This window comes from Lipophrys pholis (genome assembly GCF_963383615.2).
Source record: "Lipophrys pholis genome assembly, chromosome: 11".
NCBI classification, from domain to species: domain Eukaryota; kingdom Metazoa; phylum Chordata; class Actinopteri; order Blenniiformes; family Blenniidae; genus Lipophrys; species Lipophrys pholis.
Window position 1 is genome coordinate 4,470,767 of NC_137631.1, and position 144,179 is coordinate 4,614,945.

General features: G+C 44.2%; 5 protein-coding genes across 7 annotated transcripts in view; 3 read left to right on the forward strand and 2 right to left on the reverse strand.

The window, feature by feature from the left end:
* Positions 1 to 7,330: 7,330 nt before the first annotated feature.
* dus2 (dihydrouridine synthase 2) lies at positions 7,331 to 22,735 on the reverse strand. Of its 3 annotated transcripts, none has more exons than XM_080475593.1 (16): positions 22,622 to 22,724; positions 21,977 to 22,114; positions 21,810 to 21,855; positions 21,589 to 21,680; positions 21,464 to 21,507; positions 20,936 to 20,996; positions 20,806 to 20,853; positions 20,665 to 20,730; positions 16,704 to 16,774; positions 15,728 to 15,814; positions 15,151 to 15,319; positions 14,957 to 15,078; positions 14,741 to 14,881; positions 11,244 to 11,331; positions 10,475 to 10,548; positions 7,331 to 9,621 (listed from the first exon to the last, which is right to left on the reverse strand). In XM_080475593.1, the coding sequence occupies exons 2-16, from the start codon at positions 22,094 to 22,096 to the stop codon at positions 9,375 to 9,377; spliced, it is 1,476 nt and encodes a 491-aa protein (XP_080331719.1). In that variant the 5' UTR covers positions 22,097 to 22,114; positions 22,622 to 22,724; the 3' UTR covers positions 7,331 to 9,374. The 3 variants fall into 3 exon arrangements, 2 of the variants coding, with proteins under 2 accessions (XP_080331719.1, XP_080331720.1); XM_080475594.1 differs by having other exon boundaries at positions 7,337 to 9,621; positions 14,750 to 14,881; XR_013935813.1 differs by having other exon boundaries at positions 9,032 to 9,621; positions 10,475 to 11,003; positions 22,622 to 22,735.
* A 3,228-nt stretch (positions 22,736 to 25,963) lies between these two features.
* Positions 25,964 to 32,471, forward strand: faap24 (FA core complex associated protein 24). The gene is made up of 4 exons (XM_080475775.1): positions 25,964 to 26,175; positions 27,379 to 27,521; positions 28,384 to 28,539; positions 31,852 to 32,471. Exons 1-4 carry the CDS (start codon positions 26,073 to 26,075, stop codon positions 32,101 to 32,103), a joined length of 654 nt encoding a protein of 217 aa, XP_080331901.1. The 5' UTR covers positions 25,964 to 26,072; the 3' UTR covers positions 32,104 to 32,471.
* Positions 32,472 to 38,386: 5,915 nt separating this feature from the next.
* Positions 38,387 to 115,843, forward strand: cttnbp2 (cortactin binding protein 2). The gene is made up of 23 exons (XM_080474957.1): positions 38,387 to 38,554; positions 50,369 to 50,476; positions 76,153 to 76,383; positions 81,905 to 83,327; positions 85,647 to 85,934; positions 88,437 to 88,536; positions 91,790 to 91,940; positions 93,747 to 93,932; positions 95,247 to 95,364; positions 97,319 to 97,579; positions 99,994 to 100,089; positions 101,348 to 101,427; positions 102,372 to 102,458; positions 104,815 to 104,914; positions 105,012 to 105,185; positions 108,578 to 108,750; positions 109,532 to 109,710; positions 110,826 to 111,058; positions 111,134 to 111,310; positions 112,109 to 112,154; positions 112,356 to 112,455; positions 112,622 to 112,720; positions 114,262 to 115,843. The coding sequence occupies exons 1-23, from the start codon at positions 38,474 to 38,476 to the stop codon at positions 114,610 to 114,612; spliced, it is 4,842 nt and encodes a 1,613-aa protein (XP_080331083.1). The 5' UTR covers positions 38,387 to 38,473; the 3' UTR covers positions 114,613 to 115,843.
* A 7,657-nt stretch (positions 115,844 to 123,500) lies between these two features.
* Positions 123,501 to 131,313, reverse strand: cox8b (cytochrome c oxidase subunit 8B). The gene is made up of 4 exons (XM_080475664.1): positions 131,012 to 131,313; positions 127,282 to 128,748; positions 125,221 to 125,328; positions 123,501 to 123,793 (listed from the first exon to the last, which is right to left on the reverse strand). Exons 1-2 carry the CDS (start codon positions 131,120 to 131,122, stop codon positions 128,653 to 128,655), a joined length of 207 nt encoding a protein of 68 aa, XP_080331790.1. The 5' UTR covers positions 131,123 to 131,313; the 3' UTR covers positions 123,501 to 123,793; positions 125,221 to 125,328; positions 127,282 to 128,652.
* An 8,652-nt stretch (positions 131,314 to 139,965) lies between these two features.
* LOC308116876 (uncharacterized protein) overlaps positions 139,966 to 144,179 on the forward strand; it is a 13,731-nt gene continuing 9,517 nt past the window's right edge. Inside the window, exon 1 of the mRNA XM_080475337.1 lies at positions 139,966 to 140,081. The gene's annotated coding sequence lies outside the window, so the exon portion shown is untranslated. The remainder of the gene's footprint in view (positions 140,082 to 144,179) is intronic.

The following is a 144,179-nucleotide window of genomic DNA, read 5'->3' on the forward strand; positions in this document are numbered from 1 at the left end:
TCTCCAGGGGGTGGACAGTCTCCAGGGGGTGGACAGTCTTCAGGGGTTTGACAGTCTTCAGGGGGTGGACAGTCTTCAGGGGGTGGACAGTCTCCAGGGGGTGGACAGTCTTCAGGGGGTGGACAGTCTTCAGGGGTTTGACAGTCTTCAGGGGTTTGACAGTCTTCAGGGGTTTGACAGTCTTCAGGGGTTTGACAGTCTTCAGGGGTTTGACAGTCTTCAGGGGTTTCACACACATTCACACTGGAAGATAAACAGTCAATAACATCAACAACTTCATGTTTTTTGCACAATGATGTTGAATACTTGTATACAGACTTACTCGCTGCTGTCCCTTTTGTCTTTGAGATACTCCAATGTGAGAAATGGATGGGACAGGACCCCGGATGCTGTGATTCTTGTATAATAGTCTGTGTTGAGCATCTGTCCCACCAAGTCCATGAAGGGATCCTGGTCAGATCCTGGCTTAATAGCTGGGTCAGCTTCTGTAGGGATTGCACCAGGGACCTTGCAGGGACAATAAAACAAAGCAAATACTATTTAGCAGAAGAACTGAAGTTGTTCAGAAACAAAAATGTTTTCCAAGAAATTTCACAAACGTTGAAAATATGATGTAGTTGCGTGCGCAGGTTGTCCTGGGTCCATTCTGTTGTAGACAGTCGAGGACTCATTTCACCTGATGACTGAAGAGAGGAAGGAAGTGATTTACTACAGATGCAGAAGAAGACAGAAAATACACAACTTTCACTGATCAAACACAGTCAAAAGAGAGACAGCAAATAGTACCTTCAAAGTCCAACCCTGGCCGAGTCTTGTTCCATTGAAGAAATCCTCCGTACGTGGGCAGTAGTCCAACAGTTTGTCTGGTGGCTGTTCAATAATCGATACGATTTGTCTTATCTGTGGAGTCAACACAGTGTTGGAGCATACTTCCAAAAAGACAAGAATATTGCTCTACGCATTACGTACTATTTATAGGAGTATTAATTTGAGTTAGTACTCAATGAACAAAGTGTCTTCACATTTAAAAAGATGTTGACCCTTTTAACAACCAAGTGCTTTAAATCATTGGATAGGAACGGTGACATGAATCACTTATTACAACTCTCTGTCAAAGAGGTTTGAATGAATATGTGAGTTCTGTCTGAATTGTATTACTCACCATATCATTGTCTTCATCGCCTTGAAACAGTGGCCTTCCTGTGAGCATTTCTACTGCGACACATCCTAATGACCATACATCAAAAGTGTTGTCAATAAAATGTCCCAGCAGAATCTCTGGAGGACTGAAAAAGACGCAGACACAGGAAGGTGATTATGAGGTGGTCTGATGAAGAACCTGAGAAGTCAGCACATCCAGATGTGCTCCAGATATGCAGTAGAGATGTGGTTTACATACTTGTACCACCAATTGCCGACATATTTCCACAGCTTTTCTAAGGGATTGCGTATGGCCAGGCCAAAATCAATGAGTTGAACTTGAAGTGGCTCTGCATCTCGGTCTACCAGCATGATGTTACTTGGATTCAAGTCTGCATGAACGACTCCTGCGTCCTTCAAGAAGTTCAGAGCTTCAGCCATCTGAAAGAAAAGACACAACACTGAAAATGAAATACATTTCAAAAGCATCAAGTTGCAGCTGGAGATTTTTAGTAAACCAAACCATAGAATCTAGAGATACTAATCAAGATGATAAAACCAGAAAAAGAAGAGAAGAAGGTGAAACCTGATGGAGAATTGGTCTAATCTCTTTCAGTGAAAGCCCCCCTCGCTCTTGAATGTAGTCTGCCAGACTGATATCAAGCATGGTGAACTCAATACAGAGATTTCCTTGAAACATGAAGGAATCATTACAGCTGGCAATGTGGAAGTGTTCTGAACCCAGATCCTTCAAGTACTTCAGTATCTTCACCTGGAACCACACAAGATCACATGAAATCAACTGTTACATAAACATAGATGCATCGAGTGGAATGGTAATGAGTGTTTTATTGTGATACCTCCTTTTTTGCCTCTTTGATGAAAATACTGACTATTTTTAAAGCCACCACTTCATTGGAGGGTTTCTTCAGACACCGGAGCACGGTTCCAGAGGAACCCTCGTCCAGGTAAGATTCCACCAAATAATTGCATTTGGAAGATGAGATTTTGTACCTCTTCGGGTAAGAGCTGGAATCCATTGCTAGTTCCTCAGCAATATCTGCACACAATAGCTACACACAACAGCTACACCCAATATCTACACACAATATCTGAACACAACAGCTACACACAATATCTGAACACAACAGCTACACACAATATCTGAACACAACAGCTCCACACAATAGCTACACTTGTGAGATATCTTTTGATAAAACTGTCACTTGCCACTGATCCAAGCCGGAAAGTTGAAATGAAGCTACAAGGAGACATCTGTGTCTTTCAACATCAACATCAAAGACAAAGTTGACCATGTGATGCCATCAACCTTTGATCTTGGGACCTAAGCCACGTCTCGTCATGTTGTATACAAATTAAGCATTATCAATCAATCAACTTTATTTGTTTAGCCCTTTTTTTATATAATTAATGTAATACAAAGTGCTTAACATGATTTAAAAACAGTGCAAAGATACAATAGATATTTAAGAAACAAGTGAACACACACGCAGACACACACACACACATACACACACGCAGACATGCCCAGTGGTATGGAGACATGGCAGGGCATTGAGGACTTAAGGTGAGGAAAGGACACATTTGGGGGCCGTACACATTGGGAGTGACACAGCCTCTAACCACAGGGGGCACTGCCCCACAGACCCCCCCCCCCCCCCCCCCCCCCCCAGCCCGGGCATAGGTAGGGAACCAACCAGGTGCCCGGGACGGGGGAACCCACGGGAACGCTTCACCAGTGGGGAACGTGGCCACCACCAGTGTCGCGAACCCCTGAGAGGAACCACTGGAGATAAAAGATTCAGTTAAACACCTAATAAAAGTAGATAAATAGATAATAAAGTAGATAAATAAATAGGTAATACATATCTGCATATATACTTCTATATATATATATATACATATATAAAAATCAGTTAAAAAGCCTGATTAAAAAGGTGAGTTTTTAACCTTTTGACGGTCTCTGCAGCCCTGAGGATCCCCGGCAGGCTGTTCCATAGACGGGGGCCATAGAAGCTGAATGCAGCCTCCTCGCGGGTCTTGGTCCTGGTTTTAGGCACAATTAAAAGGCCGGCGCCGGAGGACCTCATCAGGGCTGGTGAGGGTCGATACGGTAAAAGTAGGCCAGATAAATAGGAGGGTGCAAAACCGTTAACACACTTAAAAAGTAATAAAAGAACCTTAAAATTTATCCTCCTCAGCACTCGTGCAGCAGAGTTTTGTAAAAGTTGGAGAGTTGACAAGGTTTTTTTGGGGACGACCAGAGAGCAGGGCGTTACAAAAGACATTACCAGAGACCAGTGACGTGCGGTGAGGTTCGTGGCTGGTGAGGCACTGACTTCATCACAGTCACATTTACAAACATATGAACCCTAAAGAGTATCTTATTCACCATTTGATTGGCAGCAGTGAACGGGTTATGTTTAAAAGCTCATACCAGCATTCTTTACACATACAAACTGTAGCACACAAAAAAGCACATTTAATAAAAAAAAACGTTATTATGGTCTTACCTTTACTTATAAATGAAGTCGAGAGGAAAAAATAAACGATCGCTGCCGCTGCACTTGGCTTGCTAACTGTCGCTTGTTGTCACTTATTCTGCAGCCGAGGAGTCGCAAGAAGGATCCCTGGGATCACTAGCGCCCTCTACCATGAGGCAGGAGAACTGCGTGCCTCACCCAGTGCGTCTTCGCAGCCGTTTTATGATTGCTCAGCACAAGAAACACGTTACACACATACAGTTGTTGACAAAATACACTGTACATTATATACCTCAGTTAACTAAACTATGGAAATTTATAATATAATTCATATAGCAAAAGTGTTTGAACATTTTAATAGCGACATACAGAGAGATAGCAATACGGTCTCACTGCACAGCAGGCCAGCAGTTAGCCGAGTCATTGCGCAATCCATGGTGAGGCTCAGCTGGCTGCCGCCTCACCACAAGTCTCTTCTCAGTATTTGAACGGTAAATGTGAAAATTCAGCGATTTTGAATAAAAATAATCTAAAACTGGTGAAGTTAAATGGAAAATAACTTTATAGTATAATCACTGGATACATATAACAATTTAATTTTTTTTTTTTCTTTTTACATTTTTTTTCTTTCCATGATGGCAGGTGAGGCAGTGCCTCACCTGCCTCCCCTGACTGCACGTCACTGCCAGAGACGCCGGCCGGATTCCTGAGTCTATCTAATAAAATGACATGATCAATGGTGTCAAAAGCAGCGCGAAGATCCAATAAAATAAAGACTGTGAGCTGTTGGGAGTCTTGATTGCACCTGATGTCATTTAAAATCTTTAAAAGGGCTGTCTCTGTGCTGTGGTTCTTCCTAAAACCAGACTGATGCGTCTCTAAAATGTTATTTCTAAGAAAAAAATCATTTAATTGAATAAAAAATAAAAAATATCTACAATTTTGCTTAAAACTGGTACGTTGGATACAGGACGGTAGTTATTAAGAACATTGGGGTCTAAACTGCTCTTCATAAGGGGCCTCACCACGGTCATTTTAAAGGTGCTGGGGAAAACACCTGTTGTTCCTCAAAGAACCCATAAAATGATTTAAAAAGTGTTGAGGAATTGGATCTAAAAGGCAGATTGTTGGGTTAACTTGGGAGAAAACTCCACCAAGTGTCCTTGTATCAACCAGGGTAAAACAGTCCAGTGATTCCTCAGGTGAAGACACCAGTCCAGGTGAGGTAAAAGGTAAATTTTGTAAAGCTAAAAGACTGGATCTGACCGGCAGGTGGCACTGTTCTTTGTTCTTTGCAGACCTGATTTAATGAACGTTGACGTGTAAAAAAAGATACAGTAAACACATGAGTTGGAGACAGTCTTTTTTATAAACAACACCTGCATATGGCCTACCCAGTGATGTAATTTTGGAGCTTCTGAATGAGCTCATGGCAGGTTTAGTTTATTTAGTATTTATTTTTTGGTCAAACGAATTGTATTTATAGTTATTATTTCTATATATATATGATCCTGAAGAGCATCAGGGAAGAGATGTGGTCCTCAAGTCCCTCAGGGCCTTCCTCGTCTGTCTGCGGGAGGCCGGGGAGGAGCCAGAGGACGACTGAGACAGGAGCTCGCCAGGCCATGTGGCGTCGTCGGACAGCATCCTAACAGCAGAGAACACTTTCAAAATGGAAGCACCTTTGTGATTTGGAGCTAAAATAAAGCTTTGATGGATGAAAAACTCAGGATTTCTTCTCTTGACCAGGGTTGTGGGTTGAAAGGTACATTTTTTCTGATAAAGTGAGGTGGTATTTCTGATTGGGACATTCTTGTCCAGCGTACAGGACTCAGTTTTATTATTTTCCCCACCAGTGGCGGCTGGTCAATAGAGGGCGGTCAGTCTCTGATTATTAACTCTGTCACGTCTCTTCTAATTTACCTTTTGAAAGGAGAAATTTGTCTGAAAAGCTGCAGGTCAGGTTCAACTTTCTCCATCATAGTTATTTTTCAATGCACACAAACAGAAATGTGTTCAGAATTTTGAAAAGGTTTCCAGGTTTGTTAATGTTTATAAATGTTTAGATATGCTCATATTTATTAATGACTGGAAATCTAAGAGCTTAAAAAAGCAGTTTAATTTGCACTTGGTCTTTTTTGAGGTTTCTATCAAAGCATTCTAAAATGCAGTGAAAGATGAATTGATGTGTTGTTTGAAAATATACCTGATATACCTTTTGTTTTCCCTAAACTCAGAGTAACTGTCATTTCAAGTAAACCAGCCCCAAAACACATTCATTTTCTAAAAGCATCTACTTGTGGTTGTTTACAAGTATGTAAATAAATAGAGTAACCCTCACCCTGAACTGTTTCAGTCTTAAAAGAGAACATTTGTGTCTGAGCCGTGATGTTGCTCTGGTTTCAACTGCACGAGCTGACAGCTGTCTGCGCAGACAGGGGGCGGAGTCACGAGACGGTATCTGAGTCGGTGCACGGTGCGCCCCTGTTGAGTTTGCGCCCTGGGCAGCTGCCCACTTCGCCCATTGCAAAATCCCCCACTGGTATTAGGCCACATTTACACATACTCTGGTGTTTTAAAAACAATGATGTTTCTCTGCGTTTGGGCCTTTACACATAAACGCAGCCACAAGTAATCTTCACCGATTAATCCTGGTTTTCACTGTACAGGCGTCGTCGTGAGGGTGAGCAGTTTGTCAACGTCAGCGTTGTGAATTGACCGTCCCATGGTGGCGGTGGAATTATGGTGTGGGTGGGCGTATGTTACGGTGCATTTTATTGATGGCGTTTTCACTGCACAGAGATCCCGAGACCCCGAGGGAGGCCCATTGTTGTGCCATTCATCAAAGACCACCAGCTCATGTCGCAGCACTATAATGCACGGACCTACTTTGAAGGATCCGTACACAATAACTGGAAGCTCAAAACATCCCAGTTCCTGCATGGCCAGTATACTCACTGGACATGTCTCCCATTGACCATGTCTGGGATGCTCTGGATTGGTGTAGAGGACAGCGTGTTCCAGTTCCTGCCAATATCCAGCCAGTGAAGAGGACTGGACCGACATTCCACATGTCACGATCAACAACCCCTGACAGCCGTGGTACAGTTCGCACACTGGCTGGGTGTAGTTACAGTTTTTCTTTTATGCTGACAGGAGCTGTGGGCCCTCGGCGCGTGGCAGCCGGACACCCCGGTGGCGGTGTTTCCCTTTTCTGTGCAGTGCCACTCACGTTTGGTGTCCTTGGTTTGGTGTGTCTCGTGGTGGTGTAGGTTGAGCCTCTTTTCTGCCGGCTGCCTCGGTAAGACCGACCCTCTGCTTCCTGTAGTTATTCCTTTTTGTTCCTCCACATAGCAAACCCACCTGTTCACGGCATCTTTTCAATGGTTGCCCTGGTTTTAATGATCACAGTACCCCTTTTAATTGATTGAAAATAAAGTTTGTAGTGTGGGAAATCACGTCTCCAGCCCTGATTTGTGAGCGAATCTGCGAGTTCTTTGAATGTTTTAGAACTATCTCCTGAGGCAAAATTCCCCAGGTGGCGTTGTCTGCAACCTTTTTAATAAAAACACCCTGCCACAACTGCATGAGGCAAACAGTGGCCACACCAAATACTGACGGGCCTTCACACAAGCCCAAACCAGCGTCTTACTACTTTCCTAGTTTGTGACAAATAAAGGACTTTACACAGTAAGAACTTTTAATGTCCAACATTAAACCGTGTCAGTAAAGTTTCAGTGGTATGTTACTCAATGTTTATTTTTCTCCTTAGTCAGTTAAGATGTTTTAATGGTGAATTAGATTAATTTGATCTAATATTTAATTAGAATAAACCAAATTTCCCAGGTGGGAGGGTGGATTACTCTCAGCCCAGGATTAAATGTGTGTGTGTGTGTGTGTGTGTGTGTGTGTGTGTGTGTGTACACACACGGAACTTTTTACATTCCAATACATGAACCTTGAAACTCTTGTATATTTTAATGTGCCACTCATTCGCCTGAGCGTCCTTATATGTGACACTGTATAAAAAGATTGGAGCACATGACATTTTCAGGCAAGCTTGAATACTGTGTTAGTTTAACTTATTCATCTTTCCCCGTAACACTAAGATTTGTGAGACTTTCTTGTTTGACCTAATAATGTGAAGACTGAAGAACTTCTTCACAGAGGAGTTTTATTTGCAAATATTCCATCTTAAAGCTGAGTGAAGTTCATTGAGTGACTTGGACTGGTTATGTTTGAACACCACACAGCATGCAGTATCGCTGGATTAATCTACTTTCCAGGATTATACACCGAATGTGGCTTTTGGAGCGGATTAATGAGAGCTGGCGTTTCCCAGCGGTCTTAAAGGTAACAGGGTGATGACGTGTTTTCCAGGCTCCTTGAACACAACACCAAAGAATGTCTTTCAATGGCTTCAAACTGATCTCCAGCAAACCAAAGGGAGGCTTTCATTCCACCTGTTTCAAACAGACATGGAGGCAACAGAGATGAACAGGCACAAACGTTTCATACATACAAAAGCTTGCAAGTCCGAGAAACCTCTGAAATGTCAGTTTTCTGCATTAACTTATTAGATCTACACTGACATGTCTGATATAAACGATGTGTACACAAACTGACTGTTAATCAAGACAACTAATAATGGACAAACACCAGATATCTGAGAACAGTGGTGTCCAGATCTCTCCAAAACTCCCCAAAATATAGATCCCCTCTGTGTAGTCAGGTCTGTTGCCGACAGAAAGGACACAACAGGGGTCTCCCAGGATTGGACAACAAAGAGGGTGTTAATAAAGCTGAAGAGTTATGCTCTTGAAAACACAAAATATGCTTCTGTGGTCGTTCCATTAACACAGACTGGTTTGCACCAGACTGGGAGTTGGAACAGGATTTCAAAAGAGGGCCGTTGGAGTCAAAACTAAAGAAATCTACACCAATCATTGAACAGGCAGTGTGCAGACTTTGTGCACCTTGGTACTCTTGATCACTACTTATGTTGAAATAATGGGACGCCCATTAATATGGGAACGTCACCCAAACACTGCAGCACAGCGGAGGGAGCTTCTTTAGGGCTGATCTGCCACCTCGGGGTCTACACCACAGAACCAAAAAACCTCCAGTCCATCGAGCTGGAGGACATGTAATGTCATGGTTGCTGCACCCAGATGGAGCTCAGGAGATGGAAGACATTCACACCATATGAAGTATATTAATGAGCTGAAGAAGCAGTGGAAGACAAAATAATCCAGATTTCCTACTGAGCAGCTCTGATCAGCTACTGGAAGGCCTGGAGCCCAGATTAAGTCCAGCGTTGACCTTGTTCCAGCTGCACTGCGGATATTGGACGTTGATGTGCAATAAAAGATATGAGTACTCCCACAAAGATGCAGAACAGATCATGTTTGATGATAAATTCATGCAGAAACCTTTTTCCTCACAAACAGAAATCCCTTCAAACCTTTTCTGAAACGAAACAATAAGAATATAAAAGAAAATCTGCTCCTTAAGGCACCATGAGGATCTGGTCCAACCATCAACTGAAGCTCATCGGAGAGTTAAGACTGAACAAATATCAAAACAGAAGGTTGGTTGATTTTCGTCCAAAGTAAAAACAGATCCAGTCTGAAGAGGTGAAAGAGGAGTTCTGGATGAATGAAAGAAACAAACTGAAAATAAGAACACGATCGAGTCCAATCGTCCACCGCCACACGGTCAAGCGCCACTCTACGGTTGTTCTGCTCTGTGATGGTCACCGTTGGTTTCCACTGCGACCCCTGAGCTCACGGTTTCTGGGATGGAGGCCACATGCAGCTTCTTTCGCTTCTCCTCCGCGGAGCCGTTGATCTTCCCCTCCCTCTTCCTCTTGGAGACCAGGCCGGAGTCTTCCTCTCCGATCCGACCCTCCGGGATTCCCAGGGTGCGAAGACAGACGATAGCAGATGCCTGCTCAGCGAACTTCTTCGACTTCTCCCTGAAAGCAATGTGATGAAAAGCAGTTTTTACTCAAAGAAATCTTTCTGAGGATCTTTAACTCTGCATGATTCGAGTAGAGCAAAGTTCATGTTTCAATGCTGTATCTCACTTTAATGCACGAGGACGGCGAGATAATACCAATAGTAATAATAATAATATCAAAAAAACTGTGGGAAAAGGAAGAGAAACAGAAAATTCTCTGAAGGCTAATTTACAGCTTTACAGTTTTCAGAGAATATAAATCACATTGCTGGTTGTGAATCAATGATTGGACCAATTTCAATCCATTCAAGAACTTCTCCCAGTATTTCATACGGTGGCCCAGAAGGGCCAACAACACAACACAACAACAAAAGCCACAACACACCAAGAAAAGTTCTTAAAACTTCTCCGACTGCTGCGTCCTTCCGATGTGGCGTTTTGTTGTTGTGTTGCGACTCTTTGTTGTTGTGTTGTGGCTTTTGTAGTTGTGTTGCGACTCTTTGTTGTCGTGTTGCGACTCTTTGTTGTCGTGTTGCGGCTTTTGTTGTTGTGTTGCAACTCTTGGTTGTTGTGTTGCGGCTTTTGTTGCGACTGTTGTGTTGCGACTTTGTAGTTGTGTTGCGACTCTTTGTTGTTGTGTTGTGTTGTTGGCCCTTCTGGGCCACCGTAATTTCACGATATCTAATATTCAATATTAAAGAAGGCCAACATGCAGAATCAACACTTATTAAAATTCTCACAGCATCCCTTCAGCTTTGACATGCAAGATTACAAACAAAATCTCATTTGATTTCACAGTTTTCAACCTCGAAGATCAAATTGTTTTAGGAATTTATAAGGAATTCTGTCTGTGTTGGTTTTATACTGACCAAAGAGAGGATCTGTATTTCTTCTCGGCTACAGTCACTGTGGACTGAAATGATCGATCCTGACTGCGCTCCACCTGAAACACACACGCACATGCACACGTCAAATAACACAAGTCTCTTATAGTCCAGAATATATGGTAATGTCAAACTGTAGTGCCACTAAGTCAACAAACAACAAGCTGAATTCTATTGTGAAATATATCAGCAATTTCAATACAAGTAGGGCCGTGATTATAGAATTCAAAAATGTACTTTCTTGAGCGGTGACATGTAAAGACGTGTAGTTGTGTCGCTCTGCACGGATATGCTACTTTTTCATATAAATAGTGCCATTTCTGACACTACAGCTGAGACATTACTGCAAGTGTTGACACTCTGAAACAACTGCCTGCAATGTCTGGATCCAAAGGCAGTTAAAAGAAAGGAGGCAGCTCAGGCTACCGACAGCAACGCCGCATCGCTGAACATGGCCGCGCTGATGGCTGCGAGAACCGGCTCGGAACGAAATGTGGTGGCCAAGATCGCGAGGCTGGAAAACAATATAAGAGTAAGTGTGAAGCTCCAATCAACAAGATGGATCTACTAGCCGCTCGCTCTGCAGACCGCCAGGGCCGGCTAACTCGCCTGGAAGAAGCTACAAGCATGGAATCCGACAGGGCTGTGGATTTGGAGGAACCGGTTTACAACTTCTTGGATTAAGGGAGAAGTTTGAAACTGGGACGAGGGCGGCCTCTTCCGTGGCAAAGCGCCGACAAGAGATAATGCTCACCGTGTCGTAGTGCGGCTGCTCCAGCTTCTCCTTACGGCTCCACTCCAGCAGGAACATCTTGGGGGTGATCTGAGGTGGATACTCTCTTCTGAAACGCAAACACACAGAGCACACCCTCAAATCTCTCCTCTTTAAACCTGGGATTAACATATCATCGGTATAAGAATAGTGATTATGTGCGGAAGAAAGCTCAGGTTTGGGACAATTCCATTGCAAATTAATCAATTTCTAATTAAAGATTCGGAGGTGTACATGGGAGGGATTCTAGGACGATGAATTCCAGATGTCTTCGCAAAGTTTTCACAGTTATTGTGTTCTGTTGGGTGGGGACTTTTATAGTCACTGTGCATGTGCCTGGTTAAATGGCCTCCTACGCTGTTTTCACATTTGTAACATTCCCTAGGAACAACACATACAACACGTTTCACCCACTCAAGCTGCACAAAAATGTCACTGGCACCCATACTGTAAACCCAACAGGAAGTCCGTTATCTGAGTCATGCATGGAACACAATCCTTCAGGGCTTTAAGTCGTAGAGACCTGAATTCTGGCCAGTATGTACACACAACAGGCCTTCCTGATGAAAATTTAACTGTAATCTCAAATGGCGTGGCCGTGGCGGTCCGATGATGGTGATGGTTCACCATTAAACAGGAAGTGATGTGTAACTCTGCCCTGAACACATCCATATGCAAATGTACATTCGCAGTCATAGCACCACCTATTGGTAAGAGGAAGTTTAAGGAATTACATTTTCACATACCATGGCCCCAAACTTTGTGATATCGTCCTTGAGACTGGTCAGAATATAAAGCACATTAGAAAATGTAAAAATGCAATGACACTCAAACTCTAGACCCAACAGGAAGTCAACCATTTGGTGTTGTTGTGAAAATCTCATGTTGAACTCCTCCTACCGAGGCTGAGGGGCCGTCCACACCAGCAAGGCGGTTAACCTAAACAAGCTGTTTCTGGTCTATCATCCAGACGAGGCGGCGTTTTAGAAGCATGAAAAGGGTTGTTTTTTTTTAACACCAGTCCCAGAGAGGGGAAATTCTAAAACCCCGGCTTGTGCTGTCCAACCCCCTAATGTGTGGATGGCAAAGACGATCATCTGTGGAAAAAGATGACTTAACCCCCCCCACCCACCATGGCCTGCAATGTCATCAAATAACCACAACAATCACGGACCACAAGCTCCGGTCGAGCTGCAGAAGCTACTGAGGCTAGTTAGAAGGAGGAGCAGGACCATAGACCTATAGAACTAGAAGTTTATGAGCAGGACTCTAATTCTAAATTTGTATGTGCTCCGTCTTCTTCTGCGTTTCTGATGTGTTTGGTGAGTCACAGTGCCCCTCAAGGCCTGGCATGTGTACTACATGCCCCGAAGCCTCATGTTGAGCCGTGTTTGTGAACGGATGTTTTTTTTGAGAACCTCGGGGAGAAACAAGATTGTTTTGTCTGGTGTGGATGTGGCCTGAGAAACCTCACATCGGGTCATTTGGATACCAACAGTGACTTTAGCTGGGGGAGTGGGGGATCTCTGTATAGTACCGTGTGAGCCACAGAATTTGATATTTTTGACACATTGATGTAATACTCCCTCACACTCTGCACCAAACCTCAACATGCACCACGTTCCATTTTGCGTGGGTGTGCAAGGACCCATTAGACCACACGTGTCGAACTCCAGGCCTCGAGGGCCGCGGCCCTGCACGTTTTGCATGTCTCCCAGCTTCAACACAGCTGATTGCAATGAGCAGCTCGTTATCTGGCTTTGTGCTGAATGTGGTGATGAACCATCAGGACATTCAGGGGAGGGAGACATTGAAAACGTGCAGGGCTGCGGCCCTCGAGGCCTGGAGTTCGACACCCCTGCATTAGACTCTGCTTGGAACTTTTATTTAGTTTTAAAGTGCTTCCTGTTGCACAACACAAAGCAGTGAAGTGTCCAACAATTTCTAGAATTTGCAGCATTCAGCAGCATGTTTTTCTATCACAGTGTGGCTTTAATGCTACTGCTGGAAAACTGATCCGTGGCCCCAGATCCAGTGATCGCGAAACACGTCGGACAGTCGGTCATTACCGATAAAAATGCCCTTGGTCCGGTTAATATCCTCTTAAAACTGGTCTCATGTCCGAATTTTTCATTTATCACTCTGAAAAAGCCAAGAATTACCTCAGAGTCTTTCATATCTATGGGCGCCGCCATTTTGAATGGCGATGTCACGTCACATGACTCGGCGGTGATTTCCGGTTCCTGTGTGGTGATGCTCACTTAATTTGTAATGAGAGCCAAAAGTCATTTGTGAATTTTAGTCACTCAGATAAGTTAACCGCTGAAGTATTTGGTGTTCATTTTGATTTTCTTGTTCTTTTTTCACATTATGACAAGGTTCCAGAGTCATTTGTTAAATACAGTCAGATAAGTTGTTGACTGCTGAAGTATTTAGCGTTTATTGTTGTGAATTTGTTGTTCTTTTTTCACATTATATTGAAATTATGTTTCAAATCTGTTTTGACAGTTTGTGATGTTAATAAACTTTGTATTACCATAAACCTGTCTTGTTCTTCATAGTTTTGCAAATAAACAATAACTTGGGGAGTAGTTCAATATTTTCATCAAACTTTACTTCGGTCCAGTAAAAAACTGCCTGATTACTGGACCAGTGTCTGGTAAAACTATTTGGCATTTCGCGATCGGGTCTCTTCTAATCTCACTATAGTCGTGGTTCCACCATGCAGGATGTGGCAGAGCGGGGCGGGGTGGGAGGGTACAGTGTGGCAAAGCGCACTCAGACCCAACTCTGTCGCTGGATCCCACCGCAGACAGTACGGTTAAAATGTAGGCGGGGTTGTGAACAACGCGGGGAGGTGTCGAGCGAAGAACGCGGAAGCGGCCAGCGGCGGCCGGCTTAAGCTGTGAGCCTCGCGCTCTGTGGCACAGCATAAACGTTCTCATTGTGAACGGCAACGTCTCCTCCTCTCCTGCTACAGGGAGGAGCGTCTGCACCTCGTTGAAAGACCCGCGGTGTTGTGTCGGGCGCCAACATTTCAATAAACCCAGTTAACCAAACAACCCCTGTTCGCAAAGCGGCGTATGTAAACGACGGGAGGGTTTACAGCCGATGAAATATTTAAATATTGCGGAAAAGTCGAGAGTGAAACTCGTCACTACCAATCAGCAGACAGCTGCCTTGTCGCTCCTCCTTATAAGACCCCGTCCTCAGTCCTTCCCCTCAACGGAGAGGTGACGAAAAGTGTAACCGGTGGTTACGATTTTTTCAATAACATCCACAACTTTTTCAGTGGGACCAAAAGAAAAACCCGTTCCGACACAAAAAGTGCGGTGGGACCGCGGCTTAAAGTACTGCATTTCAGATGGTTTTCAGTATAAGGAGTAACTTTTAACTGGAAATTGTACCATAGTGATACTTTATACATTTTAAAGGATTTACAAAAGATCATGTTTGTTGATGCGGAGTGACAGACTGACCGTTCAAACCTGATGGCCATGGTAGTGACGTCTCCGTCCATGACGGGTCGCTCCGGCTGGCTGCTCGTCTGTGAAGTGTCTCTCCGGGCCTGCAGTTCCTCCTGAGTGTGCTGGTAAAACGTCTGCAGGCCATACGCCTTGCTGCAACACAGAAACGTCCCCTCGCATTAAAGGCCGCTCACAACGAGGGGTTTTTACCATGACACAGTCTGGTACCTGATCTCGGTGTTGGTCTGAGCTGCCTGCACCTGCTTTCCCAGAGGCGACTCCACCTTGTCTCTGAGCATCTGGCACAGACAGTACTTTGTGTTGAAGGCGTTGTTGTCGTACCGAATTGCCTGAATCAAAGACAGTGTGTCATTAGTCTGAGGCGCTCCAGTCTGTGTGGTGCTGGTGATAGAAAGGCTCACATATTTGAGGTAATCCTCCATGACCTTCTCCAGAGGAAGAGGTCCCTGGCTGCTGAACACAGAGGCGTTCCACATGGCGGCTCGAGCCAGCATGACTGACGAGGCACCGCTCGCTCTTTTGAACTCTGCCACGTCAGCGTTGGTCTTGACCAGGTCCAGCGAGCCTCCGCTGCAGGAGATATAGAGCAGTGGTTGGCTTTAAGGACTCGTCTCAAGCCTCCTACACATTGTGCGATTTTCCGTCGTGGCAAACTCTTAAGTCGTCTCTCTAAATTGGTGGTTGTACGTCACACCGTGAGCTCGGGTCAAGGACAGTCAACACGACGTTGGTCATAAGCCTTGTGACCTTGTGACCCTTCATAGTTAATTAAACTAATCAATAGTGACTAGATGAGACTCGGAACACCCAAAGAGATTCAGGGATGGATTTGAATTGACTCTTGACATTTAAATATTTCTGATTTGAAAACATGTTCCTATAAAACTTTCTGTCAAACGTTTGTAATGCATCGCCACAGATGGTTTAACAGTTTAACATATTTCTCTGTCCGTTCAGCCACGCTCAGCTGGTACTCACTTTGCGATGACGGGGACTGAAACTGCCTGAGCGACGGCCTGGATGTAATCGCAGTGGACTGGATGTCTGGGGCGCTCCTCCTTAAACCTGAACACATAACCACAGTGTGAAGGTTCAACGACACATCCAGCAGGAACGCTGAAATCCAGGGAAGAATGTGCCCAATTTACCAGAAAAAGCTAAACAGATATTCATTGTGTTATCTAGCAAATGCAATAAGAATTTTAAAAAAAGATCTGCACAATTAATAACAATTGAAAAAATATGAAATTTCTTTTTCTCAACATTAAGATAATGAGAACATGTGGAACGTTTACAGTGGCAGGGACAAAAGTAGGTGATCCATTTGGAATTCAATACTTCTGACCTTCATTAATACCACCCCAGTATTAAAACTTGCTGATGGAAGACGTCATGGAAACCTTGTATTTAAATCTAGTTTAAGCTTGCTGACAGTTCTACTTCGGGCTCATCCACATTATTCACGTTTCTTTCTTCAAAAAACTAATTTTCATCCAACACCTTGTCCTGCGTTTCAGCTGGTGGACAGTGGCTGATGTTATCCAAAAAGATGATTTGATCAAGTTCGGAATTTAAGTCGCCCATGTAGCCAAGGAAGCAAAGCAGCCTCAAACCATGATGCTTCCTCCACCGTACTTCACAGCTGGGCTGATGTAAAAACAAACTGAACCCGATTCCTTTCCAAAGCAGCACGGTGTAGGGTAACAGCGCTTTTGAGTATACTCAGAGTACAGAGATGTTGTTTTTCCATGTTGTTTGGTACCATTGAACCACTTTGAAGGTCAAAATAAAAAATAAAATGAAAATGAAACTATTAGATCGGGAAAGTAAAGCTGTTCTGACTGGGACATTCTTACTTCACATACTTTTTCTTGCCACTATAAATAAACAAGAAGCAGAGAATAGGAGGACGCTGTGTTCATTGACCCTGATGCGTGTGAATAAAAGAGTTCACCTGCCGTGTACAGCGACAGCAGCCACGCCGGTCCTCTCGATCCTCTGCACCAGGTCCACCGTTTCCTGCAGCTGAACACAGTCAAAGTGAGTAGAATCTATTCTGCCGACACAGACGTCCTCCACTATGTTAATCGTACATTTATGCATTCATGTTGTCATCCAAGTGACGAGAAAAACTTAAATAATCATGTCCTCTGTACTGTACGGACACACGCTGACGGGGGGGGTTCATGTAAACATACACATGAAAGGAGCCTCACCGTTGTAACATTGATGTGTTTGGAAAGAAATCCCCAAAAAAGAGAAGGAGGAGAATATGGACACAGTCGTTGCCCAGAGAGAGAGACAACCTGGAGAGTAATGTTCCAACAGGAGCTTGAAGTAAGTCTTGCAGTAGCAGCCACCGCTATGACTCCCCAAAAATCAGACACAATCCGAAAGTGGTCGTGGGCTTCCCACCGATCCCTCCCCCTTACAACCATTCACAAAGCCCGACCGGCTTCAGCCCGGCCATGTCTTTTTTTCACGATTCTCCCACGACCTGATCTCCCGTCTCAGACGGCCGAGAACCGCGTGGTCTGTGGGAGCCTTTACACATACAGTGGTGTGAGAAAGTGTTGGCCCGCTTCCCGATTTCTTACTTTTTTGCATGTTTTCCAGACTTCAATGTTTCAGATCATCGAACAAATTTAAACGTTAGTCAAAGATAACACGAGTAAAAACTAAATGCAGTTTTTAAATTAAGGGTTTTATTAATAAGGAGGAAGAAAATCCAAAGCTACACGGTCCTGAGTGAAAAAGTGTTTGTCCCCCAGCTCCTGTTAAAACAAAACTGGTTGATCACACCTGAGTTCTGGAGCCACACGAAGGCCTGATTACTGCTCACCTGTTCTCAGTCTAGAAATCACTTCAATAGGACCGACCTGACAAAGTGACGTTGACTAAAAGATCCTGAAAAGCTACAGCATCAAGCCGAGATCCAAAGAAACTCAGGAACAAATGAGAAAAAAGTAATTGTAATCTATGAGTCTGGAAAAGGTTCTAAAGACATTTCTAAAGCTCTGGGACTCCAGAGAACCACAGTGAGAACCGTTATCCACAAATGGCCAAAACACGGAACAGTGGTGAACTTCCCTAGGAGTGGCCGGCCGACCAAAGTTACCCCAAGAGCGCAGCGACGACTCACCCAAGAGGTGACAGAAGACCCACAACAACATGTAAAGAACTGCAGGCATCATCTGCCTCAGTGATTGCAATAGTTGCTGCTAAGGGTTGCCCAACCACTTATTAGGTTTAGGGGACAAACACTTTTTCACTCAGGGCCGTGGAGCTTTGGATTTTTTTTCTTCCTCATTAATAAAACTGTTTAAATTTGTCTGAGCTGAAACATTTAAGTGTGTAAAACATGCAAAAAAGTAAGAAATCAGGAAGGGGGGGCGGGGGGGGGGGGGGGGGGGGGGGAACACCACTGTATTCTCAGTTATAAACTGTTGGGAGGTGAATAAGTGCAGCGAGTTTCTCTGCTCTTTCAGTGCAAGTTTATGTCATTATCTCCGCGTCTCGCTCCCTTTCATGCCTTCCTGACTGTCGAGCTCAAACCTCCTGATCTCTGATCTGAAACCGTAATCTGATTTGTGTTCAGTCACACGCTCTCAAACTCTGAATCTGGTTCTGCTGGACATTTCCTCCTTGTGAAAGAATTTTTCTTTTAACCCCCCCCCCCCTTTAATATCAGGTGCAGGTCTTGCGTTCGGTGGTTTTCACACAAAGCTGCAACTGAGATTCATGGAGTATAAGAATATGTTGGAGTCCTCCTCACCGCACCTGAACGGCTGTTATTTCATTTGTAAAACACATTTTAAAACATTGGATTTTCTGGACTCGAAGTTGCGCTGAGGGGAAGGTCGGATCGAAAAAAAATGTGTCATAAAGACTAAATAAACCTATTTACACAGCAGGTCGAATAAGTATCAAAAACGTCACCATTTGTCTCAGTCAATATATTTCTCAAGGTGCTATTGACATGAAAGTGTCACCAGATGTTGTAACAACCCATGTAATTCACACATACAAAGAAATCAAGCCATAGAAGTCCATAAAAGAAGTTATGTGTAATAAGGTGAAATGACTCATTAAAAAGTATTGAACACGTGAACAAAGGGAGGTGAAGAAAAGTGTGGAAAGCCAAGACATCAGCGGAAATCAACCCGGAATTTAAAAGCAATCCTGCCTCTTGTCATTTCAAAATTCAGATCAGCTGGTTCAGTTCCATCTGACTGGATTATGAGAATGTGTCTCATTACCAAGGCGTCACAAAAGACATCTCATGATGGGTCAAAGCAAAGAACTCTCTCAAGACCTTATTGTGGCAGCACCATATTGCTGGCATTGATTCCAGAAGCGTTTCTAAACTTCTGATTGTTCCAGTGAGTACCGTTGGGGTGAAAAGAACATCATTTCACCAAAAACCATAAACCAGGTGCTGCTCGCAAGATTTCTGACTGGGGAGTGAAAAGGATCATCAGAAGAGTTGTCCAGGAGCCAAGGATCAACTTGTGGAGGGAGGGCTTCACAAAGACCTGCATTAAGCAGGTGCAATTGTTTCAAAGACAATCAGTAATGAATTCAACCGCCATGACCTGTCTGAACACTCACCACCCAAGACTCCATTGCTGAAGAAAAAGCATGTCGAAGCTCGTTTAAAGTTTGCTGCACAACATTTGGACAAGCCTGCGAAACACTGGGAGAACCAACACTGAACTCTTTGGAAGCCATAACACACCTCATGTCCGGAGGACAACTGGCACCGCACATCAGCCCCAAAACAGCCGACCACCAGTGAAGGAGGTGGGAGCATCATGGTGTGGGGCAGCTCTTCAGCATACGGTCCTGGCAAAGCTTCAGATAATTGAAAAAAGGTGAATGGAAAAATGTACCGAGATACAAAATATGCTGCCGTCTACCAGGATGACGATGGGGGTAGGTGCATATAAGCTTTTACTTCAACCTACACCCTTTCAGTTTGATAACTGAGTGTTTTTTGTTCTGTTTTTGTTTTCCTGAAGAGCGCCGGAATAAAATTCAAAAATTCAAGCTGGAGCGAGGCGGGACATTCCAGCAAGACCAGTGATCCCAAACACACAGCCGAGGAAACCCTCACCTAGTTTCAGGGGAAAGGAAATAAAGCCGCTGCAACGGCCCAGCCAATCACCTGACTTCAATCAACTGAAAATCTATGGGAAGAACTAAAGACCAGAGCTCATAGAAGAAGCTCACGGAACCTTCAAGATTTGAAGATCGTGTGTGGAAGAATGGGCCAAAATCACACCTGCGTCTTGAAGCCGACGTTACCAATAAAGGCTTTTTATACTAAGTATTGAATACATTTCAGTAAACGCATTCAATATATTTACCCTGAGCCATTTCACATTATTACACACAACTTCATCTATGGACTTCTATGGTTTGAGGTCTTTGTATGTGTGGATCACAAGGGTTGTTACAACATCTGCTGACAATTTCATGTCATTTTGACAAAAAAGGTGACGTGTTCAATACTTATCTTACCCACTGTGTATGTTTATCCCAAGTACCACGGATGGCATGTGTTGGTATATTTAGATGTATAAGATCAATTAAATACAGTGCGACGCATCGTCCAGAAAATATGGTGAATATTAGGTGATGCATTATCCAACAGGATGGCCACCAGGTGAAGTCAATAACTGGGATGTTCGGTGAAAAAAAACAAGGCAGAAAAAAAATTCCCCAACGTGAGTTAAATTCAGAATTTGGGGTAAATCCTGAAGAGGTGGGTGGACAAGCAAAAAAAAAACCCACTAATCCTACCAAAGTATTAGCAACAAGAAAGAGTGAATGCAAGGAGTTACTAAATCTATTTTCATCTTTGTTTTAGAAAAAGCTAAAACTTTAAATGAAGTGACGAAGCCATGACTTACTGAAGGCAGGATGCGGATCTTACACGTCACCGGGATAGAAACTCCCGCCACCAGCTTCTTCAGGATCTGGAAGAAAAACACGGCGTCACGTTTTACCAATCAGAGGAGTGAAGGTCAAGGCCTTTCCGGGGAAGGACTCACAGCTTCGATCTTGTCTGGATCCGACAGGAGTGCAGCTCCCATCCCGCCCTGCAGGACAGCAGAGGTCAGAGGTCAGAGGTCATCCGCCGGGTCGGAGGTCACAGCATCAGCAAGGTAAGCCAAGACTCACCTTGGTGGAGTATTCCTTTGGACAGCCCATATTCACATCCACAGCGGCCACGTCCTTCTCCCTGAACAACAGTCGACAGCAGAAACTGCAAATACTGGCATGACAAATACTACGGCAGTAAATACTGGCATGACAAATACTACAGGAGTCTTCAACTAGAATTTTTCTTCAACTTTCTCCATCTCACCCGTCGTCTTCTCTCACTTTCACAGTCTCAACCGGCTATCCTTCTCTTACTTTCCACTCTTCTCACTTATGTTAACTCACATCTGTCTGTGCTGTAGAATCTCAAAGTTTCATCCCTGAAATACACAGATTTGATTGGCTGCATGGTTTCACGTGTGACGGCTTAACTCGAGTTCAACTGGTCAGAGCTTTTCCTCATCCACTAAACAAAAACAATCCCTGTCAGGTTTCTAATCATAACCTTCTGTTTTGGCTGGAGGTAGGGCCGGGTCTGTATGGGACAGTGTCTGGGTCCAGACCCGGACTGTGGTCCGCCTATTCGTGGAATCTAACTGAACTCACACAAGTCGGGCCACAGCCAAAGCTCTGTCCGGGTCAGCTGTTCCCTAGAAAGAAAGCAAGACACATTGTTGTGATTTTTCCATCTACAAAGCACTGACAGTTTGACTGGTGTTTCTCCGGCTCACCATCTGAAACACGACTCTGTCCTTCTCCCTCTCACAGGTCCTGAACATCACGCGATCATCTGGAGCGACGAAATCCACCGTCTGCAGCACAGCTGAGGAAACACAAGTGCAGTGAGAAGTCCAGGAGACGTCCGTCTCGCTCATCAGCAGACTACACAAACTATAACGACTATAAAGAATGACACACACACACACACACACACACACACACACACACTTACTGTTCACCACTCTTTGACACTGGACCATTTTTAAGTCGATCAGCTCCTACAAAAGACACCACAAAGTCGGAGATATTAAGTAAAATGCTGCATTTCAGGTTACTTGAGGACTCTGAAGTGTGAATGTAGGCCTTTTGTGCATTATACACACAAGTGAAAGTCTTTACCTCGCAGTAGACCACATCAGCACCATAATCCAGAGCCAGCAGTCTCATGGGCAGAGTTCCCACCCGGACCATCGGAGCCAGGGCAGTGATGTTCCTGAAGCTCAGCCGTGGTGATGCCATGGTGGCGGATCAGTCCTCCTGAAACCGATCAGAGGGAATCAGCAAATGGATTTGGACGGATCGGTTCATGTTGAGTCATTCGGCTGCACCAAACATAAATACGTTGTCAACTACATCCTGGTTTGTAGGTGGAATTGTACAGACATGTCACAACCTGTGAAAAAAAACCAACAACCTGACATCCTGACAGTATACAGGACTGGATGTTAACTCTGAGAGCACTTTGGTTAAAGACGCTCATGTAAACACTAAACAGACAGGATTTACTCTGTCAGTTGGTTAAAGATACAGACTTGATTTACTGTCAGTTAGTTAAAGATACAGACTTGATTTACTCTGTCAGTCAGCAACTTTAACTTATTATTTGATGAACGGGATTCACGGTGGAGCTCGTGGCTATGCTAACAGCCGAGCTGCTTCAAGATAACACTCTTTAAAGACGACATCGTCACGTGGATCGTTGAAACGCTGGTACCAATGTCAGCCTTGTTTCCACGTTAAAGACTCGGATATGTTTGATCTTACTGTCACTTGTGCCCCTGCTCCTGATTAGCTGTGGCGTGTGCTCATGTGCAGGGAAACACAGCGTGCTGCAGACCTGCTGCTGCTTCTTCTTCTTCTTTATGGCGGTTGGCAAACAACGAGTTGGTGCCTTACCGCCACCTACTGGTTTGGAGTGTGGATCAAACTGACTCATCCCGCCCTCTCAAAACAAAAAAAAAAAAAAAGATATCCTCCTCTTTTCCCTGCTCTCCCGAAGAAACTCAAACATAAACTGAGGAATCACTGGACTGTTTTGCCCTGGTTGATGCAAGGACACTTGGTGGAGTTTTCTCCCAAGTTAACCCAACAACCTGCCTTTTAGATCCAATTCCTCAACACTTTTTAAATCATTTTATGGGTTCTTTGAGGAACAACGGGGGTTTTCCCCAGCACCTTTAAAATGGCCGTGGTGAGGCCCCTTATGAAGAGCAGTTTAGACCCCAAGGTTCTTAATAACTACCGTCCTGTATCCAACTTACCGGTTTTAAGCAAAATGTTTTACTTACAAATAACATTTTAGAGACGCATCAGTCTGGTTTTAGGAAGAACCACAGCACAGAGACAGCACTTTTAAAGATTTTAAATGACATCAGGTGCAATCAAGACTCCCAACAGCTCACAGTCTTTATTTTATTGGATCTTTGCACTGCTTTTGACACCATTGTTGATGTCATTTTATCAGATAGACTCAGGAATCTGGCCGGCGTCTCTGGTAATCTTTTTAAGTGGTTCAGTTCTTATCTCACAGATCGATGCTTCTTTGTAAGTATGGATACACGTTCCTCAAGAACCCATGAAGTCAGCTGTGGGGTTCCCCCTAGGATCGATTTTAGGCCCAATCCTTTTTAATCTTTACATGCTGCCACTAGGGGACGTCATCAGGAGACATGGCATCAGCTTCCATAGCTATGCTGATGACTCACAGCTGTATGTGGCAGTGTCTCCTGAGGACACAAGGCCAATTGATGCCCTTCTTAACTGCATTTTAGATATTAAGTCTTGGATGGCAGCAGTTCTAGGTCCTGAACGCCAGAGAGAGAAACTTTTACCAAAACTGTCAGATTTTAACCCTTCCCCATCCGTAACAAACATGGGCGTGACTTTTGACTCTGAGCTTCATTTTATCTCACACATCAAAAATGTGACAAAGACTGTTTTTTATCACCTGAAGAACATCGGCAGAGTCCGCCCACTTCTCTCTCAGGCAAGCGCTGAGGTGCTGATGCTTTTATCACCTGTAGGCTGGACTATTGTAAAGCCCTGCTCGCTGGTCGTCCCAGAAAAACCTTGTCAACTCTCCAACTTTTACAAAACTCTGCTGCACGAGTGCTGAGGAGGACCAGAGGGCAGGCCCACATCACGCCTGTTGTAAAATCGCTGCATTGGCTCCCCGTTCGCTTCAGGATCGATTTTAAGAATAGAATAGAATAGAATAGAATAGAATAGAATAGAATAGAATAGAATGCCTTTTATTGTCACTTGTACTAGGTACAGTGAGATTAAAAACAACTCCAGTGACATTGCAGCGGTTAAAAAGAGCAGAATATAGTGCGAGAAGGAGGGTGGGGGGTGTAGAGGGTAAGGTGCACGGTCCAGTCCTGTGAACAGTACACAGTGTATTTACAGGAAATAAATAAAAAACTATAAAAATTATATTGCACATTATGGGGTAGTCTGTAAAGTCAGTGCATACGAGAGTTCACAGTGGTTATGGCTTTGGGGAAAAAACTGTTTTTGAATCTGTTTGTTTTTGATCTCATGACCCTGTAGCGCCTTCCAGAGGGCAGCAGGTCAAACAGGTCACAGCCAGGGTGGGAGCTGTCCTTGATAATGTTCGTAGCTCTGCTGAGGCAGCGGGAGGTGTAAATGTTCTTTTATTACTTTTTAAGTGTGTTAACGGTTTTGCACCCTCCTATTTATCTGGCCTACTTTTACCATATCGACCCTCACAGGCCCTGATGAGGTCCTCCGGCGCCGGTCTTTTAATTGTGCCTAAAACCAGGACCTGCTCATGCAGTTAAAACCAGAGCAACATCACGGCTCAGACACAAATGTTCTCTTTTAAGACTGAAACAGTTCAGGGTTAGGGTTACTCTTTTTATTTACATACTTGTAAACAACCACAAGCAGATTGTCTTAGAAAATGAATGTGTTTTGGGGCTGGTTTACTTGAAATGATAGATACTCTGATTTTAGGGAAAACAAAAGGTATATCAGGTATATTTTCAAACAACACATCAATTCATCTTTCACTGCATTTTAGAATGCTTTGATAGAAACCTCAAAAAAGACCAAGTGCAAATTAAACTGCTTTTTTAAGCCCTTAGATTTTCAGTCATTAATAAATATGAGCATATCTAAACATTTCTAAACTTTAACAAACCTGGAAACATTTTCAGAATTTTGAAAATTTCTGTTTGTGTGCATTGAAAAATAACTATGATGGAGAAAGTTGAACCTGACCTGCAGCTTTTCAGCCAAATTTCTCCTTTCAAAAGGTAAATTAGAAGAGACGTGACAGAGTTAATAATCAGAGACTGACCGCCCTCTATTGACCAGCCGCCACTGGTGGGGAAAATAATAAAACTGAGTCCTGTATGCTGGACAAGAATGTCCCAATCAGAAATACCACCTCACTTTATCAGAAAAAATGTACCTTTCAACCCACATTTCCACTGGTCAAGAGAAGAAATCCTGAGTTTGTCATACATCAAAGTCTGAGTTTAGGGAAAACAAAAGGTATATCAGGTATATTTTCAAACAGCACATAAATTCATCTTTCACTGCATTTTAGAATGCTTTGATAGAAACCTCAAAAGAAAAGTGCAAAATTGTTGTGAAATCAGGTGGAGGAGAAGAGGATGAAAAAAGGAACTTTGCTGATACTTCTTGCTTGAATAAAAGGATTTAATGTCAATTTGGTAATATCAGCATCACGGGTGAAGCTTCAACCCGGGGAGTCTGCCAATGCTTTCTCCCCGAGTAAAGGCTCATGCGTTCTTATGTACACTCCTCGGTCATCACAAACATGGCATGAAATGTAATTTACGTATTTGGCGCTTACAGGCTGGAGGATGTCAGGACATCTGGTTCCATATAGGGGGTCACCCATAGACTAGCTGTCGCATCAGGATGTACAAAGATGATTAATGACTTTATTTATCCTTCATTTCAGTACGTCTGGCTAAAAATATACTTCAATGGCTCATGGTTCATGAACGAAACAGTTTGTTTTTTTAAGTCAGATTTTTAAAGGTCTTCATGAGGCGCTGTATTCCTCCTGTCCACCAGGGGGCGTCATATCGCGAGAAGCCCGGAAAAAGCGGATGCTCTGGAGGGAAAGACAAACTTAAATGGAAACTGACGCCTTGTCTCTGTGATTAAAGACATTAAACCTCCCCTGCAAGCGGGCTGAGCCCGTGAGAAGCGGGGCATGGAGCCCGGAGCGCCTCCTCCCGTGAACGCGGTGCCTCCGTACGGACACGTTATCTGCTGTGAGAAATGGAGAAATTCGACACTTGTTCAGAACCTCAAAGGTAACGATACGAGTTTATTTATTTATTTTTTAACTCATTACTGTTGCTCTATGTATTTTACGGACACATCTTTTACAATGTGGCCCTTGTTTATTTCGGTTTAAGTGAATGTCTGCGGTGTTTCGGAGTTTTGACAGTCCAGTGTTACAACGAAGCTGGTTAACGAGCTAATTCAACCCAGGCGTTTCACATCGGGATCGGCGCGCGTGCACGTAGACGGAGCGCAGTTTGCAGCTTTTGACCAATCACGCGCATGTGCGGATTACCGAATGGAGGAGCAGACAGCTATTCTTCAAAAATATGAAGAATTCAAACACATCATCCAGACCAAAAACAACACTGTTGCTGCAGTAAAAGTCAGGAAGGAATGCTGGCAGAAAACTGTTTTGGTACATAACTTCATGAGATTATACAATATTAATTCACCAGACAATATAAACGGGCAGCACTGTGATCAATGAATCTAACTTTATCACAGCACAGACGTTTTGTGGCAGAGTGCTGCCTCAGGGATTTTCCTGGAGTTTGTATTTTATATTTATTTCTTTTGAAGCAGCTTTGAGTTCCTGTTCTCTTCACCTGTGGAACAAACTACCGGAACACCAGAGGACTGCTGACACTCTCACTTCTGTTAAATCAGGACTTAAAACACTGTTATTAACCCAGGCTTTCCATTAAACTGTAGATTTTACTTATAAGTTTTATATAATGGCTTTCTTAATCTTTGCTTTAATGTATTACCTTGTAAAGATGCGAATTGTGTCTGAATGCTGCTATAGAAATTAATTCGCTTTATGTACAAATATAGCTCACAAAATTGCAATAAGATGCACAAACAATTGATTTTAATCCATCCATCCAGCTTATCTTGTTCATGGTCGCGGCGCACTGCAGCCGATTCCAGTTTACTTTGGGCGATGGCAGAATACACCCTGGACTGGTCGCCAGTGCATCACAGGGCAAACCATGATCTTAATGTGCTCCATAATTTACATAAACTACTTAAGTGTTGGCATTTATTGTGAACCATATTTTATCGCAATAATAAAAACAATGGCGACAGATGACTGGAAAAGGGCTGCCTTTGTACCCAATGCTGTCCTGCCACACACACACATTTCCATCATGGACTGAATGTTATAGTGCAGGTTTCCTTTAAGATGAGGGGTTCTGCTCCTGTCCTGACTGAATCCTGTGCTGCAGGCAGAGGAGTGAAAATCCTCTTTGAGAAGGAACTCGGCGTGGCAGATTTCCATCTCCCCAACAAGAGTAAAATCCTCTATGTGTCCGAGTGTGACGTGATCGCCGCCAACAGCTACAGGAGGAAGCTGGTCCGCTTCAGAAATGTAAGTTTGAAAGCTTTACGATTTTCTTTCTTGCATGTTGGAACCAGTTTTCCCAACTCGTGTCGTAAAATAATTATGTGCAGATTTGTGAAAAGTGAGTTGTACAATTTGGACAATAAAGGTATTCCAGAGGGCAACTCTTCATGTTGTCTCCACCTGGATAGGGAAAATGCAACTTTTCTCCAATTTGTGGTTTTTGCACATGCTGGGCAATATGGCGCCAAAATATTATCTCAATATTTTTTCTCAAATTGGCAGTAGAGATGTCACAGGGAGCATCATTACTTACAGAGAGCAGGAAGTGACCAGGTTTCCACACAGGAACCACAATGACATCTCTGACAGGAGCCTCATGAGAAGTAACAGCAGGTTGCCATGTTGGCTGCAGCCATGTTGTCTGAACACTGGGAGTGCTGCGCCCCGGTGTAGAGAACGCGGTACGGCGGGTATAATATCAATAACAATGTTAACCTCAACTTCAATAAAATAGAAAAAGCAATGATTTACTCCAGTTGGTGTGAGTTTATTACTTTTTTGTGAGATTTCCTGGAAATGTTTGCAATGCAGGTTTACTCCATAGCACGCTTACTCGCCCCCCTTTGTCCTGAAAACTGGGATCTTTCTAGGGAAACGGGGATCTTTTTGAACAAAAGCTGACACCACAACTCAGGGTAAAGTGCAGAACAAATAAATCTGAAAGGTAATTAATCAGCAATAATACTTGATTCCCTGACATCTCTATATCACTCTTTACAGATTTTTTTTGTCAAGAAAAAAAAAACCTTTGGTGCTTTTAGATTTGTGCGCTGTCATGCAACAACATCGCCACATGACAGACGCTGAGTGTTTCTGTGTTTTTTAGGCCAGCAGCAGTTTCCAGGAGCTGGTCCTGGTGGAGAAAACCCGGCTGAGTGAGCAGTACTTCTCCGCCGTGCAGAAGACTGTGGTGTTTGATCTGGGACTGCCTCTGTTAACGGTGGGCGGGCAGACGGAGGCGTCGCAGCTCGTCGCTCAAATGGTAACAAAGAAGGAACTGCACAAATACTCTACACTTCTGCAGGCACTTGTACTTTTAATGTGATTTTACTCAGTTTGACCCCGGCTTATAGCTTCAAAAGAGATTTGAATTTATTGAGAGGAAAGCCACCTTGAGAAGCAACATCTCGTTTACAAGGGGGACCTTGTAAGTAAGAGTTTGTCCCTGCACTATATTAACAATGAAATGATCAGTGCCCGTTGGATTGACTTGGTGTGAAATCAAAAGCCTCCCAATGAGTGCAGTTAATTCAGTATGTAGCTGAGCGCAAAACTAACTAACTAATTGATCATCAACATTAAGAATGAACAAACGGCAGAACCACAAAAAGCAAAGAAAACTCAAAAGAAAAATAAAGTCCACAAACTGAAACACTGTTGGTTGAAACAAACACGGTGCAGTCTGGTGAAAAATGGATCTCAGAAGAGAGAGAATTCTGCCATCTGGACGTAAAAAGTCATTCCCTTCATATCAGGGATCGTTACAAAGAGCAAAATGATCACACTTAACTATAAAAGGGACACAGAGCAAAGAAAAAGTCTGGGAATGTAACAGATTGTCTCATTAGAAGGTTTGAGGAACAACGCTCTGAAGTCAGGTGTGTGAATGGACCGGTAGGTTCGACTGCTGGAGCTCCATGAGTGTTTGAAAGAGACACAGGCCCTGTTTACACCACAACGTTTCACGTGACAACACCTAATCTGCAAAAAAAAAGTGGGGGCGTTTACACTGCAGCAGCGGACAAAGAGAACGATGTAGTTAGTATGCCATGCCACTGGAGGGCGCTGTTGCTTGATTTGATGAAACTACACAGAAGTGTGTGCAGAGAATAACACACTATAAACGTGAAGAAAATGGAGAGAACCCGACATCCGCATGGACTGATGATGCATCAGATGCTATCAGGGGTGAGTCTCAACTATTAAACTACTGATCTGGACTATAAAACTAGAATATAGTCCGCGGGTCGTAACACTACGCGACCGCCATGTTTGTTTACAACTGGATGAGCAGGAGGGAGGGGGAAGAGATGTGCATGCGCAGTAACAGGCTCTGTAGCCTCCATCAGTCTCTGCAGGAGGGATTAGCGCCCTGAAAGAATCTTTCCACCTTGGAAGCCGGATTAAAAACTTTGCAGATACAGTGCATCCGCAAACTGGTGCCGCGTAAACGGACCCCCCAAAAGTGAAGAAAGTTTTGCGGATACACTCGAATTCGTTGTCGTGTAAACGGGGCCTCAGAGCAGTACAAATATTGGAACGCATGTTGGCTTAAGTAACAACAAAATAGATTTAACAAAAATGGTTTACCACTGTAAATATGATTATGACCGACTTATATTTGGCCAATAGAAATAGATGCCGCCTCTAGAGGTTATCTATTGAAAATCACCATGATGACCTGGATTTTAGATTCACAAACTCAGAAATATTCTCTTCACTCACAAACAATAGTCATTTAAGGTGTTCGTAAAAACTGCACTTGAATAACAGTCACAACCAAAAACATTAACCTCGACCCTGCCACTGAAATATAAAACCATACACTCAAAACAATAAATAAAATGACTTCTCAAGCCTCGACAAACACTGAAATCCAATAAATATGGAACATTTAGGCTCAGCGGTATATATTGTGTGTGTGAATGTGGACCAAAACAAAAAAACTTGTGTTCGAAGACTTAAGTGTGAAATGTTTGAAAGTTTGGGCTCACCACACCGCCGAGTGCAGTAAAACCTGTAGAGTAATCAGAGGTCATATCCTGCCTCGTGTCTTTTCTTTAGATCGAGGTGGGACGGCTCGTCCATCTTACAACAGAACAAATCCTGACCTGTCAACAGACGGCGCCAATTTCATGAATTATCTCATATCAATCTCTTTTTAAGCTCCTTTCGACTGTGGAATGTTGGCTTTTAGTTCTTTAACATCAGCCTTTTTAAATTAATAAGTAATTTATTTCACTTTCATTTAGTAAAATGAATTGGTTTCATAATTTTTTTGCAATTCCTTCTTTACACAGACACATTATATGAATTTAGCTGTGACATTACCATAAACAACTATTTACAAGTTCAACAAAAATATTTCACTCCATTGAAGTCTCCAGAAAGACTTGCTACTCAAATCAGTGCAACAATATTCAAACCATTTTGTAATAAAACAAAAATTAATAAAGTGCAAATTTCTCAGAAAACTTTGCAGTAAAGCAGAACTCATGCTCACTGATCCGTGTGGAGGATGGACACGATGAGCAAATCCTCATTTCCACTGCCACAATTTGCCGGTTCGGTTCGGGTTTTCGTGCATCCCCACTAAACAAGTTGTAGCTTGTACCGAAAGAGCGGCACCCAAAGGGTTCCGATATGCTGTCACTCTTCCGTTGGGGTACCCAGCACTACGGAACGGTTCCCATTTTGAGGCGCAAACTGCAGCCGTTTGCTGATTGGTCAGTGATTTACGTCACTCGACAAGTAGCAATATTCAAAAAGCTCACGGGCCTTATAAAGCCTCCTGTTGTTGTTTACACACTCTGCTTTGCGCTCACTGGTTGTTTAGTTAACAGGGTTTATTGAAACGTTGACGCTACACAGCGCCCAGGTGTGCTGACGAGGTGCAGACGTTCCTCTGTCGCAGGAGAGGAGATTCAGCTGGAGCTGAACGCTGCTGTTCACAGTGAGAACGTTTTCCAAGCTTTGTCACAGAGAACGGAGGGTCGCTGCTTTAAGACCGATTCATACTCTAGAACAACAACGTTCAGCTCTCCAGAGTCTTGCCAGGGAAAAAAAACTAAAAACTTTAGCACTGCTGTGTGCTGCGCACGCCGTTCCATGCTCGCTAATGACTATCAGTCATTTTGTAATCCTGTTTAGCGCGTAGCCTCGTTACAGTGTGAGCCTGAAGAACGTTAGCATGAAGCAGGGAGCGTGCTCGGGGTTACGTGATGCACCTGAACTCATCACAGGGCTGTCGGCTCCTGCAGTTATAACGGGACCAAAATAAAAGTCCTTGTTAATTGAAAATGACAGTTAAAACTTTCAAAATTGATATTTAGGTGTTAGCCAGGCTGTGGCTTAGCTGGCTTTCAAAATAAAAGCCCCAAACTCCTTCAAAATTAAAGTCATTGTTTATTAAATACTTCAAAATTTATATTTTTATCAAGGTCTTTCTCAGGTCCTCTGAGGATTGTTTGGCCGCTTCCGGAAGCAGCTGTGAGGTTCATTGAAGCTGCACATCATGAGATTTTGATCGTGTGTGTGTGCGTGCGTGCGTGCGTGCCTGCGTGTGTGTCCCAAGATTTACACAGAAGGGCGCGACAACCCGTTCAGGAGGAGGACTTCCTGTCAGATGCTGGACCCCATGGTCCTGGCTGTGGTCCGGCAGGTTCCCGGGGTGGGCCAGGTCAAAGCTCTGGCCCTGCTGCAGAAGTTCCCCAGCATCCATGAGATCTGCAACGCCACCCCGGAACAGCTGGAGCCTGTCGTGGGCCAAGCTAGTGCCAGGCAGATCTACGACTTCTTCCACAGTGAGACGGCTGCTGGAACCTGAAGAAGCACATTAAAGTGTCTGGAAGTCCCGGAACACACAACATTCCTCACATTCACTGGAAGCCATGACGGACACATGCACAGGCTCTATGGGACAGTCTTCTTTTTTTTTTTTTTTTAAAGTTGGTTGGTGGGAGAGAATTATTACTAACACATCAAAAATGAGGAGTCTGATTATATTTATCCTGAACGGACAGATGATCTCAAATAAAAGGCTCAATATTTATTACACACTCGAGTCAATGAGGTGCTTATTTTAAATCAGTACAATCCTTCTTTCTCAGTAGTTCAGTTCAGTTTTGTCACTGTTGGGATTTACATTTAGTTATTACGTCTGCCAAGGATGTAATAAAATCACTGGTGTGTCTGTATGTCTGTTAGCAAGATGAGTCCATTATAGTTTGGAGAAGATCGGATCTGGGTTCTTGATCAGGATTACATTTTTTAGGCTTTTAAAGGTTACATCAAAACTACAGATTTTCACCACTTAGAACATTTCTGTTCTGGGTGGGAATTTTAGATAACATTGTAAATTATTTATGGCTGCCATTTCTTGATTTCTTTATTCCTGTCAAAGTGAGGAAACTTCACGAGTCATCACTGTCCTGAACACAACCATATGCCAATGTCCATTCCCAGACATAGCACCACCTATTGGTAAGAGGAAGTTTAAGAAATTAGATTTTCACATACCATGGCCCTAAACTTTGTGATTTCATACTTGAGATGGGGAGAGATGAAACACATCAGGACACACTAAAATGTCACCAACACACAAACTCTAAACCAACTGGCGTTAACCATGACATCCTGGTGTTCAACTCTTCCTACAGGGTGAATCCAAGAGACCTGAAATTTTTCAGGTATACACAACAGTCCTTGATGAAAAGGGTATCAACATTCTTCGGCAAAGGTCATGGCCATGGCAGCCTGATGAAACTGATGGTTCGCCATGAAACGGGAAGTGATGTGTAACTCTGCTCTACATTCTGCAATGGGTCTAAAACTTTACAGCTTGATCAAAAACCTCTCTTGGTCAAATCCATATGCCAATATCTCTGCTGACAGAAGAAAGCATCTGGCCTGCGTCACAATCTTATCAATCACCAATTTACCTCAATCACTTATTTCCCCCCCTCATGTTCTGTCCCAGTTTTCCGTACCTCTGCCCGTATTCACAAAACATCCGAAGGCTAAAAGTAGTTCTTAGTGACGTCACTCTTAAAAAAAAACCCGTACAATTCCTCGAATTTGATCATTTTTCTTAGAATTTTCCCTTCTTAGATAAAAGTAATTCACAAAGCATCTTAAGCCCTAAGAGAGCTCCTAAGGTGGAAAACCACTAAGAGGAGTGAGGAAGACTTTGAAGAAGTCTAAAGGCTCCTTCATACCCCCTTTTTGAACCGATAAGAACAAGAAAAAGCTTTTTCTCGCCTCCAATGCTTTCAGAAATACATTTCTTTGAACTGTTTCAGTAATAAAAGAGTTTCGGCAGTGCGGCACCTGCACAGTTTAGCCAGGACGGTTGGCACAGCCAAAACAAATTTCTTGGGCCAGAGGGAGCTGGCCGAAGGAAATGACGTCATTTTGTTCGGCAGGACCCCGCACTGCCGAACTTTCTCTTGTTCTTATGGAGGACGAATTGGCCTTAAGAGTTTCTTAAACAGACAAGATGACGGAACGACAAAGAGAAAAGAAAGATTTTCTCCATCTGTTTAACGACAACGATTTAATGACACGGTACCGACTCGATCGTGCAGGATTAATGTTTGTGGTCGACATCATCAGGGATGAGCTTATTTCTCCCACAGCAAAGCAACGCACTAACACCCGAGATGAAGGTGATCACAACGCTGTGATACCTCATTACAGGTAAGCTGCAGCAGTGTAGCGATGATGACAGGTCTGTCCCAACCCTCCGTCAGCAGAGTGACCAGTCTGACTGTTATGGTTCTTTCACAGCCCCACATTGGTCATAAATCACAGGAATTGGGTGACGCTGCATCCGCGTCCACCATTAGTATCAAATACATTAAGTGGTAAGAATAACAATAATCAAATCAATATAATAATCAGTATGTTTACGAGGTAAGATCAATTGTTTCTAAGCTGTGAACAAATTTAAGTTTTCTGAGTTTCATCGTCATGACATCAAATAGTTTTTATGATTAGACATTTTTAATACAGCCCAAGATATTTGATTGGTTCATTTTACTCTCCGTTCATTACTCGGAGCACAGAGGCTTCTTTCTGTCTTCCTTTCTCGAACAACCAATCACAGCTTTCAGCAGTGGCGGCTGGTCAATAGAGAGTTATCATTTCTCGAGAGGAAAATTTGTTGTCTTTCAGCCTGTGTTGGTTTCGAAGCAGTCAGACGTAAACTTTGGACACTAGGAGGCGCTGTTTGACGCAGACGCACAATTTTGCTCTGTCTGACTCGATGATAAATGTTTGAAATCGCGGGTGAAAACAAATGACAGCATTGTTCTCTCTCATCAAAAAGGTCATGTTTTATGGAATTTTCCCCACATGAGTTATGTCGTCTTGTTCGGCAGGTTCTTGTCGTGCTTCTGATCTGCTCGTTTTGTTGCTCAGAGTCACGGTTTAGCCACAGTCGCCACTTGTCCGGGGTGTTCTGTCACCGCAGTTTTTGAGGACACATTTTGGTTTTCCCATGTATTTGAATTAAAGGAGGGAGGCGGCGGGATTCGGCGTTTGGAACTTTGAAGGATAATAAATACAAAAGCGCTCGACTAACAAAAAAAGTGATTGAGATTATTGAGAAGGAGAGTCTCCTCTGTCATTTAATAGTATTTTGAAGCTGATGCGATATTCGCCCTCAGGGGAGATAGCATTTGCAAACCTTATTTTGAAAGGCAAATTTACTTCCTGTTGGATTTAGGTCAGGGGTGTGTAGGTCTTGATGAGACAAACAATTTAGTTTTGGTTGATCTCTCTACAACATTCCTATGGGCCGTGCTCGCCATTTTAGTGTTTTTAGGTAGCCGTTGTAATGTTTCTAGGTGGCGCTAGAGAGAAAATTTTTGGCACTCTGGGGGTTACTTTTTACATTGCCTGACTGTTTTCAACCGTCTTGATGAGCATGCCAAATGTGGTGGGTTTTTGAGCGTGTTCAGTGGGTCAACTTTGGGCTCAAGACTGACGCAGAAAACAAAGATAAAGAAAAAACAATAATAAGAAACGGACGAAATACAATAGGGTCCTGGCCTTTCCTGCTCGGTCCCTAATAATAATAAATAAAATTAGTATGACCAAAAAATAAATACAAAATAAACTAAACCTGCCATGAGCTCATTCAGAAGCTCCAAAATTACATCACTGGGTAGGCCATATGCAGGTGTTGTTCATAAAAAGACTATCTCCAACTCATGTGTTCACTGTACCTTTTTAAAAGGATGTGTCGCAGTAGAAATGCTCACAGGAAGGCCACTGTTTCAAGGCGATGAAGACGATGATATGGTCAGTAATACAATTCAGACAGAACTCACATATTCATTTAAACCTCTTTGCGCACGCAACTCCATGATATTTTCAAGGTTTGTGAAATTTCTTGGAAAACATTTTTATTTTTGAACAACTTCAGTTCTTCCGCTAAATAGTTTTTGCTTTGTTTTATTGTCCCTGCAAGGTCCCTGGTGCAATCCCTACAGAAGCTGACCCAGCTATTAAGCCTGACCAGGATCACTTCATGGACACTATGTGCAAGTAGCTAGACAATAAGAACAATGTTTACCTCCAGTGTCATGACTCCCAGTCCATACTCTCCCAGGACTTGGTGGTTTTTATAATTGACAGCTGCTGTAATAACACAATTTTTTTTTTTTAAACAAAAGCGCAAAAACTCTGCATTCTTACTTGAAACGTTATCGTGTAGACGTGACTTGGGTCCGTCTATGGTTTCAGGCTCTTTTGTCTTCCCCCCATCGTGTCTGATGGCTGCTTCCTGCCCTGATGTGTCTCACCTGTGGCTTTGTGTGTGATTGTCCTCACCTGGTGGCGGTGGTATGTGTTGGACATTTCCTGTGTGTCGTCACCAGTGATGCCAGTACTCTAATATGACCACTATTTTCCGGCAACGAGTAATCTAACGCGTTACTATTTCCAAACCAGTAATCACATTGAAGTTACTATTTTTTTTAAATTTCCTTGGTAAAAAGATATCTTAGGACGTTAGAAAGATGGACGAGTTCCTCTGTGGTTACTTACTGTAGGCCATAACCTCGCCAATACTTTCAAGTTTTAGCAGACATAGATTAACCGGGCTGCCCTCATATTCATTCACCAACCGGGTATGTGCACACACACATACATACACACGCACACACAATCTCCTCACTCTCGCACACCTGACCCGCCCCCTTCTCCACTCTCAGCCAATCATGGGCCAACCCATTCTAACGGTACATTCAAATAACACAAAAGAATAGGAACCCACAGAATATCATCATTGAACCTTAACATTGCAACAGCTAACCCACAACTGCAGCGAAGTTATACTATTTTTGTAATTTTCTTTAGTAAAAAGATATATTGGCAGGAACAATAATTGTGTCATTCACCCATCCAATCATCTTCTATACCATTTAATTCTGCTCAGGTCACGGGGTGCTTGAGCCAATCCTAAAGTACTACGTCTGAGGGTAGGAGTCTGGAAAGGTCTCTAGTCCCCGACAGGACAAACACAGACAGCCAACTACTCACACATTCACTCCTAAGGACAATTTAGGGTCACCGACTCACCTCACATGCATGAGTTGGACTGTGGGAGGAAGAGTACCCGGAGGAAACCCATTTGTGTCTTCTGCCTGAGCCTCAGGAACCAACATCTGAAAGTCTACACGTTACAACAAATGAGTTTCATCTTTCTCTGTCTGGAAACGCACATTCACACGTGGGATCGAAGCAAAAACAGTCAGGTCTCATCGGGTCTCATTTTGAGTCCTGAGTGAGTTTCTAACGGATCAATTCAACACATCAGTGTCGCAGCAGGACTCAAGTCACATGGTCATGACCTTAAGACCTTATTTGTCTAAACAAACTGGATTTTATTCGTGTCTGAGATGCTTTAAGCTTTGAACAAGTTGCCAGCATGGAAATGTTCTCGTATAGGGCAGAAAAGAAAAAAAAAAATCACACAAGTCAACATGAGTCCTGAATGCAAGCAGCTGCTGTTGATTGTGCAACATCTGACCTAAATAGAGACTTAATGACCCTGTTCTGGATGACCAGGCCGGATCAGGATGGCCTAATCCTCTGTGCCACATCTGGGAGCCAGAGGGCCCGCATCCTCCCTGCATCTATGGGATAAACTGAGATTTCAGCTGTAAGCCACACTGCCGTCAGATTAACCAGTAGAGCTTCTGCTCCGAAATTATTCGCTTTTCTGTCTTCAGGTTTCAGAGCTTCTGAAAAAGATGCTCAGTGTGATGATGTGCTGTAACAGACTGTCTGCATCAGGTAACCCACCACACACTGTGCTCCACCTGTGTCACCCTACTGTCAATCACCTCACAGCAGGCATTCTGAAGGGATTTTAAATATCGGTGAGTATGACTGGTGTTTCACTCATTTGTGAGACGTTTTTAACATGTTGGATATGTAGGATGTGACATTGCCCGGTTTGTAATTTTTATGACCCCCCCCCCCCCCCCCCCCCCCCTCCCCCCGCCCAAAATAAATAAATAAATAAATACAATTCTGTCTATTGTATTGACTGGATTCTGGAAAAATAAAACAAAGGGTAAATACCGAATTAATTGTTACAGAAATTCAAGAAAAACGTAATAAAAAATCACAATCACGTCAAAAACATCAAAACCATTTGATCTTTGTCAGGATTTTAGATTCCAGAACGAACCAGGGGGATGAATTAAAGAATTAATTAAAGAATTAAATGAAATAATTAAAGAATCTAAGTGCTTCTTTAATTCGGCCTGTTTGAGGGCGTCGCGTGCCACACGTTGGAGCTCCGGTGTCAAGGAGCGGACACATGCTGCGGTCAGTCACCGTCCTCCGGTTGGGAGCGCAGCGGCTCCTCGCAGCTTGACTTGTCCGAGCTGGTGCGCCGGTAGGCGGGTCCACGCCCACTGGCCCTCCCCGCTCCCGGTCCCTCCTCCTCCGCCTCTCCAGCTGCGGCCCCGCTCACACTCCGCTCGGAGCCTCCAAGCACGGTGTATCGCTCTGCTCTTTTCTCCCTGTCTCTCCTCCGCCGTCGTGCCCTGGTGTATCCGCCGGTCTTCTCCTGCCTCCCAGCGCCTCCGATGGTCTGTCGGCGGCCTGCTCCCCGGCCCGCGGCTCAGTAGTTGGGCTCCGGATGCGCGCTCTCTCCGACGGACCGCAACAGCACGAAGATGGCGTCGGAGGGAGCCAGCGGAGAGCAGCCTCCCCCGGTACAGACCCTGGCCACCGCTGTGCTGGGAAGTGTGGACACGGTAAGACAGCGGGTCTTGACGGCGCCGGCCGTTTTCATCCTTTACGGAGGATTTCTGCGCGTCTCTGCGGGGGATCGATGGCTGGAAGGGCGCTGCGCATCAATCCGTAAATCAACAGCGGGATTGAGTCCGGATCAGACCGAGGAGGAGGTGCAGGGAGTCAGGGATTGTCAGTGGGCCTCCTGCTGGAGGAGGTGCAGGGCCGGTCAGAGGGCCTCCGGCTGGAGGAGGTGGAGGTGCAGGGATTGTCAGTGGGTCTCCGGCTGGAGGAGGTGGAGGAGCAGGGATTGTCAGTGGGCCTCCTGTTGGAGGAGGTGCAGGGACTGTCAGTGGTCCTCCTGCTGGAGGAGGTGCAGGGACCGTCAGTGGGCCTTCTGCTGGAGGAGGAGGAGGAGGAGGAGGAGGAGGAGGAGGAGGAGGAGGAGAAGCAGGGATTGTCAGTGGGCCTCCTGTTGGAGGAGGTGCAGGGACTGTCAGTGGGCCTCCTGCTGGAGGAGGAGGAGGAGCAGGGATTGTCAGTGGGCCTCTGGCTGGAGGAGGTGGAGGAGCAGGGATTGTCAGTGGGCCTCCTGTTGGAGGAGGTGCAGGGACCATCAATGGGCCTCCTGCTTGAGGAGGAGGAGGTGGTGGTGTATTCTCCTCAGGCTGATCTGTTATTCATACAGGTTGCAGTAAAGGGGTTGATGCTCTGAAACGGCCTCCTGGAAATAGATTTGTGAAAACTAGAAGCTCTTTTTAATTTCATGGAAACAGGCTTTGCTTCCTGAAGTGACCTGAAGGCTCCTCCACAGGTCTGCTCTGACACCTGGAGCCTCCACAGCAGCTCCTCAGTGGTGGTGATGGGGGGGGGGGGTCATGATTTAACCCACAGGTGAGCCTGAGCACAACATAGACGGACAAAGATGCTCCTGCTGCTTCCTCTCATTAACATTAGTTATTGGGTCGTTGAAGGCTCTCTGTAGCAGTGGTGTCAAACATGCGGCCTGCGGGCCTGAAGTGACCTGTTATGGACTCCAGGCTGCCCAGAAGAAGTCGTAAAGTGTAGGAATAACAAAGAAAAGTAATTTATGAGTAACTGCTGTTTCTGATTTATGGGATACATCTTGTGCCAGCAGGAAGGGAATTTTAATTCTTTAAATCTGAATCTAGATGGTCTAATTTTAAAATGAATCTATAAATTCAATTGAAAAATTCAGCTCCCAAATTCATTCTCACTTTTCAGGTCCCGTTTCCACCACAATGAGAACGAGTGTAACCGCAACACTTCCTTCACTTTTGGGGGGTTCGTTTACCGGTGCTCAGATCCTCTGCAGCCATGACTTTAGCATAACGGCTCCCAATGCGGGAGTTTTGGCACCGGACTGCAGACCGGTGTTACAGATCAACTGGTTTCCCTGTCAACTGGTGACCGAGTCTCTTCAGTGCCTGTTGTTGCGGCTAGTCAGGGGAGATGTTGAGAATCTGTCAGAAATCCATGGATTTCCAAGTGAGCAACATTTAGTTTGGAAGTGCCGTACCTTTTGCCAGTCTTATTTTAATAATTGCTGTTACTAGCAACAACTACAGACACTAAAAGAAGTTGGTTAACAGGAAAACAAGTTAATCTGAAACATCTCAGTGCGACGTAGGACCACTGATTTAGAGCCAAGACCAAAGATTTTGCCACGTTTCACCCACGATCGTTATCTTTGGTCGGCGATGGCCGAACATCCCAGTGTGTCGGGGCCTTAAAACACTGAGTTGTCAGTGAGGTACAATCACAAGTTCTTTGTGTGCCGTAAGGAGAGACTGAAGATAGACACTATGAAGGCAATCAGCTCACTCAGTAAATTTTTACTAATGAGCTAAAGGGTTTATTAATTTGTCCAACTGCAAATGGAGGTAACGGTCTTTGGGCACTTCATTCAGTTGTACTTTCAATGCTGCATCAACGGTTGTCTTTGGTCGCTGATTGTCTTTGGTCACTGGTTGCTGATTTTTGGTCTCAGGTCACTGTTATTGGTCACTGTCCATGCTCACTGCATTGTTGTGTCTCTTCCTTTTACTAAAACGTTGCGTCCTTCAGCGGGAGCAGCAGCTTCTTTTACTGTTGAAACTTTTGTCTGTGCGTGATACCAAAGCAAGTCAGAGGACCTTCATCCATGATCTCAAGCTGTCTGAAAAATTAAAGTGAAACATCGGCAGCACGACAGACTTTTACCAGCACATCCCAGCAGAGCCTTCAAAATAAAAGCGATGGACACTTTTCCAGGTCTGCTCTAGTTTCCAGAAAGTCTTGATTTGTCGTTTTCTTTAACATCTAATTGCGACATCCTGGAGGTGGTCCTCACCTCGTCTTGTGTTTGGATGTCGAACCCATCGGGGTGACCGGGCCGACGGTTGGGAGCAACTGCTCCAAGGCGGCTTTGCCTCAGATGATCATGTTGTTCATCTGCCAATGCCAGCATTGGGAGTTTGATGTTCATTTGGCCTTATGTGTCCTCGGGCAAGAGCGGTGAGTTTGTCCTAATGGGGTGAGAGGACTTTGCATGGTGGATCAGCCACTGCTATTTTTGTGTGAATGAGTGAATGCTGCGGATATTTAAAGCATGTGGAGTCTGCAGAAGCCGTGATTTGCAGGTTAAGTGAAGTCCTCAATGTACCAGTATGAGATTGTTAATGGACCCCCTTATAAAATATGAAACCCCCTTGTATTTGCAGTGAAATGTTCATAAATTTCAACCACATAAATAAATATGTACATAGACAACAGAATGCAATGGGTAGTGAATAACAATTTTATTACAGATAAACTATTAAAGAGTGACAACAGGTTCAAATTGGTCGCACATGTTCTTCAAGAACATGGCTTTGCAGAAAGCTGTGGCACGTCTGGTAGCAGGGAGGAGCACTGCCAGCTCTGTCTGTATTGGCGTGGACAGAAGGCTGGCAGCTGCTGCTATCTCCACCTCTGTCTTCTTTTACTTGATTAAGTAGCCAAGACTTTTCTTTATAGAAATAGATGATAACTCTAAATAATATAGTGTGAATTACAAAAAAAAAAAAAAAAGATTTTTAAAACTTATTTTGTCCCAAATCGGCGATATGGGTCTTTGAATATGTTCTTTATTCTAGCAATATTTGGATTGATCAATTTACTGGTCAAGAATTTTTAATTTCACATAATACAATTAAATATTTATAAATATGTTTATATTTGCCGTATTTGGAGTGATTCATTTCCAAGTCATTAAGATCCATTTCTTAGTAAAGAACATTTATTATATGAAACTGTGTGATGGGGGGGGGTCCATTTTCCAGGGGGTCTATATTCAATACGACACCGGCGTTGACTTCAGGGCTGCGAGACAGACGTCTATGTGGAGTCAGTGTGAAAGAAATCAGGTGTGGTAGTTAGTGTGTGGCTATTAAGTTGTAATGTGGGTGGGTAGTATTGTGGGTGAGTTTTGAGTAGCGGTACGTCGAGACTGCAGGAAGAGTAGAGAAGAATCTGCGGGGTGATGGGAGGGCAGTTCACCAGACACCTCTCAATTGGTCTTAATTTCAGTGACTCAGATGGCATAACTGGGAGTACCGTGTCATCCCCCCTCTCAGCCAGGTTCCAGCCAGAGGACGGGGCGGGAGGGGGGCGGGGGGTTCAGCAGCCTCCCCCACCCCTCACCTCTCACTCACCCCCTCTCGCACCCCTGCCCTCACCCCTCCAAAGTTAAATAAAGCTCTGGGCTCTCTTGACGGCTCTCTGTTGGCTGCCAGGGGAAGCTTCTCGTTTGAGAGGACTCTGAAGTACCGGCGGCCTGGACGGGGGTTAGAGGTCACGGTGGGTCACCTCCCGCTCATTTAGCATTAGCGTGGCAGACAGCGAGTCTACAGTCTGCAGTCAGAATTCTGCCTCCTTTGTTTGAGGAGAGAGAACTCGTCCAGTCACAGCAAAAGGTTCGACATGCAGTTATTTTAGACTAAATGGTTCAGGGTGGAGTGGTCCGAGCTCTTCTGGTCCATGTATCCCTCCTCTTAAACTGCAGGTGGGTTAAATGTCTCTATCTTCACCACCGTAACGCTTCCAGCAAATGTATTTTAAACTGTAAGTGAAGCTCAGCTATCATCTCTCAACCATTGAAAGTAAACCTCGGGTGATTAAACTCACACAGCTTGATTTGTTCCAATATAAAGTTCTGGGTAAATTACAGATTTACTGTGTTTTCTAAATCAAAGACTTCATCCGTTGCTGAATCAATAAATGACATTTGTTATGGCCAGTTCCAGGACTTTGGAAGTAAGAGGTATTTTAAGTAGGTTTGTACTTCACTGAAAGATTTAATATCTACAGTTAAAAATATTCATTGAAGCTGGACAAATTTGTTGTTTTGTGCCCAAACTTATGATTTGGTGAAAAGTCTTTTCCTGTGTCACTAATTTGTATTGTATTTTTGTGTTTTTGTATGCCCTGTGGACTAACTACATGTTATTCACGTGGGTAAAATATCAGACTGTAAATACATAGAGGTTAAGACTAATATACACATTACTGTAGTGGAAATGAAAACTGTTTAAATGACACAGTGTGTTGGTGGTAATTGTCTCAAAAACCCTGAAATGACGTCAGTACGATGCCCAGATGTTAGTTGACGATATCGCGCGAATGGACGAGCTTGTCTCAGAACTAAACTTGGTACTTGGATGTTTTTGAGAATCTCGCAGCTTCTAGTCTTTTCTCACTCACACAAGAGGAGAAGCTGCAGGTACAACTTGTTTCCATGGACTAATAGTGGCGCTGGTGAAGCTCCTGGAAGCTACCCAACACTAGAGCGCTCCGATCAGGACAGACTGGATGCTAACCCAGGCCCTGTCCACGACTTGATGGTTCAGAGGTTAACCTGCCTGTTTGTGGTTGAGGGGTGAGTCGGACCTGTAGGATGGTGTGAAGGTGAAAATTATTGGAAACCCATTAAAACCAAAGGAAAACCCGTCACAACACATTTGATACCCTTTTCATCGGGATGGACTGTTGTATATACAGGCAAAGTCTTAGGTCTCTTGGATTTACCCCGTAGGAGGAGTTCAACACAATAATAATGCATGGGTTTTATGTGGCGCTTTTCAGGAGACTCAAAGACGCTTTACATTGCATTATTCATTCACTCCATGCTGGTAAGCTACGTATGTAGCCACAGCTGCCCTGGGGCAGACTGATGGAAGCGAGGCTGCCAAACTGCGCCATCGGCCCCTCCGACCACCAACCACTCACTCTCGCACTGCATTCACCCAGGCAGTTTGGGGTTCAGTGTCTTGCCCAAGGACACTTCGGCATGTCCGATTGGGAGAAGATCCGCTCTACCAACCGAGCCATGCCGCCCCAAAGTCAAAGTCAACGCCAAAGGGCAGACTTCCTGGTGGGTTTAGAGTTTGGGTGTTGGTGACATTTCTTTGTGTCCTGATGGGCTTCAGATCCCTACCAATGTCAAGGATGATATCACAAAGCTTGGAGCCATGGTACATGACAATATAATTCCTTAAACTTTCTCGTACCAATATGTGGCGCTATGACTTTGATTGGACATTATCATATGGATGTGTTCAGGGCAGCACTGTGATGACACGTGAAGTTTCAGGCAGATTGTGGCATTTGGAGCAGGAACTCCCTGTTGCATGGCGAACCATCAGATTTTCATTGGCGCACCATGGCCCCGCCCTTTGAGATCATAGTTACATTTTGATGTGTTTTCTTCAGGAAGGCGCTAAGCGCTAGCCAGTGGTCACATGTTGACTTTGAGCTGAGACAGACGTCAATGTCTTGGTGTAAATTCTTTGTTGATATTTTGAACACAGCTGTGCTCCTATCCGCGCTTCCTTCAACAATTTTTAGAAACTTTCTCCATAATAGTCGGTCATGAGAAGAAGCTCCAGCTTGTCTCCACAGCGCTAACTTCTATTACACCTCTGTGACTGAAGGTTTTCACATATCCTATTGAAATAAAAATGGCCAAAACTGAGCTGAAACTATTTTATGTTTTTTTTTTTCCTCATAATGAACTTGGAGTTAAAACAAGATAATTTAGGGTACATATGGTAAGTGACTAATCTATTACTGTCTGTGATATTGTTTTTTGTTGTCGCCTGCCAAACGGACTCTTCGCAGACTGTCATATTACCCAATAATCCTTTGCTCGCGCTAACAGGACAGGAGTGTGTGAGAAAGTTCCAGGTCTCGTCACATCGCTGGGCTTTCACAGGATGAGTGGTTCCTGTGTCTGCTGGCTCAGACTGCACTGACACAGGCTCTATTAAGACTGCTGAATCTCACAGGAAGCCTCTGAATGGCGGCTGGGCTGCTTGTGCCCTTGGCGCGTGGCTTCGTGGAACAAATTAGCCTTCACTTCCCTCACCTGCTCGCTGAGCAGAAATGCCAGAGAGGAAAAAGAGCCTCTGCACACAAATGACTGTCTCTCACCTCAGCTCACCCGAGCCCCGACAGTTCGTCCCAAAGTCCTTCAAGACAGCCTGAAACTCCTGTGAGTGGTGAGAAACGTCTCTAGGAACATGATGCGAGGACTCCACACTCCCATCTACAACAAAATCAACCTGAGCGGGACTAATGCTATGACAGCTGTTTTCCACTGGATCCACAGATGAAACTGAAGTAAATATTGATGGAATATTTCCTTGAATTTGATCTCTTGTCTGATAGACATCTTTTAGATTGAAATGTTTTCACAAGTGCTGAAAAGCCATTTATTGTGATTTCAAATGATATCAGGAAATGATCTGACAACAGAAGGTTGTGGGGAAAAGCTGGTACTTGATCAATATCAAACCAAAAGTGAGGACAAGGTCAAGGGTGTGATTAAAATAATGAGTGGGTTTATTCACCGCCTGCGAAAAACCAGTCATTCCAAGTAATGAACTAAGTGCAATGTTGAGGCTCATTGTCAACATCTACGTGAACGTTAAAGACTCCCACTATAACGACTAAGTCTGAACTTAGTACTAAAGTAGAGAGAGAGTCTGAGAATTCAGATAAGAATTGGGAGTACGGACCTGGAGGACGATGCACCACAGCCAATCAAACTGGCTTCTGCATTATCCAGTGAGAGTGCATGAGGTTCAAAGGATTTCTGGATGGTATTAATTCTGGGACTAATAAGATAACTAGAGTTGTAAATAGATGCTACTCCTCCTCTTCCACCAGTTTCTCGAGGGATGTTATAATTAATATGAGTGGTCGAGCAATTTAATATTTAGCAATCCACATTTGATAATTGTGGGTTTTGTTCAGCGACAGAGAAACATTTGATTTTATTCCAGTAAACTGAATTTCTCTTTGTCTTAAATTGAATATTTGGTAGTTGGATGGTGACAGATGCGAGGGAGCAGCAGAGAAGTATATCAGACTGTGTTTGTGTTTGACTGTGTCTGTTTGTGGCTCCTGGTCTGGACTATGTGTCGTTTGAGAATTTGAGGGTACAACAAAATCTGCCATATTTCTAGGTAAGAGAGCTGCACTATCCGCAGTGGGAAGGAAGCCGTCTCTCCTCATCAGACCAGGTTTCCCCCTCAAAATTTTCCAATTGTCAACGTAGCCCACGTGGTTTTCGGGACACCTTCGAGACAACCAGCGTTTGAATGAGGACATTCGGCTAAGCATGTCACCACTGGTCAAATCAAGTACGGGTCCAGAAAAAATTAAAGAGTCCAACAATATTTTTGCAAAGGGACACACCGGTGTAAGACAAATATTTGTGACCTCTGATTGGCGTAAACAGGTGTCATTACCACCAGCATGGATTATGATCTTTTACTTTTAGCAAGCAGTTTCAAACAAGACTCAACGTCACCCGCTCTGGCCTCTGGGATACACTGAACTATGGTGCCCGGTGTCTTTAAGTTCACGTTTTGGACTATGGAGCTGCCAATAACCAGAGTCTTTTGCACAGCGGGTGTGTCGCTGAGTGGGGAAAAGCGATTCGAACTGTGAACAGGTCGATGGTGAGAAGTTCCTGGGACGCGAAGAACTACGCTTCCTCGCACAGTCAGCCGGCCGGCCTGGTGTCCCAGCTGCTCAGTACCAGCTGGAGGACGGCTAACAGAAACAACTGCACTCGGTCGGCTACATTAGCATCTACTGCTAGCTGAGGGCGCAGAGCCGGGCCTCAAACTCGGTCACACTCGCCTCCACAGCTGACAAACTGCTGCACTTAATACAGATACCGCTATCGCTAAAGATGGTAGACAAGTGAGAAAACATCAGACACACTGGTGAGGACAGGTGAAGCTGGTGCTGGTGCTGAACAAGCTACGATTAACAACCTATGAGTTACGGTGCCGTTTCAGCGGTAAAGATTCCTATAGCAGAAGGGCAAAAGTTCGCTTGAGCTTGATTTTCATGATGAGTACAGACCGTGAAAGCAGAGCCTCACGATCCTTCTGATTTTTGGGGGTTTGAAGCAGGAGGTGTTAGAGAAGTTACCTCGGGGATAACTAGCTTATGGTGGCCAAGTGTTCATAGCGACGTCGCCTTCTGATCCTTCGATGTCGACTCTTCCTATCATTACGAAGCAGAATTCACCAAGCGTTGGATTGTTCACCCACCAATAGGGAACGTGAGCTGGGTTTAGACCGTCGTGAGACAGGTTAGTTTTACCCTACTGATGATGTCTTGTTGCAATAGTAATCCTGCTGGGTTTTTATATTTCTTTAGTGATTCATCAAAGTCCCAATAATCCTGTCAAACCTGCGTTGACATTTATCACAAATGAGTTGATAGCAGAAGCAAAAGTTCTGACGTGACGCTTGTTGGATATATCACATTAACCAGATCGTCTGGTGGAGCAAATAGGCTAATGTCCACAACACTGCCTGGAATCCACTAAAGTCAGCTGCTCTCTTTTGCTTCTTTTACCCTCCAAGGATTCCACTCAGTTTCTCACATGGGTCCTTGAAAGCTTTTGGAGGCTTGTTCACACAGTAATGTGGAACTTTGCTTTCTGGCTTCAGATATTCAAGGATATGACCTGAGAGGTTAGAAGTGTTTTCCATGAACTGACACAATGAAAGATGGACTGAATGGACAAAGCCTTTTCTGACGGTCCAAAAACGGACATTAAACAATTAAAACAAAACTGTACAGACGTCAGAAATGACAAAAACGACATTAAGAATGAGAAGGAGGACACACAATACAATCATGAACAACTCCTAATGAGCCATGTGAGACTGAAAGTTTAAGAGAAGGACATATAGTGTTATGTTCACAACAGAAGTGATACAAAATCACCTCAGCAGTCAAGAAATGATCGGATGTGTAAAATAACCAACCTCAAATCAACCAGGATAAAAACAATTCAAAGATGTTTAGAATGATCTTGGTGAAAAAATGACGATACCATGAAGTTGAAATACAAAGTTGTGCAAAAAAAAAAAAAAAAACCTTGACTATGGAAAATAAAGTGACACACTAATGAAGAAAGTGGAACAAAAAATAGCCACGAAATGATGAATGAAGACAATAAAGTGTGAGAAAGTCCTCTGAAGGTTTCATTCTGTCAAAATGATTTTAAATGAGCTTCTTTTTATTCCTTCGCTTGAAGCTTTGGAGGTGGTTGGATGTGAAATGGATTTTACTTACAGACGCTGTTTATCTTTTCATGAAGTCGAGTGGAAGAAGCTTTTAATTGACGTGAGGGAAATGTGGAGTGATGGTCCTCTTCCCTCTCCGGCCCCGCAGCTCCTCCTGACCGGAGTCAGGAGGACCTAATGACCAAACTGAGGCCCCGTTTACACGAGAACACAGTTTCATGTCACGGCGTCGTTTTTGGTCGTCATCCACAGGAGCCCGAAAACATTCTTCTTTTTTTTTATGTCTGTTTATTATGTCTGTTAGCAAGAATATGTAAAAATTACTGCACGGATTCTGTCTACATTTCCACCACAGATAGAGAGTAGGGAGGCGGGATATATAGTATAGTTGCATGCGGACCCCTGATGTGCGCCATCCATTATACTACTCCGTACTACATCTCTGGGCTCATGTCGGTGCGAGTTCCATAATGTGACATGATGATCCCAAAAATAATTGCACTTCAGGGGGCCCGGCGCTCTCCTCCTTTAAGTTAGGATATGTCACGCCAGGAGTTCTGAGTCGCAGCTCTCTGCTTCGCACCACCTGCTGGGACTTTCTCTTGTCTTCTCCAAATGTTTCTTCAAATTTAACGCAGTGGTTTGGAAGCGAGACGACACTTTGTCGCCAGCAGAAAGTGTACAACAAACCTTAGAAATGTCATTTTAAGCCGACACAAACTCCAAATAGTTACCATTTCCTACTAGAAGCGCGCGTCTCTTCTCTTCCCTTGTTTGTTGTTTACGTTTGTGTTGCTGGCTGCTTGGCGAGTGACTTCATGCTGAAATAGTGAGTTGCCGCATACGTGACGTCAGCCCCCGAGACGCAAGAAGAAAAGAAATAGAAATATATTTAAATATCATCTCTGCAGTTGTGTTATTGTCGCAATGTTAAGATTCAATGATGATGTTCCTATTGTGTTACTTGAACACACGTTGGAATGTGTGTGTGTGTGTGTGCGTGCGTGCGTGCGTGCGTGCGTGCGCGCGTGCGCGCGCATGGCCGGTTGGAGGAGAATGAATATGCGGGCATCCTGATTAATCTATGTCTGTTACAGCTTGATAGTGTTGGTGTGGTTATGGCCCTACAGTCTTTAATTCTGTTGAAGTCAGAAGTCTGTTACATTCATGACCTGAACAGACGTTCTCGCTTCGTTCAATAAAAATTTGTCTAAAGTCACAAATTATTTAGTTAAATTATTTGGAATTAATATAACACAGCTCGAAAAGTTGAATATATATAATGTATTGAAAAACTTTATGAATTTGAACAACTACAGTGGAAAAGTTGTTTTCAGCTCTTTTATCATTTGTATCAAATCAAATGAAACTTTATTTATATAGCACTTTTCATACAGTCTGTAGCACAAAGTGCTTTACAGACAAAGAACAAAATAAATAAATAAATTTTATGTTTCAGCAGTTTCAGTCATTTTCAGACATTTGTGCAATTCAGAGGTTTTTTTTCTCTCTCCTTTATTTATTACTCTTTTCACATACCTTTTAAAGCTCCAGGTAAAGGTTGTCAGTAAATGAGAGTAACTGTATTGTCTTCTGAAACGTATTTGGATTTTATCCTGTTGATATTGGCAAGAGGAGATATTGAAAAACCAACATATCTCAGCTGAAGTGGGACTGTAGAGTCATTACAGTGGGGCTGTAGAGTCACTACAGAGGGGCTGTAGAGTCACTACAGTGGGGCTGTAGAGTCACTACAGAGGGGCTGTCGAATCACTACAGTGGGACTGTAGAGTCACTACTACAGTGGGACTGTAGAGTCACTACAGTGGGGCATTAGAGTCACTACTACAATGGGACTGTAGAGTCACTACTACAGAGGGGCAATAGAGTCACTACTACAATGGGACTGTAGAGTCACTACTACAGAGGGGCAGTAGAGTCACTACTACAGAGGGGCAGTAGAGTCACTACTACAGTGGGGCAGTAGAGTCACTACTACAGTGGGACTGTAGAGTCACTACAGAGGGGCAATAGAGTCACTACTACAATGGGACTGTAGAGTCACTACTACAGAGGGGCAATAGAGTCACTACTACAATGGGACTGTAGAGTCACTACTACAGTGGGGCAGTAGAGTCACTACAGAGGGGCTGTAGAGTCACTCCAGAGGGGCAGTAGAGTCACTCCAGAGGGGCTGTGCGCACAGCTGATCTGACGTGTTGCTTCTGGTCTGTGTTACAGAAATGTGAGTTCAACATGGATAATCTGAGCAAGCCGGAGCTGCTCACCCTGCTGAGTATCATGGAAGGAGAGCTGGAGGCCCGAGACCTGGTCATCGAGGCACTAAGGGTGAGTGTGGCACAGTAAAACGCACGCACGCACACACACACACACACAAAAGGTCTGTTGCCGATGCAGTCACTGTCAGGTTTGCGTCGGTCCTGGACATTTACTGTCCACAGTGGTGGTGATACATAAAGAGTGACGAAGCCTGGGACATTATTGGACGAATGCTGTGACTCTAATTTAATGCAGACTGAGAGTTTGGACTTTAATGGAGGATTGAAGAATGGGACTTCAGTGGAGTGGCGAAGATTGGGCCTTTATTGGACGACGCTCAATCTCAGTTTGCCGAGCGCTGGCTGAGTCTCGGCTTCGTCCTGGAGGTCGCCTGTTCTTTGAGGGGCAGGAATGCCGAGTTATTTCCGAGCGAACCCCTTGCAGGTCCTTCTCTCTTTCTGAGCTGCTATATTTAGGTCGTCACAGTTTGTCCTCCCTCCACTGAAAGGCTGTCCTTTGGAACTCTTAAAGGTACAATAAGTGAGATTTAATGCCACCTCTTCTTCTTTAACCGCTCCGTCGACTATCGGCGGCTCTCTGAAGCAGGGGTCTGCAGCTCACTGCTCTCCAGCCGGTCTCCAGGATGTCTACAGCACATCGCTCTGCTGCCACTCTGCAGGCGTTCTAGAGCTACTCTAAGGCTGCTCTACAGCCACACTACATCTGCTATACCGCTGCTCTTGAGCCCGTCACTTTACAGCCACTCTTCAGCTGCCCTATGGCCATTTTATACAGCCTTACTATGGCTCTACAGCCGCTCTACAGCCGCTTTTCAGCCGCTCTACAGCCGCTCCAAAAATAAAATCAGTTGTTTGCCACTGTTGGTGTATTAATCTGATTGTAATTTGAACAGAACAAGCCAACTCAGAGTCCAGAACCGCCATCACTACCGTATTGGTCCAGTTGAAGACAGTGTGTTTTTTCTCTCTGGGTATCAAGTCTGATAAAGATCCTTGTTCTTATGTCGGGATTATACCAAAGTATTTCTTTGAAATCTCAACTTGAAAATGATGTTAACAAGTGTCCGCCATATTGACCAGCCTTCAGTTTGTAAGTCTCCAGTGTTTCACTGACATCTACCGGGACGCCTGGATAACAACACATCCATACTATTTCTAATAATTAACCAGTTACCAGGGTAAAGTTGTAATGTCCTCCCTCAGTGTGTGATAGTTTCTGTCTGCTCTGTGTGGCTCTGTCTTCTGGTGATGTCGGTGTGTTTGAGGGAATCAGACTTATTACAATCAGATCTTTTCAGCTGTGGGGGCTGTGTGATTTCCTGCAACATTTAAGACTGCAGTTAGAAATAACTGAACCTCGGGAGCAGAAACAGGCTGCATGAAGGAGTTTGATCCGCTCATTAATTACACCTGAAGTCAACAACATGGACAGATGCTGATTATTATCATTTTAAAAGCTCTGCGTGAAGCTCCACATTCTCTGTTTAGGACTTGTCTCTCTTTAATGCTGCAGACACTCTGTTGGTCTGTCTCACCTGCACAGGTGTCTGTCCTTGCCTCATGTTATTGCCTCATGTGTTCCTGCTTCCTGATTAGTTGTTTGGGGCTGTCTGATGTGTGAAAGGTCCTGTACATCATTACATTGTGCTAAAATGTTAATGAGTCAAGTTTCCCCCCATAATTCACACAGAAGTTCACACGTCAACAAATATTCTGAGAAAATCCTCTTTATTAATCGGGTGTAAAAGTACCCCCCCCCCCACACACACACACACACACACACACACACACTGTGACGTTATACTAGAACCTTGCTGAAAGTAAGTCTTTAGAATTGTAGGATTTTTCCCTTCAAAGCAAAGGAATACCAAAAAGTCACTGACTGCTTGAGGTTCCTGAGTGAAGGTCCCACCTTGTGTTGGAAATATAAAATGTTTATTTTAGATTTTCGGAGAATGTACAGCTTATCGTGTGACTCACACACTGGTCTGGTGATTCTCTCCCAAAGCTGTTGCAGAACATTTTGCTCTGCTGGCAGGGGGAATTGAACCACTGACCTTTTGGGTGTGCAGTAGCTTTCCTGCACTGTTTTCATTGTGCGTTTGAAGGGATGTTTGTCGGCGAGCTGTTCCTGTTGCTGGCGACCTTGCAGAACAGACTCCACCTTGCTCGGCTGGTGGCGTCACACGCTCGCGCTTTGTGCTTTCGCAGCCTCTTTGTGCCATCGTGTCCGTCTGTGTCTCGTTTTGTTCTGTGTGAATTCAGGACAGTCCGTCACCTCTCCTCTGGTGCTTTGTGTTCGTGGTGTTGGGTTGCTTGTTCCTCCTGCCTCACCCATAGTTGACCTTTTCCTGCTGGCATTAAGAGTCCCTGCAGGCTCCACATCTTCTTCCTGTGGATGGATAATCTACCCGGGCTTCAATAAGGCCAGCCGCTCTGCTGCTCCCGGCTTCCAGAGCACAATGAGCCTGTTTGTTCTGTCGCTGATGAGCCCGGAGGAAGAGACCAGAAGGAGCAGGAAGAAGGACCGAGGGAATACTAAATAATGAAGAGCTCAGAAAGATGACTCTACTATGGAGAAACAGAACCAGGAAATGATGGCGGCTGGATGATGGAAGGAGTCAGTAAAACCAACGGTGTGATCTCTCCGTCGGCTGTGGTGTTCACAACAAGCTCGCCCTGCTTTTTGTCCAAGGTGTTTCGCGTGGGCTCAATTTCACAACCGTCCTGCACTATCTGTGCCATGCCACCCCTCCTCCTCCTCCTCCTCCTCCTCCTCCCAATTGTGAAACTCCACTCGCTCACACACTAAAGGCCAAGACTGAGTGTCTGCTGGTTGGCACGACTACAGCGATTGTTTACGGTGTTTGGGTGCTATTAAGAGCCTTTGGTGGCTCAGATTAATTGGTGTGGCTAAAGCTGGCTGAGCCGCTGTATCGGGCTTCATCCTGGAGAAGAAGAAAAGGGAGGCGGTAAGGAGATTAGCCAAATGACAGCTACCATAGCCGCCAGCTACACAAGTCACCAAGACCCCCGCGCCAAGAGCTGTTCACCCAGGGAGTGTCTCAGTTCTCAGGGCAGGAAGTTTCAGGTGAAAGGTCTTTTTTACCACTGATGTCCCTGCTCATCCTGTGAGCGGTGGATTTGGTTTAAGAGATCAGCTCTCAGCAGATCGTTGTGAGTGTTGAGCCACAGTTAGGTTCTCTGATGTCCAGAAGGACGCTCCCACCAACACACATTTCTCCAAAAAGAGTGTTTTAAAATCCTCTTCATTGCTGAGAACAAAAGGGATGTACAACATTTCAAGGTCATTGAATCTCACAGTGAAAAGGAGAAAATTGCCAGGTCTCTACTCAATGTAGCGCCAACTGGTCCACTGTCTGTTATTGAATTATGAAAATGACCAAAGGTTGTACATTTTTTTAGCTAGTGCGGTAGGACGCCGTTCAAGCTTAATGGAGCTGATTTATTCAATTCTGTTTGCTTAGTTTGAATGGCAGGGATGGTTTAGTAGCACACAAATAAAATGAGTGTCATCCAGAACAAGGAGTCCTCTTATTGGTGCTTTTGTCTGCTGTCGCATTAGTTTCAGTCTCGTGAATCCAGCTGTGGTACGGAGCAGAAGCAGCTGTTAGGCGTCTTCCTGGGCGGCTTTCTAAACCAGAGTCAGAAATCATGAGCTGGCTGTTTGTTTCTTGGTCTGGGAGGGACAGAGGGCCAGATGGAGCTTTCCAGATTGGACTCCTGTGTCCTTGTGCTGAGTTCACAGTCAAGAGCCTGAAAGAATCGGATGAGACGCCTTCAAAATATCAGTCGTCGTGCTTCTGTCAAAGATGGACTCATGTAAACCAAATAATTCCTGGTCATATTGAATGAGTCATGAAGTGTTGTCCTTGTTCTGACACATGGGGGAACTAGTAACTTATCAAAGATTCTGTTTTCATGCATAATTTTTCTGGTTTAAGATCATTGTAAGGGTAATAAGCTCCCCATGCACCAGGGTGGGATTAAATGTTGGGTGCGTTGTTTCTAATGAGACTTTCAGAGGTCGGACCATTTTACTTTTATTACGTTTTATTAGCTATTAATGATATTACATTTTTTAATGTTGTTTGAAGTTACATTGGAAACTATGATTGGACAAACTTGACTGCACAAGTTTGTTTATTTATTGAGAAACACTGGAAGTGAATTTCTGCTGACCTTATTTCATATGTGAGGCCAAATATTGGGCACCATCATGTTCACTGACGTTTAATTAGGGCATCCTCAGTATTTTGGTAGTGGCATTATTCCTGGTGTGGGCTGGTGTGAGTTTGCAGTATCGCGGTGAAATAAGGTCACGCTGATGTTCAAATCTGCAAAACGTCTCTTCCTGAACAAAGGCTGAGTGCTGATCTGGGGGCAGTGTGAGGTTACATTGGTACAGACAGAGGCGGTGCAGGAATCCAGCTGGACCTTCAGAGTTTGTTGACCTGATGCTGACGAGGCTTCCTCTGGGGTCATGTGACCACCATATGACTCAGAGAAAGAGAGCGAGCACATGTTGGAGCTGCTGACAGCGCCGAGCTCACAGAGCCACACAACACATGCCCCGAGCCATCAGCCTTTCTCAAGCGTCACGTTATCTCCAACCATCTCACTATTTAAGGCATGCCCTGTTGCTGGGCTTTTCCAGAGCCCTTCCTCCTCCCCACACTCTTCCTCTGCTGAGTCATTGAGTCTTGGGCATCCAAGCTCTTCATCACTCACTGCATCTTTATTTGTGTCCAGTTTTGTCTGTGTGGACAGAATGACAGCTTATTACCCATCATCATGCCCTTCTTACTTTCTCCTTCCACGCCTGTGTAGTCTTCTTCTCTGCACGCTGCACAGGCAATCTGAGGGAGGGACTTGCTCAGGGACCCACGGTGCAGGTTTTTTTTGGGACTGTGGGAGGAAACCGGAATGCCCGGCGGAAACACACACACACACACACACACACACACACACACACACATGCAAACTCGACAAAGCAAGGCCCCAGGCTGGATTTGGATTTGAGCCCACAACCTTCTCGCTATGTTAACGCTTACCACTGTGCCACTGTGTCAGTCAACTTGCGTGTTGGTCCCACTGAACAGAACAGTCTTCATCTCCACCTGATCTCATCTCTGGAAATGAAATAAGGACCTGGAATCTACTCCAGCAGAGGAGGTGTTTGTCATCACTGTGCTGGCAGCGTGTGTCGGCATCACAGTTTATCATGAAAGTGTTGCGTTATGGGACAAAATGTATTAATGGGGATTTGTGCAACATGAGATTTACTTTACCTCTTAGTTGTCCCTTCGTGCGCCACAACAGAGTGGCTCTACAGAGCCAATACAGAGGGGCTGTAGAGCCACTACAGAAAAACAACTTATGGACGTTCTTTTGTTCGTCTGCTGTCCAGATTTTGATCCATACTTCCTGGTATCAACTCTCTCTCACTCTTCAACTAGACACGTGGACCAATCAGCATCCAGCACTGATCAGCCTGTTGCCTAGCAACCAACCACCCACCCACACACACACACACACACACACACACACACACACACACACACACACACACACACACACACACACACACACACACACACACACACACACACACACACACACACACACACACACACACCGCCCCGACCAGCAGACCCTCTTCTTCACTGGCTTGCAGGCTCATGTTTCACTGCCTCCCACTGACATGCCACTTGAGAGGCTAAAAAGGCTCTCAGAGTCACATCCGCCACCATCATCCATCCATCCACCCCCCATGTTTCAGGGGAAAGTGGTACGACCTGTGTTTGTGTTTGTGTGTGTGTTTGTGTTTGTGTTTGTGTGTGTGTGTGTGTGTGTGTGTGTGTGTGTGTGTGTGTGTGTGTGTGTGTGTGTGTGTGTGTGTGTGTGTGTGTGTGTGTGTGTGTGTGTGTGTGTGTGTGTGTGTGTGTGTGTGTGTGTGTGTGTGTGTGTGTGTGTGTGTGTGTGTGTGTGTGTGTGTGTGTGTGTGTGTGTGTGTGTGTGTGTGTGTGTGTGTGTGTGTGTGAGAGAGAGAGAGAGAGAACTGCTGGATTGATTAATTAGACACATTCTTCATGAAATATCCTGAAATAAGTTTTTAGGCTTCAACTTTTGTTGTTGAACAGTGGTGTCTAACAACATTTGAGTTTGCTGGCCACAGATGAATTACTATAGGTCCTGGTTATCAGCAGGTTTTTGGAGTCTGTAGGCTTTTCTGTGATGTATAAGTCATGATCAGAAATCCCGGATGGTTCCTCCATCCTGCTGCCTCTTAATGCTGCATCCTCCACCATCAGCGGCCCCTTGCATTTTTAATCTGCCTCTGGTCTGAATACACTGAAATGTCTATGGTCACATGAAGGAGATGTTGCTATAAACACAGGTGAAAAGAGAAAAACCTACTTTATAAACCTCTGTCTTTCTGCTGCAGAGGGAAATGGAATTCGACCTCAGTATGGATACATCCATTCAAGCACATGAAGCTGACAGTTTAGAAATTCAGTATATATATAAATATATATATTCACCGGCCACTTTATTAGGTACACCTTGCTAGTACTGGGTTGGACCCCTTTTGCCTTCAGAGCTGCCTTAATCCTTCTTGGCATAGATTCAACAAGGTACTGGAAACATTCCTCAGAGAGTTTAGTCCATATTGACATGATAACATCACACAGTTGCTGCAGATTTGCCGACTACACATCCATGATGCGAATCTCCCGTCTCACCACATCCCAAAGGTTCTCTATTGGATTGAGGTCTGGTGACTGTGGAGGACATTTGAGTCCAGTGAACTCATTGTCATGTTCAAGAAACCCGTCTGAGATGATTGGCGCTTTATGACATGGTGCGTTATCCTGCTGGAAGTAGCCATCAGAAGATGGGTACACTGTGGTCATAAAGGGATGGACATGGTCAGCAACAATACTCAGGTAGGCTGTGGCATTGACACGCAGCTCAATTGGTACTACGGGCCCTAAAGTGTGCCAAGAAAATATCCCCCACACCATTACACCACCACCACCAGCCTGAACCGTTGATACAAGGCAGGATGGATCCATGCTTTCATGTTGTTGATGCCAAATTCTGACCCTACAATCCGAATGTCGCAGCAGAAACTGAGACTCATTAGACCAGGCAACGTTTTTCCGATCTTCTATTGTCCAATTTTGGTTGCCGCTCACTGGATATTTTCTCTTTTTCGGACCATTCTCTGTAAACCCTAGAGATGCTTGTGCGTGAAAATCCCAGGAGATCAGCATTTTCTGAAATACTCAGACCAGCCCGTCTGGCACCAACAGCCATGCCACGTTCAAAGTCACTTAAATCACCTTTGTTCCCCATTCTGATGCTCGGTTTGAACTGCAGCAGATCGTCTTGACCATGTCGACATGCCTAAATGCATTGAGTTGCTGCCATGGTATTACAAATTCGCGTTAACGAGCAGTTGGACAGGTGTACCTAATAAAGTAGCCAGTGAGTGTATATACACACACAATATGTACAATATGTCCAAAGTACTGCAGGGAGCAAAGAGCCTCCAACTTCAGAAGACTTTAGAATCTGATAGAGTTGTTGAAGATTGAGATAAAAGGCTTCAAATGATCTGAATATGTACATTACAGTTCAGGGACAATGTTTAGATGCTTAAAGCCTTTGGAGCATTTTTCATTTCTTTAAACTAGACAGGAGGGTGAAACTGATCCGTCAGTGATGGTCTAATCCCAGCTCATGTTTGATATTGTTGCATAAACGTCAATTGTGTTTTTTTGTTTTGTTTTAATTGAAGCCAAAATGTTAGCACAATAATGTAATGGGAACAAACCTTTGAATACTCTTCACCCAGAAACATTTAGCCTCGTTGTTAATGTTTATTATGAGCAACTCGGCCGGATTTCTCTGGATTCAAATCTGTGTGTTTTTAGTCTTTTTATCCTGCAGTTGAAGTGGGAGATTGAAATATGCCTGACTGAATACAAGCTTTTACATGTTTAATGCAGAGTTAAACACTTTTTCTTTTAAAGCTCCAGCATGTAAAACTGTTTATGTGGATCACATGTTAGGGTCCAAGCCCTGAAAGGGCAAGAACTAGGGCTGAACGATTTTGGAAAATAATCGAATTGCGATTTCTTTTCCTCAATATTGCGATTGCGATTTAATATGCGATTATTTTTTCAAGGTCCTCTTCTCACGTATTTTTCAACAAACACAAATCTGTATTATAATGAACAATATCAGATCTATTATTCATAAATTGTTCTTTCTTATATGCTAGGCTTATGTTTATTTATCTTCTACTTCAATTACAGTTGTAAACTTACTAAATACTGTGACTTGCAGTCTTGTAAGCGTTCACCACAACAAGCCAACCGCTTGTCCATTGTGCTTATCAAAGCCGTAAACCCAGGCTGGGTCACTATACTAATGCAGGGCTCGACATTAAGGATCAAACTATTTTTGTTCCATTTGGACAATGTGGGGGTCGACGTGACATCTCATAATAAACTAGTTCTATCTTTAGAATCTCAGAATCACTTTATTAATTCCTGGGGAAATTATTCAGCCAGGCATCACAAACCGCAGTGTTTCCAGCTCTAATGCAGCATAAACGATTGGGACTATTTTCAGGGAGTTTAGTGTGGAGTAGGACGCAGCTTCACGAAGGTGTGAATTGACTGCTCCAGCGGAGGAGCGAGCTGTTCATTGTTTTGATGCCGCGGTTAGTGCCGTTCTCCTCGGCAAGCTGGAGTTTTAAAATGGTGACGTCTGTTGACCAAGTGACCGCCTCGCTGTACAACGGCTTTGCTAACATCCATGTTGCTGTGTTGCTTTGCTAACATCCAGGTTGCTGTGTTGCTTTGTGGTGTTTTCAGCGTAAAATCCATCCAAACAGCAACATGTTGTCATGAAAAGTTGGATAGCACAGTGCTACTTCCCTAGCCTGCTTGCTGGCTGCAAACTGTGGAACGGATTTCCTGACTCATTACTCCTCATCTCATTGAGACCCGCCTCCCTTCAGGAAATCCAGTCCACAGTTTGCAGCCAGCGAGCAGAGCAGCAGCAGGGAAACACTTAAAGTTCAACAACAGTGAAGCACAGACGAGGCTTCATGGAACAGAAATCTCCACAGGTTGGATCAGAAATTTCCGATCTGTGAATTATGTTGACATCGGAACCCGATACCGGATTGGATCGGCTCCATCCCTAAAAACCACTACCCGTTCGGGCAAGGTGGGCAGATGATTCACTTGCCCGAACAAAGCTTTTACCAGCCCCGGACGGTCGGACAGTCCTTAATGTCGAGCCCATTAAATGGGTTTTATCTTTCACTATGAACTTTGTTATGGCCTGAGTTATTTCCACCTGCCGTTTTGAATTATGTCCATAAGGAGTAATACTGCTGCTCTGCTCCACTCGCTCACCACATATAAGTGGGCGCATGACACGCTCAGGACACGCAAGTCGTCACATGACCAGATCATGTGAGCAGTCAAATCGCAGCCCTTGCGATTAGAAAATCACGTTTTATCATATCGCGATTTTATCACAAATGCAATTAATCATTCAGCCCCAGCAAGAACCCTATTGGATAGCCCCCATTTTAAATTTTCAGGTCATTACGCATGTGTCTTGCAAAATGGCACCATAGCGCCCCCTACATTGTTTTCACATTTGTAACATCTACTACGGGCAACACATTGAACACGTTTCACCTATGTCCAAGAAATTTGGTAGACATATGCAGCACGTCAAGCCACACAAAAATGTCACTGACACTCAGACTCTAAACCCGACAGGATGTCCTCCATTTTGCGTTATGTGTGAAACATTATCCTCCAAGGCATTAGAGACCTGAAACCTGGTCAGTATATACAACAGGCCTTCATGAAGAAAGTGTATCAAAACGTATAATCTCAAAGGGCGTGGCCATGGCGCTCCAATGAAAATCTGATGGTTTGCCATGAAACAGGAAGTGACGTGTAACTCTGCTCTACATGCTTCGATCTCCCTGAACCTTCACGTGTGTCATCACAGTGCTGCCCTGAACACAACCATATGGTAATGTACATTCGCGGTCATCGCACCACGCTGTGGTAGAAGTAATTTCAACTTCTTTTACACATCTACGATCACAGTTGACCCTCATCACATCCATAGGCTAAAATACTTTCTCAGTCGCAGCGCCACCTGGGGGACATTCTTCCAATCGCTGACCAGCAAGGATATGAGGACACGTTCAACGCTGCTTGCAGCTATAATATTTTGTATAGCTATAATATTTTCTTTGTGTTATACACATTTTCTCCATTTTTCTCCAAGTCATCCATTAGGACCAGGAGGGATGTTTGTGTATAAACAGCGTTAAATCATGTTGACAACTGATTATTTGAACTTCATTATTTCCACATCAAACCTGGAGATGACAGGAGAGAAGCACAACAATCAAAAAGAAAAAAGAAAAGCATAAATACAAGAGGTGAATGTCAAATAAATGATTAGTTTTCATGCACTATGCAAGGAAACAAATCATTTCCTGTATTTTTTCTGATACAGTATATGTGGTAAATGTAGTGATATCTGGTGCTTGTAGTATTAACACATATTTACGGTACATCTAAAAATTGGAAAATATAAATATGCAGATAAATACAATAGTATTCAAAATCCATAGTATGATCATGTAAACATTTAGACACGCTTTATAAATGTGGATTATTTTGCACATTTACCATAAGATATGGGTATTAAAGAACCGGTTCACATCTGTGAGAGTCCAGAAATGAACCACCCGTGAATCACTCCTCAGTGCTGTTGGGTGCTCTCAGTGCTTCTGTATGAATCCATGCAGCAATGTTGGTGAAGAGCTCAGGAAGTAGGTCATTGCAACCATCCGTCTCACTCTCTCTTAATCCTCCCTTCTCGTCCTCCTCCCCCCTTTTATATTTGACTGAATCTCATTCAACACTCCTTTTTTCTTTGCATAGTGAAATACAATGAGCTGTATAACAGAGGGTCCAACACTGCATGTGTATAAAGGATTGGGTTAATATGAAGAAATAAAACTATATCCCGATGAACCTGCTGATATTTATTACAGGACGGAATGTTACTATGTGCCCTGATTTAGTTTGCACACTTTGCTTTTCTCCTTCTGTTCTGGTTGCACCAGGCTTTACCTGTCACCTCTGAGTCACTGAGAAACGGAGGCTGGTGGAGATGACGCTCAGCTGGTTGTGAAGCACGTAGGTTGGCTTCAGACTGGAGACTGATGGAGGGGGATGGAGTTTACTGATGGAGCACATTTTACTGCTTCTGCAGAGTCTGCCTGGTTCAAATGATCAGATAGGCACTTACTCATTCACACAACAATCCAATGCTTCCCAAACACTTGGAAAAACTGGCACTTGGACTCACACCCATGCCAGAGATGTTAATCCAGCTATCGGTCGTGGCCTGGAAGATGACCACAGCGTCTCCATATGAAGGTCCATGTAAAATATAAGCTTTTACAGTGAGTTCTCACATCACCTGAGCTCAATTACCAGTTTTAGACTCCATAAATAATATGTTTCTGTTCTTTTTTGTGTATGTATTCTGTTGGTAATGAGCGAAATGAAGAGAAAACTGAGGTGCACGGTCAACTTACAGGAGACCTTCAGACAGTGTTGAGTAGAGATATGCACAACAAGCCTTCAAATGGATTCAAATACACACAATACCTTTCAGAGAAGTATTTGAAATACTTCACGATAACTGTAACTGTATTCTGACTGTTTTGAGTGTTTCCTGGCTTTTCTGCTGTTTCTGGTAAATGGAGCCAAAATTTACCAGTAACATACCATGGCAATATAATATCGTTAGTAACCCATTATTGAGTGCTATTTTTCACAATTTGTGATCCTAATCTTAAGCAAACGCTACCTTTGGACTGAAAACAAGGAACCAGCCGAGAAACTCAAGAGTTTAACTCTGGAGTAAACACAAGTTTACTTGTCCTCCATCCCAAGTCACAAGAAAATGGTCAAATGTTCAAACTTTGCTGTTGGTAGCAGTTGTATTCACTGTTGTATGAACCGTCATCTCAATGTTCCGCTGCTCACTGTTGGACGCGTTAGCTGAGTCCAGGCCTGCAGCTTCTCTTCCGTTTCAGCCATTAATCGATTGTGGCGCCCTGCAGCACATCTCGCCATCTCCCCACTGGCCTCACAGTAATGCATTGTAGCTCAAGCAATTACAGTTACAAGCATTCAGCAGCTCGACAGCACTCGGTCTGCATTCTTCTTTCTCCATGCTCACGTATTCACCAGAGCTTTCCAGGGAAACGGTCCCAACAAACACCCCATCCTGCCACTTTCACGCTCTTCATGGTGTGATCGTGGTGAAATGGAGCTCATTGGGAAGCAAGTGTGGGGGGGCGGAAGTCGTGACCGATGTGAATGAGAAAGTGCTATCTAGAGGGATTGTGTAGACAGCTACCGCTTTGTCTCAACTCCAACTGGAGTTCCTGAGTAACACTGGCAGCTCTGTTCTCACCCCGGACAGCCATTTCTTGTTAGATCAGCATAAATCCGTGTTTCTAAGCGGAAGACTGCCTCTCTTAGGGTGTGTTTCTTCTCCTCCGGCAGTTTGGGTTTGGCTTTGGAGAGCAGGTCAGACAGTGGACATGGATGAAGTGCTTGTTACTATTCTGTCTGTGCAGATATCATCAGTGTGTGTGGCTGTACTGGGACTCAAACTTCCGGATCTGGAACAGTTTATGCATCACTTGGTTTGATGATTGATGGGGCTGTGGCTTACTGAGATAAAGATAGAGCTGCACAATGTATTGTTTGAGCATCGTCATCGTGAATTCTCTCTGTGCAATAGTCACATTGCAGGGCCTGCAATGTAGAAGGCAAATTAACTCCAATTATACGTCCAAATTGTCCCTCCTAACTCCTTATCTATGGACTTTACCTTAACCGCGTGGATGACGTCACGGGGTTAAGGAAAGGTGTTAGGATGTTTCCTAAAGTAGTTAGTGAAAGTCGAACACGTCAGTGTGGCAGGCGGACGGCACTTTCACTTAGTGACGTCATAATTATGCGACGGCGGCGCAAGTTGGTGACGTCTGCCATGGTGGGGAAAGAACTACAAGTTTCCAAAAATGGACTACAAAAAGCGCATTTGGGTTTTATATGATTTAAGGTTGTTCAAAGCAGATTATTGCTTTGGTAACTTACATGATCTGCTCCTTTTTTCCGACATAGTGAGTTTCCATAATCGCCGCAAGGAACTGTGAGGCAGCATGAGCTGGCCTCCTTTGATAAAGGAAGCATCAGTGGTTCCTACGCTAAAGGAGGCTCTAAAGGAAGCAACGAGCCTCCTTTCCTTAGCTTATTGAGAATTCGGACAGTCCTTATCATGGCCGCCACACAAAACACTTCCGGGATTCAGGAAAAGTCCATAGTTAGGAGGGACAATTCGGACGTACCTAAAGTGTTGGTGTCTAATTTCAAGGGTAACCCACACACTGTAATCCACCAATGACAATTGTTCTTCATAAGTTTGGTAAAGCAGACCACAGCCCTGCACATGGGAAATGATCAATGAATAAGAGAAAATCATGAAAAGGAAGACTTGGTGCCGGAAAGAAAAGCAACGTCAGTTATCTGAAATTTGGCTACATTGATGATATTGGTCAAACACTCGCTCCGTGTTGACAGTTGAACTTGTATAATTGAAATGTTCACATGCATTTAACTGCTTGGTAAAGAAAACAGATTTGCTAAAATGTTCAAGTTTCTCTTCATCTTTGTTAAGATTCAAAGATATCTTCCCATGCACTGTTACTTTGATTAAAAAGATTAAGAATTTGGGAAACTAAATGGGTAAAATCTTCGACTAGAGCAAGTTCAACTTATTGACTCTTTTTACAAGTTGTTGAAATTGTATGTTGTGACTCATTAAGGCAACTGCCATTCTGATTCTTCTTTACCTCCTCTCTGGTCATTGTTTCAGGCAACAGTGCCCCCAAACCAGCAGCTCTTGTAGTGTCATTTTCCGCGGTTTGATCCAGTCTCAAAAGTGAATGTGAATGCGACCCGAGTCCCAGACTATCCAAATGTGACAGGACAACACTTCTTCTCCCACTGCGGCCTGATTGCTTGTCGGCCTTTTTGCACACAGCTCATTTCATTAATTTGTTCCTGCTCCTTGCATGAAGACCCATCTAATGAGCAGAACGCTGTGCTGTGATGGTGGACAGAAACCCCACAGACTCTGGGGCCTTGAATGGCACACAGACTGAGAATAAGTGTTTTAAAGAGTGCCAGCTGGTTCCTGTGCCACAGACCAGAATACCTGCTGCTCTGGCATGTCGCTGTGCCAGAGGCCCTCTGAATCATGCTGGGGTTCGTTCTCACCTCACCAACAGGCTGAGAGAGGCTCAATCCTGCACGGATCCTGGTAGAACAGATCTTTATTCTCGTTAACTCAAAATGTCATATCTGTTGTTTCAGTATTGGTGTGCTTTGAATATAGCTTCATCTCAACATCAGCTAAATGCTTTTTGATATGAGATCCTAGACATGATATTTGAAATATTTATTGGCACAACAAAGGTCGACCCTGCACAATATGAGAATGTTCGGGAATGAGAAGTGGGATCAGGATGTTTTTTGGCCGGTTTGTGAATCTGAATGGATTCAATGGCACCAGCAGTCGAGCTGTTTTCCACCATATCTCCTCAATAGAGTGCGACAGTGGGATTGAGTGCAGATAAAGGGTTAGAGACTTGAGGAAAATGTTGATTCCTGAGTCATTTGTTTTGTACAAGGTCTCAGAATGTTGGAGATTTGCTGTTTCTCAGTATGAAGCATTATCGAAAACACAACCTTTGGATGAAAGAGGTTTTATTGGTCAGTCACTTCAGGAAAAAACAAGATGAGAGCTGAATCAATAGTCAGAATATTTTGTGCAGCGCTGCTTCACATGATTACAGTTCAGATACAAGAGAAGTGTACTCCTGAATGCCCCACGAGCCCAGGCGCAATCAATCCAAGTTGAATGTTTTCCATTGAGCTGAACTGCAAGAAGTAAGTTGATCTGGTTTTGGAACAAGCTGACACCTTTTACTGTTGGGTTATGGAGCTCCTCGTGACCAGGGAGAGTTTCATTCTAACCTTCCAGTTACCAGTCTTGGTTAAAGTACTGCTACACCATGGTTCCATTAGTTCAGGTTTGTACAACTTCAAGATCTGTAATGGCTCAAGAAGCTTTCTCAAAAAATACAAAATGCTTTATTTATTTTGCACACGATTGATTTTCAGGTTACTGTTATTGTTCAAGGTGAAAAATGTGACATTTACTTTCACTGACAACAACCTGCTTTACGTGGACGTTTGAGATGTGCAGAGAAACTGTTAAAACGTTATGTTGAATGATCTAAAACAGGTAAAACCACCGAAAAAGGCTGAACGAGCAAAATGGCTAAAACATGTAAAATGGTGACACACTCAAAATAAAAGCTTAAAAACGGCTAGAATTACATAAAAATGACAAATAGCTCAGTCTGCCCAAAAACATAATAACATTTCTTCCCTTCTAACTCGTTATTCTCAAACCTCAGAAATGGTTCAATCATAAAACTTTATGAGCTGCGTTAGCCTTATATTATTTGTTACCTTCGCCAACGAAAGTTTGGGTTATAATTTGGCCGCATGCATTTATTTCTTTATTTTTATTATCTTCGCCAACAACAGTTGGGCGAAGGTTATGTTTTTGGCTGCATTGATTGATTGATTGATTTAGATTTTTAGATATTTATTTAGTTTCTGGTTTGTGCGTATTTTACCTACTTTTTGTTAAAACTATTGACCGGAATTGCATGACATCTTCAGGGATGATTTGTCATCATCCAAGGACCAACTGATTTTCTCCTTGTGGTTAGAACAGCTGAAATGATGGTGGAGTTCAACACAAAATGCTCTGAAAGTCAATTATCCAAAGACGTATCATTGCTGACATACTTGATTCCTCGTTGTGTCTGAGTTGCGAGAAAATGTCCTTTTCTCCCGTCCGGCTCAGTGTTAAAGATAAAGCATCAGCTTGCAGTGACCTTGCCTGAGGGTGAAAAAGCTTTTTCTCCACACCTTTTATTCCTCCCACTTCCTTCCTCCTGACTATAATAACCTCTCATTTAAGAATAAAAGATCCCTGCTGCCTTTCTCCTCTCGTTTCTCCTCCTCGTGTCTCTCTGCTCTCGCAGGAAACGCCACTGTCACTTCGACTCTTTGTGTTTGTGTTGTGATTTTAATGGTTTGAGCTAAAATGTCACATTGTTGGAGCTCAAACTGGATTGACATAGAGAGTTTTGACCTACAGCTCATTGGAAGGTCTGCTTTCTCCCGCTGAGCAGCATTTCAAGGTGTTTTCATGCCAATTAATAGTTTTGGTTGAATATTATCATCTTCTCATCTGGTTCATATCCCATGTTCTGTTGAAGTGGCGAATGAATCTGTTTCCTACAATAGGAGATCAATAACGGGAGTTTAAAGATAAGCCTGTTATATTTACCTAATGTATGTTAGCATTAGCTGCTGCTTTTTTCTTTTAAAAATGTGACCCATTGTAAATAAATTGCATAACTTTAGTCCTTTATTGGTAAAGTCACCTTATTTGGTAAACCAGGAGTGTCAAACATGGCCCGTGGCCCAAAACTGGTTTCCAAACTGTCTAATCTCCATCAAAAAAAGGTCCAATCTGGCACCAAAGACTCTAGTCTGGCCCACCAAAGACTCTAGTCTGGCCCACCAAAGACTCTAATACGCAGTGTATCTACTGAAGGAGTATTTTCATGAATGAGCAATACAACACTGAGACTGGAATTGCAACGATGAGTCAAAGTCGTCCACCAAAGTCCACAATCAATTTAGCCTCTGATGAATTGTGCGGTCGTCCTCTCAGTGGAGTGAGACATCCTGCTTCTGTCCTTTCACCTGTGCAACATCTCCCAGGAGTTGTTGTGCAAGACAGCGTTGAACTGAAGAGGCAAAACTTTTCACACTTTCATTTGCTTTGCTTTGCTTTCACACTGCATGTTTGAGACCAGGCTGGGACTGGAGGTCCTCTCTGAACTGATCCTTGTTGGGACTGGAGGTCCTCTCTGAACTGATCCTTGTTGGGACTGGAGGTCTTCTCTGGACTGATCCTTGTCGGGACTGGAGGTCCTCTCTGGACTGATCCTTGTCGGGACTGGAGGTCTTCTCTGGACTGATCCTTGTTGGGACTGGAGGTCTTGTTGGACCTGTGATGTCTCTGTCTCCTGCAGATGTGTGACTGTAGCTAATGAGTCTCCTCTGGTGTCACTTTGTGTAAAGTGAAGTCCTGCAGACTGAGGCTCTGGTAGACGGTCCTGTCCGTCCACATGAGTGTGGAGCTGGCGTCTGATCTAGGGTCACATGGCGCTTCAGCTCGACCCACATCAGCTCTTCACACAAATCACATTCTTCTTCCATGTCAGCTTGTTTTTTCTGTGTTTCTCCAATTAACTGGCACCACTGCAGGCCTGACGTCTTTTTCTCCATCAGTCTCAGTCCACGTCTCTGCTGATATCGCACCGTCGATGCCAGCAGCTCCAGTTTCTTCCTCACGGATTTCACAGTGAAAACTCACTCCGGACATCTCCACATTGCTTTCTCAGAACTTTGTGAAAATCGTGGCACTGGCCAGTTGATTTAGTTGGTAGAAACGGTATTTCTCCATAATGTAATATTGCCAGAGCAGACCCAACGACTCCCGGGTGAGTCACCGATCAGTTGGCAAAAAGCAGGAGATAATGAATTTTGAAAACTTTACAAAAGAGTATTAACATGTTTACCGTGTTTACACAAATCAGTACAGGCCAAAGTCCGAGTTTTCTGGTGGAGCGGTTTCCATCCATCCATCTTCCGTTGTGCTTTACCTGTCCGTTCAGAATCTGCATCGAAGTATTCTTCTCCATTTATGCGTATGTGTAATAAATGGTTGGAAATGTTTACTTTGTTGGAGAAGAGCTGTTAAATTCTAAAGAGTGAGAAGCACAAATACACAACAGAAGTTGATCATTTCTGTAGTTTCTTTCTCGAGGGAACCAGACCCGAGAGTCCTCAGGCGTGTTTGGACTTCTACAGGAGTACCAGGATGAGACCCATGAACACACAGGGAGAACCTGTAGACTTGGACTGGATTGAAGCATTTAGAAGTTTTACTTCTGCTTGTTCTGTCTGGAGGTTTGAGCTTGTTAGTTTCCGAGCTGATGATTTTTAATGTGGTCCTGACCCGTCACAGCTGCAGATGAGACGCGCTGTGCGTTTGGATTTGTTTTATGTTCCTCGGCTGTGCGCTTTAAATGTCACTGCTGATTTGCAGCTCATTGGGAAGATGGTGTTTCGGAGCGAAGGCAGTCTAATTGCTGTGTGTGAATGACAGATGGTCCCTGTGATTGTGAACCATCCGTCCTGAGGCAGTCAAGCCCCCCTGCTGACACACAGGCTCACAGTCCTCAAGTGTTTTGGAGCCGTTCGCATCCCTGGAGAACAGGAATAGATCCAGAAAGATCCCTCTTCTCCCCCCGAATACACTCGGCTCCTGACTCGCTCCTCGCTCTGTGTCAGCTCTGACCTAGAAAACCAAATGGAGACGGCGAATTCAACGAGGAGGCAGCACAGGAAGATAAATCCGGTCGGTTATCACAGAAAGGAGTTGTGGATGCTCCGAGCTGTTAAAGTCTCGTGTTTGTTTCCTGGTGTGACACACATTAAGTGGTTACGACCATGTGAGTGAAACCTGAGGGTGAAGTGAGGTGAAAGCGTGCCTCTCTGCAACGGTCCGCTCTAAAAATATTTTTACAGCTTTAGTTTTCCTCAAAAAGACTCTCCTCTTATAATCTGAAGACTACTGCACCACCTCCGTGTTCATCTCAGAATCAAGCTGACTCTTCATCTAATCAGGAAACGGGTATTACTTGTCTATTTGTCCTTTTTTGACAAAATTTAAACCTTCAAAATGGATTTCAGAATTTAAAAAAGATTTTTTTGTAAGAAAATCACATTTTATGGGATATCGTCAGAATATGGTTTAAAAAAACAAAAACATATCGAGATAGTATTTTTTGCCCATATCGCACATCCCTAATATACAGGTAGAAGCTCTGGTGAGAGGACCCGATACAGCAGACGCCCTGTAGTGAACAGATGAATCGGCGTGCTGAGGCAGTGGTTTAACTGTTAACTTACCTAAATCAGCAGACAACACTCCAAACACAGACTGCGGACTGGTTTTCCATTAAAATCTGCACACACATCAGAGGTGGAGAACATTGTTTAGATCTTTGTCTGTCAGCGTGCGGCTCTTTGATCCATTAACTGAAACCATCGGAGTGTGGCTCTTCCAGCTATAAATAGTTCCCATGTGAAACTCAGAGTTCAGATTTTCTTATTTTGTACTCGAATGCATGACTCAGTGCACGGCACCATTATCGACCGCAACATCCCTCTCACCCTCGTCACACAGTTTAACACAAAACCTGCCTGAACAAGATAATAGCGATGGGAGAACAATAAAGGAACAATAGCAGAGGATGATTAATTAACAGAACTACGTTTAACTACGCTTTACATAGAAATAAAGTCTCGGGAAGTAACGTCCATAATCCTCTGTGCTGTGACCTTCTGACAGATTAACACACTCCACAGCCGTTGCTACACTATATTTGGCAGGTCAGCCCAGTTAGAGCGTGAAATGCAAATAAACAAAGGCTCAGGTACAGAGATACTTCAGATGCACCAGCACAGCTGGTACGTGAAGAAGTTGGAGTTAATTGATGGATTAGAACCGGACACAGATACACCTGCTGAGAGCAGCCCCGTAAAGTTCCAGCATCAATAACTCTTTAATTAAATGTAATCAACACACAAATGAAGCCTCTTTCCCATCGGTGTGAGGTAGACAATATGCTACAAGCTTATTTTTGTCAAAAGTTGTCGTCTTGGGAGCAGAAACAGCACTGGTCTCTATGGCTGCATTAACACTGCAGCAGCTACGACTCTGAACTCTGGTCTTTGTGAAATTCATTTATTTGATTTGATCCTAATTCTACACAGGTAGGTTGGGTAGTTTAGCATGTGGTTTTCTCTGAAACAAAGGTACTTGTTTAACAGTCTTTCTCACCTCTTTGGTCCTTCTGTAAACTGGCTTGTAATGCTATCGAACCTCTGGCCTCGTTGTGTGGAGCTGCGAGCGTCTTGAGCTTTGGACATGTGAATGAAGCAGTCTGCACCGCATCCTGTCCTTTCCAAAGGGTATTTGCGTGTTTTTCCGGACATGAGCAGCTCTTCTTTTTGAGCTGGATGATTTTTGGACCTGGGACTGAACCAGCAGCGAGGCCCTGGTGTGACGTTCACACAGTGGAGACCGGATCTGAATGAGACTCTAGAATACCCGCTGCTCCTTTCTTCAGCAGTGCCCCTCCTCAGGGTTTCAGGGGGGCTGCCTTTGCCTCCAGTTGCTCGGGCTGTGGTTTCGCTCCACCCGTCCTCTGTTGCAGGACATCTCTGAGTGTCTCAATGCTTCTGGCTGTGTTCCCTGAACCCTCTCACCCACTGAGAGCAGCATGCTTGTAAAGGTTGATGCTAATAATACTGACTTCTCACTCAGCCCTCCACCTCGCAGCACTTGTAAATACTATAAAGTTACAGCGATGTGTTCACTCCTGTCTTTCCTAGAACCAGCAGGTAAACATCTTCTTTTAAACTCCTTCACCTGGAGACCTCCAGTGAGAACCCTTCCATTGTATTGTGGTTGAATGATGATGAAACTCTTATTTTAATCTCTGGGATTGTGTCGATCGAAGTTTGAAATCCCTGTTAGACAGTTTTCAACATAATGATTTAGGACCTGATTGTTGGTTCATCTATTGTAACATTTTTTGTTAACTTGTCTGGCCGGGTAGAAATGCTCATACTTAACCAATGTGCGCTTGTTGAAAAGAAGCAGCAGCATCTGAAGAAATCAAGCAATGGTTCTTTATTGTGAATAAAGTGTTTGAGCAATCAGATGGAAAAGAAGCCGTAATGGAAACTATCAGGCCCAACTGACTGCTAAGCCTTTGAGAGGAACGTTCCTCAACGTTCCTCAAGAAGTACATATGCTTTTGGCCATTACCCATGGTTTTTATGCTGTGACCTCTTAAATGATTTGTAAGTTAAAATAGGGTTAATTGATTCCTGTAAATGTTGGATGTGTCCATGTGAAGGCTGGATGTGTCCAGGCTGGTTGTGGTCCGATGAATCGGAGGCTGATGTGAGGAAACGGGACTCTCCTGCCTCAGATGTGAACCCGTGGATGGCTGGAATCGATGTAGCTGATGAGTCATCGACAGCTGATGAACTCTCGAGGGGGTTTAACGCCGTCTCCTGATCCCCACACCCCGCATGCTGTAATCAGATGACCTACGACCTTTTGGTCCAGGAGATATTGACCCACCACAGGAAGAGAAACACGGGAACTGAAAGAAAATGGAACATTTTCCATTCATCAAAAACTACATATTAACCCTTCATAGGGCGCTCATTAAAACCTTTTCAACGGAATGTTTCCTCTGGTGGTTTCATGATGTAACAAGACTTAATCGTTTTATTTGATTACATGTAAAGTGTATATAAAGACCAACAAAAGCTGTTTATCCTGAATAAAATCTGTTGAACAGTGTTAAAAACTGGCACAAATTGAAGATTTAAAAAAAATCTCTGAATTGAGTGATAAGTTTATTGGATTCCCTAAAATATTTTTCACAAGATGTGAGTGTGCTGCAAATATTAGTAATGATGCGTATCATATTAATTCAGTGAATTTATCATTAACATATAATGCATCTATGTACAACAAGAGAAGATAAATGATCATATTGGGTCTCCAGCTGTATCTTCTTTGTCCTCTCCTCTTTTGTCTTCGCTCTTGCTTCCTCCTCGTCTCTTTATCAAATATTCCTCCTCCAGCTTTCTGTCGGTTTACCACAGTGTTCTTTCTAAACTGTAGTAACATGATCAGAGTGATTCTGTGTTTCTATTGATGAGTGGAAAGAAAAAAATTTTTCACTCATTAAATTTTTCTCCGTTCTTACCTTATAGGTCCACGTGTTGCAGGGTTCAGCTCTATAATGTGTTTCATTATGACAGATCCTCTAAAAGCCATCAGAACTGGAGAAGACGGTGGGGAAGTTTGTGTTAGGCTGACGCTTATAGATGGCTCCTGTCTGTGTGTTTGTTCCAGTCTGAATTCGTTTTGCCATGTTGGGTCGTGTTGGTCTGCTCCAGCATGAAGCCTTCTGTTTACTTTCCCTCCAACGTCAAAGAGGGAAGATGGATGATAAACTTCAGACGGCAGCTGTGCAGTGAGAGAACTTTCCAGGCATGTTGGAAGTTTGTTCAGGGTCATCTGCCTGAATTATTACAAAGCACAGAGTGCTGATTTCATTTCACTACCATGAATGAGATAGATTTTAATACCTTATACCTGCAAGTATTTAAATATTTACCCTGAAATATATTGTACGTGTTCAGATCCATTAGAAGCCTTTCATCTCAATCTTCAACAACTCTATCAGAGTTTAAAGTCTACTGAAGTTGGAGGCCCTTTGCTCTCTGCAGGACGCTGGAGGTTAGAGTTTGACATGTGGTTGGTGCAGGTTAAAGTGTAGCTTCATGTGGTTGGTGTAGGTTAAATTGTTGGCCTCATGTGGTTGGTGTAGGTTAAAGTGTTGGATTCATGTGGTTGGTGTAGGTTAAAGTGTTGGATTCATGTGGTTGGTGCAGGTTAAGGTGTAGCTTCATGTGGTTGGTGCAGGTTAAAATGTAGCGTCATGTGGTTGGTGTAGGTTAAATTGTTGGATTCATGTGGTTGGTGCAGGTTAAAGTGTTGGATTCAGGTGGTTGGTGCAGGATAAAGTGTAACTTCATGTGGTTGGTGCAGGTTAAAGTGTAGCTTCAGGTGGTTGGTGCAGGTTAAAGTGTAGCTTCAGGTGGTTGGTGCAGGATAAAGTGTAGCTTCATGTGGTTGGTGCAGGTTAAAGTGTAGCTTCAGGTGGTTGGTGCAGGTTAAAGTGTAGCTTCAGGTGGTTGGTGCAGGTGCACTGGCAAATCCAAAATGACTCATAGCTCTAGTGTGCTAGTCTGTCTTTTGTGGGATTTTTCATCTTTTGGTAAACTTTGCCATGCAAAGCTCCTTCACAGCACACAAGATTTGATCAAAGTACTGTAGTTCCTCAGTAATGTGCCCATTCCAGCAGACTCATGAAGCCCCATGCAGCGCCGTGGATTGTTGTCGGCTGAGAGAGGCTGTTGAGCGGGTATGCTAACCCAACTAAGGAAAAAGACCTCACAGACCCACACTATTGAGTAACCATGTATGGTTTTTTTGTGGGACAACGGATGAAAGTGAGCCTTGTGCTAAATCCGGCATATTTAGAATAACCTCATGAAGAGATTGGTTGTTCATTAATCTGCACTGTCACGTCCAAATAAACTCTCTTCTTGGCCTACATCAGATCCATCGCACACAAGATGAGCGAACTGGAGCTAAATGAAACCTGGCTTCACCCTACGATCCCCGCACCGCTCGCCGGCCGGTGGGAGCAGAGGAGGAGGGCTCTGTATATATGTTGACAATAACTAGTGCACACGGAGCCAAACCATAGACTAGGGATGGGGCCGATCCGCTCCAGTATCGGTATCGGGTTCCCATACCAACGTAATTCATGGATCGGAAACTTCCGATCCAACCTGTGGAGATTTCTGATCCATGAAGCCTCGTCTGTGCTATACTGTTGCTGAAATGACTCCACAAGACATTCCCTGCCGTCGCTCTGCTCGCTGGCTGTAAAATGTGGACTGGACTTCCTGAACGGAGGCGGGTCTCAATGAGACGTGGAGTAATGAGTCCGGAAATCCATTCCACAGTTTGCAGCCAGCGAGCGTAGCAACACTCAATCAAAACAATGAAAAGCAGCTCCTCCACGCTGTCAGGAGGCGATTCACACCTCCATGAAGCTGCCCCCTTCTCCACGCTAAACTCTGTGAAAATAGTCCCAATCGTTCGTGCAGCATTAGAACTGGAAACATTGCTGTTTGAGGAGCAGAAAGAATGTCCCCAGGGATTAATAAAGCGATTCTGAGGTTTTAAAGATAGAACTAGTTTATTATGAGATGATGACATCACACAGACCCCCACATTGTCCAAATTGAACAAAAATAGTTTGTACTGCTTCCTTTTCTAACCTTATACTAACCTCAAGTTGCCTTTGGGGAGAATACATGCAAGCATTCGTACATTTCATACTTTACTGTAGAGAGGAGTTTATTACAGCCTCATGTAAAATCAACAATAATGATAATAATAATATTAAAGCAAACAGCTCTGGTATCGGATTAGTATCGGTATCGGCAGATATCCAAATTTAGGTATTGGGGTCGGTGCTGAAGTCGGGCGGCATAGCTCGGTTGGTAGAGCGGTTGTTGCCCAACCAATCGGAAGGTTGCAGGTTCGATTCCCATCTCTACTTACCTACGTGCCGAAGTGTCCTTGGGCAAGACTTTATTTGTACTTTTGCTCATTTTATTGATCCACAAGGGAGTAGCACCGGTAATTTCATTAAAATGCACATATAATGACAAACAAAGCTTAAAGCTTCTCCTCTCCTCTCCTCTCCTCTCCTCTCCCTTCGTTGGCTTCAGGTGATTGGTGCAGGTTAGGCCCCGTTTAAATGACAATGAACACAAGTGCAAAAGCGAAACTTTCAATGTTGCGTTTGGATATCCGATTACTCGACTCCATTTCCCACGGCGCACCCCCGCCGTGGGAAATGGTTGTTCTGCTCATGTGCAAGTAACAAACATGGCGGCCTCTGTAGTAGCATGACTATCAGTCTGTGTTCTAGTTTTATAGTTGAGATTTACCTCCAATAGTTTTCAATTTGTCATCTGTCCATAGAGATGTCGGGTTTTCTTCATTGTGTTAATGATTATAGCATATTGTTCTCTGCACACGTGTGTGGATTCTTTACAAAACAAGCAACAGCGCCCTCCCATGTCCCGGCTTACTAACTACATCATTGTTAGTGTGTCCGCCACGGTTGTGTGAACGCAACACTTTTCTTTAACTGACAAGACGTCGTCACTTGGAGCGTTGTCGCGTAAACAGGGACTTAAAGTGTTGGCTTCAGGTGGTTGTGGAATGATTAAAGTTCAGTGGTTTTCTGCTGATCGCTATTATGACTTTCATACACATACACTAAATATCAACATGTTTATTTGCACTAATGAGAGTGTTCACATCAATGAAGACGTAAAATCTTTAATGTGACGCACAATATGATCGCTAATTGGACCAATGTGAGTTGCTCTCAGAGTGGCCCTTCATCTGGAGTGTCAGCTCAGATCCAGCAGAGAAAGTGTGTTTGTTATTCTTCGCCGTGTGCTGAACACACACATTTCAAACTGCCACTGTCTTTGGACTCTGACAGACTCTGATGTGGAGTTTTGGAAAAGACCTCCATTTCTCTTTCGACATGAACAAAGATGCTCTTCTGTTCAAACATGCTGTCTTCTTTGTTGTCACGGTGGATTATACGAGTGCTTGAGTCCCCTTACGACTTTCCTCCTGTCTCCACAGGCTCAAAGGAAGGAGGTGTTCCTCCAGGAGCGATACGGACACTACAGCCTGACTGACCCCTTCCTGGCGCTCCAGAGGGACTTCGAGTGCGACGTCCCTGGAGAGGACAAGGAGCGGCGGCCCCTGGGGTCGAGTCCCATCGCCGTCCTCGAGGCTGTCATGGCGCACTGCCGGAAGATGCAGGAGCGCATGTCGGCTCAGCTGGCTGCTGCCGAGAGCCGCCAGAAGAGGGTGAGGAGGGGTGTGGGGGGCCGTATCGGCACGGTTCAGTTCTTAGCTGCTGCTTTTGGTAAAACCCGGTCTCTAAAGCAGCTGGAGGACCACAAACTGAACCACATCGTCATGGTTGTATTAGGAATAAGTCTCACAACGCACAGATGGGTGACCCTGAAATGAAGTGAGTTTAGCACCCTAATGATCAGCATGACACCACTGGAAATCAAAGAACCACAGGCAGAACATGCAAACTCCACACAGAAAAATACCTGCTAACCTGCAGGAGGAGGCAGTACTACCCACTGAGCTGCAGTGACACACATCTGCAGCTTCATTTAGAAAACAAATACCACATGAACAGACATACAGGAACTAAAACAAGCTCCCAAAGGCCCAACAGTCAGGATGCAAGAAGGAAGAAAGCTTCCTTATGTAACTTTGTTTTTCTCCAAATCCTTGGTGTAAATCTGTGCAAAGTAAGTTTAAAACCCACATAAATCCGTGTATTATGTACCCCACCTTCTCCTGTCCAGAAATAGCAGAGGGGTTTGGTCAGATGGAGGTGAACATGCTCTGATTCAGGGTGCAGTAGCGGTATCTGCCAACACAGTTTCAAAGAAAACAAGGCAGCTTATGCAGGTTGTTTTCCCTCTTCAGAAGATATTTAAGAGGAGTCTAAACGTCTTTTGAAATGTTAACAGAAATTGACTGCATTAGAGGATTTGGTGGCCATAAAACAGGTGAGATACATGGTTAGATCAGGAAATGAGTTGAAGGAACAGTGTTGATATTGTGAGGAATGACCTGGATTAGTCTGTATTTCTGGTATTTGAATCTCAGAAGATTGGTTTTGACCGAATATTCAGTATATTTAGACATAGCCTTCTCAGTTCAGGGTGGTCAAAAGCTCAGAGCGTCACAGTCATAGTACAGAGCAACATACTTTCACTCAAACCAAAAGAACTGATCTGTCGCTGGTTAAAGACCCTGATTCATCGGCTCAGTGGGGCTCCTTCTGGTTGCTGGGGAGAGTGAATTTCAATGGGATTGTGTGCGCTATCTTTATCCCCTACATTCCTTTCCTCTCCTGTAGTCTTCCAGCAACCACACGTTGAATTATCCATGAGGTTTTAAGCAGCAGTTTGTACGTAACATTGGCAGAATGGGTTTATGAGCATGTTGAGGACGCTGCCAGCCCATTTCTCCATAAATCTGCCAGGAAGTCGGAGGAAGCTGCCCCCACCCAGTGATGACATTCTGACAAAGTGTCTGTATTCCTTTCACTTGGAGCAGTAGTGGAGCTTCACTCTGTGCCTTCAGATATATACTCCTCTACCCGGGTTTAAGAACAAACCTTTTGGGAGACATTGTGCTTAGAAGCTTTTTTAAATGTATAATTTAGTGGCAGTGTCCAGGGAGCACCGGAGCGGCACAGATACCCGCTTTACATTGGCCTCGGTCTCACTGCGCAGTACGTGCTGACGCGGGACAGGCCAGGACGGTATGGTAAGGCAAAGCGCACCCAGACCAAACTCTGTTGCACGGTCCCACCACAGAGAGTACAGTTAAAAATGTAGGCGGGGTTGTGAACCACGCAGGTATGTAACGTCATTACGCAACTTCCATAGTGCTAGGTACCTCAACAGAGGGGTGTCCCGTCGAGAACCCGTCCCGCCTCGTCCTGGCACATACTCCGTGGTGGGACCGCAGCTTCAGAGATCATGTTCTTCAAAGAAGAGCCAAAACAAGGTTGGACCTCACTGCAGAGGCCGTTGAACAGTGAAGATATGGTACAGCCACTGCTGAGACGTCTGCACTCCAATAAGAGCGAGAACAAATCAGAAAGTAAATTTGAATCTGGAGTTGATGACAGTGAGTGAAATGTGACGACTGTTTAAGTTCTTGAGTACTTCATTATCTTGTGCAGCATCAGTTTACATGAAATAAGATAAGAAACACTTATTCAGTATTTTGACTGCGAGTCTCTGGATGGAAAAAGGTCTGATCTGCAGGGTGGAATCTAACGACTTTGTGCCAAGATGCCCGGAGACTATCTGGAGACAAGACCTAGTACCTCCTTTTTGTTTTGGCCACATTAATATTGCATCATTCAATATAATCAGAACTGAAGAACAAGGTCATGACTCACCGAGTCATCTACAAATTTTCAGCTGTGACCCCCCCCCCCCCCGTGCTGATTTTAAAACCTGTTCAACCAGAGTGGACGTAACCAAGGAGCTCTGACAGAGTGTATGAGACGGGTCTATAACCTGTTTCTCTGGAGCTGTGAGCCCTACCTGGACACTAAAGTGACCGGACATGACTTCACTCCAATGTTACTTATTGACCTTAAATGTTAAAAACTTCATCTTACTGATATTAAAACTTGTTCTAATCTGGTTTGTTCATTTAGATTAAAAAAAAAAAAAAGTACATAACCTCAAATGTAAATGGAAGTTTCACTTTCAAAACTTTCTCCATGATTTTCTTAAAACTCTACAAATAAGGAATGATATAAGGCCATCCCCAAAAGACATGAAAGGGATTTTTTTCTCCACGACACCGTCTCCAACATCTCACATCCTGAGATTTCTGCTGAGCTGGTGAAATAGAATACCTCACTCTGGTCTGCCACCCATATTCCCTCCCTGAGAGGGAGCATGTTGTTTTCCATTGTTGCTCACTAATCTTCTCCCATTTCTCCTCTGATTACATCCTTCCAGCTTATTTCTTCACTTTTCTTTTTATATAGGTTGTATTGTTACCTTTTAAATTGTACACTTCTTTATACATTTTTGTGATTATTTCTTGCCTGCGTCTGATTCATATACCGAAATAAATATTCTAATAATTCCTAACTCCACCTCACCATAATTGAACTTTCTTATAGTTTGCTCCATATAATGTCTCATCTGTACATACCTGTATGATTGTTTCAGCCATATTGATTTTATAGATCTTGAAAACTTTTAATAATCGTCTTTTGAAAACGCTCCCAAAATATTGCTGGCCCCCTGCCCCATCTATTGTGTTGGGTGTAAAATCTAAATCATGTGCAATCCATCACAGTAGCCTACTCTGCTCTGTCCTGCTATTCTTCGATATAATCCATGAGATTAGAATTTCTCCCTCTTTCAGCACCCAGTTAAATGAACTTTTTAGTCGTGGTTCCCTGAGCACCTCCCAGGTGTAGGCTCTCTGCCCGGAGCCTTGTTTGTTTTCAGCTTTGAAAATTGCCGACTTCATTCCTTCTGTCTGGATTTCCTTTATCAGAGTTTTGGCCCTCAGTCACTTTTTATCGGCATGTCTTCAATAGCTGAGCTGTCGGTTCTTTGTGGTCACTCAGTCAGTTCAGCTGAAGTTACATCAGATCAAAAAATGTCTCGTGTTATTTTGATCTGTTTGAAGGGAAGCAGTTTTTATTAAAATGGGCTGCTGGAGTTGCATGCGCTGCTCGAGGGAGTCAGCAGGCAGAGACTTCTTGACATACTCATGGAAACGTCATTAAAATGAACATACTAGTAATCGGTTACTAACGTGTTGCGGTAATGCATTCACTTATAACCAGTGATGCCGGTAACGCGTTAATTAGTAACACGTTACTCTCATATGACCGCTTTTTTCAGTAACGAGTAATCTAACGCGTTACTATTTCCAAACCAGGAATCAGATTAAAGTTATTTATCCAAGCCACTGTGCGTTACTATTGTAGCGTCCCGCAGGACTTTGGAAAGGAAGACGGCAATTATAAGGTCACATATAGCAGGCAGTGTGAATAAATAGATAGATGAATAATGCAACAACAGACTACATCACGGGGTAAATAAATACTACTAATAGTAAAAATCTAATATTAGAACTATGGGTCAGATATAAATACAACAAAGAATGAAGGTCAAAGGTTAAATATGTATTACACAGGAGGTCAGGCAGTGATCAAAACACAGATGTAATTTTTATGTTGAGACGATGGGGGGGGTGTTGTCGGCAGCTGCTGAAGGTAACTAAAAAGTAACTTGCAATCTAACTAAGTTACTTTAAAAACAAGTAATCAGTAAAGAAACTAAGTTTCTTTTTAAAAGAGTGACTCGTAGTCAGTAATCGCATTACTATTTCAAGGTGGCAACACTGCTTATAACGGATAATATTCACCAGCACTTGTCATATAATCAGTCTGTGCTACAGCTGTACAATGGAAGCGAGACGAGAAGAAGTAAATACCCGAAGATATGATTTCTCCTCCAGTGAGAGGTAGAAGGAGTGGTTTGGATAAGAAGCAGAATTTAATGGCAGGCATTCAGCAAGTAACCCCTGACAAAATATGTAAATAACATTGCGGTATTGTTGGTGTAAAGTGTAAGTAGAATGACTCCTGTGACACATCAGACGGAGCTGTTTCAGATTCCTGGGCTTTCTGAAGCTGCGTCACCACTAAACAGGCTCCCCAGCTCAGCCTCTGACAATTCAGGGATTAAGAGGCGGGAAGACGTTCAGAAGCCGCTGCAGCAGTTATGTTTGCTCTGCTTTATCACCACATATATCAGGAGATGGTCCTAATCCTGCAAGGTCCAGTCTGCTCTGCCTGCTGTGTTGCCACCTTCACATAAGGCGACTTAAAACAAACATAATCCTCTCTCAATTAGCAGCTAGTTGTAGCACCTCCTTTTGGGGAACAACTGGTGTTCCCCTGCTGCTGACAGAGCCCCTCCCGGGTTCAGCTGGGGGGATTATGAGCTGTCCCAGGTGATTTGGAGGTTCAGACACGGGGAAAAGGGTTTCCACTTCATTGTTGGAGGCTTGTTAGGAGTGCCTAGGTCTTGAAAACAGTTGGTGAGTCCTGGATTAGCCCTGTAACCCTCTGTGAAGCCCCCCGGTATTAACAATAGCAGGACTAATCCAGGGACAGAAGCAACTTTTGGAAAAGTAATTTCTCTGCACTACCAATTCCCAAAGACACCTTAAAGATTCATCAAGTGTTGATTACTGTCAATATGCATTTATTGTATCAAACGTAGACCTACATCAGAGGATTTGTGAATTCAGGAACATTTATATTTGGTGTGAAATGGAGAAAGTGACTATTTTTAAGTTTGAAGGTAGCAGACCTGATGGTAGGATGTAGATTGATTTCTGACTCCAATCAGGTCCCATGTGCTTCGTTTGAGAAGCTCAGAGCTAAAGTGAAGTTTTCACACCGTTAATAAAAGTATGAACCTGATGTATCTGAACACACTACTGGTCAGGTTCTCATTAGCAGGCCTCCGATAACTTTGGGACAGAAAATGTATCATAACTAGAAACTTTTTTTTAATATTACTCTATAACTCTAAATGCTGTCATGTTTGCCTGCATCATGAGTTCGAACTTCTTTAGGCATGAACTCCCTGGAGTCGTGATCATTTTTAGGGCAATTTCTCCATCAAGTTTCTTTCCTGTTTCTTTACTCTGTTGATGGTATTGATTGTAAAAGTGTTGAGGCTGTCTGGTTCTACGAACCACTGTGAGGTCTGACTTGTGCCACTGTTCATCCTTGTAGCTGGAGATGGAGAAGCTGCAGCTTCAGAGTCTGGAGCAGGAGCATCGGAAGCTGACGGCGCAGCTGAAGGACGAGCGCGAGAAGAACAAGCACATCGTGATGATGCTGGTGCGCGAGTGCAAGCAGCTGGCCACGCGCCTGGTGGAGGAGTCGCAGCGCTTCGATGAGCTGCAGGCCCGCCTGGATGAGGAGGCGCGCTGCTCCGGGCGGCTGCAGGAGGAGCTGGGCGCCGAGCGTCAGCACGGCCATCAGATGGAAGCCAAGATGGAGAAGCAGCTGTCGGAGTTCGACACGGAGCGCGAGCAGCTCCGCGCCAGGCTGGGCCGCGAGGAGGCGGAGAGTCTGGCTCTGCGGCAGCAGGTGGAGCAGCTCCGAACTGAACGGGGCGGCGGGAAGGACAGTGCCGCCCAGCCCGCCGCCTCCGGGGTTGAACCTGCTGCCGTCACCACCACGTCAACCAAACCCAAAGCTGTGATGTCGGTCTCCGTAGCCACGGAGCCCATCAGCTCCAGGACAACCTCCTGCCAAACGGACCCGTCCCCCGCCGAGGTGGACGGTCCAAAGAAGAGTCCCCTCACCATACCAGTCAAACCCACCCCCGCCAACTACGTGGGCCTGAGCCTGCCAAAGACGTCCGGCCGGGGGGCCGTCCACGGCAGCTCAGGAGGACTGGCACAGACGGAGAATGGCTCGGAGGGCCAAGCCCCCCACGGTTTACCCAGCGGGGTCAGCCCTCGAGTCCAGGCGGCTCGTTACAAATTCCAGGAACAGGATCAAAACGGCACGGCGTCTCAGAGCCCTCCTGCCCGCGACCTCTCCCCCACCAACCGGGACAACTTCACTGCCAAGCAGCAGGCACGTCACACCGTCACACAGGTCCTGTCACGCTTCACCAGCCCCCCAGCAGGAGGCGCCGGATCCCTCCGTCCCAGCCTGCCGCACTCTGCCTCGGAGGGCGGCCCTTTTCCCAGCCGCCTGAGCCACCCCATCGGCATCAAGTCTCCCACGGTGGCCAGGATCGACCGGGGGAACCCTCCCCCCATACCTCCCAAAAAGCCTGGGCTATCCCAGACCCCCTCACCTCCTCACCCCCCCATCAAAGTAGTGGGGGACAGCAGCCGCTCCCCTGGGGTGGGGCTCAAACCCGCCACGCCCCAACTGCCGCCCAAACCCGCCCTGGACCTGGTCCCGGCCCTGACGGCCTCTCAGGTGGGTGCCTGCTCCCTCCCCCGCTCCCCGGGGTCCGGACGGGGCGCTCAGCGGCAGTCGGCGGCAGCATGTGCAGAGTGCCCCCACATCATCAGTCCTCCCTCCATAAACCCCCTTTCACCCACCTCCTCCTCCTCCTCCTCCCCCTCCATTAGTGCTCCGTGTTTTGGTAGCTCCCCCGCCTCACCGGGCCGGCCCCTGGCAGCAGCATCAGGTAAAGGGGCTCCTCAGCGCTCTCACCAGCTCTCCCTCCTGCCTCTCTTCTTCCACTCTGTGATCAAGTGACCACAGCTCAGGTTCTTCCTCTCTCTTCCTCTTTACGTCTTCTGGGAACCTTTCATCTGCCGTCCTGTCAGGGTCAGTCTCAGCAGCACACGCTGACAACACGGTGCTAACATTAGAACATGTGAGCGGAGGCAGAGCAGAGCACCCCCGGTGGGCCGGGGCAGATCTTCCTCTCAGTAACCCCTGTCCTCTCTGAAGCTGATGCCAGAGGCTGCGCTCTTCTTCCCCTTTTTCATCCTCCATCCAAATGCATGCCATTGACCACTCCTCCACGCGCTGCACTCCTTCCTGTCATTCACTAACCCACGTTTTTACTGCGCATGTTTAGAAGAGATATTCATGTTCTTGCTGTTTGACTCTCTGAGATTAAAATAGTATTGAGGGATCTTTAGAACTAAAAAGAAGTAAAAAAAAAAAATCTTTATTTTGTTGTCACTTATTTAGTGCTGCATGAAAACTCAACAAGCTTTAATCCCTTCATGACCCAGCAGACATAACGTGCTGCTACAGGCTGAGAACTTTCCCTTTGTATGTTTGAGTTTCTGACACTCAAACTTGAGTGTTGTTCTAATTATTACATTTATTTTATAACTTTACATTCAGTCAAGATTAGTGACACCAACTTAATGAAATTAACTCTTGTAAACTTAATTTCATTAGATGCATGTGAATTACAGGTGCATGACAACAACCATTGAGACCAAAGAAAAAGGATATATTTATATATTTAAGCTCTCATGATTTGGTCGGTCTCATTTATAGATCAACTTTTGAAGTTGAACCGACCTACTTTAAACTTTCAACCTGCAGTTTGAATGAAAATGTGAATCCAGACAAACATATTAACAGCGGCTTTGTTGATTTCTGAAGATGTTGTGTTGTATTGCAACATCTGTTATATTGATCACATTTCACCCCAGGAAACAAAAGGCCACAGAAACTACAACCAGCCTCATTCTTTCTTGTCCCATTGTATATCAACTCCAATCATCCTCCTTTTAATTCCCAAATTGCCCCATAACATGTGCGCTCTAATGCCCTGCAGTAAATCTTCAGATAGCAGTTAGCTCTGTGGTTTGTTCAGGAGTTACTGCCTCAGAGGACAGTTACTGCCCAGTTTCTGTCATTTTCTGTTATTTTCTTTGCCTGTGTGTGTCAAATGATTTTTTATTTCCAGCAGGAAGCTGATGAATTAACATATTAACAAGATGAGACGACTCTTTTGTCAGTAAAATCCACGATGATTTAAAACCAGGGGGAGAGTTGAAGGTCTGAGAAAGACTCTTAACGTTATTTCAGTCAGCAGATTGAAAACACTGGGAGATGAAACAAACCTCATCCTACAGGATCATACAGGGCTCTTCAGGCTGAGGTGGGGGGTCTTCAGGTTGAGGTAGGGGCTCTTCAGGCTGAGGTGGGAGCTCTTCAGGCTGCGGTGGGGACTCTTCAGGTTGAGGTAGGGGCTCTTCAGGCTGAGGTGGGGGTCTTCAGGTTGAGGTGGGGGTCTTCAGGTTGAGGTGGAGGCTCTTCAGGTTGAGGCGGGGGGTCTTCAGGCTGAGGTGGGGGTCTTCAGGTTGAGGTGGAGGCTCTTCAGGTTGAGGCAGGGGGTCTTCAGGTTGAGGTGGGGGTCTTCAGGTTGAGGTGGGAGCTCTTCAGGTTGAGGTGGAGGCTCTTCAGGTTGAGGCGGGGGGTCTTCAGGCTGAGGTGGGGGTCTTCAGGTTGAGGTGGAGGCTCTTCAGGTTGAGGCGGGGGGTCTTCAGGTTGAGGTGGGGGTCTTCAGGTTGAGGTGGGAGCTCTTCAGGTTGAGGTGGAGGCTCTTCAGGTTGAGGTGGGGGTCTTCAGGTTGAGGTGGGAGCTCTTCAGGTTGAGGTGGAGGCTCTTCAGGTTCAGGCGGGGGAGCTTCAGGCTGAGGTGTGGGTTTTCAAGGTGAAGTGGTTTTTTTTTTCCAAGCTTAAGTTGGGGGGTGTTTAGTATGAAGAGGGGGGGTTTCCAGGATGAAGTGGGGTTTTTTTTCAAGCTGAAATCGGGGGGGTGGGGGGGTCTTTCTTTGAACACACACAGTGGTTATTGAGCTGAAAGATTCTCCTCTGACACAAGAGTTGTTGTATGAATGTGTGAGACTCAAATGTTCTCTCCCTCCATTCACCTTCCTTCGCCCTCTCCGACACTTCAGCACTTCTAGTGTCCTCCTCCTCCTCCTCCCCCTAGTTTAACCTGTGCCGCTCCTCCTCACCCTCCCCCCCTGCAGGCTGGTGTCCCTCCGTAGTCTCCTCTCCCAGTGGTGGTGGGCCTGCTGCCCTGGACGGTGGGCGCCCCCTGCTCTTCCAAGCTGCTTCCCAGGGAAATGTCACTTTATTGTCAATGCTGCTTAACCAACAAGACTCGACCACCATCACTACCACCTCCACCATCACCACCTCCACCACCTCCTCTACCGCTACCATGGAGGACCAGCCCAATCATCTCGACCAGGACCACCACCTCAACCATAACCGAACATCCGCCTTGTTTGCTGCTGCTCAAAACGGACACACCGGTGAGTCCGTCTGCACAAACTCTCACTTTCTTCACCTCCTGTCGATAAAAACTGAGCTGAAGTCTAATCAGATGTATCCGGTTTAAATATTTACCCTGAATCTCACTAATGTTGGAGAACTGGTGGAGGCTGCAGGTGCAGTTTGTAACACAAGAAGATGTGAGTGGACTGAGGTTTATCTTTTTACTAATTTATCTTTCACTTTTTGAAGTGAGATTATCAATCAACTACTATGAAAACAAAAATATCCATTTAAGATTCATGGATTATAAGTTCATCAGCAGGACTCCATGAACTAAATGAACTCAGACACATTCGTGTTGCTCCATCTTTCTTTAAGGAGCATTTGCTCTCGTTTTGGATTTCTGTATTCTAACACAGTAAGAAAGCCAGGCTGAAAACCTCTGAATGATGAAGATCACTGAATTAGACCAGGCTGAACCTGGGACAGCGTGTCCATGTTTTCAATTAGGTCCTCCTGTTGAGATGCTGACCTTCAGTGTTGAGTCTGTCCTGTCATGCAGCTTGATTCTTCATTATTTCATAAAACCAGCACAGGCTAAGTTCAGCGAGTTTAAAGAAAAAGGAGCTACATTGAGTTATATGTACAAAATGTTAACAATGAATTATTTTACCTAGAAATCCTCCTTTAAATGAATATTTAGTTATTTGATGTTCGTTGGCGATCCGCATTGTGAGGCTGTCGTCTGGTTGGATGAATCTTCATGTCTTTTCAGCTCCTGGGTTGGAGGATTGTTTCTCCTTGGGTGTGTTGGCTGTAGCGAACATGTATTAACTGCTTCAGATATTATGTGGCTGGTTCATGGTTACTATGAAAATACTATCACTTCAAGGTGGTAAACATTGAAGTGATAGTATACATTCTAGGGCTCCCAGATGCTGATGCCTAGAGACATACATTTTCCAAATACTCCCAGTGGGAATTGACACACTTTTAAATCTCTTCCTCCCAGGTAATGACATAAAGTTACTCCTCCTGTTGTTTAGCTTCAAGTATTACACCTACACCCAGGTGTTAATGGCTACAGGTGGAAGGTTACTACTTCCTCCAGGTGCTAATAGCTGGAGACATCAGATGCTCCAGATGTATTCCATGTGTTACTGACATAAAGAGGCTATAAATGCAAAGCTGCTCCCTCTATCAAGCTCTGACGGCTCCGGATGTAAAGTGGTGATGATGATTATTACAGACAAGAAGCTGCTCAGCAGGCGATGGAGGCTGGAGACATAAAGTGAAATGTGATCTGCTGCTAATGTCGGGAAGCGACGCTGGTGTGATTGAGATTCTTCACTCATGGGATGACAGTCATAATCTTTCTGAATTATTTTGCAGTATTCTAATGAGGATATATTAACTGCTCTGCACACACACGCACACACTGGACATTTAATGCACGCAGGTCTGTGAGGCTGCGGCTCCCTGCCGAGATGTTTAATAATCCTGAGCTGACAGTGGAGGAGCATCGGTCCATGAACATGACAGATGCAGCTGAAGGATGGTTGTGCTGAAGTCTGATATGCAGGAGCCGCACGCCCGCACACACACACTCACAACTGATGGTTTTCTCTTTGTGCTGCAAGATGTGTTTTTCCAAAAGCCAACATTAATGCTCTGTGCAGTGTTGATGGTGAGTGATTCATGACTCCATGACTGAATGGCTCGTCTTTCTGATGTGCTGCTCACTCCGACTGCTGTGTTCATATGCTGGGCTATTTTAATCCACAGAGAGCTGAAGCCCTGTCCTACTTCTGGGTGAGCATTTGTTCAGTGTGCAGCGTTGTTCCTTCAGAAAGGCTTTCTTGCGTCACTCTTACAGAAGCAGCAGCGTCTTCTGTCTGCATTGTGAGATGAATGGACGACCTGTCACTCGAAAGACAGAGGACCTCCTCTGTGCTCACACAGGAGGCCGATACTGTTTGTCTTGGTTTAAAATCAGGACGCATTTGTTTCTTCATTTTAACACCTTAAAGGTGTAACATGTATTATTAGAGTCCGAACACTAAAACGGCAAAGGGCCCTGTTGTACCTGAAGGAATAATGTGGCACGGGATGAATTTGGTAGACATGTAGAGCATCCCAAGACAATCTTGAACTTGAACTTCTTTACCAGAGCGATTTCATCATCCCGAGGTCATCATCTGGATTGGTGTGTATTTGGTCTCTGAAAGGCAGCAATGCTACCTGGCTTTCTGGCGGGTCTGTTTCAGCTGGATTTATTCTTTTTGGAAATGATTGATTATACCTGCTCACATGTCACATGACTCACCTGTGTGTGTGTGTGTGTGTGTGTGTGTGTGTGTGTGTGTGTGTGTGTGTGTGTGTGTGTGTGTGTGTGTGTCTCTCTCTCTCTCTCTCTCTCTCTCTCTCTCTCTCTCTCTCTCTCTCTCTCTCTCTCTCTCTCTCTCTCTCTCTCTCTCTCTCTCTCTCTCTCTCTCTCTCTCTCTCTCTCTCTCTCTCTCTCTCTCTCTCTCCTCTGACAGAGTGTGTGAAGCTGCTGCTGTCTTCAGGAACGCCTGCTGCCGTCTCCGACGGAAATGGATTCACACCTTTACACTTTGCTGCTGCTCACGGCCACAGCAGGTGAGCTCACCTGAGTCTCCATCGTGTACTCAAGTACTGTTCTACTGACGTGCTGTTGTATTGATGATTAGTTTGTTCTCTGATTACGATTACCATTAAAGTACCTTTTCAAATCGGTTTCTTTTACTTTCAATTTCCCTCTGCTTCAAAGCACTTTTCTTCTTTTTTTTTTTGTGAGGCACATTGTATGACCAATCCTCTCACGACAGCTTTCAGAGCCTTCACTGCAGCAGAAGGTCTAGTAGCAATATAAGAATTAATTTGATTTAATTTACTTTCAAGTAGTCGAGAAGAATGAACCTCCATCTTGGCGTTCGAATCCTATCAATGACAAAAAACAACTCCAGTTCCACTGGGGCATGATCTGATATTAAAATACTTCCGATTGTGAGCATGTAATGGCAGAGTTCAAGAAGGTTTTTTAAGTCAAGAAGAAATATTTGTGAGAGAAGGCTTTATGAGGGGCAGAAGAGAATATTTAGTCTCTGTTCTTTGGATTTAAGGCTCGCCACACATCAGTTAAACTCATATTTTCACACAGACTCTTCACTGTCAGTGCAGCCTTCTTACTCCTCCACCTCACCAAGCTACTTTGATATCATCATGGTATGATACCTTCACGTAATTAAAATCCTCCTGGATCCTACCAAATGTTGACTGTAGATTGATTTCACTTATATACATTCACACACCAAAGGAGGTGGCTGCCATGCAAGGCGCCCAGTTCTTCCATTAGGAGCACTTCGGGGTTCAGTGTCTTGCTCGAGGATCCTTCGACATGTGCGGCAGATATGGAATTGAACCTGCAACCTTCTGATTGAGAAACGGCCTGCTCTATCAACCAAGACACAGCCGTCCCATTCAGTAATTTGCAGGAGTCTTTAACCCTTTAGTCTGATAACTTACTGTTGTTACTGATGAAACTTAAAACGTAAGAGTTCATTTCTGTCCAACACGCCGTTATAAACAATAATATAAAGGGAACAATATTATTATCCTGGTGCGGTTGTCGTCAATAATGTTCTAAGATATGAATTTCTGATTCGAGTCCCATCAGTGTTGTTGAGGTTTTTCATGACTGTGGGCAACTCTGAGCGTTCATCACACACGTTGCTGAAGGACAACCACAGCTGGAAGCCCCCCATGTGTGAAACAGGACCACTAGGACCCACGTGGTCCTCCAGACCCAGGAGCCGTGCCAGCGGGTCCGCTCAGCTCGCTCACCGCTACGTTCCTCCTGGTGGCTCTGGACTCACAGATGATCATCTGAATGCCGAGCAGCTGCTTGGTGATTTCCCACAGCTAAAATAAACCCACGTCCAGTTAACGTGTTCACAGCGTTATGTAACATTCGAGCTTCTTCATGAATGATTGAGCTTGAGGGAACGTCCGCTGTCCCATCCGATCACTCGCATCGATCAAAACGTTTCTCCTCGATGAGCCTCCGATGACAATGGAGGCTATGACAAACCGAACACAATGAGCCAAAACCTAAGGAGCAGCAGGGGAGTGTGCAGTTCAAGTTCGCAAAGATCCCATCAAACAGCTATTTTTAGAGGCCTACACAGAGCGCATGACACACACACACACACACACACACACACACACACACACACACACACACACACACACACACACACACACACACACAGCCTTTAATGGTGCTAACAGGTTTTTTCTGGTTTTTTAGTGGGTGTGACGGTGTGCTACTGAACTTGGTATTATCTCTGAACAGGTGGGGCAGTATTCCATATTTTAGTGGCCAAAGTATTAAACTAACTGTAAGTCTCACTTGTGTAAGATTTACACGCCTTCATTTAGTTCGGTTTGCTTTCACACTGCACTTTTGAGAGCGGCTCAAACTGCCTGGAAAACATCATGCAATTACAACAGCTGCTCGTTTGGGGGCGCTATTGCCCAAACGAACGCTGACCCCCAGAGGAAGTAAAGCATGATGAAGAAGAAACACGGCTCCGTCATTGGTCCAGACTGACAGGAGAAATCCCGCCCCTTTTGCCGATGGTAGCTAGAGGGACTGATTAACAACCGCGGTATGTAGTCTTCAGACCAGACATCAATGAGCGCCCTCTCCACTACTACTTTCTCACTACTTCTGCCCATTAGATATTTCAAACTATTTTTTTCTGCGTCTGCTTCTTCGGATTCCCGCTGTTAGTTTTGGTTGTTTACAACCCAAAATGCATCCTCTTGCTCCATGTGCTGGAAAGTCTGCTGAGACTACTTGATGCATTCACATTCGTTATGAACTGGACCGTGGGTAACTTGCGAGTGAACCAGAGTTCACTTCTTTGATCCAGATCAGAGTTCAGGGGGAGCGTTCACTCGTGCCTCTGTTCCTTTAGGCAAATGAGTAACGGTGGCGTTCAACATGGAGACTGAACTACGGCGATCAGCACAGCAGACCACAAAGCTACCACTCCATGAGCAGGGACTTTTTTTGGATTGAAGAAATATTGGACGGTTGCGGGTTCAATTCTCCTCTCCCCCTGTTCATCCACTGGCGTGTGGGCGATTGTCACTGACAAGTGAATCTCTATTGGGCGGCTGAAGCAATGGAAATGTACTATAGAATGGAAATCCTTTTACCACCCTACCTTTAAATTCACACCAGGGTTCTAAAGGTCACACACACAAAGTTCCTGGTACTTGTGCAAGTTGTTGTGATGGTTGCTGGTACTCAGGGAAAGTCCCTGTGATGGTTAATGTGCTTGGGGAAAGTTTGTGATGGTCTCTGGTTCTTCGGGAAAGTTCTCGTGATAGATCCTGGTTCTTGGCGAAAGTTTATCTGATGGTTCCTGCTACTCAGGGAAACTTCCTGTGATGGTTCCTGGTGTTTGGGGACAGTTCGTGTGATGGTTCCTGGTACTTGAGGAACGTTGCTGTGATGGTTCCTGGTTCTTCGGGAAAGGTACTGTGATTGTTGTGATCAAATCGCAGTGTACCTTGGGTAAGACAGGTATGGAGGACAGACTTTATGCCTGTTTTATTCCGAAATTATCATTTGTCGTTGATCTTTGGCGAATAAAACCTGATAAAATCATGTTCAGGTCAAAATAAATCTCTGCCAATAAAATAATACAGTATTTGGATGAGGCCTTCCTGAAAGAACTTCATTGTGAGAAAGAGATGGGAAACACAGCGTAATGTCCGCAGTGGGGAGTTCACAGAGTTTGTAGGAACAGTTTTATCAGCATGTTGAGGCGTGACGCTAACAGTGCACTTCTCCTTCCAGCTGTGTGGGGGCGCTGCTGTCTGCAGGAGCTGCTGTGGACTCAGTGGCAGTGGGGGGGCAGAGCGCCCTCTATCTGTCCTGTGAGGCTGGAAGAGTCGACTGTGTTCGGGTCCTGATCGGAGCTGGAGCCGACTGCTCCATCGCCACAGAGGTGAGGCTGTCTGCGACGTGTGAAAAGAAAGAAGTCTGTGACCCTGGTGTTGTCAAGATTACCTTCAGTCTCAAGGAAGAGAGACTCTCTTGTCCTCATTAGTGGTAGAAAGTAATGGCACCAGTGCAGAGATACAGTACATAGACCACACAGGAGCATAACCACTGAATCTTAAGAGCAAATGGTAACATGAGCTCAGTCAGTGAGTCCTCGTATCAGACTTCATTATCTGGAAAGGATCACTGGAGGAAATCTTAGATGCACCGTCTGGATTTTGGGGGTTAATATGAGGCTCTGCATTTGCAAAACTGAGATTTTCAAAGATATCCCAAAAGTGGACCTGAGAAACGGTCAATGGAAAACAGTTTCTGTACCTGAATGAAGCGAGACCACCACAAAATATTTATTCCGATCATTGTGATGGAGACGCTTCAGTCTCGATCCCATTTCGCTCATGTGTTTGGCTTCACTGTGAGTCAGAGATTGGAAGAACACTTTTAAATCTGCTCCAGACTGACTGTAACCAAGTTTGTTTAACCTCATTTATTTTACGTTTGTTTTACACTTTTAGTCGTAGTTTGTTGGATAAAGTAGTATAAATTGTGGACATATTTAGAGGTCATAGGCATTGAAAAGTAAAGAGCAGTCCCTGGAAATAGCCAATGTCTTTGTCTCCATTAACCTCTGGTTCCTTGGTACGTTCATATCATTTGTGTGGACTCAGTTTTAACCGGATTGCGATCATCCTGTGTAGTTTCTTTTCCATTCCTCACATTTTCTCTTTGCTTTCACACTTTTCCTACTCCACATAAAGAGCTGCAGGTTGAGATGATGCTCTCCATGGTAACCATAGGTTGCCGTGGCAGCATGTGCGATCCCCCCCCCCACCTCTGGTGTATTTAGTTACCTGCTTTGTTCTACATTTAGCCGGCCTCCCTGCAGAGCGGTAACATGCCCCACCTCCTCATCGCCGGGGTATTTTTAGCAGGAGGTGTTGGGTCAAACGTAATGATTTAACACTGAGGAGGAGGACGAGTTCTGAACGGGCTGAAGAGAACACTTTGTGTTCGTGCTCTGTTCTCCAACTGCTCGTTTTTCACCGAAACAGAGAGCTGGATGCAGTGAGAGGATCCTGTACAGGCCGGAGGCTCGAAACCACGCCGAGTGATGGAAACATCAAACAGAGAAGATTCAAATACTACAGTAAAATGAAAAAAATATTCACCCCATTCGTCTATAGATGGAGGGCAAACATGTGACATTCAGGCCAAAAGCGATCCTCAAGGCGACTCCATCCGGCCTGCAGAGTTTGAAAATGACAAGGAATAAATCCAATGTCAATAAAATCCACTGAGAGTGAGTGGAGCAGTGAAAGATCACAAGGCGTCAGCTGTTCTTTCATATATTTTTGGGTCATTTTGAGGTTTTTATTTTGGTTCTGATGTGATTCGCTGCTCATTGGGATGAATTGTTCTGATTGTGACTCCTGATCTAAGATCAGTTTGAAACCTCTGATCTATTCAAACAGTATCAAGACGTTTCACATGAATTTATACTCCGATAACTGCTTTGTAGGATCATGTTACTCTGGATTTAATTCTAAGTTTATACCATAATGATGTTGAGGAGTAAACTGGTTGCCATACATAATAATGCAATATTTATTCTTAATATAAAAAAGCCTGTACTTAGCCTGTATTACTTTAATAAGACGACAGTCATGATTGTTTGATAATCTCTCATTATCAGCTCTCAGATTGATAATCTCATGAGTAACAGGTGAGGGGTATCTGTGTGACTCTACAGGACGGCTGCACCGCCCTGCACGCCGCCGTGCGCTCCGGACACGTGGACACGCTGCGCCTCCTCCTCTGCCACCCGCCCCCCCGAGGTGACGCCACCCTGACCCCTGACCCCCCAGCGTCCCTGCTGAACCAGGCGAACAGTGACGGCTGGACCGCTGCTCACATGGCTGCTGCCCTCGGCTTCATGGTGACCGAACACATCCGTCATAAATAAATCACTGCACAGAGAAACGGCCAGAATTGATGGAAATACACATTTTAAACCATGAAAAACCAGATTAAAGGCTGGACTGTAGTTTGGTTGAAGTGTCTGGTGCTGTTTGGTGCTTCATGTCGAGATGTGTCCTCATGTCATGGAGTTTGATCGTATTGTTTTGTTTCTTTGTCTTCACTGGATTATATGCAGCCATGTCTTGTTGCTTCAGGTGTGTGTGAGGATTCCTGTTTGTTTCCGCTCTTATTGGATCCTGTTCCACTATTTTCTGTCTTTTCCTATGAAGTCAGATTTTGTAGTTTTGTAGTCGTGCTCTTTTGTACACTGGATCATCACAAAACATTTACACTTTTACATAAACAGCTTTCATGAAACAAATCAAATATGAAAGGCCACAATTTATCAGTTATTATTTTTAAGCGCTGCTAAAGTAATTGAGTGTAGAAATAATACAATGATCATTTAGGCTTTATGGACCAAGTCTGTGTTCTGTGCGACGTCCTGGGCCTCTTATTTTGGAGGACACTTGAAGACGTTTCAGCCTGTCAAACCCAAAATAAATGTTAAACCAATTCTGTGTCAAGGGTCCGGACACGTCGCCTCACCGTGGTTCAACAGAGAGACGACACTCAAGGGGATTCACTCTGAATACTCACAGTCTTCCTTCCTTCCTTCCTTCATCTGAATATGTGACTCAACACAGCAGTCCAGGAGTCAGGCTGCACACCCCAGACACCCAGGATCATGCCTGCTCTCCTCTGTGATGAGCACTTGTTAGGTTCTATTAACACGGCACAGGTCCCAAAGACATGGTTTTATTTAATCTAACTCAGCTGCAGCAGCCTGTTGGTGTCTTCTGATTGTAGCACAGCTTTGTTTCTTCTTCTCTTGGAAATCAGGAATGGCCACAGTTTAGTCCTTCAATTGCAGGATTCTATTCGTCCTGAACGCTGAGCCTGAGCGAATGTCGGGGATGACGACTCAACCTTTTCTGACAAGCATCAGTTTGAATCAAACAGACCGAATCAGGTTTCAGTGTCAGGATGTTACTGGATGTACAGTGGCCAGGCTTCAACACTCCCACCCGCCTGTATGATCAACTCCATCACATCCAGCATGTTCCTCTTCAGAATCTCAACATCAGACAGAACAGCACAGACATTTTTACACCTCTTTCCAGCGGAGAAGAAGAAGAAGCTTGTTTTGTACACTTTCAAACACACACAGAATAAAGTGATGAATTATTATGATGAGCTTCACGTGCGTTTGCTGTCGTTGTGTGTGCAGGACTGTCTGGAGGTGCTGTGCAGCTACAGTGAACAGGACATCGACAGGAGGGACAAATGTAACCGCACCATCCACGATGTGGCAACAGACGACTGCAAAGATCTGCTGGAGAACCTGCGTGAGTGACTCTGTCAGGAGAACCTGTTTGTCTGGAGGAAGGTCTGAGCTCAACAGGCTCCACAAGCTTTGAAATAGTTGTTTTTTTTAATGAAGAATTCAAAGTATTGATTAGAATGAATTGTCATTTACTGATCAATAATTACCGGCAGTAATGGATCAGGGGTGGCCAACAAATCAGAGACCAAGAGCCCCAAAAATAACTGTGGCACAGCAGAGAGACACATCGTACACATGTGGGCTGACAAACGAACTCCCTCTCTCACACAGACACGAAAGTGAAAATACATACACGATGCTTAATACATCTCCATGGGGAATTAGAAAACTTAGACAGCAGTCGGCAAGGCGTGGATTTACAGCATTAACGGACTAATTTCATCCCCTCAGCCCACACTAATGCACAGGGACCGTCTGCAAATTCTAAAACCGCTACAAGAGTGAGGACAGATACTACGACCATAACTCACTATTAAACCAAGTGTTGTAGTGTGATCAAGTGAAGGCTCCAGTGATTGTGGCGACACTGAATACCAGACGGTCCCTGCTCACTGGTCACAGAGCCGGCTGCTCATAGAGAACAGTGCTGTTTCTGCTCCCAAGACCACTACTTTTGACAAAAATAAGCTTATCGTCTACCTCACACCGATGGGAAAGAGGCTTTTGTGTGTTGATGACATTTTATTAAAGAGTTATTGATGCTGGAACGTTACAGAGCTGCTCTCAGCAGGCGTATCCAGCAGTGTGTGTGATGGAAATTGCAAATCAAAATGGTGGCAGATCAATCAGAAGAATTTCAAAATGGTGGCGACCAGAGAAGGCCTGCTACTTGGAGCAAGATGGCCGACCTTGGCGTTCTCTTGATTGTGCGGTTTGCAGCTCGAAGGAAGACAGAAGCCAAACTTTAACATCTGCTTCCTGAGTGTAACTCTGTTAAAATCCAGCTTATTGATGAGTTTACGTGAACGTAATTTGCCCTAAGCTGGTCATTTATAAGTGACATGCTTACAACACTATTGTCAGAATTAATGTGATCAGGGGTGTGTTGTTGGTCCAGTGGACAGGAGTCTTCTCCGTCACGAAAGAGGTTTGGGTTTGAGTCCAGGGTGTAGTAAAATTTTTATTTACCGTATTTAGAGTCATGTCATCCAGAAGTCTTTTTTGGACGATCATATGATGTCCAGACAGGACCTCAAGGCAATGTAGGTTGCCTGAAGACGTCTTCTGGAGGTATGGAAATGACCTCTTAAAGACGTGATCTGGACCACTGTTGCTCAGTGGGAAGTATTTAAACATTCTCCCTGAAAAATATTCTGTTAATTCAGATCCATTCGAAACCTGTAATCCCAATCTGCAGTTGTTGAAGTTGGAGGCTCTTTGCTCCCTGCAGGACTGGAGGTTAGCGTTTAGCCTCGTCCCTGCGCCGTGCGTTCAGACTCAACATCTCCCACAAAGGTTAATATCCAGAATTGGCTTTGTGTGGTTGTGCATTGATCCAGCGGATTAGAGGTTTTTTTTTCTGCCTCAGCCATCCATGCTGCCTGCTTTTCATTTTCTAGAACATTCAGACAAACGGTGCTGGTTTGGAGAGACCAGTTCTCTTCATTTCACACGTTAACCTTTAGCTCTTTACTCCAGCACTGCTGCAGTACTCGAGTACTGCTACAGGGAGTTTACACTGATAGCTTCTCTTGTAAATAAGCATTAGTGGATCCACAATGTGTGATTGACTAAGAATGACTGAAATTACACGATCTACAGAAATGTACATTTTATTTCATGTTTTCTTCGTCTATCTTTTTTGTTTTTTTTACAGGAGACAACGTTTTTAGTGTATTAAAGTGAACACGACTGTAGAAAGTTTATTTCATGCTTACATGTTGTCCCGTGACCGTGTGAGAATGAGCTGATGATCCATCAGGTGTCCTGCTCACTGACCCTCTGTGTCCCCTCAGATTCATACCGGGTGCTGGTTCGTCTCCAGTGTTCAGGGTCGGGGTCCCTGGAGGAGGACGGGGGGTCCTGCAGCCCTCTGGCGCTGGGCCGGGTGTCGGTCGACCAGTCCATGCGGTGGTCTGAACTGAGTGCCGCCGTCAGCCACATCTTCACCTCCCACCTGCAGATCCTCTGTGGGGAGGTGCAGACGGGGAGGGAGGAGGCGCAGCGGTGCTCTCAGCTCGGCCTCAGCACCTCCAGCATCTCCTCCGTCCTCATAGGTGAGGAGACGCACGGTTCCCTTGCTCCTTTCTGCCCCACCTCTTTCTGTGGCTTTTCTCCTTGTGTCCTCCTTCATGTCAGCTTCTTCTCCTCTCACTGACCAGCGGCCGCATGTGTCCCTCTGTCCACCTTCGTGGGCTTCCTGTTGATGCGACGCGTTGTGGTTTGTACTGTTTGTGTTGTTTAAACCCTGAAGCCTCCAGCAGACCCTGGTGTTCATGAAGATTCTGCCTCCCAACATTTTCTGCTATAAGCAGAAGCAAAAAGGTGAAAAACAGTGAGAAATGTAATCAGAATCCAGGCGTGGATGTTCAGGACCCTGGGGGACTCCAGACCATCCACCACTTTAGAGAGCAGTGTTCAGCACGGCTGCGGTTCTTTTGGTCAGGTGGCTTTCAGAGGCAGTTGGTGCCGTTTTCACATGAACCACGTGGGGCTTCAGAGAACAAGACATGGTGTCAACTTTTGACTGTGTAAGTGTTACTAATGAAACATGTCTTGGACACTATAGTCAGAGTTAAGAATCAGACTTTCCTGGTTCTCTGTGTCTTCCCCTTCTGCTGCAGGACAGCACAGACTTTGTCTTTCAGTCTGGAGTTAAAGGCTCACCTGGGTTTTGTCCTGGGTGTTTTTCTGGAGGTTGCAGTAAAGCAGCCGTTCGTGAAGTTCCCAGTGTTAATGGAGACACAAACAAAAGCTTTGTGTCAGCAGAGAGGAGTTTATTCCGCAACTTGTGGAAGTTTCCCTTCTTTACTGAACTGTAAAGCTCAGGGCTGCTCCTCCAACAAATTCATAGTCTTTAGCTGTTTGCTCAGCTCAATCGTAAATCGTCTTTTCTACCGTGACGTCACAGCCGCTGAAGACTGCTGAAAAGGCTCAGCTTTTCTACAGCTGTGCAATGTTTTCAAAAACCTTAGTGCTACTGCTGCACACGCAAATTGAATGATCTACAGGGGGAAACCAAATGGACTAAACAGACTAAACCTGGTTTTGTTAAACTATTCAAATCAATTAGATTAAGTCCGGTTCTTTGATTTGAAAATGGTTTTGATAGAGCTTGTGTCTCTTAGGGTGACGGTCAGTCTTGCTGTATATTATGAATTAGCTTGTCTTGTAATACCACTTTGGGCCACCAGATGGTGCACAGTAGGATGGGAAGTAATTGTTCTTCATTAAAACCAAGCAGCCTCACAAGTTGTCAGATCAAATCCACATCACGTTCATGTTTAGTGCTCTACCTTTTCTTCTCTTGTCACTGACTCGCTCTTTGAATTGGGTGTGGGGGTTAATGTCCTTTTTACGTTTTGGGAAAATGTTTAATTACCACATTTTTTTATGCTTTGGTGTTTCCATAGTTGAGGTCGTCACCCTGCAGCTCTGCAGTCACATGTTGCTCCACAGCTCCTCTGCTTGATGTAAATTAACGAACCAAAACATCTGAAAGATTCAAATGACCTCCATTATCTGGAAAATTGTAAAATAGTTTAATAAACTTGGAATTCTACTTTAAAAAAGATATTAAAATATTTATTTTTCTTCTGTTTCTAAAACCTGTGTGTACTGTGCACGTTAGTGAGCTCTTTGAAAGTTTCAACTCATTTTGTGGCCTCAGACAAAAAGTTTTCTGCTTGAAAGACAAAAAGAAAACTGACCCTAATGGTTTCAGAGCTCCCGTATAAAGGTTTTTTCCTCATGGATGTAAAACTAATTTGGAGACAAAACACATTAAAAACATTAGACAAGTGTGCATGAACAAATCATAGCTTACTATGAAAATGAGACAAAACTCTCAAAAGAAGTGACGTGAGGACGATGAGCAAATCCAGTGTAAATGGATTTTAAAGAGGATCTGCAGTCTGGTGGGATTTCAAGTCCTGGTTGATCCTGGATGATCTCTCTTCTTGGTCAATCCTGGTTGATCACTTCCTGGTTGATCTGCTCCTGGTTGATCCTGGATGATTTCCTCTTGGTCAATCCTGGTTGATCACTTCCTGGTTGATCTGCTCCTGGTCAATCCTGGTTGATCACTTCCTGGTTGATCTCTTTTTGGCTGATTCTGGTTGATCTCTTCTTGGTTCATTCTGGTTGATCTGCTCCTGGTTGATCTCTTCTTGGTTGATCCTGTTTGATCACTTCCTGGTTGATCTGCTCCTGGTCAATCCTGGTTGATCACTTCAAGGTTGATCTCTTTTTGGCTGATTCTGGTTGATCTCTTCTTGGTTCATCCTGGTTGATCACTTCCTGGTTGATCTGTTCCTGGTTGATCCTGGTTGATCTCTTCTTGGCTGATTCTGGTTTATCTGATCCTGGTTGATCTCTTCCTGGTTGATCTGTCCCTGTTGTTACAGCACATAGAAGAATCAAAGGGTGAATGCGGTGTGTGTTGACGCTGTGCTGTTCTTCTCTGTTCCAGGAGACACTGAGTGGTTCCCGGGTCAGGAGCTGCCCCTCTCCCCCTGGAACCTGGTCCGAAAGCCCCTCAGCCAGACCGTCACCGTCCGCCTCAAAGGTGCAAAACGCAGCAGCATCACACGAGCCATTTGGTGGATGAGAGACGAGTTACAAATGTGCTTGGATGGATTTCAGTGTAGGCAGCTTGGCACTGAGCTTCACCACACGGATCCAGGACTCAGGCCAGGATGTTCTGGATCAAATGCCAGTTCCTAGAAGCGTGTGAATGAGCTCCATACGAGCACAAAAACTGTATTTTCACACTTCAAATAGTGGAAGTTCACTCATTTATGCAAACAAAACAAAACAATCAAATTAAGTGCTTTTAATTAATTTCTTGAAAAGACCAGAACAAGCAGGGTTGTCTTTAGAGAGCCACGGTTAGTTTAGTTGTGTGATTAAAGGTCTGCTGCCTCTTCAGGTTTTTCTGCCTCCGTCCTCTGAATTTCTTTATCTTTGTCATCTGAGTGAGTCAGGAAAAAACGCCAGGCTGATCAATCGTCTGGCAAAGTGGAACCCACTGGCTTTCCTTCACTTCCTTCTTTGTCACAGTTTCTCCAGGAGATATTCCTTCAGCTTTGATATTGAGTCTCTGCCATACATCTGGATGGCCAGGACAGATTCCACCCTCCAGACTAACCTCAGTAGATTACCATCTACTAAACTGCCTGTAGAATGTCTGAATACCGAGTCTGTCCTTTCAAGACTCTGGCAGAACAACCTGCATGGAAGTTTGTTACTTCAATAAACTGTTCCTCTGCTATCAGTGAAACACTTGGAGAACCAGCGAACTGCCGATACAGAAATTATAGTGTTTTTAAATTAAAATCTGCGACTCATGTCATGACACATGTCGGTTATTCTGACATAGTTTTGAAAATGAATGTTTGATGGAGGAAGAGAAGCAGCCTGGTTAAAACCAGTTCATCCTCCTTACTGAGCTGAGCTCTTACAGCCAGTAAATAACACACACACACACACACACACACACACACACACACACACACACACACACACACACACACACACACACCACACACACTGAGACAGAAACACACAAATCCACTGAGGTTTCAGGCTGCACCTCAGTTAAGTCTGCTGATCCTAAAACACTCTCGGTTCCCACGAGCTCATCTCGTGTGTGTGTGTGTGTGTGTGTGTGTGTGTGTGTGTGTGTGTGTGTGTGTGTGTGTGTGTGTGTGTGTGTGTGTGTGTGTGTGTGTGTGTGTGTGTGTGTGTGTGTGTGTGTGTGTGTGTGTGTGTGTGTGTGTGTGTGTGTGTGTGTGTGTGTGTGTGTGTGTGTGTGTGTGTCACAGGTCTGTCTGAGTCGTGTCTCGATGAGCTGGCTCTGGAATCCCTCCTCCCCTTGTCGCTGCTGCACAACTGCGTCCGCCTGGTGAGCACACACACACACACACACACACACACACACACCCTGCAAAGGGATTGGCGGTGCTGCCCCCTGCTGGTCTTAGACTCTACAGCAGCTTCACGGAATGACGTTTATAGTCTGCATAGATAAATGATTCTTTACTGTGTATTTAATTCCAGTATTTCATTATTGAGAGTCACGTGTTTCAGGTTAAAGCGTGAGAAGAGGTAAGAGAACATTAAGAATCTAAATGTTAATCATTCTGTGAAATCTGCACAGTAAATCGAGTGCTGGGATGCAAAATGTCGCTTTAGTTTCAGTCGATTTTAGTCGTTGGTGTTGCTCTTCTTGCCTTGTTGGACAAACTAGAAGCTACTCACGTCACCATCTGTCCTCCCACAGAGAGTGAGTCAAAGCTCTGATCATTACACTGGCCTCTGGTGTTCAAAATGACTTGTGAAGCTGCGCAGTAGGACCAGACACCACAGCGGTGAGGCCGGAGGGCTTCAGGTCCTGTTTCCTGTTTCCCCTCCACACTCACTCCTGCTGCTCCTCCAATAATCATTGGAAGGCTGCAGGTTCTAATCGTTTTGTCCCGACAGGAAGAGAGGAGGTGGCACAATGATTCTTATTTACAAAGAACCCTGGTTCCTCTTGACGTCACTCGAACTGAGCTTCATACCACACGATAGGCTCCAACAGCACACAAAGGAATGATTTGTTTGGACTAAACCAGATAGTCCCAAACTCAAAAAGTCCTTGACTCCATTTAAAATCATCCGATCTTCTGTGGACCACCAACTCTAAAATCTCAAACCTGATTGAAAGACGAGACTAAGATCATTTCCCCCCAAACATTTCGTCCACATACAGAATAATATGAACATGTTCTCATGGTGATAAATAACGTGATGAGAAAGTAGAAGAACTCTGCTGTGAGTGGACTTACGCCTGTCTCTCTGGTGCAGGTGGAGCAGTATGGAAACCTCATCTTCCACGGGCTGGAGGGCAGCTGTCAGGAGCTCATGGCTGGCCTGGTGGCTTGTGCCATCAAGGTACGTCCACAGATTGTTCCGGAGGTTCTAGCAGGGTCTGGTTTTGGAGTCTGACTCGGGGGGTTTGAGCTGCTGGAAGCTACTAATCCTCTTCACGGGAAGAATAATGACGTAAAACAAATTTAAAACTTCCGCCAGTTAGGTTTTCCTTTGCTGCTGATTGAATCAGACATAAATCCTTTAAAAACACAGTGGAACAACACCTCTGTGACCTTTGGCGTGACCTCTTTGGTTTCAGTGACGTGTTGCATGTCTGCCCCTAGTGGACAACAGTGTTGCCAGCAACGTGTTACAAAGGTAATGCAATCACAGTAACATTACTACTTGCGGTAACGCAGTAATAAAGGGCATTACTACTAAACTTTTGGAAATATTATACTTGCTACAATCTAAGTAATGCATCCGGAGATGACGAGACAGATTCTACACTGGTGAGATGGACATGCTGCTGTATTCAGTTTGTCAGAGAAAAGGTGAAGTGTAATCTGTGTGTGACGGAGAGAAAACTCTCTACTTTAAAAAGACACTTCCGTAAAGTTGGACAGATTTGGACTTCCGGCATCGACACACAAGCTTCTTTCCTATCAGTTTGAGCAAGGCAGCATGCACCAAGCTCATTATTATCTAAAGTACCTGACTTTAGAGCAGCAGAAACGACGTGTGTGGCAGGTTAAATCAAGGTGACTTCATGAGTACCTGGAGGTAGATTCTTTGTGCAGCAGGAGTGGGCATCTGGCAGTACATATAGATGCATTAAAAAAAACAAAACAGGACAATAAAACCAGCCGGGACACAGACATGGTTTGGCACACAGGCTCGCTGAAGGGATTAAAAAGTGAGCAGGGACCGTCTGTAAATTACAAACCGCTGCAACAGCGAACCAACATCACTGCAGCCTTCACTGGGCTCCTGCTGGTCAAACAGCAACACTTGTTTTGACGTACAAAATCTTTTAAAAAAAAAAAGAGTCTTTCATAGTTTTGAAATTCTGGTTTAAAATAATTGATTATGATAATTGGACACTGAAAAGTTGGCCTGTTTTTATTCCTCCCATTTGCCAGGACTTCAGGTGTCAATCTGAACTGTCGGTATATTGGTTTGGCCTGATTCTCTTTTATCACTAGACAGTATCGTGTTTTTGGTTAAACCGGTGCGCTGTGGAACGAAGGACCTTATTTTATTCGTGTTGTTTGCTTGACATATGAAGTTACGTACAATATTTAGTGTGTGTGCTTGTGTGTGAAGTTTTAGTATCAAATGATTAAACCTTCTTTTGATGATTGTGATACTATAGTTTATATAATCCACAGTAACAACGGCAGCTCCCATCCTCCACAAGCACGTTCTGGTTGTTGATAAATCAGAAGTTATGTCCGTTTTGTCTTTGTGCTGTGAGCTTGAATTAAAAGAGAATAAAAGAACAAACAGATAAAGAGATTGTGTGTCTTGTCACCAGACTATAGGCTACATTATAATGACTCTAACTCTGTTGTTTCGTATGAATCGGCCTAGACTCTGAATATTTGCAGCATCTCGATCGTAACTTACCAGAGTCTGATCCTTTGTGTGCTTTTGTGATTCTGACGGTCGTTGTTGTTTATCGTGTCGCACCATGAACCTTTTCTGTGTCTATTATTGGAAGTTGTCTTCAGGAGGACGTAGAATCAGCTGCAATAAAGTACGTTTCAGCAATTTAGAATGCCTGGTCATAGGTCTGCAATTATTTTGGTGAGAGTAACTCATTACAATACAGAGACAGAAATATTGTAATGGAACTAATTGCTTTCAAATGACACTAACTAATAATAAATAATATATTACATTGTGGAAGTAACTTCCTCAATACCGGTGGACACGATGGGAACAGCAGTTTTTGAAGCATCGCCGTTTCGGCCTTCTGATTTTTTTAATAATTTCTTTTAAACTCTGGACTGGTTCTGGCCCACAGGCCTTATGTTTGACACCGCGGACCTCCACCATCTGGTGGTACAAACACTGGAGCTCCAGTTATTTCAACTTTAAGTCAGTTATTTAATGGACCTCATGTCATGAGTGGATCTGTTAATTCCAATGGTTTGAGGTGAAGACTTGTTCAGTGTTGGAGTAGCTCACATGAATCCAGGTCAATCCTGTCCTGCTTGTCCTCCTGAGAGGAGCAACAAGAGACGGTGTTGGCGTGCTGCAGCGGCGCCCTGCTCACGATCCCAGCTCTGATCGGAAGCCTGAAAACAGAAACATCCCTTTTCTCCCCATTTCCATTCTCATCCTGCTCCTTTCCCTCACATCGTGCTCACAGTACGTTTCTTCTGTTTCCATGACAACGTGTCCCTCCCCCCTCTCCTCTGGTCTCCAACAGTCCAAGCAGGAGTCGGGGGGGCTCCGCTGTGACGTGGTGAGGGTGGAGGTGGAGGAGAGCCTGACCAAGGAACAGCTGTTAGACACTTTCATCAACTGTGGTGAGAACACACACACACACACACACACACACATACACACACACACACACACACACACATGCTCCTCTTTCTCATCCTCCTCCTCCTCCCCCCGCAGGGTTCCTGGTACCCGGGTCCCGTTCTGGTTTGGGGGTTCCGGAGAGTCGGGGGGTCTGTGTGGTGGTCCTGCTGGAGGGTCTGGAGAAGGCTTCGTCTCTCAGCGGCCTTCTGGGGGACTTGTGCCACAGTTTGGACAACAGAAGCATCGCGTGTCCTCTGGTCCTGAACTCTGGTAAAACTTCAGCTCTCAGGGAGAAAAACAATCAGTTCAGCTGTTTTAACACCTGAAGATCAAAATGAAAGACTTAACTGTAACTTCATTCACTCTGAGATTCAGCTCGTTCTGTATGTTACGATCACCGAAGCATGTGCTAAAATGCGTTTTCACTGGATCCGACTATATCCCGCATCCCATTCATTGTCAATGTGAAACGCGCCGCAGTGCATGCTGGGTACAGTGGCTTGCATCTTCGCAGAGCTCCCCACAGCTATTTTGCATAAAGTTGTCTCCAGCCAAATTTATATATTTATATATATATATATATATATATATATATACATTTTTTCCTATGGCCACTCTGGGGCCCCATAAAGGCCTAACTCTTCATTACAGTATTGACTTATGTATATCAAAGTTAAGTCCACGGTTCACTCTATCCTTCCTTTGTTGAACGCAGCCAGTGAACGCTGCCAGTGAACGCCATGGTGAGAGTTAACCACTGTTAAAAAGTTAGCGGAGGTCCAGAGGTGTGTTAACTTTACTGTCAAGATAACACCCGGTTAAAGTTAACCAAGTTTTGAACAACAAGATAACAGTGCCGTTAAAGTTAACGGTCGGTGAGACGTATTTAACGGCTGGTTGAACGACAACCCAGTTTTGAACAACCAGGCCCTGGAAGGTGAACGTCCACTTTCTACCATAAATGCTCAAAGCAAAGTGCCTCGTCAATATGTTTGCATCTCATTCAGCCTGTTGATCGTCAGCATTTGACGTGGAATCCTGTCAGGATAGACCAAGAAAAGGAATTTTATGGAGAGAGAAATAGTCACGGAGGAGGAGGAGGTCAGGAGAGGATATTATTTGGTGTCACAGTGGTGGAATCACTAATAAAAGAAAAAAAACAAGCGATTGGAAGCTCGTCCTCACTTCTTTAAATAGTGTGTATCAGTGACTGCAGAGGTGAAGAAGAAGAGTGTGATCTGAAGGTGGAGGTCAGAGGAGAGTGACATCATGGAGGTCAGAGGAGACTGACATCATGGAGGTCAGAGGAGAGTGACGTCATGGAGGTCAGAGGAGAGTGACGTCATGGAGGTCAGAGGCGAGTGACGTCATGGAGGTCAGAGGCGAGTGACATCATAGAGGTCAAAGGAGAGTGACATCATAGAGGTCAAAGGTGAGTGACGTCATGGAGGTCAGAGGAGAGTGACGTCATTGAGGTCAGAGGAGAGTGACATCATTGAGGTCAGAGGAGAGTGACATAGCGGTCAGAGGAGAGTGACGTCATGGAGGTCAGAGGAGAGTGACGTCATTGAGGTCAGAGGAGAGTGACATCATAGCGGTCAGAGGAGAGTGACGTCATGGAGGTCAGAGGAGACTGACATCATGGAGGTCAGAGGAGAGTGACATCATAGAGGTCAAAGGAGAGTGACGTCATGGAGGTCAGAGGAGAGTGACATCATTGTGGTCAGAGGAGAGTGACGTCATTGAGGTCAGAGGAGAGTGACATAGCGGTCAGAGGAGAGTGACGTCATGGAGGTCAGAGGAGAGTGACGTCATTGAGGTCAGAGGAGAGTGACATCATAGAGGTCAAAGGAGAGTGACGTCATGGAGGTCAGAGGAGAGTGACATCATTGTGGTCAGAGGAGAGTGACGTCATTGAGGTCAGAGGAGAGTGACGTCATGGAGGTCAGAGGAGAGTGACGTCATTGAGGTCAGAGGAGAGTGACGTCATGGAGGTCAGAGGAGAGTGACGTCATGGAGGTCAGAGGAGAGTGACATTGAGGTCAGAGGAGAGTGACATCATAGCGGTCAGAGGAGAGTGACGTCATGGAGGTCAGAGGAGAGTGACGTCATTGAGGTCAGAGGAGAGTGACATCATAGAGGTCAAAGGAGAGTGACGTCATGGAGGTCAGAGGAGAGTGACATCATTGTGGTCAGAGGAGAGTGACGTCATTGAGGTCAGAGGAGAGTGACGTCATGTAGGTCAGAGGATAGTGACGTCATTGAGGTCAGAGGAGAGTGACGTCATGGAGGTCAGAGGAGAGTGACGTCGTGGAGGTCAGAGGAGAGTGACATTGAGGTCAGAGGAGAGTGACATCATAGCGGTCAGAGGAGAGTGACGTCATGGAGGTCAGAGGAGAGTGACGTCATGGAGGTCAGAGGAGAGTGACATCATAGCGGTCAGAGGAGAGTGACGTCATGGAGGTCAGAGGAGAGTGACATCATTGAGGTCAGAGGAGAGTGACATCATAGCGGTCAGAGGAGAGTGACGTCATGGAGGCCAGGCAGCACCCCAGGACACCGCTGGACACCAAAACAGCCTCATGATTGTGACGACCACCATGTGTCAGAGTGGCGGAGAAGGAAGGAGACATTTTGGTGGAGACACAGCAGATTGATAAAGTTCAGTTTTATCAGTTTATTAAATGTATAAATTAAATATTTGAACAGCGACTATAAAAAAGGCTCAGTGGACTTTGTGTTTTATCCTCAGTCACTAGAGGTGGAGGAGGTGGGTGGTGCAGAGAGCATCCACGCTGCAGCTTTACGCCCGGCTGTTACTGCACTATTTATATGCTTACTCTGAAATTAGACTGATTGTTACACACTTTGTCACCATTGATAATCAGTCGGTTCTATCCAGCGCTCTGTATCATTTGAAGATGACACTATGACATATGAACATAGAGCTGCTGATTCAGTAGTAATGTTCCACTAAAGAAACATCTACACCACTGCAGCTTGGTTGTTTATGATTACATGGATCTGTAAGTCTGATATCTGAAGATAATAAATGTACGAGATGAATCTGGTAATAATTGGTTTTATATAGCGCTTTTCTGGACACTCAAAGATGCTTTACATTGCATTATTCATTCACGCTATACTCGATGGTGGTAAACTACTTATGTAGCCACTGCTGCCCTGGGGCAGACTGATCAGCCCCTCCGACCACCACCAACCCCTCACTGTCACTCTCACTCTCACACTGCATGCACATACGCATACATTTTAGATGCCTAACTTTGCTTGGGAAGTGGCGTACGCATCTGTCAGGAGCCATTTTGTGCGTAAGCAACCTTTATAGATGAGGCTCCAGGTCTGCACATGGGAAATACAGAGGCTCGTTCTCCAGTTCGTAGTGCAGGAAAAGTTTGGGTTTATAAAGAGGAGCTTTGTTTTCTTCGATTCTTTCTACTTTTTTATCAAATGAAATATGTTCCCACATTAACATATAAACTCTCTTATTGTCTTAATGGCAGCGTTAATGTCAGTGTGCAGAGAACTCTTCATGGTCTAGACCTGCTTTTCTTCCCACATGTTCTGATGACGTTTCCATAACGCCACAGAATGGCTCAAATGTAACGACACTGACTGTTAAACATGGTTCTTCCTCCTCTCAGGTCCTCACCACTTCTGTGAGGGGAACTTTCTGATTGGCACCTTGTCTAAGCCCCACCTCCAGGGAGCGGAGCTCCGCCTCCAGCAGCATTTCCGCTGGGTGACCCTTCGCTGGGACCAGGAGCCGCTGCACGGCCTGCTGGGAAGACACCTCCGCAGAAAACTGCTGCAGAAGGTCAGAGTTCACTCAGTGTCTCTCTACCTCTCTCTCCTCCCCTCTGCACCCTTCTCTCAGCCTCTCTCTACCTCTCTCTCCTCCCCTCTGCACCCTTCTCTCAGCCTCTCTCTACCTCTCAGCCTCTCTCTACCTCTCTCTCTTCCCCACTGAGCCCTTCTCTCAGCCTCTCTCTACCTCTCTCTCCTCCCCTCTGCGTCCTTCTCTCAGCCTCTCTCTACCTCTCTCTCCTCCCCTCTGCACCCTTCTCTCAGCCTCTCTCTACCTCTCAGCCTCTCTCTACCTCTCTCTCTCCTCCCCTCTGCACCCTTCTCTCAGCCTCTCTCTACCTCTACCCCTCTGTCTGTCTGTCTCTGTTTCTCTTCCTACCCCCCTACCCGAACCAGGCTCTGAGTCCATTCCCCAATCTGACTGTCTCTCCTCTCCTTTCCTCTCCTCTATCCTCTCTCCCCAACCCACCACCTCTGAGTCTGGTTCTGCAAAGGTTTCTTTCTGTTAGATGGAGTTTTTCCTTTCAACTGTCGCTTTTGCTTGCTCAGGTGCATCTGTTGGGTTTCTCTCTGTTAAACACACATAGAAATGACTATCCTGTATGTGGTGCTATATGAATAAAGTTGAATTGAATTGGTTAGATTCAAACTCGGTCTAATCGGTTCTTCAGGTTATTTGTTTCCATCAGGGTCTTTGAATTATTATTAGGAGGACAAACAGGAGGTGCTGCTCTGTTTGAATGTTGCTCCTCACTCGTTCTCTCAGTGATGTTCTCTCCTTGGTTCTCCAGATGGGAACGGGACTGTGGTCACCTGAAGGCCTCATGGAGCGGATGGTGGTCTGGGTGAACCAGGTCTGGCAGCAGCTCAATGCCTGTCTGTCTCGTCTGGGAACCCAGGACGCTCTGCTGGGGCCACAACTCTTCCTATCCTGTCCCGTGGTCCCGGAAGACTCACACACAGCTGTCAGGTGTGTGTGTGTGTGTGTGTGTGTGTGTGTGTGTGTGTGTGTGTGTGTGTGTGTGTGTGTGTGTGTGTGTGTGTGTGTGTGTGTGTGTGTGTGTGTGTGTGTGTGTGTGTGTGTGTGTGTGTGTGTGTGTGTGTGTGTGTGTGTGTGTGTGTGTGTGTGTGTTGTACATTTCACTTTGGCGCTGGTGTCAAACTACAGGCATGTGATACGGAGTAGCAGCGCAGGTTTGGACAAGCGAGCGTTTACATATCAATGTGGTCCAGACTTGTATACGTACACCAGTGGAGATGATGATGATGATCATGATGCAGGAGTGAAATTACACCTAACCCAGTTTTGGTGAGCCGGATTTAGATAATCTCAGATTTCTTTATTGGTCACTTGCTCCCAACAGTTAGGAAGGAGTTTAAGATGGTGTCAAATTACAAACACTCACTGTTGTCAAAGAAGGCTCCAGAAGGCAGACTAAAGTGGGGGAGGGGTCTCTGAGGAGCCGAAGCCATTAAAGGCTTCAAACAGGAAGAGTTATTATAATCTTTTAGATACATTAAATAATATGAATAAAACTGGATCGAAACAAGAAAATAAACGTGATAAAAAAAACAGTAAAATGTAATTCATTAAGATGGAAGTCAGATCTGAACAGGGATATTTGTAATTTTGTTAAAAAAAATCTAAACGAAAAGTTCATCAAGAAATGCATTAACTTTAAATTTGAGTCCAGAGCTCGTCAGAAATCTGTTAAAAGCCAAAGACGAATTAACTCGTGTCACTAAAGTTTATCATCCTGCGACTATTTATAATCATTTTAGCAGAAAACACCAGGTTCCACATGTTCAACCCGAGACAGGACTCATCACACCATCTTGTGGTAGAAAGTGGTATTACAGCGAATTGGAGTTGTAAATGTTATTTTACCCTCAATTTTAGCAAATATCTTTCAGGTTTAAATAGTTTGGTCTTTTTGCTGCTCTTTATTTTAAGATGTTGATACTGACTATGCATTTATTGATTTGGTAAAGAACTGAAACAGTTTTTTTCCACTCGTTTTTGAAGCAGAATTTAAGAGTTTTATGTAGAAACCACCGTCCTCTGATGGGGGTCTCTGCTTGCAGGTGGCTCGCCCGGCTCTGGAGTGCAGTGGTGGTACCCCGTGTGGAGGAGGCCATCATCTCCCGGGTAACGGCCCGCCGCTGCTCCTCCTCTCTCTCCTCCTCACCTCCTTCTTCGCAGAGGCTGTCTCCTAGCAACAGTGGTCTGAGTGCGGGCCAGCAGGTGGTGGTGAAGGCCGCCCTCAGCATCCTGGTGAACAAGGCGGTGGTGGCGGGCTGCCCGCTGCCTCGACACGGTGGGTTTAAACAGGAACCAGCCTCGCATGGCGCGTGACACACAGACTTCATCCTCTCTCCTCCTCCACCCTCAGAGATGGAGCGCTACCTGCTGGAGTTCGGTAGTGGCACCTTCCCCCTTTCAGCTGTCAGCTCTTACCGAGGGGCCCGGAGGGGGCGGGACGGCAGCCGGCTGAGACGGTCCAATACCAGCCCCAGGAAGAAAGGAGGCCACGCCCTCAACTGGAGCAGTGGAGGCTCCTTCAGGGAGGGTAAGACAGCTGCTCCACCTTCTCGACACCAGCCAGGTACTCAGATTACCTCAAAGTCCAGAGAAACACACTCCTCTGTCAATGGATTCATATCGGCGCAGTGGGCAGGTGCTCCCCCTGGTGGTGGAAGACCAGAAGTGTCACATTCAGGAATTTTGTTCTAAGCTTTGAAAGTACAAGGATCCTCATGAAATGCAAGGAATTCTTCTTCTGCTTCGACTTCTTCTTCTACTTCTACTTCTACTTCTACTTCTTTTACTGGGCAACCTGCTGCATTTTTGGCGGACTAAACGTGCTCAAACCTTTGTGAAAATTTGCACACATGTCAGAAGTGACGAGAAATTTGATCTTTTATGGTCCATAGCGCCCCCTACATTTCATATATGTAACATCTACTTCGGGCAACACATTTCACCTGCATCCACAAAATCTGGGAGACATACTGTATGTAGCACGTCAGTCCACACGAAAGTGTCACTGACACACGAACACACACACACACACACACACTTTAATTTTCATTATCTTGTGTTCTTTCAAATTATGAAATAAAATCACGTGATCATCCAAATGTGGAATATGTGTCATTTCCCTGTGTCCATGTCCACCCTTAGCGGAAGTCAACAATCTCTGATTGCTTCTTGTTTCTAATAACTTCTGATAGTTGGCACAGCGGTGATGAAGATGTGAAAAAATTATTCAAATCTAAAGCAGTTATCGATATGTTGAAGCCGCAAAATCTGAAAAATGTTTGATTTGGGGTTTTAAAACATCCTCCAATGTGTGTTTATGTTGCAGGTTCACTGTCCAGCGCCGACGTCTGCTTTGTCTCCAATGGCAACAGGTGTGTGTGTGTGTGTGTGTGTGTGTGTGTGTGTGTGTGTGTGTGTGTGTGTGTGTGTGTGTGTGTGTGTGTGTGTGTGTGTGTGTGTGTGTGTGTGTGTGTGTGTGTGTGTGTGTGTGTGTGTGTGTGTGTGTGTGTGTGTGTGTGTGTGTGTGTGTGTGTGTTCCACTCGGAGCGTCACCTCCTCGTTTTGTTTTTCAGGGAGTCTGTAGCTCTGAGCGTTTTCTCTGACGATGACTGTGACCTGATCGGAGAGCTGCAGACGATCTACTCCAGCAAGTCTGAGCCCGATATCAGCAAAGTGAGTCCTCCTCATGTGACGCTCAGTTTGGTTCCAGCTGTTTGACTCTCTGCCGTCTCGCTGCAGAAGCATCCTTCTCTCTGCTGCTGTGTAAAGACTCTCCTCTTCAGTGGTCTCCTCTGGCCCCGGTCCAGCTGTCTCACCTCCGCTCTGCTGATTCTCACAGATCTCTGGAAACAAAGAGCGTCTGATGCAGTTCTCCAGCTCTCCCAGCGAAGCGTCGCCGCTTCAGGAGCCGAGCGGCGTGCAGCAGCCACAGCCGACGGTGAGAGAACTGGAAGGGAGCTTCACTGGATCAGCTCCAGAGAACACTGTCCACGCTCTCCTTTCAGAGGAGAGACACACGAGTCTGATATGTTCATCACTCGGCGCACTGTGGGCTTCAACTAGGTACAACAACATGTTTGCCAGCACGATGTCAGAGGTGACGTCCAGAGAAACAGTGAGAGACTTCTGCCTCGTGCATCAGTACACAGCTCAGGTCATTGCAGGAGCTGGATGATCCAATAGAATCAAACTAAATTGTCATTAAAACAACAAAACTTTGATTGTTACAAACACTTTTCAAACAGCAGATAAATAGTAAAACTATCAAATCTAGTATGAAAATAGTATAAAAAACAGATCTATGACAAGGTACATAAAACAACTGCACTGTCCCTGGCTGGCTAAGTTTATAGTACAAGAAGTGTGGCTCAGTCTGGAGCTCAGGCTGGTGTGTGTGACAGTGGAGGGTGGAGGAGGGGTGATGGAGGCTATGGCTCTCGGGGGGTGGGGAGCTGTTCCTTAACCTGTTGGTCTAAGTTTTAATATTGTGGAGCCGCTTCCCTGATGGGAGCCGGGCAAACGGGTGGTATCCAGGGTGAGTTCTGTCAGTGGAGGTGCTGGCGGCTCTCCTCTTCTGGCGTCCAGCAGACAGCGTCCAGCAGACAGCGTCCAGCAGACAGCGTCCAGCAGACAGCGTCCAGGCTAGTGGTGGTTCCTCACTGGGAGGGTCTGCTCGCTCTGGTGTTCTGTCTGTTGAAGCTGCTAAAGGAGTGGTTCAGGGTGTTAGGCAGTTTGCTGTCAGGGCTGATCTGGTTGTCTGCTGCCTTTGTAGTCTGTGATGGCTTAAGCCACGATCCCACTGCGCAGTACGTACCGGGCCGGTACGGTACGGCAAAGCACACCCAAACCCAACTCTGTTGTACGGTTCCACCAGAGAGTACGGTTCAAATGTAGGCGGGGTTGTTAACGCCACGTAACGACGCAGGTATGTAACGTCAGTAGTTGCGCGAACAACGTGGAAGCAGCCGCGGAGGAGTAAAGCCTGCGGTCTCTGTCCCACAACAGAAAACTTTCTCATTGTGAACGGCAGCGTCCAGCTTCTCTGAATCTCCTCCTACTCCTGTTACTGAGAGGAGCGCCTGCACTTCATCGGAAGACCCTCGGTACTGTGTCGCACGCCGACGTTTCAATAAGCCGACCAGGGTGCCCAAAGCGGCGAATGTAAGCAACAACGGAAGGGTGACGATCGTCACAGCCAATCAGCAGACGGCTGCGTTGTCGCTCCTCCTTATGAGACCCGTGGTTCAGAAGGACCTGGATCATCCATCAGGTTCAGAAGGACCTGGATGATCCATCAGGTTCAGAAGATCCTAGGGGAACACAAGAGCACATGATGAGATGAGTTAACATGGAGAACGTGTTATCAAGCATCTCAGAACTGAAGCAGAGTCTTGCTTTACTTGGGGCTCTGTCACTGCAGTCCCTCTGGAGGTTTGCATCCTGTTGTTTCACACGATGTGTTTCTCCTTTTCCTCTCAGACCCTCGTCAGCCCAGCAGGTCGCTCCTCCCGTCAGACGCCTGTGCAGAGCAGCCATCGGCTTTCGGACCCTCCAGCCAAATCGCAGCTCCCCGTCCCCAGCAGCAAGGGGCAGCAGACAGGAGCCACCTCCTCCAGCTCCTCCAGCTCCTCCAGCTCCTCCAGCAGCAGCAGCGGCAGCCCCAGTCTAATCCACACGCCCTCCAACCGCAGCAGAAAGAAACAGGCGCTGCCCAGCAGCAACAACAACTACCACAACAATGTCAACCACTACAACCAGTCACAGCAGGACATCTGGATCCTCCACAGAGACCTGCATGAACACGACAACAACAATAACAACAACAAATAAGCATCATTACCACCCCCCACCCCGGTCTACCCCTCCTCATTCTCCCCCTTCTCCTTCGACTCCCACACCTCCTCCTCCTCCTCCATGTAAAGACTGACCACCTTTGACTATGAGTATTTGTACTTGTTATCCGTACTTGTTACACTGTACTGCAGCTGTGTACTTGGGGACCATAGTTTTATTCTATTACAGTATTTGAATTATGTGACGAGGGAATAGAAGTAGAAGAACAAGGTTATTCTGGAAAAAGTAGAGAAGTAATGCAGCAGGTTATTTCACAGTGTTTGCAGTTTCTGGGCCTGAATGCCGCAGCAGAGCTGAAAGTGTCTGACAGGTGGAAACAGTCCTGGCATAGTGTCGTGTACCAGAAGGTTCTACAGCGTCCTGTGGTGTCTTACCACTGTGTACCACAAGGGGGTGCTGTGTCCTTCAGCATTTCACAGTGGGACAGGCGAAGAAGCTGAAGTTCTTCTTGACCTTCAAAACCAGTCTATGAGGACAGACTGGATCCTACACTGGCTACACAGCTGGTACTACGACGCTCTACTGAATGAGACGTACCGTCCTCTGGCTGCTTTAGGGAAACAGAAATGTGTTTTCTGGATCAAAGACAGAAACCGGTTTTCATTTTTTCTTCTTTTCTTGATGCTTTTTCTTTTTTCTTTTTGGTATTAAGTATGTTGAAATATTAAAGTGTTTTCTCTTCAAATAGTTGCAGGGTTGGTTCAAATACTGTTGAAATAATCAGGGTTTCACCAAATCTACTTGTAAATAAGAATTAGTAGGTATAAATGCTCTATAGATTGCTGTACGTGGTATGATGCTTGTACAGTAATTGACTCTTAAAGCAAAACTGCTGAAAAAAAAACAACACTCTTGTACATAGTGTTTGTAAGTTTGGTCCGGAGCCTCTGGCTTGTTTCGGAGTAGAGGGGATGTGGCAATAAGTACTAGAAGTGTATGAACACAGGATGTCCTCTTGTCAACTGTAAGCCATAATAAATATGTGAAGTCCCATATTTTCCTCCTTGACTCACCTTCTATTGAACTCCATTTCCCCATGACTACTGTGGAGCTTTTCTGTTCAAGGCTACACACACACACGTATATATAAATATATATATATGTACAGGAGAGATTTTACTCGGTCTACTATTTTGATGTGTAAGATGGCTGTTTTAGGAACTGTCTTTCAAGCACAAACATTAAAAATGACACTGTTAAAAACCCCATCAGCCTTTTCTTTTGTTTTTATTGTTATTTAATCAAATTCGCCAAGGTCTTATTGGCGAAGTACCCAGCAGGCCTTGCTCACCTTGCATTATGGGTACTGTAGTTCCTCCCATTAAAAACCCTACCTAGCTTTTTGAGCCTTATTTACAGAATCCAGAATAGTTCTTTAACAGAAGTGAAATGTAGATTACAACATCCTCTGTGGCAGCAATAAATACAGAAGAATAAAATACAGTGAGGGAAAGATAAAATATTATCTAAAGCTTTAAACGGGTCCTCGCTTCTTGTGGGACTGACTAAAAATGTCAGTTGGCATTTGTATGTCGTCTAATGAAACGAGAAATTTGGTACCAGTCGGAGCAGCGCAGGTTGTGGAAACTGCTGCAATCCAGGCCGTTTCATGTCTGCTTCTGTTTTAGTGGGTCCTGATCCTGAGAGACAGTTTGTCGTGGAGGTTGACACGTCTCATCTTGGGGTGGGTGTGGTGCTTTTTCAGCACTGTGCTGAGGAGGTGTCATCCCAGATAAACGATTCCCAGTTAGACGATAGTGTTTTTTCCCAGATAGACGATTCCCATTTAGGCGACTCATTATAATAAGTGCATTATTTGTAACACTTCACTGACTTAGAATGAATAGTAATGTATTTTTACACATAAATACACATAGTTCCTTTAAAAAAGTAGCTCAGCATTAGTTTAAAATCGAGGCAGGGGAAGAAACAAAAAAAGCATGTCGGACTAAAAACACATTTTATAAAGACACATATAGGAGCTGAACAGTGGCCAGGGAAAGAAAAAATAAATAACAAGCCAGATCCCGATATCGGACTAAAAACATATGGTTTATAAGGACATAGAGTAGCTGAACAACGGCCGCCTCCCCGCAGTGGGGAACGGACAACTCGTCCACAGACAGCTGTCGTCAGCTGCACTGTGAAGCTCCTCTCTGTTAGTTCACTTTTACAATTATTATCAACATATTTTTTCTCCATATTTCTACACCGTAACTCAGAAATGGAAGGATGAGGGAGTTATACGTATATTAAGTTCTAATAATAATAATAAGATCGAATTCTGATCGGATTTTACACATTATGCCAATATTATTTGCTAATTTTGACTTCAGGATATTTATATACGGCTTCCAGCCGAGCTTTTCATCATAAATAATTCCTAGAAATCTATTTATGGCATCGGTCATAAAATGCGTCAAATAATGCGTCAAAAAATGCGTGCAGGATATGTGTAAAGTTAATATTTCACAGGTATTCAACCTTTTTTCTTCGTGTGATAAAAAGCACCTCATTAACGACGCAGGACATCAACTTGTATGTGGTATTGTGTACCTTGATTAACGGATTGAATTATGAATTACATTTCAAAATAAATGCGACATAGTCCAGAGCGACTTATATGTTTTTTTCATCTTTATGACGCATTTTTTTATGCATTTTCTGACCGATGCCATAAATACATTTCTAGGAATTACTTGTGATTAAAATCTCGGCTGGAAGCCGCATATAAATATTCTGAAGTCAAAATTAGTAAATAATATTGGCATAATGTGTAAAATCCGATCAGAATTAGATCAAAATAAACTCAACTTATGATAACGCCCTCATTCTTCCATATCTGAGTTATGGTGTGGAAATATGGGGAAATAATACGTTGATAATAATCATAAAAGTGAACTAACGAAGGGTGAACGGACAACTCGTCCACGAGACGTTGGACATCATCCTTCCCACCACCTGTTTTATGGGGGTCAAGCAGGCGCTGGAGGACCAGCAGGTCCCCGATCAATGCCCACCCAACCGTCTGTTTGTTCCCAAGCTCCTCAGGTCCTCCGTCGTCCACTGGGCCCATTCTGTTCCAGTGTCCTGCTGTCCAGATGGCCAGAAGGGCGTTGTTTGTGGTCTGGCAGCGGTTTTGGTGGCCTGGTATGAAGAACAATGCTTGCGAGTGCGTGGCCGCCTGCCCTGTCTGCACTCAACACAAGACTTCTCATCATCCAGTTTCTGGTCTGCGTCCCTCGCTGCACGTGCCTTGGAGTCCCTGGTCTGACGTCGCTCTCGACTTCGTCAATGGGTTTCCCGTGTCCGAAGGTAACACAGTCATCCTCACTGTGGTTGATCGTTTTTACAAGATAGTTCACTTTGTCGCCTTGCCTAAACTTCTCTCGGCCAAGGAGACCGCCGAGGTTCTGCTGCATCAGGTGTTCTGGATTCACGGGTTTCCAGTGGATATAGCGTCGGACCGGGGACCCCAGCTCATCTCCAAGTTCTGGAAGGTTTTTTGTGAACTGTTGGGGACACGGGTGAGTCTCTCCTCTGGGTATCACCCACAGTTCAAAGGCCAGGCGGAGAGACTCAACCAGGAGCTGGAGATGGGCCTCCGGATCCTGGCCTCCCAGAACCCCTCCTCCTGGGCCAACCACCTTACTTGGGTGGAGTTCGCCCACAACTCGCTCCAATGCAGGTCGAATGGTACAAAAGGAAGGATTGGATGAATTAAGAGGAAGAGGTTCTGCACAATTTGAATAAGTGCATAAGCCTATTGTTGTAAAGGGTTTGGCTATCACTGGCTGCCATGTGAATTTTGGGGAAAAGTGGTTTCAGCTCCGCCTTCCGAGTTGTTGTCATTTTCTCTGTGTTTCTGTGTTTCCAACACAAACAACCGATGTGCTGCCATGTCATGAGCTGCATCGTGTTGGGAGAGCATGGAGACTGCTGTACTTGTAATTGTTTAAGTTTCTTTCACAGTCTTTTACGATCTTGATTTTTCTGGCTACTGTATGAGCCCCGCAGCTCTTTAACATGTCGAAGGGCGGCTTTACGTGATGCCCCTGAACGCATCACTCAAAGCTGTCAGCTCCCACGGTTGAAACCGGACCAACCTGGCGGCTCGGATACAAACTTTCTCTTTTACTACTGAAACAGTTCAGCCAAATGTATTTCTGAAAACATCTGAAGCAAGACATAAGCTGTGTCGTTGAAAAGTTAAAGCGCCATGTAACAGACGTGTGGCTGCTGTGAGGGGGCGTGGCCTGTTATGAGGGGGCGTGGCCTGCAAGTTCAACAGCTTCTCCTCAGAGTATGAACAGTCCTACCGAAAAAGCTTTTTTTTTGGCAGCTGGCTGATGTCACTGCCAAATTTTACACTTGCCAGCATAAACATATAAAACTGTCATTGGTGATTTAGCGACGCCCTGCCTTACCAACTCTCGTGCTCACGCCACGCCACTGCCTGCTGGATACAGGAAGTGAGGTGTACGTGCACAAAACCTCAACATGCAACACTTTCTGATGTGCGTGGGTGTGCGAGGACCGGTTCAACGCTGCTTGCAGCTTTGAACTTTTATTTACGTTACTTTTTTTTTTTACAGTAAGTTACTTGTCAATTACTGCCAGTTAATTGCTGTGGAGTTCACAGTAGGTTTATTACAGTATAGGTGAAGTACTACATTTACTCAAGTGGAAGTGACATTTTCCTGTCAAATAGGTTTATCTTACTTTTTAGAAAGTGACGGCTCAGTCTGAACTTATACATATTTCTTTATGTCAGTCAAGGTACCATACGTCAAACACTTTCTTAAATATGTAGAGTATATCATTGTTTAAGTTAATTTTTTAAAGTTAACTCGACCACTGATTTTGCATGTTTAGAATCTGGTGTCAGGTTTTTTTAAAGGACATATATTAAAATGTACTGGTGTTTCAATCAGCATCAGATCATGTTTGTATTTACCTTCCTCGTTGTCATATTTGTGGAGCTGCTCATGTTGATATGAAGCTTAAATGTCCTGTATCAATAAAGTTGCCTTCTTTGAATCACCTTTCACTGACTGACTGTTGCTCTTATGAGGAAGTGTTTTTTCTGCGGTTAACTGCAGCTGCTGGTTAATGTGTGTGTGTGTGTGTGTGTGTGTGTGTGTGTGTGTGTGTGTGTGTGTCTGCATATCTTATCAGAAGACAGTATTGCTGCATGCTTTTGACAAATTTCTCTTCCTGCTCTGCATCAGTCAAGTTACTGTATTTCTCTTCATGGTTTCATACGGACTCAGATTGCCTTCAAATAATCATGAACAATGTACACAGAAAAATAAAGCTTGAATCGGGGTTGTCAAACACATGTCAGTTCTTTGAAGTTTTTCTCCATTGTGACACAGAGTATACGTGATAAAAATGTTTCACAAAACCCAAACACTACTGAAAATTTGTATAATCTCAAAATGAACCCAACTTTGATGAAACTTTCTGGTGCAAAATACAATGAAATGTCCAGAATAAAATGATCTTATAACTGTTGCCTTATGGCTTAGCGGGCTAGTTTGATAGCAACAAGGCAGCTACATTCACCAGAGTTTTTCAAGACCGACTCCAATACTTTAACCTCAATATTAAATCGAGTTTTTAAAGGTACTTGGGGAAAGGGTATACTATCCCCCACTATGTCAGAAGCTTCAATTACTCTAATACTAAAGAAGGATAAAGACCTGTACTTGTGTAGCAGTTATAGGCCTATTTCTCTCCTGAACCTCGATTTCAAGCTTCTGGCAAAAGTTTTGGCAGGCCGCCTGCAGTCAGTTATACCGGTTTGATCAACTCAGCTCAGACTGGCTTCATCGCTGGGAGGCACTCATCATCTAAACACCTGGACACTATTCAACATTCTTTACCTGCTTCCTACGGACTCTCCTGAACTTGATTTATCACCGGATGCTGAAAAAGGATTTGATCAGTAACATCGACCAATTCTCCATCAGGTTTTACCTTCTTCTCTTCTTTTTCAGTTTTTTTTATCATCTTGATTAGTATCTCTAGATTCTATAGTTTGGTTTACTAAAAATCTCCAGCTGTAACTTCCTTTCGATAACATAGCCTGTATTTTAAAGTCAGAGAAAAGAAATGATGAAATCCACAGTAAAGTATCTGCAACGTGTTTAGGGGTTGTAGATTTATGTGTATCTTCAGTTCTTTAAAATTGTAGTAAAAATGTTGATGCTTTTGAAATGCATTTCATTTTCAGTGTTGTGTCTTTTCTTTCAGATGGCTGAAGCTCTGAACTTTTTGAAGGACGCAGGAGTCGTTCATGCAGACTTGAATCCAAGTAACATCATGCTGGTAGACCGAGATGCAGAGCCACTTCAAGTTCAACTCATTGATTTTGGCCTGGCCATACGCAATCCCTTAGAAAAGCTGTGGAAATATGTCGGCAATTGGTGGTACAAGTATGTAAACCACATCTCTACTGCATATCTGGAGCACATCTGGATGTGCTGACTTCTCAGGTTCTTCATCAGACCACCTCATAATCACCTTCCTGTGTCTGCGTCTTTTTCAGTCCTCCAGAGATTCTGCTGGGACATTTTATTGACAACACTTTTGATGTATGGTCATTAGGATGTGTCGCAGTAGAAATGCTCACAGGAAGGCCACTGTTTCAAGGCGATGAAGACGATGATATGGTGAGTAATACAATTCAGACAGAACTCACATATTCATTCAAACCTCTTTGACAGAGAGTTGTAATAAGTGATTCATGTCACCGTTTCTATCCAATGATTTAAAGCACTTGGTTGTTAAAAGGGTCAACATCTTTTTAAATGTGAAGACACTTTGTTCATTGAGTACTAACTCAAATTAGTACTGCTATAAATAGTGCGTAATGCGTAGAGCAATATTCTTGTCTTTTTGGAAGTATGCTCCAACACTGTGTTGACTCCACAGATAAGACAAATCGTATCGATTATTGAACAGCCACCAGACAAACTGTTGGACTACTGCCCACGTACGGAGGATTTCTTCAATGGAACAAGACTCGGCCAGGGTTGGACTTTGAAGGTACTATTTGCTGTCTCTCTTTTGACTGTGTTTGATCAGTGAAAGTTGTGTATTTTCTGTCTTCTTTTGCATCTGTAGTAAATCACTTCCTTCCTCTCTTCAGTCATCAGGTGAAATGAGTCCTCGACTGTCTACAACAGAATGGACCCAGGACAACCTGCGCACGTAACTACATCATATTTTCAACGTTTGTGAAATTTCTTGGAAAACATTTTTGTTTCTGAACAACTTCAGTTCTTCTGCTGAATAGTTTTTGCTTTGTTTTATTGTCCCTGCAAGGTCCCTGGTGCAATCCCTACAGAAGCTGACCCAGCTATTAAGCCAGGATCTGACCAGGATCCCTTCATGGACTTGGTGGGACAGATGCTCAACACAGACTATTATACAAGGATCACAGCATCCGGGGTCCTGTCCCATCCATTTCTCACATTGGAGTATCTCAAAGCAGGGATAGCAGGGAGTAAGTCTGTATACAAGTATTCAACATCATTGTGCAAAACAAACATGAAGTTGTTGATCTATATGATTGTTTATCTTCCAGTGTGAACGTGTGTGAAGCTCCTGAAGACTGTTCAGTCCCTGAAGAGTTTTGCGACTGCACAAAAGTTCCAAAATGCTCTGAAGAACTTGCAGCAGAAATTGTCCCACCTGACTCCGCCTCTAACGGTCGCTTCACTAAAGTAAAGAAGAGGATCTGCACATGTTGGAGGAATTTCAAGAAGGCGTTTTCTTGCTGCCTCCATCCCGAAGTTGAGGAATGAAGCTTCCATGATAAAAACAGTGTCATTGTCAGAGTGATTAGTGAAAAGCATATATATATATATATATATATATATGTTTAGGGAAAGCAAAAGGTTTATCAGGTATATTTTCAGACACCACACGTGTCATGGGGTGAAGCGTGGACTCAAATGCTCGACACAGCTGGTTGCGAGATATTGTCTTTTATTTAGACAATAAGGGAAAAAGGGAGGTGGAAAACGCTGAAGCTAATCCGAAGTCGTACAGGCAAGGGTCACAAATCTTGAAGGCCAGAGGAGGGCTGGACAGGAATCTTAGTTGGACCGAAAAAGAGATCAAAAACACCACGAGACAAGAAACAGAGAAAAAGGTTGGAGCGACTGGTGGAGCAACACAGACGAAATGGCAAGACGCAGAACAGAAGCCCAACTTAAAGAGCCGTCACCAGGTGGAGACAATCACACAATCAGGCACAGGTGAAAGACATCAGGATGGGTAGCAGCAGTCACACGTGAGGAGGGGAAGACAAGGAGCCTGAAACGAGAGACAGCATGAACTACAAAATAAAACAGACGAGACAGAAATGTGCCCTGTGACAACGTCAATTCATCTTTCACTGCATTTTAGAATGCTTTGATAGAAACCTCAAAAAAAGACCAAGTGCAAATTAAACTGCTTTTTTAAGCTCTTAGATTTTCAGTCATTAATAAATATGAGCATATCTAAACATTTATAAACTTTAACAAACCTGGAAACATTTTCAAAATTCTGAACACATTTCTGTTTGTGTGCATTGAAAAATAACTATGATGGAGAAAGTCGAACCTGACCTGCAGCTTTTCAGACAAATTTCTCCTTTCAAAAGGTAAATTAGAAGAGACGTGACAGAGTTAATAATCAGAGACTGACCGCCCTCTATTGACCAGCCGCCACTGGTGGGGAAAATAATAAAACTGAGTCCTGCACGCTGGACAAGAATGTCCCAATCAGAAATACCACCTCACTTTATCAGAAAAAATGTACCTTTCAACCCACATTTCCACTGGTCAAGAGAAGAAATCCTGAGTTCTTCATCCATCAAAGCTTTATTTTAGCTCCAAATCACAAAGGTGCTTCCATTTTGAAAGTGTTCTCTGCTGTTAGGATGCTGTCCGACGACGCCACATGGCCTGGCGAGCTCCTGTCTCAGTCGTCCTCTGGCTCCTCCCCGGCCTCCCGCAGACAGACGAGGAAGGCCCTGAGGGACTTGAGGACCACATCTCTTCCCTGATGCTCTTCAGGATCTTTGCTCGTCTGCCACTTGTACAAAGCGTTGTCAGAGATCACGCCCTCGTCAGCCAGTCATAGAAGGACTGGAGGAGATCTGGAGAGGACAACAATGTCAGTTTGCTGCTTCTGAAAATACTTTTATGTTGAATCTGATTTTTTACTGTTTAACGAGCTGGTTTCATGTCAAAGAACGAGCCTTTTAATGCACGGTTAAGATTTCACCGACACCTTCAGCACGACTACTACAAAAAGCTGTGAGCATAATGCAACAGTGGCCGTAGGGTATAGGTACTAACAGTATAGCCTTATAATTTGGAGACTTTTATTTGTACAACACCAGCTGGAAATCCAGCATCCCCCAAAATGATCCCACCTTAAAAGGCTGCACAGGTTTGTTAGATGGACTGAGGGACGAGAGACAGTATTTCACTTTATTTTGCAATGTGTTTTACAGTCAGTTATTTTGGTTAAACATTTTTCTACTTTCACACACAAATAAAAATACACATTAAAACAGAACTTCCAATACTAAGAAAGAAATAACAGGGGAGGAGAGAAAGGAGACCCAGAAAGGGAGGCCCACACTCTGAGACCCCAGAAACACCAGGGCATCCCAAACAAGACCGTGTCACAACGGAGACGCGACAGGTCAAATCTGTAGTCCCAATCGGCAACCAAACACAGGGAAAGCGGTCCGCCAGCCTACAACGCGCACGAACAGCGTTCAAGCCACCGAGGGTAAAGCCATGGAAAGGCTGTGAGGGCAGGCTGTAGAGATCGTCGCTCCGCGGCTGGGGTCCTGCCCTGCTGCTTCCGGTGCCAGACGCCAGAGGGGAAGGACGCGCGGGTGGAACGAGTTGGTAATCAAGGCTCCGGTCTGACGTGAGTGGCCGCCTGGTGTGCATGCGCGTGAGCTCACCACGACACAACCACTCAGTGAAATGCTTTTCTTTTACCTTGTCCTCCAGGTTTTACCTCCCAATGATCATGTCTTATTCTCCAATAAACTAAAAACAGGATTATAAACAAATGGAGGGAAATCATTTGTACCCCCAGTTTACAACAACAACTAAAGAGAAAGAGAAGTATTTTGATTCAATAAGTGAGTTTTACAATAATTTCTAGCTGAACAAAGCTTCTGCCAATAGTGCTTTTAGCTTCAGACATCTTAGTCGCTCCAAAAATAGACTATTGAGTATCTTTGCAATAGCAATGTGAGTATCGGATCGGGAAAGTATCGGTATCGGCCGATACTCAATTCTGAAAAATCGGATCGGTATCGGGGGCAAAAAAGTGTGATCGGGACGTCCCTAGTACAAAGGAATTCAACATGGAATTTCTCTTTCTAACTCATGTTGGTAGCGTCCATACAATGTTTGTAAAGTGTGAAAAGCTTTTATAAAATACATTTTTGAAGGAGGTCAGTGTCACGAGTGGTCAAGCAGCAGTCCAGTCTTTAGTTTCCATCCAGCTGCTGGTGGTTTGACTGAGAGGAGAAGCTCCTCCTGCTGTGAGTCTCACCTTGGAGCTCTTTGGCTTTTTGCTGGACTCCATGTGGCAGGGCTCCTCTCTCTGCTCCTCTCTCTGCTCCTCTCTCTGCTCCTCTCTCTGCTCTCGCTCTCTCTCTCTCTAGTAAGTACAGTAAGTAAATGTTATTTATAAAGCGCTTTTCACAAAGTGCTGTACAACAAGGTGAAACTAAAACAGGAGCAGCGACATCACACAGTGGATAATAAAACATGTGTGACTTTAAAACACCAGGAGCCACATATGAAAGCCACATTCTTCCATTTATATAAGAAGTGAACCGCTGGAGAACCGCACCAGGAAACCATCTCAGATTGAAGTCGATCAACTAATATACTTTGATCTACAGTATCAACAGCAGCTGCCAGGTCAAGCTCTATGATCTCTCTCTCTCTCTCTCTCTCTGCTCTCTCTCTGCTCTCTCTCTATGCTCTCTCTCTATGCTCTCTCTCTCTGCTCTCTCTCTCTCTGATCTCTCTCTCTGCTCCCTCTCGCTCTCTCTCTGCTCTCTCTCTCTCTCTGCTCTCTCTCTCTATGATCTCTCTCTCTCTCTCTCTCTATGATCTCTCTCTCTCTCTGCTCTCTCTCTCTGCTGTCTCTCTCTCTATGATCTCTCTCTCTCTCTGCTCTCTCTCTCTGCTGTCTCTCTCTCTATGATCTCTCTCTCTATGATCTCTCTCTCTCTCTGCTCTCTCTCTCTATGATCTCTCTCTCTCTCTCTCTCTCTCTCTCTCTCTCTCTCTCTCTCTCTCTCTCTCTCTCTCTCTCTCTCTCTATGATCTCTCTCTCTCTCTGCTCTCTCTCTCTGCTCTCTCTCTCTCTGCTCTCTCGCTCTCTGCTCTCTCGCTTCTCTCTCGCTCTCTGCTCTCTCTGTTCTCTCTCTCTCTCTCGCTTCTCTCTCTCTGCTCTCTCTCTCGCTCTCTGCTCTCTCTCTCTGTTCTCTCTCTCGCTGCTCTCTCTCTCTCTCTCTCTGCTCTCTCTCTCTGCTCTCTCTCGCTGCGCTCTCTTTCTGCTCACTCTCTGCTCTCTCGGTCTCTCTCTCATTCCTTGGAAGGCAGCTGCTGATGCACTTTCCTCAGATTTTCCTGCTCTTCAATCTCAGCCTCCTTGTGGTTTTCTGACCCGGACCGGATCTTCTAGAGACTCAAAACAAAAGTTTCTTGTTAATGTGAATCACTGAGTCGTGTCGTATTCTGCAGTTTCAGTTCAGAGAACCAAAGCACATTCAGCTTGTGTTGGGTGAGACTTAAGGGGGCTTCCAGGTATTTGACAGCACAGACATCTCTATTGAAATCATACATTTGTATATTAAGGACTGAAAATGTTCCCAACTTTTCAAAATTTTTCAATATTTCTAACTGTAATATTACAAAAAGACTGTTTGGGTTTCTTTTTGTTTTACATTGCATTGACTCCAATCATACTTTCTTTATCAAAATGGATTAAATAATATTTCGACTTCAAGTAGATGGCAATGAAAATGTGAGCAGTACACAAATATTGTGTTTCAGGAAGTTAAAGAAATCATGAAAATTAATCGGATGAGGGGAACATTTGAAAAGTTTTACTTCTTCCTTCCCTTTTTCAGGGACGTCAATTAAATATGAGGTATGTGCATATGTGTCTATGTTTATAAGTGTGTGAGTATACTTTAAATATAGATGATCTATTTTTTTCATAAGATATGATTTATTTATAATACCATCAAAGGGTGTGTGTGTATATATATATATATTTGGATTTGTATGTGTATATATATGGATATTGGTTTAAGTATGTGATTGTACACAAGTGATGTGCCAGATGCCTGAAATGAATTAATAAAAAATAAATAAGAATCTAGAGTTTGTTCTTATTGATAACCTGCCCATTGTATTGTATGTTACATATGAGTTTATAATGTATTCATATAATTTTTCAACTTTCAGACATCTGTGTAGAGCACCATCCGCTTCTGCTTCTCCATCGTGTGTGTGTGTGTGTGTTACCCATCATATAACACAAATCACAACATTCTATCATTGTTTAGCCACTATGAACATTAAAATACGCCACCTCATGTGTCCAGTAGCAGATCTATCGTGGAGTTTCTTTCATGTCCTGAGAAAAATAAAAACACGGAAGAAAAAGAATAAAACCTTAATCAAGGCTTTCATAATTCATGCATTAGAGGGTTTATACTTAAAAAGAGTTTTAAAGATGTAGTGAACAGTCGGGTGGGACAGAAGGAGGGTTTTATGGCAGATGAGATATCTAAATATTGCGGGCTTGTCGAGCGTGACGACCAATCAGACGGCTGCACTGTAGCTCCTCCTTATGGGATCCGTTCGGCAGTGCTGGGTACCCCAACAGAGGGGTGACGGAAAAAACTGTAAACCAACATCTTTTGTCAGTGGGAACAAACGTCGCAGCACACTCGGTAGGACCGCGGCTAAACACTGATGAGTTGACCTTTGTCGTGACCCACTGAGAGCGCCCTCTACGGTTCATTACATGAAACCACGTGTTGAGGGTAATGGGCATGTTCCCCCTTTTTAGAACACCCCCGCATAACTGCACACCGGGGCATTTAGCAGAAGTGACGAGGAGATAGGAACACAGTGCGATCTTCAGTGGTTCTACTGAAACGCATGACGGGTGTAAAGAGTCACGACTCAACGCAGGTGACGGGATCACCGGGGACACAGCGGAGGACGTCTGACGTCTCCACTGTGTCCCAGGTGACGGGGTCCTCTTTTTATATTCTAATAGATGGTGTATTGGCCCAAATACCAAATGCTAAAGGCGTTACTTTTTTTTTGACAGCACATCTAATTATTTCTCGATGGACACACTGAAGGACACTGGAAAATGTCCGGCACTTTACCCACAATGCACCTCAGCAAGTTGCTGATTATTTTGCTGTTTTTTGATCTTCTTCTCTCTCTTCCCGAATACAGAACTCTCTGATGACCTTCAACAGACACTATTTTTGGGGGGCGGCTGTGGCTGCTTTCTCTCTCATAGGGTAGGCTGCAGGTTAGACTCCCAATCGCCCCAATGTCCTTGAGCACTGAACCCAAAACTGCTCCCACTGGATGGATTGAGCACCTTATTTACAAAACAGCCGGCTCCACTGCTTTCAGGAATTTAACCAAAGGAGTTTGATGACGCTGAGTTTAGTTTATTTTAGTTTTTCCTAATTTGCTCTCGTCAGACAAATAAGATCTTCGAAGGTCCGTTTGTGTTTTGAGTCTCTTCTTTTCATTCATGACGATACCGATATCCTCTTTGGCTTGAGCTGCGCACACAAACATTTCAAAGACGAGACAAACACTGAACATGGATTTATTAGTTGGAGAGAAGACATGTGTCACAGGTCAGGAGCTGAGGAGAGCTGGAGGAAGGCTCGGCTCATCTGGACGGCTTCCCCTCTTCCGTCTTCTTCTACTTCTTGTTCTTGTAGTCCTCCAGGTGAGACAGGATCCATCCGGACGGCCCCAGGATGGTCGCGAACAGCACCGTCATGGCGATCGCTTGCTCCTGAGGGAAGACACTCTCATTTTAGACCAGACAGCCTCGACGCCGGTGAAAAAATACCCGTTTGTCTGCAAACTGTAAAGATCTGCTACAGATAGTCTGTTAAACGAAACAGAAACAGAAGGAAAGGCAAAGTAAACAACAACAATACACTGTTGGTTTGCTTATAAAGTAGGGATGTCCCGAGCCGATCGGTAGATATCGGATCGGGGCCGATATTAGTGATTTGAGAGTGATCGGCAAATCCAGCCGATCACCCTGCCGATCTAAAAAAAAAAAAAAGAAAAAGCGGTCCGCAACTTCACCTAATAACCGCGGGGCCATAGACCTATAAAACTAGAGTTATATACAGTGGTTTATGTGTTTATGTGCAGAAGTTTACTTCTAAATTTCTATGTGGTCTGTCTTCTTCTGCTTTTTTGTTGTGTTTGGTGAGTCACAGCGCCCCTAAAGGCCTGGCATGTGTACTACATGCCCTGAAGCCTCGTGTTGAGCCGTGTTCATAGTGAGGTGTGGACGGTTGGTTGGGAGAAGGCCAGGGAGGACAAAGATAGTTTTTTTTCGTCGTGTGGATGTACCCTCAGTTTACAACAACAACTAAAGAGAAAGAGAAGAATTTTGATTCAATAAGTGAGTTTTACAATAATTTCTAGGTAAACAAAGCTTCTGCCAATAGTGCTTTTAGCTTCAGACATCTTAGTCGCTCCAAAAATAGACTATTGAGTATCTTTGCAAAAGCAATGTGAGTATCGGATCGGGAAAGTATCGGTATCGGCCGATACTCAATTCTGAAAAATCGGATCGGTATCGGGGGCAAAAAAAGTGTGATCGGGACATCCCTAGATAAAGTTTGATTGAACTGATTTCAACCTGTTTGAGTGATTTAGTGTTTTTGGTTGATATCAGATCAGAGGTGTGAAACACGTTCTAGTTCAAAGTCCAGAATCAACCCAATCTCACATTTTCCTCATTAAAAACAATCTATTCACACTGTTTTGAATCTGCTTGGGCAGAAGCTGGTTTTGGATTGGTTCTTTTGGAAGGACTGTATTATCTCACGTCCACTTTGAGTCCCACACCCATTCCCACATGAAAACATGTTTATACTTTCCCTTTCAGACCTTTGAGGGACCGAGCCAACAACGTTCCAGCTTCCGATATCAGGGACGGAAGCCAACACTCAAAAAGCACATTTTGTTTTTCGTTTTAAAAAAGAAGCTTTAAGTTGATCCAATGAGCAGGGATAGTTTCCGTTCCTGTTATAAACACTTAGCAGTGTTGCAGTGTTGTTTGACTTGCTCAGATCAAGGTCAGACACTTGGCACGTTATCAGCGGGGGCAGCGACTGTTTACAAGGACAACGGCCTGTTTAACTTCTACAACCCGAGGCGGGGGAGTCCAACATAAGGCCCGTGGGCCAGAACCGGCACGCCAGAGTCTCCAGACTGAAAACCACCAGGCCAATTGTAAACATTTAAAAGAAAAACATTGATCTTTTTTCAAACACATTTCTTAACAGTTAACGGACACAACACATATCGGTGATGAAAGATAGCAAACTAGCATTAGCCTCAAGGCCATGCTGCCGGTTTGTAAAAACACCCACAATGCAACAGCGATAGAGGTTTTATGGGGGGGATATTTCACTGTATTTAGCACCAGGAAGTTACATTAAAATTGGCTTTATGTTGACATTATAGTCACTTTCAGCACTCATCGTTTGGTTCCAGTGAGAATGTAAACATGTTCATCACGTATCCTCCGAACCACAACGAGAACGAGACTCGGTTTCCATTTGAATGTTCTCATGACCAAACAATCTCCACCAGAGTTATCAGAGAATGCAACATTACAGTCCCTATGCTTGGTTGGTAGAACAAAGCCGGTTGCTTATTTCCTTCCATGGATTTGATTCTATTGACCGGATTCTAACTTCCTTCTGACCACCAGAGAGGAAATGGAGCTAAAAGTGTTGTCCTGAGCTCTGCCCTGCGGGGGGGCTGCCCAGACAGGGAGGTGTGCGCTGCACTGCAGCTCGCAGGTCTACGTGTTGGAATTAAGCAGAATCATGGAGAGACAGTGACGCACTTATCTCCCCAGCCCGACCGCGCGCGATACGCGCAACAATACCCGCCTGCAGACAGTTCGATAAGATCACAAACATTTGTGAATGAAACGAAGCAGAAGTGATGAAATAAAGTGTTGAGGCCGGGGGGGGGGGGGGGGGGGGGGGGGGGTGAAAGTCAGGTCGGGTGAAGTCACTCACCCCCGCGCTGATGTTGTGTTTAGCGGGTTTGGACGTCAGGTTGGCCGCGGGCTGAAGCTGCGCGCGGACGGCGCTCCTGAAGAGGCGCGAGGCGGCGGCGGGGAGAGACATCTCGTTGCGTCCGTGCGTCTGATCCAACGGCTCCGGAGAGTGAGAGGGTACTGCGCGCACACACACACACACACACTCACACTCACACACACCTGAGAGAGTGAGGCAGGAGGCTGAGACACACACAGACGAATGGAAAGTGACGACGCTTTAATTGGTCGTATCGCCTCCGGATATGTGACACCGTGAGTGCGCGTGCGTGCGTGCGTACGTGCGTGCGTGCGTGACCGCGGCGTCCTGGTTTGACCTCCTGCAGGCGGAGCTGCTGTCCCACTCCACCACAACCCCAAATGGAGCTCGTTTACTCTATCGATATTAGATATCTAGCAATATTGTCACACAGCATAATTTAATTCTAAGATTCTCCCCGTGAGCTTTAAAGTTATACATGTTGTCTTTACAGAGTAATTACTCATTTTGTTGCTGTCTATTCATTTAATGCCCCAAGAGAGCTCAAATGCCCCCCCCCCCTCCACACACACACACACACACACACACACAATATAAAAACCCTGAAGTCTGAGGTTCTGTTTACACCACGATGTTTCAAGTGAAAACACTTTTTGTTTGTGTTTTCGTTTCAGAAAGTTTTTGCATTTACACAGCAACTTTTTGAAAACGATGTCCATTTACACCGAAATGGCAGAAAACGATGTAGTTTGTGTACTGTTCTTACAGTTCTTAAGTTGTTAAGTTCAAACTTGATGTTTCATTCTTCTGAGGCATTTCCCGCATCAGCATTAACTCTGTCAGTGATCTACTGAGGTCACGCTGCCACCTTTGATACCACCTAACATTACAGTTACCATGTTGGGCCGCAAGGTTTGTATTTGCATCTATTGACCTTTATTGCTGGTATTTGAAGTGTTTTATATGATTGCTTTAGCTCATAATGTTTTTTGCACTTTGAGATTTACTAATGCAAAGTGGAATACAAGTAAAATTATTATTATTATTATTATTATTATTATTATTATTATTATTATTATTATTATTATTATTATTATTAACCATCATAATCAATAATAATAATAATAATGAATTAAAAATATTAATAATACTTATTATATTATTATTAACATTATTAATAATAATAATCAAAATAATAATAATGAATTAAAAAATAATAATTATTATTATATTATTAACAATAATAATCATAATAATGAATTAAAAATAATTATTGTTATTATTATTATTATATTATTATTAACATTAATAATAATAATCATAATAACAATAATGAATTAAAAAATAATTATAGTTATTATTATATTATTATTAACATTAATAATAATAATAATAATAATTAATAATAATAATAATAATAATAATAATAATAATAATAATAATAATAATAATAATATTGCAAGTTGTTGTTTGCTTTTGTAATGAAACCACATACACATGCAGCATTACACAATAACAATTGGAGTACAAGGACATTCCTATGGACAGACGACCAAGTTGGATTCTTATTACGGTGACTGTCAACCCTAAAACTACCAAGTTCGGAGAATCTGGACTGGGAGTGATGACACTCTGGAGGCAAGCGTTGCTCTTATTGTCCATCTACTGCGCATGTGCACAAGAACTACAGCCGTGGTGCGCAGACGCAGTGGCAGCATTTTCAAAAGATTGTTTGTTCCCCCGCCGTCTCCACAGAGTCTGAGTGTGTCCAATAAGTTGACTTTCCCTCTGCTTCCACGGTAATAGGGCCAGAGTGTCAAAAAGTTCCACCTTGGGAGCCGTTTTAAAAATGTTCTGTTGTTAGCGGGTCTGAGCGCTGTTGTCGTGTGAACAGACGCCAGAAACACAACCAGAGTTTTGCCTTTTCACTTGAAAATATCACGTTTACCTATACAACAATAATAAAACAATATCTTCCAAACAAAGATCCATTGTTTCATAATCTTAAAGAAACATGATCAAGAATCAATATAAAAGCAAACAACTAGACAAAGTTGTCTAAAGTAGTGCAATGTCTTTATTATTACAAATTGTTATACACAATAAATTCAGTGCATCGTTAATATATTGTAAACTGTGTTTCATATAAAGTGTTAAATTATTTAAATAAAACACAATTTCTGGTTAGAATGACATGAGGTGAATCTATTTCTTGAGTTTATTCTGGTTTCCATTCGTAGTGTAAACCCATCGGTCACATCCTCAGATGAAATCTGAGCACAAACCTCCCAGTTGATACGGATTATAGTGAAACAGGTGACCTGACGTGTTTTGGTTTTAAATGTCTCCTCTGGACTGAAGCTAGAGTTAGTAGTTGCATCAAATTGGCATATATGCCATGAGGGATGTCACAAACTGTTTTATAACTTTTCTTTTTTTAAATTTTTTTGTATGTTTCTTCATTTTCTTTTGGGCTGACTGAAGACTGCAGATCTGGCACTCTCCACCAGAGGGCGCCATAGGAGCGTGTCTCGGTCAGCTTCATGGAGAACTGCTACGACATGACCATAGTTAGATAGATAGATAGATAGATAGATAGATAGATAGATAGATAGATAGATAGATAGATAGATAGATAGATAGATAGATAGATAGATAGATAGATAGATAGATAGATAGATAGATAGATAGATAGATAGATAGATAGATAGATAGATAGATAGATAGAAGCGCTGACACAAAGTTATTATTCATTTAGAACTCTAGAGGAGCCAGATTCATACAGTGAATGATTAAAACACTGTCAGCCAATAAAACACATCCAGACTAAAGAAGACCATGATCAATATACATTCTGTATTGCCAAATATGATCTATTTATTTATAAGTTATCAACTCGAATATCATCCGCTTCACACAGTAGATACTAATATCAACTGGAAACATCCTTTAATGACGTCCTGAACTGTCGGCGCTCTGCTTGTTGATCTCCTTTCACCTCCTCGAGGTGCCTCTCCCATCCACTTTGTACGGGAGGTTTCTCAAAGTTTTTTGCCATTTATTGGGAAGCGGTTTGCTGAATCGTTAACAAAAGTGACAGGACACCATTCCCTAACGTTACAGGCGTTTTGATGTGCCTTAATGTCTGTGCTCCCAGCCGTTGCGGGACGAGGTACGTGCCGATAACTGGGGAGGAAAAATAACGATATTCAACGGGTTCTTAGTACAGTAAGAAATCTTTGTGCCTTGCCACTTCGGCAGGCACAAGAATTAAAGCCAATAATGTAGTTTTACTGAATATTGTAGTTACAACATGTTAATATTTGAGTTTAACTTCAGAGCCTCTCTCATCTCTCATAGATACAGAGAGAGAGAGAGAGAGAGAGAGAGAGAGAGAGAGAGAGAGACAGACAGACAGACAGACAGACAGACAGACAGACAGACAGACAGACAGAGAACGCTTGCCCCACATTTCAACAGTTACAAGAAAGATTTAACCTAACCCAAAGCCTTCTTCAAATACTTAGAGGTCAGAAGTTTTGTAAAAAGCCTGTTTCCATCTTTTCCTACTGACTTGGAATATCTGTTCCTGTCTGAGCCGTTCGAAAAAGGACTGAAAGCTAAAAAATCACAATCTGCTGTCACAACTGGACGATGTCACTACATTTAGTCAATTTGAAAAATGCCCAGCAGGAGGATTTGGGTGTGAGAATCACAGATAATCAATGAGAAAAAGCTGTACTAAATGTTCACTCTGAACTCCTGGACTTCTTCAGTTCAAAGTTTTACATAATCCACATTCTTCCAAGTTGAGACGGTTAAACGTGTTTCCTCCTGCAATAGACGTAAACAGCTACTGGCTTCATTCGCACACGTTTTGGAACAGTCCTCAGACTTGTTGGAATAAAGTCTTCCAAACTTTGTCGAAAATATATATATAAAAAAAATACAAGATAGTATGAGACACTTGCAACTGGAAAAAAAAAAATATATATATACTAAAAGTCTTGGTTATGAAAATTGAGATATTCTGAATCAGGTACAAGATTTGTGGTGAAAAATATCCTCTTCACTGCATTCACTCTGCCGAGCAGTGAGACGGGAAGGGTTCTCCAATGTTGTATAGCATCTTTTAATCTTCTCAGCAGAGGGGGAACATTTTACTGAAAGAGAGAAGAGTATTGTTTTGTAATTTCAAATAGGTAAATCTATTCGCTACCAATTTAAATGGAAATTGTGTGAGAGTGTTTGTCAATGAAGGATTGGTTGACATCGTGGTGCTTTTAGCCCAACTAATTCTATATCCTGCAAACGTACCAAATAGAGTGATTTTGTCCGACATTATCAAGACTGTAAATTCTGGTTTCGTTACATAAAGGAGAATATCATCAGCATATAGTGAGATTGTGTTTGCTGTTTCTTTTGCGTAATAGCCATGACTTTGAGCAAGCGGTTCTATTCTGAGCGCCAATATTAAGGGAGAAAGTGGGCAGCCTTGTCTAGTAGATCAGAAGAGTTTAAAAGAGGGAGATAATGTGTGATTAGTAAGAATGTGTGCGGTTAGTTTATTATAAAGACGTTTGATCCAAGATAAGAATTCTTTCCCAATATTGAATCTTTGGAGGTCCTCAAATAAATAGGGCCATTCAATTTGGTCAAAAGCTTCTTCAGCGTCTCGTCTGGGCCCCATAAGATCTTCTTTCTTTTTTGTATACATAATATTTAGGAGGCGTCTCAGGTTACAGGAAGAGTTCCTATTTGGTTTGAATCCAGTTTGGTCTGGGTTTATCAATTTATCAATTAAAAGTCTCTTGGCCAAATTTTTTTTGCGTACAATTTTCCAAGGGTACTAAGTAGAGAGAACGGGGCAGTATGATACTACCTCCTGTAGATCCTTCCTGTTTGTATGAATGACTGTAATTACAGCTTCTGTTAAGGTTGGTGGGAGGCTGCCATCAGACTGTATGTGTATACATTCTATATAAATATGACGAGAGGGTTATACCATTATACTTTGTGTAAAACTCGTCAGGTAACCCGTCCGGGCCTGGGGCCTTCCCGCTTCTCTACGGACTAATGTATTTTTGTATTTCCGGAACATCGAATTGCTCATTTAAAAGTTGATTGTCTTTTTCACTAAGTTTTGTTAAGAAAGTCGTTCACGGCTGAGGGTTCCGCTGTAGTACTGGATGTGTATAGATCAGTATAAAATTCAAGGAAGCTACTGTTTCTATCCTTTGGTTTTGTCAAAGACTTCCCATCACTACTTCTGATTACATGTACAGTCCTGTCATTTCCCATCTTCCGTAGTTGTCGTTGCAAGAAGCTTCTGTGGTTATTTTCTCCGAATTCAAAGTACTTTTGTTTAGTGCGTTGTAAAGCCCTGCTTATTTTTGATGAAATGTAATAAGTTGTATTGGTATTTCAGATGAGCTATTTTACTGTTTAAACTTGAGGAAGGATTATGAGCGTTTTCGTTCTCAAAGTCTTTTATCTTTCTTTTTTTTTCCAATTGTTGGACTTTCATTTGATCCTTTGTTCCTTCTGGAAGCTTCATACGACGAGACCGAACCTCTCATAAAGGTCTTGGAAGCTTCCTATCATATCGAGGAAGTTTCGTTTCAGAACTATCATTTTTTTTCAAAATATAATTTAATTTGTGTTTCCAGATGATTTTTTTATCTGTCAGTGATTGAGGATGAAGCCTTACATGACTTATTCGATTCTTCCAGGTGCAATGAGAAGGAGCGAGGGCTGTGAGCTGAACTCTCCATGTTGTGAGGGTCAGTATTCAACACAAAGGGCGACCATTTTATATCAGCTATTAAATAGTCGATCCTCCTGTATATATTATGAGCTGGGGAGTAAAAGGAGGAGTCTCTGCCGGTGGGATTCCGTGTTGACCAAATGTCTGATCAATTTGAGTTCTTTATAAAAAAATATTCAAAAACTCACTGGAGTTATTTTGGGGGGATTCATTGGGATGAAGACCTGTCCGGATATTAGTCTAACGTCGTATTAAGATCTACACCTATTATTAACGTAGTTTGGGATAAATCTAGCAGAAGAGCGAGAACTGTTTTTTAAAGAACTGAGGGTTTATCTGTGTTGGGTGCGTAGATATTTACCAACGTGAGGTGTGTAGTATACAGTTCTCCAGTAGCAAACAAATTTCTCCCTTCCTTATCAACTAGGCTATTTTTATAAACTAAAGGTATACAGTACCTCTCCTAATCAAAATAGCAGTACCTCTGGACTTACCTGGGACTGTTGAGTGATAAACACCTGCTATTATGGGAGTTCTTTTTCCGACGGGTTTCCTGAGGGAATATCAGGACTCAATGACTCCAGTGTGCCAAGGCTTTGCTGCTTTTAATTGGGTTATTGAGTCCTTGTGTATTCCAGCTTGTGAAAGTTAAACCTCCTCGTCCCCTGTTCCCTGCTGTCGTCCTGTGATAGCATTTAGATTGAAGTATGTTTGCCGTGTGCCAGATCTTGTTTCCTACATCAGAAGCGAGTGTGATTCGGGTGAGGGAATGTTCTCGGCGTAGTCTTCGGCCTTTATGAGATTGGTAAACCAGGATTCTACGCCGCCATATGTCACCAGAAGCCTCGCCGGGTAGAGTAGGCCGTACCTGACGCAGGAGTAGCTCCCTGGCTCGATTGAAGATTGCTCTGCGCTTTGCAACGAGTGATGGATAGTCGGGGGAAATCTGTATTTTCCGACTTTGGTATTCCATATATTTGGTCACTGCTGCTTTCCATGAGTTCTCCTCGAGGATGTGGTAATAGTGTAGGTGCAGTATAATGGGCCCGGGTGGTTGGTGTGAGTCAGGCCGCTGTCTGAGGGTCCGGTGCGCTCTACCGATGAGTGGTTTGTCCTCCAGAGACAGGACATCCCGCACTAATTTTGAAGCAAAGTCACTTGCGTTGGATCCTTCGCTTCCTTCGGGAACGCCGTTGATTCTTATGTTGTGCCGTCTCGAGCGACCCTCCAGATCATCACACGTTTCCGTCAGCCTCTGCACTTACCAAGGCGTGTTACCTGCGTTTGCGACGTGGTGACGAAGTCCGAATGATATGTAGTTGATTTTTCGATCTGCCCGATCATCTTGTTGTGCGCCGTCACTGACGTCTGAAGCGCTGAAATCGAAGTTTCTAGATCCTTCTCGGCCGCGGCTAATTCACGGCTCGGGTTGTCGTAAATGTTTTGCATTCTGCTGTCGATGGTAGAGCTTAAAGTGGGCCATTTCTTTGCGTAGAGCTGTGATAGCGGCCAGCGCCACACTGTTGGGTGGGTCCCGCTCCTCGGCCATCTCCTCTCATGGTTCGGCCCCAGGCGAGCGGGGAGCTTCTCCGACGCCGCCTTTGTCGCTCGACTCTGTTTTCCTATTTTTGGTTCTGCCCATGACGTATGGTCTCTCAGTGACGGGAAGGGAGCAACTTCGTATTAACTGAGAAAACTTGACAAGGAATAACGTCGTGTTGACTGGATTAAAAACACAATTTATCGGAGCTATCGGGAAACACGTGCGACCCCTCCATTGCTCCACAGCCCCCCCCCCCCCCCCCCATGTTAGCTATATTATTGACATGAACACGGTTCAGTATTCACTTCTCTTCCTGTAATTCTGAAACCTTGTTCTCCTCCCACTCAGATTTCTTCTTAAATATACCTAACGATTCCTTTTCATTTAGAAATATTACTCAGGTGCAGCAAACTACAGATAACTTCAGCTCAGATTCAGGTCCGGGTCCCGATGGTCTGGAAGTTCAATTCTTAAAAACTGCTTCAGATGTTCTGGCTTATCCCCTGTCCGATTTATTTAACTTGTATCTATCGACATCTTCCACCCCACGGTCCTGGAAATGCACCAGTTTTCTCTCTGTACGAAAGTGGAGACACCCAAGACATATTCAACAATAGACCGATCTCCATTATTAACAGTTCTAGCAAGGTATTTGAAAAAAAAAGGATTTATATTCAGTAATTATAATATATAAACAACTTCAATATCCTTTCCTCTTATCAATCAGGATTTAGGCCTACCCTTTCTACCTCAAAATCTTCCAATGGGTTCTTGCTTAAGGACCCCTAGTGCATGTTTTTTGGGGAATTTAAGACTTGTGAACCAGTTTTTAAATGTAAACAAACAAGAGGAGCTTAAACTAAAAACCTTTTGTGTGCCCACATCTCGGCATTTGTTGTGTTTTTAAAGATAGTTTCTTCTCTTATCTGTTTTTATTTTGTTTTTATTGTGAAGCACTTTGTGACTCCATGTCTGTGAAAAGCGCTATAGAAATAAAATTTACTTACTTACTTACATCCTTTGACAGGGTTACTACAGGTTTCCACAAGTTGAATTTAAAACCTTTTTAAGACGACTTAGAACCAAATTTAATGCCTATTTCAGACTATATTTCACGGTCAACGTAAATTGGTTCCTAATTAGAACCAGGTCCACCAATGTCACTTTCTTTGAAGTTTGGACATTTCCCAGACACATCTAAACACAACAGACAGCAAAACAATGTATGGCAACAAAACTTTAGTGTGGCCCTTCATGGTTAATTTTGTAACAATCAATCTTTCGACTTATTCAGCAAAAAAAAAAAAATCAAATGTTGATATTTATTTGTGTTCATTTTATTTTGAATACAACTAAAGGGCCAAGGCATAAAATGTGTACCATGACAAATGTAAACAATAAATTAAATATGATCAAATAAATAAAATGTTTCCTTTCAGAGACATTTCGGAAAACCTTTAGGCTCGGTCTTCAACAACAACAACAACAACAACAACAACAACAATGAATCAAAAACTGCAGTTTCTCACTTGGAGGACTAATAGAAGTTTATCTAATCTTAAATTCTTAGTCTGATGTTTTGAGTTGCAGTTCGTTGAAGTGACCAGCAGAAGGCAGACACGCGCACACATGCTGAGTATTGCTCCAGAGAAAGAAGTGAAGAAGAAGAAGAATTCTATCCTGGAGGTGTGGAGCTGGATCTTTCTTAGCTCTTCTCTTCATTTAACATCTGAACTCCGGTAAGTCTGACTAACCACACTCCTCTACTGTCTTATTAGCAGCGAGAAGAGCCAGCTTAAGGAGGGAAAGGCTGAGCTCCACGGTGGAGAATCCTCTGCTCAGAGGAGGAGATGTTTCATTAGTAAACACCAGTCAGATTCTCTCCGCTCCGCTTCTTAACGTCCAACTCTCCCCGGGAACTTCTTGTAGTCGCATGTCGGGGATTGGAGCTGAACTTTGGGCTGAGCCTGTGAAGTTCTGTCGCCTCCTCCGTCGCCTCCTCCGCAGTGCTCGGCCCGCCGTAGCTAGCGGCTTTCCGCGCGCCTCAGTTCCGTGTCCTCCCCTCAGCTGCTGCCTCGTGGCACACACGTAGGCTCCTGTCCGGTAACGTGAGCCGGTCACCGGTGTCTCCTGCTTCCATGTTAACTTTGTACCAACCTTCAATCGCAGACATTAAGTAAAGAAACACATCACTGACTCCCGCTATCTGAAGTATCTGCGTGGCCTCCATATTGGATGGGTCTCTGTTTCTGCTCCAGGGCTCCCGCAGCGTGGCCGCCATATTGGATGGGTCTCTGCTTCTCCTCTGGGGCATTCATTTCTACCGAGGAAGGACGTGTCAACACTATTAAAATCAACATAACTCATTGACTGTCCGACTGATCTGGGTGTGATTTGGTTCGTTACAAACTGCAGACTGTAGTTGTGACACGCGATGCTCTTATACATAAAATACTGAAGCACTATATTAACCCAGTTGCAGTACTGGTTATAAAGTAAACTAATCATACTTAAAGTTCCCCTTTTCCCACATTGACCCATCATATTCCTAGGATGCTTTTGGAAGCCACATTACGGCACTCCAGGGACCTGTTGGAGGGCAAGGGTCTTGCTCAAGGACCCACAGTGGTGACCTGTCTACTGTGGGAATCAAACATGAGAACTACTCGATCCCAAGTCAGACACTTCTCTTCACCTCACCTCCACAGTGGAATGGTGCACTATGTCAGTCCCAGGTTTGGCCCCCTTTACTTTCAAAACTGCCTTAATTCAACAAGGAGTTGAAAAACAGTCCCCAAAGATTCTGGTCACATAGTGACATTATTGCATCATGCAGTTGCTGCAGCTGTTTTATATCCAGTTCCACCATGTCACAAAGGGTATAGACATCTGGAGACTGTGGAGGTCATTGAAGTACAGTGAACCCATTGTCTTGTTGTTGAATTGAGCTTTGTTGACATGGTGTTTTCCTGTCGGAAGTATCCATCAGAAAGGAGTAGAGTAGTCACAGCACGATGGACATTGGTTATATCGAGTTAATATTTGTTGCTTTCCTATTGTCTTGATCCAGATTAGTTAATCCAGAGATGGTTGCTTGTGTGTGTGAAACTCCCAAATACATCAGAAGTTTATGAGATAATCAAACCAGCCCAGCTACCAACAGCCCTCTCCATTCTCACGCTTCAACAGTCTGTCTTGATCATGTCTACATGCTTAAATACATTGAGTTGCTTCCATGTGGTTGGCTGATTAGCATCTGTGTTAGTGAGTAGTTGAAGATATTCAGCTAATAAAGTGGCTGGTGCATGTTTACTGCACGATATACACAAAAACACACAGTGCAGCATATTGATACATGTATCTGAGAGCTTCTTGATGTTGAAACTTTGCATTAAGCAATTGTGCAATAAACCAAAATGCTGCTGCTTGTGCAAAGACCACGAGTCTGTCTTCCACGTCTGAAGACCTTTGGACATCACATCCTGTTGGACTCAGTCCTGGCACATGATCGACAGATTGTTATCAGCTTTAAAGTCGAAAAGCTTCTTTCACCGTATTCCCTAAGTGCAATACTGACAGTAGATGACTGATCAGAGCCAGAGGCTCTTAACTGTTGTTGGTCATTGGTGCAGGTGGAGACATGGTAGGGCTAGGCGATATGGCCTCTAATCAATATCACAGTATATTGAGCAGTTCACCTCGATAACGATAACTGGACGCTAACTACTCCACTGCGCAAAAAAACGTTTGGCCACTAGATGTGGCAGTTATATTGATAGTTTGACTCCCCATGACCTATTTATTGCCACTTTAAGGGACTGTAAAACTACACTGTCTGAAAATAAATGAAGAAAATACAAAATAAGTACTTTTAAGTTGTTAAGATTTATTGAAGAGCTGATAAGCACAGATTACTTGAAATGAGAACGACTGAATACATTCAACAGTATAAAATAACTTAAATTTCCTGCAAACACAAAGTATTAAAAATACGATCTCTTATGAACAAATTCTAAATATGGATATTACAAAGATGTTGTCAAGAGTTCAGCACATGAACTAATTAGCCGCGGGGGCACAGGTATGTACTGCACCTGAAAACACGGGATTTCTCCACAGTTATATGAAAAAGTACCTGTCTAACCTAATTATCGTGAAAAAAAAGTTACATGTTTTGCGAAAACAACGTTTTTTAACGGCTCCAACCGCTCACCGAGCACGACCGACAACATCATGTTTAGTTTTCATCATAAATCTGGTTTTACTTGGCCTATCAACTCGATTTAAAGACTGACATGAAGGTTAGAATGTGCTCTGACCAGATCTGGTGAAATTGAGTCGCAGCACAAGCACCGTCCCGCTACGTCATCATAAACGATGCATGTGAAACGGACGCTGCACAGCGTATGTGGTGCCACAAGGGGTTTTTACACACCGAATATACCGAAATGGGCTAAATGACGTCGGTCATTTTTGTAAATTTCAGGTATCGGTAAATTTTCGGTTTATCGCCCAGGCCTGAGACATGGTCTCGAAAAGTTTAGCGCAGCAAACAGCTCGTGTGGGATCCATTGGGGAGGTTTAAAACTTCTTGTTGCAGTTTAATGGAGTGTAAAATTGTGTCCCTGATATTTGAGACTGCATCACATTAAAGAAATGATGTTACTGTCCAGCAGGTTTGATGTAATCTAGTCCAGTAGGACTCGATCTGTCTCATTATGCTGACTTGCAAGACATGAATGCATTGTAACAGGATCACACTTCAGTCTCTTGTGGAATGAACAGGATATATTCTGCAGCCTTAGTTGTTATTGATAATATGGACCAAATGTCAGCCGGCTTCCTCGTCTATCCACTACACTGCAAACGTAACTCGGGTGGACCCGTTAGAGGAATTCCACCTTATTATGAGTGTTTAAATTAGCGTTGATGCACACATTTCAGTTCCAGGGTCACATGCAGCCCAGTTTGATCTTGAGTGGACTGAACCGGTAAAACAGTGCTTTAAAAGTTTAAAACTTAAAATGTTGTATATGTGATGAAAATTGAAAATGTCTATATTTTTGCAAAACCAGACAATTACTACAGAAAATTACAAAAAAAAAAATTGCATAAATCCAATTTTAATAAAAGTGTCTGGTGCAAAATATAGTGACATGTTAAAGGGAAGAAAAGTCATAGCTGTTGCATTATGGGTATTTTTACAAAGTGCTTAGCTTTGAGGCTAATGCTAGTTGCTATCTTTCATGACAGCATCACCGATGTCTCAGCTCAAGTCTGTGTTTGGTTTTGTCCATTACTCTTCAGAAGTTTGTTAAATCTAGATTTTTTTACCTTTTTCTTGGCGGTTTTGACCCGATTGGAGCTGTTTTTGGCCCACAGACCTTATGTTTGACACCCCTGGTTGAAGTAAAGGGCTTCCATTATATTGTCATCGATATGGTCATCTAAACTCTTCCAGCTCAGGGGTCTGGGCTTTTGCCTCCCTTTTCTCTGACTGTATGATACTTCTGAATCACCTTTATGCTCAGCATCGCCCCCTACAGTCAGACAGAGGCACTGATTTCCTAGATACGCTCTCTTTTTTTTTTTCTTCTTTTTTTTTGTGGTTTAATGTCAAATCAGCAAGGCCAAATATGTTCTTGATTCTCTCTGGGAATGTACCCCATAGAATAGTAAAACTGTCTATAAACATCAGATGAGTAACTCATGAAGTATGAATTCGGTGGTGTGACCTTTGAGAAGCCTCGCCTTGTACTTTGTGTCTGCGGCTAATTATGTTGAGTTTCACGATAAAATCATGGAAATCATCCAGGGAGTACCTTTGAACTTGTGAA

Coding starts and splice junctions, on each gene's coding strand:
- dus2 (XM_080475593.1), bottom strand. CDS start 22,096: ATGGCATCACCACGGCTGAGCTTCAGGAACATCACTGCCCTGGCTCCG. Junction 15,079..15,150: donor TGGAGGATTACCTCAAATAT/GTGAGCCTTTCT, acceptor TCTTTGATTCAG/GCAATTCGGTACGACAACAA. Junction 11,332..14,740: donor ATGGCCATCAGGTTTGAACG/GTCAGTCTGTCA, acceptor TTTGCGTTTCAG/AAGAGAGTATCCACCTCAGA.
- faap24 (XM_080475775.1), top strand. CDS start 26,073: ATGGAGCCCGGAGCGCCTCCTCCCGTGAACGCGGTGCCTCCGTACGGA. Junction 27,522..28,383: donor AGCTGGTCCGCTTCAGAAAT/GTAAGTTTGAAA, acceptor TGTGTTTTTTAG/GCCAGCAGCAGTTTCCAGGA. Junction 28,540..31,851: donor CGCAGCTCGTCGCTCAAATG/GTAACAAAGAAG, acceptor GTGTGTCCCAAG/ATTTACACAGAAGGGCGCGA.
- cttnbp2 (XM_080474957.1), top strand. CDS start 38,474: ATGGCGTCGGAGGGAGCCAGCGGAGAGCAGCCTCCCCCGGTACAGACC. Junction 50,477..76,152: donor TGGTCATCGAGGCACTAAGG/GTGAGTGTGGCA, acceptor CTGTCTCCACAG/GCTCAAAGGAAGGAGGTGTT. Junction 76,384..81,904: donor CCGAGAGCCGCCAGAAGAGG/GTGAGGAGGGGT, acceptor TCATCCTTGTAG/CTGGAGATGGAGAAGCTGCA.
- cox8b (XM_080475664.1), bottom strand. CDS start 131,122: ATGTCTCTCCCCGCCGCCGCCTCGCGCCTCTTCAGGAGCGCCGTCCGC. Junction 128,749..131,011: donor AACACAACATCAGCGCGGGG/GTGAGTGACTTC, acceptor GTCTTCCCTCAG/GAGCAAGCGATCGCCATGAC.